The 136,232-nt window shown below is 46.1% G+C and overlaps 2 protein-coding genes across 10 annotated transcripts in view; both read left to right on the top strand.

Annotated features, from left to right (window-relative positions):
* The window catches only part of RASSF7 (Ras association domain family member 7), a 65,857-nt gene extending 55,268 nt beyond the window's left edge, over positions 1-10,589 (top strand). For 2 of the 3 annotated variants that reach the window (XM_073554414.1, XM_073554412.1), the window contains exons 4-6: positions 3,489-3,657; positions 3,791-3,886; positions 10,236-10,589. In XM_073554414.1, coding sequence (XP_073410515.1) covers positions 3,489-3,657; positions 3,791-3,886; positions 10,236-10,267 — 297 coding nt within the window. In that variant the 3' untranslated portion in view covers positions 10,268-10,589. Of the gene's footprint in view, positions 1-3,488; positions 3,658-3,790; positions 3,941-10,235 lie in introns of all 3 variants that reach the window. The other variant, XM_073554413.1, reaches the window with a different exon arrangement.
* A 30,287-nt stretch (positions 10,590-40,876) lies between these two features.
* PHRF1 (PHD and ring finger domains 1) lies at positions 40,877-115,990 on the top strand. Of its 7 annotated transcripts, none has more exons than XM_073554409.1 (20): positions 40,877-41,018; positions 50,792-50,909; positions 52,614-52,709; positions 52,918-53,135; positions 54,283-54,366; positions 60,378-60,496; positions 68,865-68,959; positions 69,627-69,793; positions 69,938-70,070; positions 70,234-70,331; positions 87,275-87,462; positions 94,258-94,377; positions 95,412-95,566; positions 100,160-102,867; positions 109,561-109,822; positions 110,284-110,627; positions 111,897-112,077; positions 113,190-113,239; positions 114,319-114,447; positions 115,318-115,990. In XM_073554409.1, exons 2-20 carry the CDS (start codon positions 50,816-50,818, stop codon positions 115,465-115,467), a joined length of 5,391 nt encoding a protein of 1,796 aa, XP_073410510.1. In that variant the 5' UTR covers positions 40,877-41,018; positions 50,792-50,815; the 3' UTR covers positions 115,468-115,990. The 7 variants fall into 7 exon arrangements, with proteins under 7 accessions (XP_073410510.1, XP_073410507.1, XP_073410509.1 ...); XM_073554406.1 differs by having other exon boundaries at positions 52,611-52,709; XM_073554408.1 differs by having other exon boundaries at positions 40,928-41,064.
* The last annotated feature ends 20,242 nt before the right edge of the window (positions 115,991-136,232 follow it).

Here is a 136,232-nt window from a genome sequence, read left to right as displayed (position 1 = left end):
CGGTGTATATCCAATTTCTATGGGTTAGTTCAGTATTCATTTCCAAAGCTATACGGCTATAACTGCTTGCACTTTTCTGAGGAGGCTTTCTGTGCCTTACCAAAAAGGAAAAAGGGCTCTGTTCAGACTGTTCCTATAAAGCTATAATGTCGAAACATTAAAACTCCTAGAGAATTAAGATTTCCCATCATTTGTTGCAAACCATGGAAACTACCCCAGCTCTTCATCCCCTTTTGCCAATACTATGTGATGTATCGGTATTTCCATGATCTGTGCTTCAAATCCAAATTTGTTGTCCGACTAACAATTGGTGACGTGATTGACCATGGCCAAGAAAAGCATTTTCAGTCCAATAAAACATGCTTTAGATGTATTTGCCAACTTTTCCAGTGCATTTGGTGGAGCGGACCCCAACAATCTTCCCCAAAACGAAACTAGCACTTCTAGAAGGTCCCTTTACTAGGGGAAGCAGGAAACAGAGCTTGGAGACATAGGGGGGAATGAGATGGGGTGAGTGGGAAGGAGTGGTTTCACCAAAGGGCATGGGTACAACCAAAAACTGTCTCTTCCTCAGGGATCCTTGCCTTGTAAGTTTGGCAAACATGGCACTTCATCACACACGCTTGCCGTTTGTGTACACATGGCATCTTTTTCCAGTATAAGTCTGTTTTTGGAAATTGCATATTCTGGTTTAAGGATCTAAAATTGCCAAATCCACCAATTAGTAGGGAGGTCATCATAGTTTTGCCTATTTAGTATAGGATAGACTGTATTTGCATGTGTTTATATGCATTTACATTTTGCATACACATTAATTTACTTTTTCAACTCAGACCCAGTTTCTCATTTATTTGCAGTGTATCTTTAATGACCGTATATGACTATTGTTTGCCTATGTGGCATAGTGAATGAGCTATCCCAACTAGAGAGCCATCGTTCTCCATAAGGATAACCTCTACCACTGGAGAGCCATCGTTCTCCATAAGGATAACCTCTACCACTGGAGAGCCATCATTATCCATAAGGATAACCTCTACCACTGGAGAGCCATCGTTCTCCACAAGGATAACCTCTACCACTGGAGAGCCATCATTATCCATAAGGATAACCTCTACCACTGGAGAGCCATCATTATCCATAAGGATAACCTCTACCACTGGAGAGCCATCATTATCCATAAGGATAACCTCTACCACTGGAGAGCCATCATTATCCATAAGGATAACCTCTACCACTGGAGAGCCATCGTTCTCCATAAGGATAACCTCTACCACTGGAGAGCCATCGTTCTCCACAAGGATAACCTCTACCACTGGAGAGCCATCGTTCTCCACAAGGATAACCTCTACCACTGGAGAGCCATCGTTCTCCACAAGGATAACCTCTACCACTGGAGAGCCATCGTTCTCCACAAGGATAACCTCTACCACTGGAGAGCCATCGTTCTCCACAAGGATAACTTTACCACTGGAGAGCCATCGTTCTCCACAAGGATAACTTTACCACTGGAGAGCCATCGTTCTCCACAAGGATAACTTTACCACTGGAGAGCCATCGTTCTCCACAAGGATAACTTTACCACTGGAGAGCCATCGTTCTCCACAAGGATAACTTTACCACTGGAGAGCCATCGTTCTCCACAAGGATAACTTTACCACTGGAGAGCCATCGTTCTCCACAAGGATAACTTTACCACTGGAGAGCCATCGTTCTCCACAAGGATAACCTCTACCACCCAACCCAAAATTGGCCATAAGGACACGGGTGCGATTGTATAGTTGCCAGATTTGATCATACTCTGGAATGGTGTGACTATAATTTTCTGGCAAGGCTACGTTCACGCGGCTTGACGTTTCATTTCTACGTTACGTTTTTGGAAACCACCAACCAACTGAAAGAAATGCCAAAAATGCATCCCTTACATAACTGATGTGAATGGAAGCAGTGGGACTCCATTGATTATTACGGGGTCTGTGTGGATTCTATTTTATGTCCATTTTTAGAATGGGGAGGGGAAACAAGTTCTGCATGATGGGCACATAACAGAACCCATAATTATGAATAGGACTTTTTCACTTCCATTTACATGTGTAAGGCAATGTATGCATTTTGGCCATTAAATTCCATTTGTCTGTTCCCCAAGAAGAAACCGAGGAATAGAAAGAAGTGACTGTAGCGGTATACAGACGCTTTTTAAAGGGTTTATCTTCGACTTTAAAGTTTGATGGCGAGCGGCTAAGGTTTGTGGGTAGAATTGAGCGAATTTGTTCAGATTTGGTCGCCGAATCTGATTTTGACATGTTTGCGCCATATTCAAACACTATTTGTGCCGAATGTATGTTTGATGATCAGTTCCGAACATATTCGGTAATTTCTACTCCCCTTGACTCTAATGACGTTCGAATATTGCAAAGACAATATTCGATGCCGATCGTATTCGGAACCGAATCCGACAAAATCGCTTAACTCTATTTATGGGGATCATACTCTTGTCCTCCCTCTTCCATTCAGCATTTTGAAGGGGCTTTGTCCCCTGTATTGTTTACATTTTCCTAAGGGGATGACAGCAATTTCAAAGTCTTGAATAACCCCTTTAAAATCAATACATGACCTTTTGCAATGACTGGTGGAAGACCAAACTAACAATATTCAACGCCTATACAATACACAACCAGAAAGTGGTACAAACCCCACCGTATTTATTATATTCTCATTGGGGCCAGTGGGCGTCATGAAGATGTAGGTCTGTGCTGTGGCAAAATTCTGAGCATTCCATAGAAGATATATGCCAGGGGATACTCTAAACTTTAATGTCAGATGGAAGCCTCCAACTTTGTGATTAATTTCAGTAACAGAGACTGCCTGCATAGATATGGTCTGTCATATTAAAGGGGTTGTACAATATTTATAAGGAATCGGTCTGCAGGTTTTTGTCTATAGAATCTGAGAGCAGCACGGTGTAGGCGCAGATTCCAGCGATGTGTCACTTTCTTGGCTGCTTGATGCAGTTTTCATAAAATCCTTGTTTTCTATGCTGTACGTGTAGCAGTGCTTTAAATGCTGAGCTGTGTATTACCCCGCCCCCACCTCTGATTGGCAGCCTGCTGACAAGTGTACATAGGAAGCTACCAATCAGTGGTGGAGGCGGGGTTATACAGATTAGCTTGACTGTCTGGCACGTGCGATGTAGTCCAGCAATGATTAATCTCCTGATTAAAATACGGATTGTATTCAAACTACAGCAAAGAGCCTAATAGTTGACACATCCCTGCTCTCTACATTATGCTGCTCTCTCACTAAATAGTAAAAACCTGCTGACATATTCCCTTTAAAGAAACTATTTCATTTTTGCGCAATTAGCGCCACTTGTCAATAGGTTATGTCTGGTATTACCACTCACTTGAAATTTTTAAAGTTGAGCACACACTTTATGGTTCCCAGTGATGCATACTAAAAAAATGGAATCTCATGTTTAATTCTCCCTCCAGACAAGAAATCAGGACCTGGAGGAGCTTAATAAGGACCTCAGACAGTGCAACCTCCAACAGTTCATCCTACAGACCGGTTCTCCAGTCACGAATGGCCAAGGACGACTAGACGAAGAGTCTTTCTCTGATCAAAGCGGCTCACAATGGGAAGAAGTGCACAGAAGCAGAGGTACAAATGTCCGAGTTCTGCAGCAGTAATAACGTATCTTCTCTGATAGAATTCATATATTCTATCGTATGTCTGGGCATACATCTTATCCGAGTGCATGATATTCAGTGACCACATATTATTTTCTTTGTAGGACGCACAGATTCCCTTCCGCGACCAACCCCCAACCATCTCACAGGTCACCCACGGAACTTGCTTGATCCACTCCTCTCCACCCGGAACCCTGAGGGTGTGTATGTGTGACGCCCTTGCTCTCTGCACGCTGCTTCTTCCTCGCTTGGTGGTGGGTGCTTTCTGCATGCCAATCATATTATTTTTATTTTTTTTTTTATTTTTATTTATTTTTTATTTTTTTTTTTCTTACACAGCCTCAAAGATTTGATAATTGGTGAAGTTCAATTAAGAAAAAAAAAAATGTATTTACAAAATTAAAAAATATTTTCAGAGTTTACTACCTTCGTAAGTCCCATGCGTGACAGATTCCCTTGCGGGAACTTTATCAATTCGCAGTCTGATTCTTGGGAACTGATGACCATCGTTGTCTCTGATCGCCAATGCCTGAAAATACTGGTGATGTATTTATTGATCCTAGCCATTAACTGTTAGGCTATGTTCACACGTTGCATTTTTGCTGCTTTTTTTGGTAAATAAAACTATTAAGCATGCACTGTAGACAAATGACACATATATTGTGCAGCAAGACCTTCTTTTTTTCAAGCAGTTTTTTTTTTTTTTTTTTTGGTGCCAAGAGAGCAAGTTTTGGCTGCAGGGAAAAAAAAAACTGCAACGTGTGAACATAACCTTAGGCAGGTTTTGCACATCTGTCATTCACCATCCAAGTTCGGACCACAGTGTCCAGACCGGCCGCAGACCTCGTGACCTAGGTAGGCTTATATGAGGCTGTTGATTTGGGGTCCAGAGACCCTCTGCTGACCTGGACATCGCGGTCAGTGAATGGACTGATGATCAGAACAGAGAATAGTTAATCAATGATCGGGTTGGATTTTCCCCTTTTTCTATTATTCGCAGCCTCCCTGTAGGTGTGGTACAGATAGGCAACGATCACCCCGGGGCTGTTTTTAGCGATAATTATTTACTTTTTATAATTACTTTTAATTTTTATAATCTCATCAAGACAATTATATTTTTGCCTTTTGAGGGGATTTTCCAGCTTTATGTAACTGCAGCTTATTGTATAAAGAAAAGTTGTGTAACTGGTGCATTAGTCCTTCATAGTCAAGATCTCTGCTTGCTGTAAGCGCTCATAAGACCCTATTACAGGGGCCGACGAGCGGGTGAACAATCTCTTGTGCCTGACTGTTGGCGTGCGTGCATGTCTGCTGATCGGAGGAAAATGGTATCTTTTATACAGACATTTAAATTGATGGCATCACATCCCCTCAATTCCTCCATAAAAGCACCGAGAGCCTTGCAGGTTCAATGATCGGTGCTCGCTTTGGGTGGAAAGACTCTGAAACAAATCAAGCCATGCACCTGTGTGAATGGGACCTTTTTTTTGTTTTGTTTTTTTTTTTTTGGACAGGTTTTCAGTCCTTTCAATGCAAATAAGAATGTTTGATGGAGAATTTGGGAAACTGACAAAATTAAGTTGCTTCAATTTTTATTCTAAAATAATGGAAGTTTATTTGTAAACGTTGATGGAAAATTCCCAGTATAAACCATTAAAGGGAATCTGTCAGCAGGTTTGTGCTATGTCATCTCAGGGCAGTATAAGGTAGGGGCTAAGACCCTGATTCCAGGGATGTATCCCTTATTAGTCTGTGTGCTGTAGTTTCAATACAATGAATGTTTTATCAGAAGGAGATTATCTGCCTAGCTAGGTGAATTATACCATTTGGGCCAGCTTCACCCCTTCCTCTGAATAGCAGCTTATTGTCCATATACAGATGTGGCCAAAAGTATTGACACCACTGCAATTCTGTCAGATAATACTCAGTTTCTTCCTGAAAATGATTGCAAACACAAATTCTTTGGTATTATCTTCATTTAATTTGTCTTAAATGAAAAAAACACAAAAGAGAATGAAGCAAAAAGCAAAACATTGATCATTTCACACAAAACTCCAAAAATGGCCCAGACAAAAGTATTGGCACCCTCAGCCTAATACTTGGTTGCACAACCTTTAGCCAAAATAACTGCGACCAACTGCTTCTGGTAACCATCAATGAGTTTCTTACAATGCTCTGCTGGAATTTTAGACCATTCTTCTTTGGCAAACTGCTCCAGGTCCCTGATATTTGAAGGGTGCCTTCTCCAAACTGCCATTTTTAGATCTCTCCACAGATGTTCTATGGGATCCAGGTCAGGACTCATTGCTGGCCACCTTAGAAGTCTACAGTGCTTTCTCTCAAACCATTTTCTAGTGCTTTTTGAAGTGTGTTTTGGGTCATTGTCCTGCTGGAAGACCCATGACCTCTGAGGGAGACCCAGCTTTCTCACACTGGGCGCTATATTATGCTGCAAAATTTGTTGGTAGTCTTCTGACTTCATAATGCCATGCACACGGTCAAGCAGTCCAGTGCCAGAGGCAGCAAGGCAACCCCAAAACGTCAGGGAACCTCCGCCATGTTTGACTGTAGGGACTGTGTTCTTTACTTTGAATGTCTTTTTTTTGTCCTGTAAACTCTGTTGATGCCTTTGCCGAAAAAGCTCTACTTTTCTCATCTGACCAGAGAACATTCTTCCAAAACGTTTTAGGCTTTTTCAGGTAAGTTTTGGCAAACTCCAGCCTGGCTTTTTTATGTCTCGGGGTAAGAAGTGGGGTCTTCCTGGGTCTCCTACCATACAGTCCCTTTTCATTCAGATGCCGACGGATAGTACGGGTTGACACTGTTGTACCCTCGGACTGCAGGGCAGCTTGAACTTGTTTGGATGTTAGTCGAGGTTCTTTATCCATCATCCGCACAATCTTGCGTTGAAATCTCTTGTCAATTTTTCTTTTCCGGCCACATCTAGGGAGGTTAGCCACAGTGCCATGGGCTTTAAACTTCTTGATGACACTGCGCACGGTAGACACAGGAACATTCTGGTCTTTGGAGATGGACTTGTAGCCTTGAGATTGCTCATGCTGCTTCACAATTTGGTTTCTCAAGTCCTCAGACAGTTCTTTGGTCTTCTTTCTTTTCTCCATGCTCAGTGTGGTACACACAAGGACACAGGTTGAGTCAACTTTAATCCAAACTGGCTGCAAGTGTGATTTAGTTATTGCCAACACCTGTTAAGTGCCACAGGTAAGTTACAGGTGCTGTTAATTACACAAATTAGAGAAGCATCACATGATTTTTCGAACAGTGCCAATACTTTTGTCTACCCTCTTTTTTTGTTTGGTGTGGAATTATATCCAATTTGGCTTTAGGACAATTCTTTTTGTGTTTTTTTTTTCATTTAAGACAAATTAAATGAAGATAATAATATCAAAGAATTTTGTGTTTGCAATCATTTTCAGGAAGAAACTGAGTATTATGTGACAAAATTGCAGGGGTGTCAATACTTTTGGCCACAACTGTACAATCTACACAGAGAGCCTGGTGTAGGTAGGATTAGCTTTCTGAGCTCTGCAATATCTAAAAACTCTGATAGTTTACTGGGTGCAGCAGTTGTGATACTAAGTGATACATCGCTGGAATTAGGGTCTCTGCCCCTACATTATGCTGCTCTTAGATGAGGTAGCAAAATGTCCCTTTAATGTCCCACACCCTGTGAATCAGCAGATTGGTCGGGGTCACGCAGGATGGAGGGGTCAGGTGCCCACGGAACCTGTCCATTGCAAATGGAAAACTATTTTCTCACGACAATGAGGCAACCTCATACATTGAGATGCTCTGAATATAAAATCTGCTGCGCCAGTCAATCCCTTGTGAACATACCTTGAGGCTTAAAAAAAAAAAAAAAAAAAAGTTATAATTTCATAATTTTGTTTACATATACAAAGAGATTTTTTTAAGCTTGTTGTCTTTTAATGGTGAACAAAGCATTTAAATAAGTCACGATTTAAAAAAAAAAAAAGAAAAAGAAATTGCTTGTGTGTATAGAAAACAACTTATCGACTAGAGAATACTTTAATATACCGTAAAATGTTCTGTGACTCATCTGCGCAAATCTGCATGTAAGGCCTCATTCAGACGTCTGCAAATCTCGGCGTATGTGTCCTATTAATCATTTTTATGGATAGAACACATTCATTATAATCTATGGAATTGTTCATATTATTTGTTTGGGTTTTTTTTGCTGATTGTCTGCAAAATCCAAAAATTGTGGGGATGTGTTCATGGTTCACTTTTATCAGTCACAGATCAAAATTGCCTATCCAATATGGGTCCAGGATAATCATGGACACCACATGGATGCCGACCGTGACGAACTGTTGGATGCCGCATTTAGGATTACAATGGATAGGGGGAAAATTTTCCATTTGTATTTTATTTATCAAACACTGATGGTAAATCAATGGACACGAGGATCGGTGGCTCAGGGTTCTTGTGGGTCACTTGGGGAATCGCAGATGAGGAAGTTCTGTTGACATTATAGGGTTACATGAATCTAAATGAAAAGTAATTATCCACCTCAGATTATATTTGTTAAATGTGGATATGTAGTAGGTGTAATAATCCTAATATTACCAATTACCTCCAATTAGAAATGTAGTATAGTTTTTCTGATTCTCTGTGTCTCTTTCCTCGTGTGCAGGCATTGCAGGACCTTAAGTATCCATGGTTACCACCAGAACAGCTAGCTAACTGCCACCATATCAGTGGTCATAACCATGGATACCTAAGGTCCTGCAATGTCTGCGCACGAGGAAAGAGACATAGCGACTCAGAAAAACTATACTACATTTCTTATTGGAGGTATTTGTTGGTGATAAGATTATTACCGTACATCTACTACATATTGGGATAGGATCTTGGAGATGGGCATACCCCTTTAGGGTACGTGCACACGCTGTGGATTGATCCGCGCGGATTTTGCAAAATCTGCAGGTAAATTCGCAGGTCAAAAGACCTGCGGTTTATCTGCGGATTGCTCTGTGGTTTTGCCCTGCGGTTTATCACCTCTACAAACCGCAGCGAAATCCGCAGAAAGAATTGACATGTCAATTCTTTCTGCGGTTTAGAAACCGCAGCAAATCCGCACGGAAAAATCCGCACCGTCTGCACAGCGGTTTCCATTTCCCATAGGATGATATGGTACTGTACACCGCAGCAGAAACTGCTGCGGATCCGCAGTGGCCAAATCCACTGCGGATCCGCAGCAGAATCCGCAGCGTGTGCACAGACCCTTAGGCTATGTGCACACGCTGCGGATCCGCTGCAGATTTGGCCTCTGCGGATCCGCAGCAGTTCCGCAGACTGTACAGTACAATGTAAGTCTATGGGACTTACAAACCGCTGTGCACACGGTGCGGTTTTTCCTCTGCGGAAAAGCTGCGGTTTTAAATCCGCCGAAAGAATTGACATTGTCATTCTGCGGATTCCGCTGCGGTTTGCCACCTATTCCATTGTCCAGGTGTCAATCCGCAGGGGAAAACCGTTGGCCAATCCGCAGGAAAAACCACAGGTCAATTTACCTGCAGTTTTACCTGCGGATCCGCAAGGGAAAATCCGCTGGTGAATCTGCAGCATGTGCACATAGCCTTAATCAGCTGTAATCTGTGGAGAACATAATCTTAATTACCTTACAGCCTCACCAAAGTAGGAACTAAACATTACAATATGCATTGCAATCAATGCAGAAATAAAGCTGCTCATAGCTCTGGCTCATAGGCAATGATTTAAAAAAAAAAAAAAATAAGAAAAAGAAATAAGAAAAAAATATGAAAAAGAATACAAAAGAAAATGGTGATATCTATAGGTAGTAATTGTTTCTGTGCTGCTTTTTGAAGTGACAAGGAACAGGAGATGCATCCCTATTGGTTATCAATTCTGTAATTTATATTGTATAAATCCATTGAACAAATCAAATGTACAAGATAGGTTTTTTTTGTTTTTTAAATTCCCGCTGCGTCTTTGAGATTTTTTTTTTTTTTAATCTGCCATATGGTTCCAGATATATGAATCTTAGTTTAGTGATTTTTATGGTCTTTACTAAGGGGGTGTGGTTCACAAGTAATTATGCAGAGCAGCCTAAAGACACACCCCAGAGGATCCTGTGAGCACAGCCCCTTTAGAAAAAACATAAAAAGTAGCACTAAGTAAAAAGCCCATATCTCTCAAACCGTATGACGGATTTAAAATAAGAAAAAAAAAATGAATTCTCGGCCTACATGGCCATGACCATTAACCAGAGAAAACAAAAAGCAAAAAACACAAATATCCTGAACTAAAAAGTGAAAAATATACTGCAAATAAAGCATAAAGGTAATAATAATAATGTACTGTACATGTGGCTCTGATCTCTTATGAAGCCATGCGACACTTCTTGAGCTTAGTGGATCTATTCCACATGTCTATGGGTTTTTATTAGAAGATTCCTGGAAGAACATTTGTCTTATTTGCTTGTTCTACAAGTCAGACACAATTTCTCCCCTATTAATTTTCTGTTTCCTCATCTCTTTACAGTTTTACCGTCCCGGGATACGTCTTGGACTTGAAGGATCTCATCGAAATGACGACCAGTATCTCCACTTTGTTTAAATCTATGTATGAAATGACATTGTCGAAAAAATATCTATATATTGTGTACATATCTAATTGTTTATATAATTTTGTATTATACATTTCTTTTGATACAGATGTGTATAAAGAAATATATCTAGAGGTTTAATATGAAATATGCTACATGTATTTGAGAGGGCAGGCAAAAGTTGGAATATTAAAAATGTGAAAAAAGCTAAAACTTTCCTACGTCCATTTAGTTACCTGTGTAACTTTTCACACCTGTGAATTTTTCAGTAATAAATATCTACAGTTGAATCCTGTTGTGTGCTTTAATGTCATAAAATGCAGCACTCAATATATATCTCCATTAAAGAGAACCTGTCACCAGGTCAAAAGTGCCGTTTTATGCGCTTATTTTTATTCCTGCTTCCCTGAGTATTCCACTTTTTTTCTTTTTGTCAGATAAGGGCCTATTTATTTAGTGCTAATTTTATTGGTCTTTACAAAGGGGGTGTGGCTCACAGGATCCTCTGGGGCATGTCTTTAGCTTGCATACTTATGCTGTGAGCTAAGCCCTCCTTGGTAAAGGCCATAAAAAAGCACCAAATAAAAAGGCCCATAGGGTTGATTAAAAAATCCCCCAAAAACCTGAAACTCATTGGAGGAGGGAGTATAAAATAGGCACGAAAACTGAGCTTTTCTTTTTTTGATCTGGTGACAGGTCCTCTTTATAGAGACAGTGGTCTGCTTTACTCCTTGTGGGCGGCAGTGCTTCACAGCAGCATAGCATCTCCTATAAATTGTAGTAAAGTATGACATAACTTCCGCAGCAGTAATCTTTCCATTTTTACCATAATCTTTGGGTATCTGCTATATCACCCCGGCTAAATTAACATCTTTTAACAAAAAATACTGTTGGTTATACACATTAGATTGCTGTCGGCCAAAAGGTCGTTCTGCTGACGACTGTCTTGGTCGTCTCTCCCATACACATGAGTGCACGTCCGGCTGAGCGCTCGTGTTCTGTATGAGAAAGCCACGGACTGATGAGTTGGCTGGCGGCTTATCTCGGGGAGGACAATGTGATTGGCTATCCGGAATCGGACATGCCTGATCGACATTTCTCCAGATGATCGATAGGTCATTGCCGTCATACACATTTGATCGTTGGCCGAGCCTGTTGATGTTGGTGAGTTTGGCCAACATCAGTCTGTGTATGGCCAGCTTTAGGACTATCTCTGATCCTATCCTTTTCTCAGAGAGAGAAAATCTTGACCACATTGTTAGCTTACTATAAAGGGTCTACTTAATTACTTAAAGGGGATACCCAATTGATTGCTGCTGACCAGTACGACAAGGGGACCAAGCAAGAAGAAAGAAACTAGAAGCAACAGGCAGAAGAGTGAATAGACAAGAGGTCTGCAGCTGGACAGAAAGGAAGAGCAATAAGTAGAAAGCGGAGACCTCAGGGGAGGAAGAAAGGAAAGCTGGGACCGGAAACTGCTTTGGATCAATTGGCCATTATCAGACATTTTTCCTTTTTTTTTTTTTTTTTTTCCAATGAAATAGGAAATTGATAAAAACAGTGAAAAACTGAATACATGGAATATTGTCAGGATGCACCATTTTGGATTATGGAACAAATGCTGGTCGTGAAAAAAAATTCCATTGCAGGACCAAAAAAAAAAAAAAATCATAACCTGTATGTCAGATGGAATTCGACTATACTAGTGTGCAAAATTAAATCCGTTCCCATATGGATCATCCATCATACAATCTTATTTTTTTTATGTATACAATTCTACATAAAAATAGAATGACATACAGATGAAAATTGAGATGAAAAATACATCTAATATATAAAGCTCAATGTGGGGGTGTGTGTGTATGTCCGGGATTGGGATCCACACCGTTGCAGCTACAGCCACAAAATTTGGCACAGTCACACGTCTGGACCCCGAGAGCGTCATAGGCTATGTTGTGAAGTGAAATTAACCCCGCGCGTTCTAATTCACCGAACAATTTTGCCCCTATATACATAATGGGGAAAAAGTGAAAGGAAGTGTTGGAGGCAAATTGACAGCTGCCAAATGTGAACAAGGGGGACTGAAAGAATGAGAGCGATGGCGCCAAAGAGTATATACCGTACAGTTGCTAAGGTGGGGCCCTGACATGGGATACTCACCACACACGGGGATAAGAACACACACACAAAATGCGCCACACACTACCACGTGCTTCACCGCATATACCACCCTCAGCACACATTTCACCACACATACACCAACCTCGCCACATAACAGACGAAACACAAAAGTCGCCACTCAGAACTCACCACGCTGTCCCAGAGCTGTTTAAAAGATGAAGAATGAGCTGTGATTGGTCGCTATCCGCAACAGTTTTCTTTGTAGACAGTTGTGGTAACTGAGGCCTATTATTCTTATCATTTCTATGGTGTTATCGTCCTTCTGTAAAGCTGGAAATAACACAATTTATTACCGTGCCAACACAGATCACCCTCTGACACAGACTGCAGGGGGAGCCCAGTATCACACAGGAGAGGATTAGATACACAGCTCAGCAGTCAGTATCACACAGGACAGGATTAGATACACAGCTCAGCAGTCAGTATCACACAGGATAGGAATAGATACACGGCTCAGCAGTCAGTATCACACAGGAGAGGAATAGATACACAGCTCAGCAGTCAGTATCACACAGGAGAGGATTAGATACACGGCTCAGCAGACAGTATCACACAGGATAGGATTAGATACACGGCTCAGCAGTCAGTATCACGCAGGATAGGATTAGATACACAGCTCAGCAGACAGTATCACGCAGGATAGGATTAGATACACAGCTCAGCAGACAGTAACACGCAGGATAGGATTAGATACACGGCTCAGCAGTCAGTATCACACAGGATAGGATTAGACACATGGCTCAGCAGTCAGTATCACACAGGATAGGATTTAACACAGTTCAGCAGTCAGTATCACGCAGGATAGGATTAGATACACAGCTCAGCAGTATCACACAGGATAGGGTTAGATAGACGGCTCAGCAGTCAGTATCACACAGGATAGGATTAGATACACAGCTCAGCAGACAGTATCACACAGGATAGGATTAGATACACAGCTCAGCAGTCAGTATCATACAAGAGAGGATTAGACGCATGGCTCAGCAGTCAGTATCACACAGGATAGGATTAGATACGCAGCTCAGCAGTCAGTATCACACAGGATAGGATTAGACACACAGCTCAGCAGTCAGTATCACACAGGATAGGATTAGATACGCAGCTCAGCAGTCAGTATCACACAGAATAGGATTAGATACACGGCTCAGCAGGCAGTATCACACAGAATAGGATTAGATACACGGCTCAGCAGGCAGTATCACACAGGAGAGGATTAGACACATGGCTCAGCAGGCAGTATCACACAGACTGCAGGGAGAGCCCAGTATCACACAGGATAGGATTAGATACACGGCTCAGCAGTCAGTATTACACAGGATAGGATTAGATACACGGCTCAGCAGACTGTATCACACAGGAGAGGATTAGATACACGGTTCAGCAGTCAGTATTACACAGGATAGGATTAGATACACGGCTCAGCAGACAGTATCACACAGGATAGGATTAGACACATGGCTCAGCAGTCAGTATCACACAGGATAGGATTAGATACGCAGCTCAGCAGTCAGTATCACACAGAATAGGATTAGATGCACGGCTCAGCAGCCAGTATCACACAGGATAGGATTAGACACATGGCTCAGCAGTCAGTATCACACAGGATAGGATTAGATACGCAGCTCAGCAGTCAGTATCACACAGGATAGGATTAGATACACGGCTCAGCAGTCAGTATCACACAGGATAGGATTAGACACATGGCTCAGCAGTCAGTATCACACAGGATAGGATTAGATACACAGCTCAGCAGTCAGTATCACACAGGATAGGATTAGATACACGGCTCAGCAGACAGTATCACACAGGATAGGATTAGATACACAGCTCAGCAGTCAGTATCACACAGGATAGGATTAGATACACGGCTCAGCAGGCAGCATCACACAGGAGAGGATTAGATACACGGCTCAGCAGACAGTATCACACAGGATAGGATTTGATACACAGCTCAGCAGTCAGTATCACACAGGATAGGATTAGATACACAACTCAGCAGACAGTATCACACAGGATAGGATTAGATACATGGCTCAGGAGACAATATCACAGGATAGGATTAGACACATGGCTCAGCAGTCAGTATCACACAGGATAGGATTAGATACGCAGCTCAGCAGTCAGTATCACACAGGATAGGATTAGATACACGGCTCAGCAGTCAGTATCACACAGGATAGGATTAGACACATGGCTCAGCAGTCAGTATCACACAGGATAGGATTAGATACACAGCTCAGCAGTCAGTATCACACAGGATAGGATTAGATACACGGCTCAGCAGACAGTATCACACAGGATAGGATTAGATACACAGCTCAGCAGTCAGTATCACACAGGATAGGATTAGATACACGGCTCAGCAGGCAGCATCACACAGGAGAGGATTAGATACACGGCTCAGCAGACAGTATCACACAGGATAGGATTTGATACACAGCTCAGCAGTCAGTATCACACAGGATAGGATTAGATACACAACTCAGCAGACAGTATCACACAGGATAGGATTAGATACATGGCTCAGGAGACAATATCACAGGATAGGATTAGACACATGGCTCAGCAGTCAGTATCACACAGGAGAGGATTAGATACACGGCTCAGCAGTCAGTATCACACAGGATAGGATTAGATACGCAGCTCAGCAGTCAGTATCAAACAGGATAGGATTAGATAGACAGCTCAGCAGTCAGTATCACACAGGATAGGATTAGATACGCAGCTCAGCAGTCTGTATCACACAGAATAGGATTAGATACACGGCTCAGCAGTCAGTATCACACAGGATAGGATTAGATGCACAGCTCAGCAGACAGTATCACACAGGATAGGATTAGATGCACGGTTTTTATGTGTAATATAATCATTATAATTTGTTATAACTAACCACAGTTGGTTACTATGCCCGGGCAACGCTGGGCTCTTCAGCTAGTATATACAGTCATATGTTAAAGTTTGGGCACCCCTATTAATGTTAACCTTTTTCTTTATAACAATTTTGGTTTTTGCAACAGCTATTTCAGTTTCATATATCTAATAACTGATGGACTCAGTTATATTTCTGGATTCAAATGAGGTTTATTGTACTAACAGAAAATGTGCAATCTGCATTTAAACAAAATTTGACCGGTGCAAAAATATGGGCACCTCAACATAAAAGTGACATTAATATTTCGTAGATCCTCCTTTTGCAAAAATAACAGCCTCTAGTCACTTCCTGTAGCTATTAATGAGTTCCTGGATCCTGGATGAAGGTATTTGTGACCATTCCTGTTTACAAAGCAATTGCAGTTCAGTTAAGTTTGATGGTCGCCGAGCATGGACAGCCCGCTTCAAATCATCCCACAGATGTTCAATGATATTCAGGTCAGGGGACTGGGATGGCCATTCCAGAACATTGTAATTGTTCCTCTGCATGAATGCCTGAGTAGATTTGGAACAGTGTTTTGGATCATTGTCTTGCTGAAATATCCATCCCCTGCGTAACTTCAACTTCGTCACTGATTCTTGCATATTATTGTCAAGAATCTGCTGATACTGAGTTAAATCCATGCGCCCCTCAACTTTAACAAGATTCCCGGTGCCGGCATTGGCCACACAGCCCCAAAGCATGATGGAACCTCCACCAAATTTTACTGTGGGTAGCAAGTGTTTTTCTTGGAATGCTGTGTTTTTTAGCCTCCATGCATAACGCCTTTTTGTATGACCAAACAACTCAATCTTTGTTTCATCTGTCCACAGGACCTTCTTCCAAAATGTAACTGGCTTGTCCAAATGTGCTTTTGCAGACCTCAGGCGACTCTGTTTGTGGCGTGCTTGCAGAAACGGCTTCTTTCGCATCACTCTCCCATACAGCTTCTCCTTGTGCAAAGTGCGCTGTATTGTTGACCGATGCACAGTGACACCATCTGCAGCAAGATGATGCTGCAGGTCTTTGGAGGTGGTCTGTGGATTGTCCTTGACTGTTCTCACCATTCTTCTTCTCTGCCTTTCTGATATTTTTCTTGGCCTGCCACTTCTGGGCTTAACAAGAACTGTACCTGTGTTCTTCCATTTCCTTACTATGTTCCTCACAGTGGAAACTGACAGGTTAAATCTCTGAGACAACTTTTTGTATCCTTCCCCTGAAAAGCTATGCTGAATAATCTTTGTTTTCAGATCATTTGAGAGTTGTTTTGAGGAGCCCATGATACCACTCTTCATAGGAGAATCAAATAGGAGAACTACTTGTAAGTGGCCACCTTAAATACCTTTTCTCATGATTTGATACACCTGGCTATGAAGTTCAAAGCTCAATGAGGTTACAAAACCAATTTAGTGCTTCAGGAAGTCAGTAAAAAGAAGTTAGGAGTGTTCAAATCAAGAAAATGATAAGGGTGCCCATACTTTTGCACTGGTCAAATTTTGTTTAAATGCAGATTGCACATTTTCTGTTAGTACAATAAACCTCATTTGAATCCAGAAATATAACTGAATCCATCAGTTATTAGATATAAGAAACTGAAATAGCTGTTGCAAAAAACAAAATTGTTATAAAGAAAAAAGGTTAACATTAATAGTGGTGCCCAAACTTTAACATATGACTGTATATTATATAAATACAGGGTGGGCCACTTATATGGATACACCTATGGTAAATAAAATGGGAATGGTTGGCGATATTAACTTCCTGTTTATGGCACATTAGTATATGGGAGGGGGGAAACATTTCAAGATGGGTGGTGACCATGGAGGCCATTTAAGTTGGCCATTTTGGGCCCAACTTTATTCTTTCCAATGGGAAGAGGGTCATGTGACACATCAAACTTCTTGAGAATTTCACAAGAAAAACAATGGTGTGCTTGGTTTTAATGTAACTTTATTCTTTCATGAGTTATTTACAAGTTTATGACCACTTTTAAAACGTGTTCAAAGTGCTGCCCATTGTGTTGGATTGTCAATGCGACCCTCTTCTCCCACTCTTGACACACTGATAGCAACACCGCAGAAGAAATGCTAGCACAGGCTTCCAGTATCCGTTGTTTCAGATGCTGCACATCTTGTATCTTCACTTCATAGACAATTGCCTTCAGATAACCTGGAGTCATAATGGCAGGTCAATTTTAGCATTTAGTGAATTTAGTAAAAAGGCCAAACAAAAAACAAGTGTGGGATTGCCCTTTTTTTTTGCAATTTCACCGCACTTGGAATTTTTTTTCACGTTTTCTAGTACATGACATGGTAAAACCAATGGTGTCGTTCAAAAGTACAACTCGTCCCGCAAAAAATAAGCCCTCACATGGCCATATTGACGGAAAAATAAAGTTATGGCTCTGAGAAGAGGGGGAGAAAAAAACGAAAACGGAGTAACTGGAATAGAGGCGCTATAGTGATAGTCGGGGAGTCTTACAATGAATACAACAGCCAAGAATTATTACGTGGGGTCAGATAGGCGGGACACACAATAAACGGAGTAAGTAAAAACCTAAATAAGCACTCAGCAATCCTTCGAGTCACAGGCTCATTCATAACTATCATACTTCCCGTCCTTCTGGAATGATGAGCTCACCATGGACAGATAAGGATGAGCTCGGGGTGACACGTGTCACATTCAGGAACAGGCCTTTTATTATATTTGGCTTTTGCTTAGTTGACGAGGTTTAGGCAGATACTTAAGCTTAACGTTCTGGGCATGTGAAGTCATGGGTCAGGCGTGGTATGAGTAATAGACAGTGTCAGGCAGGAGAACGTAAAGGATTATTACATAATATTTCCAAATAGTTTCTGCCTCTCTTCCAATGAATACAAATTAAACGGAGTACTCTGCCCCCACACATTATGGCTTCGTACTGCGGTCAGGGACAACGTTCCATTCTGATTTTCTAGATCCAATTTTTATTCTTGGGCCACATTCACACGATTAGTGTATTTGTAACCAGGAGTAATAAGGAAAAAAAAAAAAGTTTCTTTGCCCTCTTTCAGTGAAACATGGACCGCACTTGGACTGGATCTGAGTACTGTTTGATTTTTTTCACAGACTCGGATTTTCAAACTTGATCCAACCCTCAGATCAATATAGGACATCGCCTCAATTTAGCGTAGACAACTCAGTTTGCAAAACAAAAAAAAAAAATCAAACGTGAACAGCCCCATAGACTATCACAGGTACGAGCGCTGTCCGTAATAATCATGGATAAAACTCATTGACGTCTCAATGGACCTTTCAGTTGAGTTTGCAGAAATGTGAATTCTTGGGTCCTGGAGGTTTGCAAATTGCAAGAGTAATATGTGAATGGAGCCGTCAACCAACTGAGTTTTGGGGGAGATGTCAATCGCTCATGTCCAATTTTGGACTGTTCTTCCAGAGAAAAGCCACCGGCAGAGATGTCTGACGGAGGCTTTCTCATAGAAAAGGCACAGGCAGCAGCTTGTATAGATGTAATGCTCGCCCACAACGCATCACTGTCCCCACCTTCATACGGACTGAATATGTAGAGGAAGTCAGAAATCAGCTGCAGCCCGGACTTCCTCTTCACGTTCAATCTGTATGAAAGCGGAGACAGTGACGTCAGCTCTGATTGGGTGTTGGGTGTCACGTGTCACAACATGACGCAAAACCTCCGGGACTGGGAGTGCTGACACTGCTGGTATGGGAGGTGATTATAGACTTTTTTTTTTTTTTTTTTTTTTAAGTTTATCAGGGCCAACAATTTAGTTCAAGAAGGGGTTGTCCTAGTGGTGAGAAACCCCATTAAATTTCATCAAACAGATGTCAGTTTTATTTGCTATGCAATATATACTAGAAGAAACACAGCAACTTTGTTATTGTTGTCAATGTATGATGCTTAAAGGGATAGTCCCATCTTCATAGATTAATAGTGCTGATAAAGACAAGACCTTTTGCAATTTACTGCTCATTAAAAATTGCAGCTGCTATCTAGCTTGTAAACCCTACGCTAAAAGGAGCCGGTATTAGGAGATAACAGTGTACTCCAGCGATCCTGGGCAGCTGCAAAACAGTGCTTACAAGCACAATAGAAAAGAGCTTGTAAGCACGGCGCATATTCTGCGTAGCCATGGCGACTCGATGGCTGAACGCTCTGTAGGAAGATCAATCTTGTGCAAGGCTAGATAGGTCCACCAAGGTCTCCACCACCATTATCTTGATAGCATCAACCCATCGGTTTCTGATCTTCTTCACCTTGTTCCTTCCATTCTTCCAACCATGATGTCCTTCTAAATAATTACCACAGCGCCATATTTAAACCTACAACCATGGCTAACATTCACAGGTTACACACGGAATCCGTGGTTGGAGGGGAGTGGGAAGCAATCTTAAAGTTTTCAGGGAGAAAAAAAAAAAAAAAAAAGACAAACTTAGAGGGGGTTATCCACTACTGGTGGCCTGAAGCTGTTCACTGCTCATTAGGATGGCACTGTGAAGGCTGCAGCCGATCTGCGACCTCTGATGGGCTGCAGCGCTTACTTGATATTGTTTATGTTACTAGATTGGAAGGACAAAAAGAGAGGAGAAGCGCTGGTACGGGAAGTAAGCCAGCCTTTTATTTTATGCAGCACACTGGGGACTTTGAAAATGGTTGTCCACTAGTGACCCACCGCTTTAAGAATTATGGCCATAAGCCCCGACGGGGCCACCTAATGGGCTGGAGCGCAAAGAGAAGGCACCCGAACTAATATACCCTGGAGACAGATTACAAAATGAGATTTAAATAGAGAAAGAGAGAAAAAATATATATATATATATATATATATATATATATATATATATATATATATTTATTTTTCTATCTATCTATCTTAGAAAAAATTGCAGCCAAAGGGCATGTGTGACCCCACGCCAAAGATTCGGTGGCTGAAATTAAAAAAAAAAAAAAAAAATCAGTACCTTTCACCTGAGTGGTATTGTTTCAGATGAATAGGCGATTTTCAGAACTTTGTGCAACAAAATCCAGTGTGGGAACACACCATGAACTTAAGGCTGTGTGCACACGATGCAGATTTGCAGCGGATTTTACCGCGCAGAAACGTTGCATATCCGCATTGTGATGTACAGTAGCCTTAAAATCAATGAAGAAAAAAAAAAAACCACTGCAGACGCTGCGGATTTTTCCGCGCAGTTTTCCTGCGGTACAAAATCCGCAGCATGTTACTTCTTTTGAGCGGTTTTCCATCTCCCCTGTCACCAAATCCGCAGGGGGAAAACCGCACAAAAAATGGAAGAAATCCGCAGGAAAAATGCAGGTCATTTGACCTGCGGATTTCTTCCATTCTGCGCGGAAAAATCCGCAGGGCCAAAAAGTCCGTCTGCACTCAGCCTAAAGGGAACCTGTCACCACGCTGTATGGAAGACAGAGCGGCAGATTCATTTAATTTATTAAGACTGCCATATGAGATAACAGAGGAAATGTTTTGAAAAAGCACATAAAAATAGCAATCAAATCAACCAATTGTACCACCACTGTGTGCAAAGATATATTTAATTAAAAAAAAAAAGATTGTATATAATAAATGTAAGTGTACCACAGCAAAGGAATCCCATTTTATTAAAAGCAGCAAACAAATTGGGACTAAACCCACATGTAATTACATGCGTTTTATTTAATCACAGGTAATACAGGACCCTCATGATATCTGTTACCATAAAGAATCCAATATCTATTAGTACTGCGCCATCTGCTGGGAAAAGGATAGTTTTACAAGGTTTATTCTACACAAAAACCTACTGTCCTATTGGCCTAAAATACTAAATATATTCATTTTAGTAAAACATAACATTTAAAAAGGTTTAAAAAAACAAAACAAAAGTTAAGACAACAATTTCTACAAATAAGCTTTATTAAGTAGTAGAAATAATAGACCTATATCCATACAACACATCTATATGACACGTATGATGATCGGTACACGGAGTAAAAACAATGATGGCAGTTCTACTCTCCTCCCAAATATAAACACAATATATAGGAAACAGAATAGAATGCTAGAATAAAGTACAACTAGATAAGTGATGACTTTCCAGTATATAAATAGCCCAAACTAAGTGGTTTTGGGGTCATCGTGGTGTACATTATTATACTCAATCATTGAAGGGGATTGTCCAGGCTCGGGATAAAAGTCTGCAATCCCTTAAAGTACTGTGATGATACCTGTATGGTCAGAGCGAGTGAATGGCCGGATACAGAGGAATTGTAACGGCATGTCATACTGTATAGAGGGACTGCAGACTTTTGTCCCCTTTAAAAAGGTGTTATTTGCTGTAAACGAGGTATCACCTAACCATTGGTAAGTAATAACTTATAGATTGGTAGGTGTCTGACTGCTGAGACCAGCATTGATTGGCTGAACGGCGTACCGTTAGTCTATTCATTCTCTAAGGGACGGAGATCCATTCTAACAGTCAAGCATCCATTTTAATGGGGATAAAAGTGCCCCATTCTGCCGGTTGGTGAAGGTCCCAGTGATCAGACCCCCAGCGATCAATACGTTATAGTCTATCCTTTCTTTTTAAGGGAGAACCTCTTAAATTCCAAAGAAGTGTGCATAGGACATACAAAAGGGGCATAAGTGCATAATATGTGAGAAAGAGGAGAGGCAGACTGACCCCAAGAGGACCCTGCCCATGAGGGCCTACACTCCACAACACAGGGATGATGGGGACACTAGGTAAGGGCAGAAGCGTTACTAAAGGTTTGTGCCATTCTCGGTGCTTTGGAAGGTTGTGCCAGTGGGAGAGAATCTGATGCTTTTGGGGGTTTCCGAGTGTCAAGAGTTTAGGGGTTCCAAAAATGAGAGCAAAGAAGGTGTTGTGAGAACCAGAGATCACATGTGGGAAGGCAGCAGGAGATAAATGGAGGGGCAGAGGATCAACATCCTTGTATTTCATTTAATACTTTGACTAGAGTTTGCGGGATAAGAAGTAGCCAGTGAAGAGATTGTCGGAAAGGAGACAGTGCGGACGAATAATGGGAAAGGTATATAATAGGGCAGCAGAGTTGGGGGTGGATTGCATGGACACAAGAGTGTTTATATAGGAGGCCATGGAAGACGATGTTGCAGTAGTCTAGGCGGGAGATGATGAGGGCACACATTGGCATTTTTATTGGCTCAAGGTTAAGAAAAGAGCAGATTCAAGAAACGTTTGAGGTTGAAGTGGCCAGGGCTTAGACATGCAGACTGAAAACCAAGGTGGAATCAAAAGTTATCCTGGGGGCCGCGAGACACAGAAGGTAAGAAGAAGTCTTGATACGTCTGGTGGAGAGGGGTACAGAAGATGAATTCTGTTTTCTCCATGTTAACTTGTAGGTAGCGGCAAGAGAATAAACATGACGGACACTTTGGAATATGGATATTGAAGAAAGTGAATATCTAAATCAGGACCCTTGTGGGAGTTCAGGAGGGGGGTGGTAAAGTTAAAAAGTCCCCCCATCACTGCTCCTCATGACTAGAAGAATGTGGTCAAATTTTCAAGCTTCCATTAGATTACCTTGAACTTTCTTAACAATACAGGAAACAATCTGTTATCGGAGAGATCAAGGTGAAGAAATCCAAACATGTATTCTTTACGGGGGCACCAACAATGGGGGCTTCAATTTAATTATTACATATTTAAATCTGGTTAACCGCACAGTACATTGTATGTAACAAACCACAGAGAAGAAACTGTCTATATACAACCTGCAACCTGTAATGTGAGGGTCCCTGACCATTCAAGGAAATTATACAAGGTGTCTTACTTCATCAAACTGAATACGGAGAGAATAAGATTACAAATTATCCTATGGGATTGTAGAGCAAAAAGTGAGCTGCGCCCAGGAGTGGTGGGTACTTCCAAGAGGCTGGTTAGCCGCTGTCACACGCACAGTGGCATTGATATAGTAGCGCAATGTGCGTTAGTCAGTGGCTCACCTGCGTCTGGAGACTTATGGTTGGTTGCAGGTGTTGAATCCTCCGGATCGAGCAGCTCCATCACCGCGCCGAAATGTCTGCAATAACAAAAACATATTAAAATATCAGAAGTAAAAACCTTGGTCGTCAGATCAGGCGTGCACTCCTCATTTTCATTACATAAACGAATGTTATAACCTAAAACCTTCTGCAGTATTTTTGAGAAAGCTGGCTGAAAGTGTGACTCGGCATAAAGTGACTAGTCCTAGAGGCGGGTCTCCGATAACTTCTCCCCACCCAATCAGCTAGAGTGACAGGTCAAGAGATTGGCAAGTGGACCCTTGGAAGTTCATGTTTTGGTATCCGACCAAACTTTATGTTCAAAGTTTGATACAAGGAACCAGAACTTTACCTGAACATGAACCCGAACTCCACTGAAATGTATAGGGACCCAAACTTCTGAGCTGGAAGATCTTCTCTTTCACTTTGGCACTCCAAACATTATGACGGACTTCCGGAAGAAGTTCATGTTCGGAATTCAGCACCGGAGAATAAAACCCGAACTTTAAGTTTGGGTTCGCTCGTCTCTACTGGTCACTCTAGCTGAGCAGGTAGGGAGAAGGTGGCAAGGACCCATCTCTAGGACTAGTCCCTTCATCTCTGCTTCGTGCTGCCCAGGATTCTCTTTAGTTGTTAAACTCATATGTCACCAGGATCCCATGCAGCGATCAAGGGGCACCATATCAGCATCCAAGACTTACATTTTTTTTTCCCCAAAAAGGACAGAAAAACTGAGAAGAAAATTCAAGGGTTTAAAAAAGACCACTCCAGCATTCCTGACTATGTGGCGACTGCACGCGCGTCAACGCGACGTGATTATTGCAGCAAAGTAAATAGCGATAGGGAGACAATGGGTTAACAGGTAAGTCCTGCTTCTTTTATTACTCCCCAGTTCTGTTGATAACTAAGATTAGGTTCACACTTTGCGGCCACACTCTAGCCAAGGGACGTGCAGACTGGCATACGGTTCCAATTCGTTGCAGATCAAAGCAATTTTATTGGTTTTGCTGAGCAATAAACTGACGCCCGAGTCCCGACCATTAACAATTTAATGCTTTTGGCTACAATTAATTTGAAGAAACACTAATTTAAAAATAAATGTTTGCACTTTTTTTTTTGGTGACCATGCAACACAGCTGCAACATGTCAATCCAACCTTGGATTTCTACAGAAGGGTGTACTACAGTGATCCCAATATTCATCCGTTTCCGGGCGACTATTGGAAGCCGAGTCTTTGGTAACTTGAGGCCTTAATCCTACGGAATATTCAGAAAATCGTTCAAAATGTCAACCTAAAATATTAAGCATATAATTTAGAGTTACCGGATAATGTTTTATTCCACCATAGATAGACCTGTAAATGTCTAAATCAGCCTCTCCCTCTCTGCCGCTGCCCTGCTCTTTGTTTACAGACTGCAGCGGTAACCTCACAGCTATAGCGCTGCAGCCAATTACTTGGTTGAAAGGCTTGTGCCATCTACATCAGCAAGAGCCACGCCATGTGAAGTGTAGGTGTGACGTTAACACTGCAGCCTGTAAACAAGGAGAGGGCAGCGGCGGCGGGGCAGCACTGACTTATTTACAGGCTGCGGCAGTTACGTCACAACTGCAGAGCTTTTAACCGCTGTAGTCAATCACTTGGTTCAGAGGCATGTGCCATCTACATCAACAGAGCCACTGGGGGCCAGCTGTCATGTGCCATGCAGTTGTATCTGTAAAATAGAGTAGTGCAGCTGCAGAGGGGCGGCACTGGACCCAGGGAGGATGAGTAACAACTGTGTTCGGCGTTTTTAATACACCCTTTTAAAACAGATACATCTAACAACTTGCTGTATGGGAAAAAAAGTTCACAGGAGACAAATCAGAGGTAGTCATGAGCGAGAGTGCTCGGATAAGGAGTTATCCGAGCATGCCCGTGTGCTAACCGAGTGACCTCCGGGGACTCGAACATGGCGTGTGAGCACGCCGCGGGGACTCGAACATGGCGTGTGAGCACGCCGCGGGGACTCGAACATGGCGTGTGAGCACGCCGCGGGGACTCGAACATGGCGTGTGAGCACGCCGCGGGGACTCGAACATGGCGTGTGAGCACGCCGCGGGGACTCGAACATGGCGTGTGAGCACGCCGCGGGGACTCGAACATGGCGTGTGAGCACGCCGCGGGGACTCGAACATGGCGTGTGAGCACGCCGCGGGGACTCGAACATGGCGTGTGAGCACGCCGCGGGGACTCGAACATGGCGTGTGAGCACGCCGCGGGGACTCGAACATGGCGTGTGAGCACGCCGCGGGGACTCTTAGCACACGGGCATGCTCGCGCCTCACTAATTAGAGGCAAAATATGCACCAAACTATGAGGATTTTGCTATGGAAATGCAGCAATCGTGCAGCGGCGTTCACCCTTTGCTTTGCATAAAGTGACATAACACAGATTTCCAAAGTGGATGCAATTTCATAGAATCTCACGCACAATCTTATCTGCTCCGTGTGCACATACTCCAAAATACAGAAGTCGCTGCAGGAGCCTGCAAATCACATTCCATATAGAAGGTAACGACAACTTATATCAGGTCAGCTATCTGCATGCAGCTCATATATAGACATTTCCCAGATGTCGGCATCTCCGCGCTCTGACCCGGTGGTCTTTAGTGATATGAAGAGTGCTGCACTTTCAGGGTTACACCATGGTAGGAAATACTTCATTATATAGATGGGGGCCAGAACAATCTTCACGTGACTGCCGGTACACGCACAGGCTTGGATGGACCATGTATTGACTGCAATGCAGCACAGGAGTAATATAGAGCGCGACATACAGGAATCAGTTCCTGCCATGGCTTACTGCAGTACTGCCTCCTGGGATATCACATGTAATATATAAAGCTCAAGTGTGTGTGTATGTATGTCCGGGATTGGCATCCGCACGTCTGGACCCCAAGAGTGTCCTAAGCTATGTTGTGAGGCGAAATTTTAACCCTGCGCATTCCAATACAATTTTGCCCCTATCTACATAATGGGGAAACAGTGTGTGTGTTTATCAAGCCCCGCCCCTCATTATGATGTCATGATGGCTGCCATGGCGACGCTGATGTCATCATAGGTTGCAAGCCCCGCCGCTCATTATGATGTCATAATGGTTGACTATGGGATGGAGTATGTGTGATGGGTATATGGGCACGGGACTATGGGATGGAGGATGTGTGATGGGTATATGGGCACTGTACTATGGGATGGAGGATATGTATGATGGGTATATGGGCACTGTACTATGGGATGGAGGATATGTATGATGGGTGTATGGGCACTGGACTATGGGATGGAGGATGTGTGATGGGTATATGGGCACAGGACTATGGGATGGAGGATATGTATGATGGGTATATGGGCACAGGACTATGGGATGGAGGATGTGTATGATGGGTATATGGGCACAGGACTATGGGATGGAGGATGTGTATGATGGGTATATGGGCACGGGATGGAGGATGTGTATGATGGGTATATGGGCACGGGATGGAGGATGTGTGATGGGTATATGGGCATGGGACTATGGGATGGAGGATATGTATGATGGGTATATGGACATTGGACTATGGGATGGAGGATATGTATGATGGGTATATGGACATTGGACTATGGGATGGAGGATGTGTGATGGGTATATGGGCACGGGACTATGGGATAGAGGATGTGTGATGGGTATATGGGCACGGGATATGTATGATGGGTATATGGACACTGGACTATGGGATGGAGGATGTGTGATGGGTATATGGGCACTGGACTATGGGATGGTGGATATGTATGACGGGTATATGGGCACAGGACCATGGGATGGAGGATAATTATAATTTGCTATAACTAACCACAGTTAGTTACTATACCCGGGCAGCGCCGGGCTCTTCAGCTAGTTTTTAATAAATCGGGTTGGAGGAATGCTCTCTGATAAAGTTATAAAAGCGTGTAAAGGGGAGCTCGGTCAGATTTATAGAAAGTCATTGCTTTGTGGGTAGATGTACACTGCACAGTCCCCGGAGGCACCTTTTCATTTTATGACGGGTGGGTATTATGTCTCATGGATCACAAAGCGGTGGGTTTACACAGGAGAAAAACTGTGGCTGTAATCTAGGGATATGCGCAGGTAAAATACCCAGAGGACAGGAAGAGTTCACAAATCTCATTTGCATGATGTGGAATCTTTCTGCATGGAAACTGACGTGCATTGGCAAAAATTTGCAATTTTTGGACCCAACTGAGTCCCAATAGTGATAAAGTAAAAGAATTTCTATGGCCTGTATAGGCTTCAGAGCAGGCAGCACATAGGCTGGAGGAGGGCGGCACAGGATACTCCCATTGTCCATATGTCTCATTAACACGTTTCAGATTGATGGGGGTGGTTTGACCATTGGAAGCCCCCCACACCTCCAATAATAAGTATGTGGGCTTTCCATGCATGCACACCTCTGCTCTATTCATCATCTATGGGATTGCTACAAGTAGCCAAACAGGACTGTAGGGGGGGTCCCTGAAGTTATAGTTTTGGTACATCCCCTTTAAGAGGCAAGATGTGGCACTAATTTACAAGCTCAATTAACACTTTAAGGTGTTTTGCAATACCCAATAACCTTCTTAACACCCAATCCGATCTTCTGACTGTTGTAAAAAAAGAACAACCAAGGTTATAGGATGTGCCACTCCGACCCTCCAAACTTAAAATCCTGACATATGAATATTTGTATCAGGTGCTTAAAGGGGTTGTCCACTACTATAATACTGATGATGACCTATCAATAGGACAGGTCATCTGTATCAGACAGCGGGAGTCTGACACCCCCAAACCCCATCAATCAGCTCCAATAGCAGGTGGACGTAAAGAATTGTATGGAGCAGAACAGTGCAGCGCCACACACCGAATCATTGGAATAGAAGCCGATTTGTGCCGCAGCACAGAGAAAACGCAGCTGTGCAGCTCCACTCCGCACACTGCTCATAGCCAGCCGCTCCCAGCCATAAAGGTCTAAGATCCGGAACACCCCTTTAAGTGATTCATCCTACTGTAACTAAATAGGACATTTAAATAAACCTCAGGGAAGGCACGTTTTTCTCACACAATCCTACAATCTGAAGATTAGAAAGGTATCAAGAAACGTAATTTTTAAACAAACTTTTATTTCAGATGTATCAAGAGTACCAGTATTTTTCCAAGTCCTTTATAAAAAAAAAAGAAAAAAAAAAAAAAAAAAAAAAACCACACACACACACCAACTGAAATGCACTGCACCTGGGGTATTTTCTAGTGATCCAAAAACACAGTAAAAAAATTAAAAAAATGGCACAAGAAACAGGCAGATTTTCTGATAAAATGGTTTATGAAACCAAAGTGTTAAGACTGTGGGAGGAAGTACCAATATATTTATTTAGTCACCCCTATCCCACGCCCAAAAAGAGAAATATTGTGTTTTATTAGCTCTCGCAACTGCTGATTGTGTATTGCCTGTGGAAATGGGGACAGAAATGTGGCACATGCTGAAAACTTTGAAAGTTTTGAAAATTTTTCTACATCACATTACCATTTATTCTAGGAGAATGTGTGTGTGTGGTTGTAGCAACTCGGGCTCAGTGGGTCCAATCCATTGGTTTCCATAGATCTATTTCTCTTAGATTTTTGCTTCTATTTTACGTGATGTCGAGTGGTCAGTATGACAACATATGGCCCTATATGGTCTAATTATTCATGGAGACCTACAGCCATCTTATATATCAGGCTAATATAATGTATTATCCACACAGTCAGTGACATGGAGCAGAGCTGTACTGAGAAATTATATATATATATATATATATATATATATATATATATATATATATATATATATATATACACACACACACACACTGACCAAAAAGGGCCCCTGTGCATGAATATAAGGGCCCTTTGCAGTCCATAGCTCATCATACTGCACAATTCCACCTGGTTTGGGGGCAGCAGTGGCCCTCTAACCTCTTGGGCCCCTGTATGGGTGCACAGGTTGCACCAAAGATAGGTCCGCCGCTGATGTTATATATATATAGCCCTGCACTGACACTGTCTTGACGTCTGCAGATGCTTTCAGTCTACAGATTGGGAACCTCCTACATTCCGTCACAGGGGGCTTGACACATGCAGCCCAGGCAATCTATAGATTCACTAGAGACATGACAGGACCCTGCTTCATATATATATATATATATATATACACATACACATACACACACATACACATGGCAAAACTAGCAAATAACTCAATTCTATTTTTATTATTGTTCCTTTTTTTTTTTTAATTATTTCTTTACACGATTGCTAACATTTTTTTCAAAATTTCTCAAAACGATTCTTCTTGAGGATTTATCTTTACTAATCCTTTGATACATTAGAGAGAGAAAAAGGCTCCTGAGCTATTGGAAAGAACAGTGTGCTCTGTTTAACCCTTCAGGAGCCAGAAAATCCACAATAATGGATGCATTCCTAGAAAGCAAAAGGATAGTGAGCATCCAATGTGTATGTGTATATATATATATATATTTCCCAGTTATATATATATAATGAAGTTTTGTGGATTCTGTACAGTATATATACAGATTTGATCACTTCTGTGCAGCCATTATGACTCCACTGACACAATGGAATTCTATTCTTAGTTTTCTTTCCACATTTATATAATGTAAATATTTACCATAAATAATACACCCGGACTTGTAGTTCATGTCATCCCCCACAGCACAGAGGCGATGTCCAGGCCTCACTCACCTGTCTCCCGCCGCTCTCCCATCAGCTCCGCTGCTCGGTCACATCATTCCTATAGAATTAAAGGTGAAACTTTGCCATCCCGGCGGCATCACACACTGTGAGTTCCAGCTGGAGCAGCCCTGCCCACACCACCTGCCACCCGCAGCAGCTTCATCCGCCCTTCTCAGTCTACAGTTCAACGGCCAATCACACTTCAGTATCGGTCTGAATCTCCCCGCCTGCTTAGAAAGATCCACCAATGAGGCTAGAAATAGGCGTGTCCCACTCGCTCGGTCTCCTCCCAGCCGGCTGGTTGGGGTGCGGTGCGTTCGATTCTGCACGTCTTACATGAAGGAGTGTACCAACTGACACCCCACCCCGGGGTGGAACCTGTATGGTCTCTATAGATATAGAATAAAGAATCCTCCACGTAGGGCTCTTAGCAGCACGCTACGGTTTCGTTATACAAATTAGTACCTACAGCGCGTTTTTTGGTCCCACACCAGGCATTTGTTGCGTGTTATTTTAGAAACCGGAAAAAACAGATCCCTCCGTCAAGTAGGTGGCAGTTCCCATACCAGAGGTTAGGAATGTTTTGCCATGAGTACTGTGTCAGTGCGCACGTACCCCGGTAGCTGCCTGACGTGGGTGGGTGTGGCTTTGCGAAGGGGGTGTGTTTAAAAAGGGCGGGAAAGTAGAAACTAGTAAAGAAGGGAAATGTGACTGAAGCCACGTTCAGTAGTTCACCTCAATATTTCAAAGCCAAAACCATTTCTGTATTTATCACTCACTCCTGGTTTTGGCTTACAAATACTGAGCGTGTGAACGAGACCTGACTCCCTGAGGAGAACCGTCCCTCATGGTGGGGGCAGAGAGAGTTCTGGAAAAACCTTGTGATATGTATATATAGAATTAATATTTATTTTTTTTAACAAATATTACCATTTTTAGTCCCCCTAAGGAGATATTAACCTGTAGTCTCCGACTTTATACTACAAGTTTATGGGGTGTCAGAATGAGGCGCTATACAGGCGCACAATCACAGCGGCCCACTGTATACTCAGAGCAGTGACTGAAGCGGCGCTGCCACCGCCCCTGTAACTGACTACGGAATGATGGCGGGGAGAATAAAGACCGTTTCTCCCGTCTGCATAACCGCGTTATTCCTGGTGACAGGCTCCCTATAATAGGTGCCTTCAGTATAGAAATCCAGAGCCTGGTTGTAGTTTAGCCCTTTCCGACATCGTGTTAGGGTGTGTGCACACGCTGTGGATCCGCAGCAGTTTTTGCTGCGGTGTACAGTACCATTATTCCCTATGGTAATAAAAAAAACGCAGTGCAGACGGTGCGGATTTCTCCGCGGTTTTGAAACCGCAGAAAGACTTGACATGTCAATTCTTTCTGCGGATTCCCATCTCCTCCATTGAGATGCAAAACCGCAGAGCAATCCGCAGATCTTTTGACCTGCAGATTTACCTGCGGATTTTACAAAATCCGTGCGGCCAAATCCGCACCACAATCCGCAGCGTGTGCACGTACCCTAATAGTACGCCCATGTCTGACTCCCCCTGTTGGATGCAAGCTCCGGCGCTGAGCCTGCACCTTTCCGGGCACATTAGCTGATCTATACAGCTGACGGGTCCGCAACAGCCGCAGGTGGAATCGCGATCCACCTGCAGCTGTTAACCCGTTAAATGCCGCTGTCAATCTCTGACAGCGGCATTTAACTCGTGCTTCCGGTAAGAGTGCCAGAAATTTCGCCCATCAGTGACTCGGTCACGTGATCGCGGGTCACCAATGGGTTGGCATGACAACCAGAGGTCTCCAGCAAACCTCTATGGTTGTCATAGCCAGATTGCTATGAGCGCGGCCCGGTGGTTGGCGCTCACAGCAACTGAGCATTCCTGCTACACACAGGCTATCTGATCATCGCCTGTATGTAGCAGAGCCAATCAGGCTACTGCAACTTCTAGTCTCCCATGGAGACTATTGAAGCATTTAAAAAAAAAAAAAATGGTTTTAAAAATATTAAAAAAATATAAAAGTTCAAATCACCCTATTTTCACCCCATCAAAATGAAACAATTAAAAAAATACACATATTTGGTATCACCGCATTCAGAATCGCCAGATATATCAATAAAAAAAAAAAAAAAAGGATTAACCTGATCACTAAACAGCGTAAAGATAAAAAAAATTCAAAACACCAGAATTGCGTTTTTTTGGTCGTCGCAACATTGCATTAAAATGCAATAATGGTCAATCAAAAGATCTGCACCAAAATGGTACCATTAAAGAAATCAGCTCGGCGAGCAAAAACGGAGGCCTTACCCAACCCGAGATCACGAAAAATGGAGACGCTACGGGTATCGGAAAATGGCGCAATTTTTTTTTTTTTTTTTAACAAACTGGAATTTTTTTTCACCACTTAGATAAAAAAGAACCTAGACATGTTTGGTGTCTTTGAACTCGTAATGACGTGGAGAATCATAATGGCTGGTGAGTTTTAGCATTTAATGAACATGGTAAAAAAAAAAAACCACAACTGTGGAATTGCATTTTTTTGCAATTTCACCGCACTTGTAATTTTTTTTCTGTTCTCCAGTACACTATATGGTAAAACCAATGAGGTTGTTCAAAAGTACATCTTGTTCCGCAAAAAACAAGCCCTCAAACGGCCATACTGACAGAAAAATAATAAAAGTTATGGCTCTGGGAAGAAGGGGAGCAAAAAAGAAAATACCTCCAGAGGTTAGACATTTAGGTGCAATGAGCTCTTTGTGCACCGGAACAGGACTGTAGTTAGTGTCTTCAGCTCTGCCACTGGCACCGTCCTCACCACGGAAGGTGCTTGCACACACTGATCTCACGATGGGCTTCAGGAAAGTGGCACTGGTGTCGGCGCATGCGCACATTGACCTCCCAGTGGTCTTCAGTAAAATAGCAATTGTGGCGGTGCATGCGCAGATTGAAATCTCGGCTCATTATTGAGCCAAGATATAAAGCTGTGCATGTGCCGACACCAGCACCAATTGCCTGAAGACCACTGGGAAGTCAATGTGCGCAAGCACCGACAGTTGTCACAAAATCTAAAACAATAAAAAGATACGGACACCAGAGCCAGTGGAGAGGCCGTGGCAGAGCCCAGGTCCCTATCCACAGACCCACCCCGATGCACGAAGAGCCTATTGCACCCAAATATCCAATGATAATTAAACAACAATCGGGCTGTGGATTTCTACACTGAAGACATCCATAAAATCAGCCATGATGGCCATACCTTTAGGCTATGTGCACACGTTGCGGATTCTGCTGCGTTTCTGCAGCGTTTTTGGCCCTGCGGAAACGCAGCAGTTCCGCAGACATGGTACAATACCATGTTAGCCTATGGCATTTCAAATCCGCTGTGCTCACGCTGCGTTTTTTTCCGCGCGGTTTACAAACCGCAGCATGTCAATTGTTTGTGCGGAGTCCGTAGCGGTTTTACACCTTTAACATAGTAGAGGTGTGAAACCGCAGGTCACTTTACCTGCGGATCCGCGTGGAAAAACCTGCAGGTGAATCCGCAGCGTGTGCACATAGCCTTAGTATAACATGCATGATCCTGATGACAGGTTCTCTTTAAGGCTAAGTGCACACGTACCGGAACTCTCGCGGAAATTACCGCGAGAATTCCGGAATTCCAGTCCGCGGGAAAATCGCATTTTAAATTCCCGCGATTTTCCCGCGGAAAAACTAGCATTTTGCAAGCGTATTTAGCTTGCAAAATGCTAGCGTTCTCCAAGCGATCTGTAGCATCGCTTGGAGAACTGATTGACAGGTTGGTCACACTCGTCAAACATAGTGTTTGACAAGTGTGACCAACTTTTTACTACTGAGGCCGCCTATGCGGCATCAATAGTAAAAGCTAGAATGTAAAAAAAAAAAAAAAAATGGTGTTATTCTTACCCTCCGACGTCCCGCGCATCCGTTCCCAGTAATCCTTTGCGAAAATGCCCGCGATGACGTCAGTTCTCGCGGTCTCGCGGTAATTCGCGATGACGTCACGCAAATGACCGCGAGACTTCGCGATCCCGCGAGAACGGACGCCATCGCGGGCATTTTCGCAAAGGACTACTGGGAACGAGAGCGTGAAGAGAAGCAGGAAGACTGCGCGGGACGTCGGAGGGTGAGAATAACAATATTTTTTATTTTTAAATTCTATTTTTTACAGGGATATGGTACCCAAAGCCCGGAGGACAGTCTCCTCTCCTCCGGACCGTGGGTACCATCCACAAATGTTCTTACTTTCCGCATGGTGTGCACAGCCACATGCGGGAAGTAAGCGGAACAATGCATTCCTATGGGTGCGGGATCGCCGCGATTCCGCAAATTTATGAGCATGCTGCGGTTTTTACCGCGAAGCGATTCCGCCGCGGTAAAAGCCGCAGCATTAGTACAGTATTGCGGAATCCCATAGGAATGCATGGGATGCTTATTTTTCGCGGCAAAATCGCGCGGTTAAAACCGCCGCGGAAACGCGAAAAAAACGCCACGTGTGAACTCAGCCTGATAGCGGTATTGGACCTGACAGGTTCTCTTTAATACGCAAGGCCTAATTTTTATATAATTTTTGTTTGTTTGTTTTTAATGCTGATATCAAGGGAAACAAAAAGGAAAAAAAGGAAATAGGTCTACTTTTCACTTTTTTTTTTTAACATTATGACCACAAAGGCGTATGCACCCAACAATGGCCAAAAATGTAGTTGACTTTGTCATACCGGGTAAATTCAGCCTCCCTCTTCAACTGCAGAGAATATTTAAGTCTGCTAGTACCCAGCAGCTCCTGCTCCCTCTCGGTACACGGTGCTGTTTGTGCTTCGTATACAGAGTTTATGAATACGCCCATCAGCCATCACCTGCTCTCACTGTTATTAGCAGCAGCTGGTGTAGGCTGATGAGAGTAGTAGTCCCATCAGCTGCTGCCCGCTCTCGCTGTTATCTATGAAACTAAGGCCGGGGCCACATTTGTGAGTGCAATGCCAGTAACTTGCGCGAGTCTGCCGCCTCAATACCCGGCACTTGGGACCGGAGTGTGCGGCTGCATGTATTTCTATGCAGCTAAACGCTCCGGTCCCGAGTATTGAGGAGACAGACTCACGCGAGTTACTAGCATTGCACTCACAAGTGTGGCCCCGGCCTAACTCTTATCATTCTCCCCTGCTCATGCTGATCACCAGCAGAGAAGGGGAGAATGATGAGAGCAGTCTTCAGCGCCCGGCATCGGGGAACAGCGCTAACTGTACCGCTGCTTCCCAGGTGCCGGTATGTGTGATACTGATGTGACACATGGACACATATCTCTGGTACTGTTTTTTTCGGTACTGGAAATATCAGGACGTGTGAATCCGGCCTAAGACAGGGTTCTGGTTGGGTGGATAATTTGATTTTGGGAAAATCCCTTTAATCCTTGCATACAAACTATGATATGGACTAGTGTTCCCTGTAGTTCCCAATTGAGCACACAACCAGGTGACCACAGTCCAGACCACTAAACACCAGCAAAAGGCAGTGAAGTGTCAATCTCCGAGAGAAAAAGTGCACTTTCTAATCGAGACATACGGTAGCTATTTTTATAGCATCACAATTTCTGATTAATGATAGTCTCCCATCAATAATAAAACTATGTAAAGGGTGAAATTGTAGCTTTCTAGGTGCATAGGTGGAAGGTGTACGTCACTACAGTACATAGAGATAAATATTTCTTGTTAGGCAAAGTGAAATATCAAGTATTAGTGGAAACATCACAGTGCTTTCAGGAAATTGGTCCTCTTTGTGAAAGGGTGTGACAGCAGTGACTAAAAGCACGTACAAAGTTTGCATGATGATGTTTTCCACAGGCCAGATTTTTAGCATTCCTTAACATCTATAAACTACCAGAGCTAAACCAAGCACAGTTAATTAAGTCTAGTGAGAGATGCATGCTAAATGCACAGCACTAGTGACATGTAGTGTAAGGCCACGTTCACACCGTCAGTACAAGTCACCACTTCTGTATTTTTTACCCACTCCTGGTTTTGGCTTACAAGTACTGATGTAAAATACTGACCAAATACTGAACGTGTGAATGTGGCCTCAGGGTATGTCGCACAGCGTTCAAAACTGGCAGTGCAAGTCAAGGGGTCTGTGGAAAAAAAATCAGACTGCACTCGGATGACATCTAAGTGCAGCCCGATTTTCACAGACTGTCAGGGTGGAGAAACTTATTTTTATTTCTATGTCTCCACGTAGGAGAAAAATAGATGAAACTTGGACCGCACTCTGATCAAACACTGATCAGAACAATCGGTCGATTTTTCTCGTACTTGGAGAAATCGGACATGTTAATGAGCCCTATAAGTGGCACGAGCAATGCCAGTCTAATGACGGCTCCATTGGGTCTGTGTAGCTGTGGAAGGCTCTGTGGTTCTAATGTAGGATTGAAGATTGGAGCATGAGTTCCTTTTGTGTAATGGAGGTTTGTGGTGTAGCTTGATCTTGAGGTTGCTGCACAACATTTTTCTCATAAGGAAACACTCAGGTTGGGCACTGAGTAGAGCTGGTTTAACAGGGTCCAAAGGTCTGGTTTTGAAATTGGAAATCCCCACTGATCCGGACAATGAACGCAACAGCATTCGTGTAGGTGATTTTCCCCATAGAGTGGTTCCCTGGTCACGTGAATGGGTCCTACTGCAGTACCCTGCACAGGCAGCTTGGGGGGGGGGGGTCACCAGGCCCGGATTGGCCATATAACCAACCGGGCATTTTCCCGCTGGGCCGCTGTCACGTGGGCCGCGGGCGGCAGCGCCCGATCACCTGGCCGCTTGCCAGCTGCTGCGGCCACTGTTGCTCCTGCTTCCGGCCCTCTGCGGGCACGGCGGTGATAGTTTCAAGTTCCTCCCGCACTGCAGGGAGATAAGCCGCCACGCCCCCCCGCACCCCATCCTCGCCTCCCATCCTCGCCTTAGCATGAGACCCCCCTCCCCCCGGAGGGGGGATCAGGAGCCTTTGTCCAGACCCCCGATCATGTCACCCCTGACTCCGCCCCTCCTGTGACCTCATCACAGGTCCTGTGCGCTCAGCCTTGCCTCTACCGTCTGCAAGACTCTGCTTTGCTGTTGTCATGGTGCTGGTTGAGGTAAGTATGTGTGGGGTCAGGATTTACAGTGTGGATGTAGCAGAGCTGTGTGTGTATGAGGTCTACGGAGCGGAGCCGTGCGTGTACGAGGTGTACGGAGCGGAGCCGTGGGTGTACGAGGTGTACGGAGCGGAGCCGTGGGTGTACGAGGTGTACGGAGCGGAGCCGTGGGTGTACGAGGTGTACGGAGCGGAGCCGTGGGTGTACGAGGTGGACGGAGTGGAGCCGCGCGTGTACGAGGTGTACGGAGCGGAGCGGCGCGTGTACGAGGTGTACGGGGAGGAGCCGCGCGTGTACGAGGTGGACGGAGAGGAGCCGCGCGTGTACGAGGTGTACGGAGTGGAGCCGCGCGTGTACGAGGTGTACGGAGTGGAGCCGCGCGTGTACGAGGTGTACGGAGTGGAGCCGCGCGTGTACGAGGTGTACGGAGTGGAGCCGCGCGTGTACGAGGTGTACGGAGTGGAGCCGTGTGTGTACGAGGTGTACGGAGCGGAGCCGCGTGTGTATGGGGTATACGGAGTGGAGCCATATGTGTACGGGATGTACGGAGCGGAGCCAAGTGTGTACAAAGCATACAAAGCGGGCTTTTCCCACGGACACAGGAGTACACGGCGGAGCCCCGAGGAGCATTTTAAAACTCACACATGACGTTCCACCGGAAGTGATGTGCTGGAAGCTGACCGGAAATGAGATAATTTCTTGAGGAGATTGTGACGGAACCAGGAATGCTTTAGATCCATCACCATGTCCTCCTCCGACAGCGCAGACAGCAGGATCGCCTTGGAATCGGGGATGCCGGCCATGTGAGCGGATCATGATATGTCCTGCACTGGGAGGCTCAGGTGGGCACTACAATGGGAGCCGGGCTGCTATAGTATCTTTGTAGAATCTTTCTTTATTTCTTTCCCTCTTTTTCTTTCTTTCTCTGTTCTTTCATTCTCTGTTCTGTCTTTCCCTCATTTTCTTTCTCTCTCTGTTCTTTCTTTCTCTCTCTGTTCTTTCTTTCTCTCTCTAATCTTTCTTTTTTCTCTCTCTGTTCTTTCTTCCCCTCTTTCTTTTTCTTTCCTCTCTTTCTTTCTTTTCTTTACTTCTTTCTTTCTCTCTGTTCTTTCTCTGTCTCTCTCTGTTCTTTCTTTCCCCTCTTTCTTTCTTTCTCTCTCTGTTCTTTCTCTGTCTCTCTCTGTTCTTTCTCTGTCTCTCACTGTTCTTTCTTTGTCTCTCACTGTTCTTTCTTTCTTTCCCCTTTCTTTCTCGCTCTCTCTGTTTTCTTTCTTCTCTCTCTCTCTGTTTTCTCTCTTCCTTAGTTCCAGTCAGTGTGCCCATAATGCCAGCCACTGTGCCCTCAGTACCAGTCAGTGTGATCAGCAGTGCTAAATGGGTGCGATTAGGTGTGGACATGGGTGTGACTAGTTGTGAAATGGGTGTGGCTGGGCGTGGCCAAAATTTGCAGCCGCGCGCTGCGCGCGCCGCAGTCTTTCTCCATCTTTCCCTTCTTCAAAAGTTGGGAGGTATGATAGGGGTGGCTATGACCAGGGGGTCTGGTTGCCCAATAGAGAGCAGTTCTGCCAGGAATTCTGTAATCATGCATACAAAAGGGGACAGAGATTTGGGAGGAGTACTGTACCTAAAAGCAATAAATAGGACTGAGCTGAAATCCTGGGCACAGCTGTGACTACATGTTATATAATCGTGTTAATCTCCTCTCACTTCTTGTAAACTACAAGTGTACAAAGATATTATATAGTCACCATGTGACTAGTGGCCCTGTGTAACTTCAAATGCCAGGACTGAATTTTAGTCCCAGTCCGGCCCTGGGGGTCACGCTGTGCAGAAAACAGTGGGTGCAGCACTACATGTGACAGTGGTTGGTTGTGCCAAAGTTCCCACCAATCAAAGTATAATCATTTTTTAACCCCTTCACCAACCTTCGATTTTCCATTTTCTTTGTTCCTCCTCCTCCAAGAGCATCAACCTTTTTATTTTTCTGGCCATATAAGGGCTTGTTTTTTGCGTGATGAATTGTACTTTTGAACGACACCATTCATATAGTGTATGGGGAAAAGTGTGTTGGAAATGCAAAAAAAGTTTTTATTTTTGCTGCCATTTTCCAAGACCTGTAGAGTTTCCGTTTTTCCGGGATCTCTCACACACGTCTGATTAGCCCGAGCTCTCTCCACACACGTCTGATTAGCCCGAGCTCTCTCCACACACGTCTGATTAGCCCGAGCTCTCACCACACACGTCTGATTAGCCCGAGCTCTCACCACACACGTCTGATTAGCCCGAGCTCTCTCCACACACGTCTGATTAGCCCGAGCTCTCTCCACACACGTCTGATTAGCCCGAGCTCTCTCCACACACGTCTGATTAGCCCGAGCTCTCTCCACACACGTCTGATTAGCCCGAGCTCTCTCCACACACGTCTGATTAGCCCGAGCTCTCACCACACACGTCTGATTAGCCCGAGCTCTCTCCACACACGTCTGATTAGCCCGAGCTCTCTCCACACACGTCTGATTAGCCCGAGCTCTCTCCACACACGTCTGATTAGCCCGAGCTCTCACCACACACGTCTGATTAGCCAGAGCTCTCACCACACACGTCTGATTAGCCCGAGCTCTCACCACACACGTCTGATTAGCCCGAGCTCTCTCCACACACGTCTGATTAGCCCGAGCTCTCACCACACACGTCTGATTAGCCCGAGCTCTCTCCACACACGTCTGATTAGCCCGAGCTCTCTCCACACACGTCTGATTAGCCCGCGCTCTCTCCACACACGTCTGATTAGCCCGCGCTCTCTCCACACACGTCTGATTAGCCCGAGCTCTCTCCACACACGTCTGATTAGCTCGAGCTCTCTCCACACACGTCTGATTAGCCCGAGCTCTCTCCACACACGTCTGATTAGCTCGAGCTCTCTCCACACACGTCTGATTAGCCCGAGCTCTCTCCACACACGTCTGATTAGCCCGAGCTCTCACCATACACGTCTGATTAGCCCGAGCTCTCTCCACACACGTCTGATTAGTGTTCATGTCTAACAGCATAAATGAAATAAAAAATATATAAAAATTGAGATCACTCACACTTTTCCACTACATTTTCTTTTGCCCAGTCTGTCAGTGTAATGTATGAAGCTATAAGATGCACTCACAGGATCAGTGGCCACTGGCCATGACATAGGTCTACATGACAGAGGAGCAGCTTTTCATTTACCGCAAGTCCATAAAAAAGAAAAAAAATCCGTAAGTATCAATCACAATATTTTCTGTACCCCAATATTGTAGAGAGGAACAAATCAGCCGGGAAGGGGTTATTGAGGCCACATAAATATTTAACTGAATGGATAAAAATAAAATAAATACATTAATGAACAGTAAAATTAAAGTTTTTCCTGCTCTCCCATAGTCAGTGAGTGGCGGCCTGTCAGTGCGCGCCCCCGGCCCCGGCTCGCACCCCGCTACAGCGCAGGAGTGACAGCACCGCCTCTGTCCGCAGTCTCCATGGTAACCGGGGAACCTCACACGCGCCGTGACGTCACGCCGGGGCGGTCCCCACAGCTAACCTGACGTCACCACCCACCAGTGTGACCCGGAAGGAGATCTCCTTGTGTTGCTGGCTTCCGGACGCTGATTGCCACAGTAGGGCCGATCACACGAACTATGCGGTGAGCAGACCCCGGAGGGTGAGGGACGGACGCTGTGCTCGGCAACGTAAGACACGTCTACATTGTGCGTTATCTGCACGCTGTGTCGTCACTGCGTCTACCTGCTCCCCTGCTTCCTTATATAATCTAGTGGTGACGTCACAGGCACGCTGGTATTATGGCTGCCAGCCTGACATTGGCTGATCTAGTGTCACTCCTAGGTGAGGTGTTGTGGTACTACAAGTCCCAGCAGGTGTAGTGGGACTTGGTGCACACCAAGGCTTCCACATCAGGCATTTATGACCTTAGTGCCCCCTTATCAGGGCTCAGGTGTACACGTCTGCACCTACCAGCACCCACTAGCCACGGTCAGCGCTGCGGTCTGTGATTGGCTGCAGCTGTCACTTTGTTTTGAGCAGCGCATCATCAGATGTTTTATGATGATACACAGCTCAGAGTCACTTGGCTGCTGCAGCCAATCACAGACAGCAGCGGTCCGGCAGCTGGTGGACCAATGACATCACTGCTTCCTGACAATGCAGAGACCATGGGACGCCCCGTGCTGGATCCGGTTTTGCCCCCCCAGATAACACCGCCGTTTTAAATGAAAATTGGATCCAGCACAATATTGAACAATGGAGCGCACGTGAGCTGAAAAGACGCAACATGTGAATGAGGCCTTAACACCCATTTATAGGAGCCAAGAGTTGGTGACTGATGATTCTATTATGGACCCCGGTAATCAGTTCACCATCACACAGAAAAGTGTAATCAGCTGCACACTGTCATGTGTGATTAGGGGATGTGACTGTGGGGGGATAGAGCCATCTTATCCAGGATCTCTCCCCATCACTGTCCTGTGTGATTAGGGGATGTGACTGTGGGGGGATAGAGCCATCTTATCCAGGATCTCTCCCCATCACTGTCCTGTGTGATTAGGGGATGTGACTGTGGGGGGATAGAGCCATCTTATCCAGGATCTCTCCCCATCACTGTCCTGTGTGATTAGGGGATGTGACTGTGGGGGGATAGAGCCATCTTATCCAGGATCTCTCCCCATCACTGTCCTGTGTGATTAGGGGATGTGACTGTGGGGGGATAGAGCCATCTTATCCAGGATCTCTCCCCATCACTGTCCTGTGTGATTAGGGGATGTGACTGTGGGGGGATAGAGCCATCTTATCCAGGATCTCTCCCCATCACTGTCCTGTGTGATTAGGGGATGTGACTGGGGGGGGATAGAGCCATCTTATCCAGGATCTCTCCCCATCACTGTCATGTGTGATTAGGGGATGTGACTGTGGGGGGATAGAGCCATCTTATCCCAGATCTCTCCCCATCACTGTCCTGTGTGATTAGGGGATGTGACTGTGGGGGGATAGAGCCATCTTATCCCGGATCTCTCCCCATCACTGTCCTGTGTGATTAGGGGATGTGACTGTGGGGGGATAGAGCCATCTTATCCCGGATCTCTCCCCATCACTGTCCTGTGTGATTAGGGGATGTGACTGTGGGGGGATAGAGCCATCTTATCCCGGATCTCTCCCCATCACTGTCCTGTGTGATTAGGGGTTGTGACTGTGGGGGGGATAGAGCCATCTTATCCAGGATCTCTCCCCATCACTGTCCTGTGTGATTAGGGGTTGTGACTGTGGGGGGATAGAGCCATCTTATCCCAGATCTCTCCCCATCACTGTCCTGTGCCTACAGCCCAGTAATCCACCGTCGGATCCACTTGTGTATCGTACATCGGTGGTTGTTCAGTGACTTGGGTCGCCACATGTAAAGGGGGCAGTAGTCAGCTGGTGTCAGGACTGAGCAGCATTATACTTTCTGCCCTGTACCTGGGTTCTGTTCCTGTCAGCCAGCGAATGAGACTCTGTGTTCTGCTGATGGGATGACGATTTCTTATTATCCTTCTCTTTATGGTTCCTCTATTGTGTAATGTAGACACGCAGCAGCTGCTGGAGCGCTTACAAGAATTTGGTCACAGATTAAAGGTCAATTTACACTGTGCAGTGCTATTTTTTTTGTTATTTTTTACTGCAGGCCTATAATCTGACAGATAAAAAGAATTCAAAGATGGGTTGAAATAAAAATCACCAGGATGAAAAAGATGGTAAAAAATAATAATAATAATAAATAATACAATATGTTGAAAATAAAAATGCCTTTATTGAAATGTTGGCACAACAATTAAATGCATTAAAAATGTATATATATATATAAAATAAAATAAGATAATAGCATATACAACCACAAAAGCAATATATTTATGGACAATGGAAAAACCAGTCCATAGCAAAAGGCTTAATTAATGATCCAGGTACAAAAAAGTGCATGAATAAAGTGACATAAAATGTCTAATAAGTGTGCCCAGAGTGCAAAAAGTGCTGTTGTGCAAAGGAATTATACATACAAATCGCCGTGAGGCGTGTGCAATACACAAAATATAAAATACCTGTAAGCCAATTGGTGCTATATGGGTTGTATAAGATACAACCCATATAGCACCAATTGGCTTACAGGTATTTTATATTTTGTGTATTGCACACGCCTCACGGCGATTTGTATGTATAATTCCTTTGCACAACAGCACTTTTTGCACTCTGGGCACACTTATTAGACATTTTATGTCACTTTATTCATGCACTTTTTTGTACCTGGATCATTAATTAAGCCTTTTGCTATGGACTGGTTTTTCCATTGTCCATAAATATATTGCTTTTGTGGTTGTATATGCTATTATCTTATTTTATTTTATATATATATATATACATTTTTAATGCATTTAATTGTTGTGCCAACATTTCAATAAAGGCATTTTTATTTTCAACATATTGTATTATTTATTATTATTATTTTTTACCATCTTTTTCATCCTGGTGATTTTTATTTCAACCCATCTTTGAATTCTTTTTATCTATACCCGGATGGTCTGCCATCCCTTGTTTGGGGGATTGATTCTATCACACTTTTGATATTGATATTTTTATTATTATATACTCTTTTGAGATTATTGTATTATATATAGGCATTGTGTGATTGGTTCTTTTCCCTTGTTTATTCTATAATCTGACAGGTAGTTTCTAAAGGCCCCGTATCACTAAGCAATCTCGGTAGCGAGATCGCTGCTGAGTCACAACTTTTGTGATGTAACAGCGATCTCACCAGCGAGATCGCTGTGTGTGACAGCGATCAGCGAGCGGCCCCCCTGCCAGCATCGCTGATCGCTGGAAGAAACCTCTGGACATTTCTTTGGTCGCTGGTCTCCCGCTGGCCAGCACGCATCGCTGTGTGTGACAGCGGGAGACCAGCGATCAGGTGTAAAAAAAAAAATAATAAAAAAAAATAAAAAAATATAGTTATTCTCACCTTCCGATATCCCGTTCAGCCATCCCGCCTCTCTCCACGCTCCGGTCCCAGTGATCCTTTGCATGAATGACCGCGAGACTTTGTTATCCCGCGAGACCGTGACTTCTCGCGGTCATTCGTGCAAAGGATCACTGGGACCGGAGCGTGGAGAGAGGCGGGATGGCTAAACGGGACGTCAGAAGGTGAGAATAACTATATTTTTTATTTTGATACTATTTTCTACAGCGATAGCCAGCGATGCCGGGCGCTCGGCATCGCTGTGCTGATCGCTGGTGAAGCTGTCTGTGTGACGGCTCACCAGCGATCACATAGCGACTTACCAGCGATCCTGACACCTTCATATCGGTGTCGGGATCGCTGGTGAGTCGCTTAAGGCCCTTTTACATTTAGCGATGCACCAGCGATCCAACCAGCGATCCGACCCGGTCAGGATCGCTGGTGCATCGCTAAATGATCGCTAGTGAGCTTTCATACAGAAAGATCTCACAGCGATGCAGCAGCGACGCAGCGCACGATACTTACCATTCACACACAGCGATCCTGCGTCCTCCCGCCCGCGTCCAGCGTCGCTCGTCGTCACAGCAGGAAGTCTCAGCAGGAAGCGCCCGACGAGAAATGGAGCCGGACATTCTCGCGCGATCAGCGATGGACAGCGGGGGAGCCGGTCGTTGGTAAGTATCACACATAGCGATATCACTAGCAATATCGCTATAACGTCACAAAACCAGTGACGTTTTAGCGATATTGCTAGCGATATCGCTTAGTGTAAAACCCCCTTTAGTGTGACGGGGCCTTAACTATCTTCCTGTTGTGCCCAACCCTGATCTCTGCTATCACAGTGTGATCAGACCGCTCATGTCGGCCAACCAGCGGCTTCCGCCGACATCAATGTCAACAGATCATAAGCTTTTCTGCTGTGTTGACAGGGCATGACTGACCCGTGTCATGATGACTGACAGCCGGCTCCCTGCTGTCTAACTGCGGGGAGCCGGCTGACAATCAGCATGATGTTGGAGGTCGCACCCCATCAGCATAGCAACCCGGAGGAAGAAGAGCTGCACTGCTGACGGGTCGGGAAGTGCTCTGAGCCGGTGCCAGGTAGAACAGGCAGGTAATTGCTGCCGCCTGTCTCACCACTGCTGGAATGTGTGAGCCCAGTGTTACATTATACCAGGGAATTGCTAGTTTAGGAATTCTCCAATATATGTGTCAGGCAGAGCAATGGGAATCTCAGCAGTGACAGAGTAATTAACTCTCATACCTGTGGGGAGGGCAGCAGTGGGGTCTCTCTCTGCAGATCCTAAGTATTAAGAAGAAATTCTAACTATTAACTTTATACCGATAAACGCCTTTGTGACGTTCTAGGTAAGAGGGCTGATAACATGAGGAAAGGTCCCTGTCTTTCCCTTGGGGTAATCGGAGATTGCGATCATTGGCAACTTCCCCCTCCTACCATTAACATAGTAACACAGTTTTGAAGGCTGAAGGAAGACCTTATGTCCATCTAGTTCAGCCTATTTTTAGTGCAGCTGCTCTGCATTGTTGATCCTGGGGAAGGCAAAAAACCCACAGAGTAGAAGCCAATTTTCTCCATAGGGAAAAAAATTCCTTCCCCTAAGCTGAGTCAACCATCTACCTATAATATTCTGTTATTCGTAACCTTCTGTACTGTTACTCACAAGAAAAGCATCCATTCCTTTCTTACATTCATTCAGTGAGTAGGCCATCACCACTTCCTCAGGAAGAGAATTCCAGAGCCTCACTGCTCTTACCGTGAAGAACCCTCTTCTATGCTGGTGCAGAAATTGTCTTTCCTCCAAACGAAGAGAATGCCCCCTTGTTCTTGTCACAGTCCTTGGCACAAACAGTTCATTGGAGAGATCTCTGTATTGCCCTCTGAAATACTTGTGCATATATATTAAGTCTCCCCTAAGTCTTCTCTTTTCTAGAGTAAATAGACCTAATTTTGATAACCTTTCTGGGTATTGTAGTGAACCAACTCCATTTATCATTTTAGTAGCCCGCCTCTGAACCCTTTCAAGTTCAGTAATGTCTTTCTTGAGCACCGGCGTCCAAAATTGCACACAATACTCCAAGTGTGGTCTGATGAGTGATTTGTACAGAGGGAGAATTATCATAGAATCGCAGAGTTGGAAGGGACCTCCTGGGCCATCTGGTCCAACCCCCCCTGCTCAAAGCAGGATTTGCTAAATCATCCCAGTCAGATGTCTGTCCAACCTCTGTTTGAAGACTTCCATTGAAGGAGAACTCACCACTTCTCGTGGCAGCCTGTTCCACTCATTGATCACTCTAACTGTCAAAAAGTTTTTTCTAATATCTAATCTGTGTCTCCTCCCATTCAGTTTCATCCCATTGCTTCTAGTCTTTCCTTGTGCAAATGAGAATAAAGTTGATCCTTCTACAATGTGACAGCCCTTTAGATATTTGTAGACATGTTTTCATCTCGTGTCCCCAGACCTCTTCTAATGCATCCCATGACCCTATTTGCTTTGGTGGCAGCTCTAGCAATGGTTACAAGGTATTTCTTATGCTTAATCCTTGGCTGTAAAAGCATTAAAGGAGATTTCCGGGCAGTGCCAGACTGTGGATGAGCACGAGACTTGTATTTTTTGGCTTTAGTCTTGGCCACCATAAGGTCCGTTTGTTCCTCTCTTAAATGCTTATTCCCATCTCTGCCTTTCCTGGCCAAGATGTTAATAACTGTTTCCAGCCACCTGAGGGTGCGAAAACAGCCGAACGCAGCTGCTCTGTGCTGTTCCTGGAGCTCCCTTAGAAAGGAATGGGCGTTGCAGAAACCGCCCAGCATGGAAATAGAAGTGCTTTGCCTGTTAGTATACACTCACTGGAGGGCTGGGGAGAGGCAGGAGGTCAGCCAAAGGGTCCCTTTACATGGATCGACAGGCAGGCATGATAAGACCGCCGATCAATAAACCTTTCCTGATTGGCGGTTGTTTACACAGGCAATCTGTAGTTCATTGCACGTAGGCTGCCATACTTGTCACCAGCATGAGTCCTGTTTACACAGAACGATAGAACGCAAAAGGTCATTTCACCCTACCAACAAGCGTTTTTCGTTTTTCCCGATCATTGCAGGATCGGCATCCCGTTTATTCAGAAAGATTGCTGTGGAACGATTCTTTCAGTGTAAATGCAGCTTATGAAAGTAAAGCAAATATTTCATCATAAAACACCGGTCATGATAACATGATTTTGTAATGATCTGTCCATAAAAAAACATCAATGCTACCACCCAAATTTAGGGGACATGTTCTCTTTAAATAGCTGTCTTTTGTCACACATCTAGCTGTTTATGAACTCTGCTCTTTGTGATCTTTGTTCAGGTTTTTTTTTTTTTTTTTTTCTTTTAGTGTTTGATTTTAAGTCATGTCTTCAGTGGTTATAATTGGCACTCAGTTATGGGGTTCACAAGTAGACACTTGGGCAATGAGAAACAGCTGATCGGGGTGTAGCCGCTGTCCCACTTCTGCATTTCACAGTCTGTGAATAAAGTTAATTTTCTCCCCGCAGTGTTCGGCTGTCATCCTAATCTCTCGGATGAGCAGAAAATGGAAGGAAAATTCTCCATCTTCCCCAATCTGTCAGTCCATGGATATCGGACTGCACTCAGATGTCATCCTTGTGCAGCCTAATGGTTTCCACGGACTCATTGACTTGCGTGACCGAGGGCGATCCGAACATTGGGTCAAACTTGTGCATGCTGCTACTTTTTACTCTGTCCTAGGATAAAAATCGTACATGTGCACGGCCCCATAGAATAACATTGATCCGTGTCCGATTCGGTATTTTGTCAGATCGCACCCAGACCGAACATACAGTCATCTACACCTGCCCTAATAATAGGCCATCAATATCTTGTGATCAAACATCCCCTTTAACTGTTGCATGGTAACACTGAAAATTACCAACAATTTGAAAAATATATTTTCTAACTATCCTTACACCCTAATCACTTTTGTCACTTTTATTGCACAATACCCTACACTTCTTCCTATCTTACTAATCCCTGAAGCACTGCTATGTATAACACGGGTGATCACATCTTCCAGTCTCCTAAGGGGGACTACTGAAGTCAGTAAAAAGTGTGGGGAAAAAAGTTTTTAAAAATCTGACCCCCCCCCCCCCCCCCACACAACATCTTATCACACTTCCCTTGAAAAAGCGTAACAGCGAAACACGCGTCGGGGCACTGGTGGCTGTATCCCACACATCAATATGGGTAAGCTCTATACTACCCTTATATTAGATATGGGCTGACTTAGATTTTTTGTCTTCCAATATTATACTGCATAACATACATCTGGACGGACTGATTATTTTTGTCCCTATACTGTCTTAATAGTCTGTACTCTGATTTACAGTATCATGCTTTACATGCAGGTGCTTACATGCATCATGGAAGTTCATGATACAGACTACCTTTCTACCATTTACTTTTTGTGAAAACCCCCTACCACCTTTATCTACTTGATTTTATCCCCTTTTCAATTCTCTTACATGTCCCATTTACTTTCTGGTTCATGTCTTTTTTACATTTAATTCTTAATAAAAAAAATTGTTGTATTTTATACTCCTTTTGAGTGGTGTTTTTCTGGGTACTGTGTACCCTGACTTTGGTTGTATATGTTAGTAGAACCCACCGGTTATTGATCTTTATATGATGGAATAACCCCTATAACTATGTTTTATATGTCTTTCTGATATTTTTATGGTCCTTAGAAGAACTGAAATCAAAACTCCAAAATCACCTTTTTTTTGCCTGCCGCAACATTGCAATAAAATGTAATAAGAGGCAATCAAAACATCTTATCTGCCCCAAAATGGTATCAACCCCTTAACGTCTTGGTCATCTCCCCCGCTTTGATGTGGGCTCCGGAGGTGAGCCCGCATCAAAGCCGGGACATGTCAACTGTTTCGATCCACCTGCGCCCATTAACTAGTTAAATGCCCCTGTCAAACACTGACAGTGGCATTTAACTGGCGCTTACGGCCGCCTGGCCGTCACGTGATCGGGGGTCAGCGATGTGTTGGCATAACAACCAGAGGTCTCATAGAGACCTCTATGGTTGTTGCTACCTGATTGCTATGAGTGCCACCCGGTGGACGGCGCTCATAGCAAAGCAGTATTTCTGCTACATATAGGCGATCTGCTCATCGTCTATATGTAACAGAGCCGATCGAGTTGTGGATGCTTCTAGCCTCCCATGGAATCACCCCCCTTTCTCCCCATTCAAGATAAAACAATTAAAAAAAAAAAAAAACACACATATTAGGTATCACCGTGTTCCGAATCACCTGATCTATCAATAAAAAAATGGATTAACCTGATCGCTAAATGGCGTAGCGAGAAAAAAAATCTAAACGCCAGAATTACGTTTTTTTGGTTGCTGTGACATTACATTAAAATGCAGTAACAGGTGATCAAAAGATCGTATCTGCACAAAAGTGGTGTCATTAAAAACATCAGGTCGGCACGCAAAAAATAAGCCCTCACCCGACCCCAGATCACGAAAAGTGGAGATGCTACGGGTCTCGGAAGATGGCGCAATTTATTTATTTTTTTTAAAAGTTTGGAATTTTTTTTCACCACTTAGGTAAAAAAGAACCTAGACATGTTTGGTGTCTATGAACTCGTAATGACGTGGAGAACATAATGGCAGGTCAGTTTTAGCATTTAGTGAACCTAGCAAAAAAGCCAAGCAAGAAACAAGTGTGGGATTGCACTTCTTGTTTGCAATGTCACTGTACTTGGAATTTTTTTCCCGGTTTCTAGTACACGACATGGTAAAACCAATGGTGTCGTTCAAAAGTCCAACTCGTCCTGCAAAAAACAAGCCCTCACATGGCCATATTGACGGAAAAATAATAGTTATGGCTCTGGAAAGAAGAGGAGGGAAAAAAAAATTCACTACTTGATTTAAAAACAAAAAAAAAACAACCAATATACATATTGAGGAATTAATTTTTTTTTTTTTTTTTGCAATTTCACCACACTTGGAATTTTTCCCCCCATTTTTCAGTCTTCTACCGTATATGGTAAAATCAGTGGCGTCATTCAAGAGTATAACTCTTCTCACAAAAATTAAGTCCTCATAGAACCATATTGACGGAAAAATAAAGGAACTTAAGGCTCTGCGGAGAAGGGGAGGAAAAAACGAAAGTACGAAAACGGAAAATCGCAACGTGGTGAAGGGGTTAATTGATGGATTTATGAGGGAATAGCCCATGCAGCTCATTAAAGAGTTTGTGAGATAATTGTCCAATTACTTTTTGTCCTTTTAAAAAGAGGCAACTACAAATAATTCCAGTGTGTGCACGCGTGTGTGGTGATGTTGCCGTATTTACCAGCCTCTGACACTGACTGTTTCTGCTGATTACAGGGGATGTTTTTCTGATGCATAACCATGGATGATGAAGAGAATCAGGATCAGCTGATTAACAGGAACACCTCCCAGGGGAAAAGCCGACGACAGGGGCCATTTGTAGTCAGTGATGATGGTAATGTTTGGATTCCAAACCTACCTAGTTGTTAAAGAGATTCTCCAGGAATTGTGAAAAAATAAATTGAAAGTAAATGTCATCGATAAATTCATAAATAAGTTTAATTAGTAAGCCACATTAGTTTGGTCTCGTAAGGTAATACCTGTCGTACATTAAAATTGCTGCTGTCTTGTTACACTGACCTAAACCTGTGATGCGTCAGGTTCTTCTGAGCATCTGTGGTAGAAGCTCCGCTACTGTAACCTAAAGATTACCTATACCATACAGGGCTGTGGCATCGGTAAGCCAAACTTCCGACTCTTCAATTTCCATGACTCCAACTCCACCAAAATTGGCTCCGACTCCAATTCCACAGCCCTGATACTGCATACGGTCAAGCTATCGCAAAGTCACAGCATCTGTTCAACATTGGGAGCAGCCTCTTTTTACTTCAGTACCACTGTTACCCTGGTATCTCCAATATTATATCAAATGGACAGGATGGATAGCAGTGTCAGCAGCCTCTTCTTACCTCAGCATCCCCGGTATCTCCAGTATTAGATCAGATAGACGTGGTGGACTGCAGTGTGAGCAACCTCGTCTTATGTCAGCACCTCTGGTATCTTCGTTATTAGATCAAATAGACAGGGCGGGCAACCTCTTCTTACCTCAGCACCTCTGGTATCTGCAGTATTAGATCAGATAGACAGGGTAGACAGCAGTGTGAGCAGCCTCTTCTTACCTCAGCACCTCTGGTATCTCTATTATTAGATCAAGTACATAGGTTGGACAGCAGCGTAAGCAGCCTCTTCTTACCTCAGAACCAATGTGATCTTCATTAATAGATCAGATAGACATGGTGGATTGTAGTGGGAGCAGCCTCTTCTTACCTCAACACCCGTGGTATCTCCAGTATTAGATCAGATAGACAGGGAGGACAGCAGTGTGAAAAGCTTCTTCTTACTTCAGTACTCCTGGTATCTCTATTATTAGATCAAGTACATATGGTGGACAGCAGCGTAAGCAGCCTCTTCTTACCTCAGAGCCCCTGGGATCTTCATTAATAGATCAGATAGACATGGTGGATTGTAGTGGGAGCAGCCTCTTCTTACCACAACACCCGTGGTATCTCCAGTATTAGATCAGATAGACACGGAGGACAGCAGTGTGAACAGCTTCTTCTTACTTCAGTACTCCTGGTATTTCCAGTATTAGATCAGATAGACATGGTGGACAGCAGTGTGAGCGACCTTTTCAGTACTCCTGGTATCTGTAATGTAAAGTGCTGCGGAATATGTTGGCGCTGTAGAAATAAAATTATCATCTCCGGCATTAGATCAGATAGACATGGTGGACAGCAGTGTGAGCAGCCTCTTCTTCAGTACTCCTGGTTTCTCCAGTATTATATCAGATCGACATGGTGGACAGCTGTGTGAGCAGTCTCTTACCTCGGCTCCACTATCCTATTATATCAGGTTTATGTCATTGTTACAAGACAGCAACCATTTGAATGTTCTACAGTGATTGCCTCCTTAGACAAAGACAGTGATTTGCTATTTAAAGATATATAGGAATATATTTATAATGATATTCTCTCCTATTTTCTTTTTTTTTCTTCCCGAGAATCACTTTATCAGTTGGCAGTTTTTCCCCCAAAATGACTGTCATGTAAAATCTATTTTTTTTTTGCCTTTTAATACTGTTATTTTTCTTTTTAAGAAGATGTTGAGGAATCTGATGGATCAGGGAGCGAAGACGAGGATGATATGGATGAAGAAGATGGTGAGGAGGAAGATGGTGAGGAGGAAGATGGGTCTGGTGAGTATAAACAATATAATCAAGCAGCAATTTACAGACCTCATAATCACTGTCCCCATTGGGGCTCAAAATCTAAATTCCCTATCAGTATGTCTTTGGAGTGTGGAAAGAAACCAGAGAACCCGGAGGAAACCCACACAAACACAGAGAGAACATACATTCTGCTTCATTACATAAGGTGACCAGTCTGTCTGCATTGCTTTGTTAGGTTCAGTAGAGGAGGAGGAAGATGAGGATGAAGAAGACCTTCCGATTGGAAACTCGGATCCCACTGCTTCTACTACAGATTTAGCTGAAGCTATAAGTTCTGATGAGGAACGAGAGAACTGCCCCATCTGTCTGAATGGCTTCAGAGATCAGGTTGTGGGGACACCGGAAAACTGTAACCATTATTTCTGCCTGGACTGCATTCTTGAGTGGTCAAAGGTTAGTAAAATGATCTGAAGCGTTACAGCACATTCAGCCTATGTTCATTGTGTCATTTTGAATGGAAACAAACTGTTGTATATAAAATTGTCTGTAAATAAATATATAAATTGGTTATAAATGATGATGAGCGACCATGCTCAGATAAGGTGTCATCCGAGCACGCTCGCGTGTTAATAGTGTATCTTCAGGGTGCTGCATGTCTTGTGGCTGTTTGACAGCCGCAACACATGCAGGGGTTGTCTGTCTGTTAGGTAATCCCTGCATGCATTGAGGCTGTCAAACAGCCATGAGACATGCAGGCGCGGGGACTCGAACATATTATTCGGGCACGTCGAAGACGCTGGGTTAGCACTCGAGCATGCTTGCTCATCACTAGTTATAATGACATTGTTTTCAGAAAAATTTACACTATTACTTTCAGAAATCGGCAACATATTTTTCCATAAAACGTTGTAAGCTCTAAACCTGGGTAAATATACGTAGTATAATTGCGTTGATATGCTCACAGATCGCCGTCCTCTCCGGTTTCCAGCAAAGCTCTAGTCCTCGACCAATTCTGACTTGCCCAATCAGTCTGAGGTTTACGTGTGAGCTGGAAGTCGCGTTTATAAGCCTCTGGACGTTCTTACTCTCTATAGACGGACATTGTGAAAGCGACTCGCACACACAAACCTCAGTCTGATCTGACGAGTTGGAATTCCAGCCATGTGAGTGACAAGAGGACCAGAACAACACCAGAATATGGGGAAGCAGGCAATCTGTGAGAATATTCTTGCAACTACACACATTTACACAGATTTTGGACATAAAACGTTTCATGCGAGTGCTTCTTCAAACCATTGTTGAGATTGGATTTTTTTTAATTTTACTGCACATGGAATTATTCTCACATACGCTACATAGTAAAATGAATAAGGCCTTCGAAAAATGTAACTTGTCCCAAAAACCAAAAACTATGTTGTTGGAAAAATAAAAAAAGTTATGGCTCTTTGAAAATGGAGGGGAGGGGGAATTGAAGTGCAAAAATGGAAATTTCGTCCTTAAAGGGTTGATAAAAAATAATCGTGCAACTAAATGATTATCTTTTGCTGTCTCATGGCTACATTGAGTGTACACTGCTAACCCTGGTTTATGCTTCTTGCAGAATGCGAATTCATGCCCCGTGGACAGAATCACCTATTCATGCATTCATATCAGGGCTCACTATGGTGGAAAGATCCTGAAAAAGGTGAATATGCGGATATTGTTATTGGAAATAAAACTATTATTGTTGGCTTTTATGGATGTGATGCCTTTTTTTTCCATTCTACATGACGGCACCACGAGAGAGGGGATCCGCCCCACGAGGACAGGAAACCTTCAAGATAAAAGGGGCGGCTCCTCTCTCCGCATCAGTTGGTTTCCTGTCCTCGACGGGGAACCCTCAAGATGAAAGCCTCTTGAAGATTTTGAAGAAAGAAGAGGATGCCTGGACCCGGGTCGGGTGATTAATGGCAGGCATGGATTTGCTACACCCGACGCCGGGTACCGGTAGTCGCCTCGGGGGGCCATATATGCCTATGTCCCCCCTGAGCGAAGGCATGGCCACAGCCGGTAGGGCAGATGCCCAGGCGAAGCAGGGTACCTTGGCGGTGGACCCTCCAAGATGACAGCACACAAAGAAGGTCCAGGGAGGCCACTTGCAGTGTTCCCTCCCTGTCGACATACAGTGGCCATGCAGCCCAGGAGACACATCGGTGCCCGGGCAGAGAAAAATGCTCCTCGGAGGCCACAGACAGTGTACCCTCCCTGTTGAAGACCAGACACCGGACCCTGCAGCGAAAAGGATACCTGCAGTCAGTGGTGGCCAGGCCATCGGGCAGGTAAGGGGTGTCTGGGGTCCCCGAAGCAAGTAGGGCCCAGGCGCTCACCCGGCCCAGGTTCGTATGGCCGCACCGGGAGGCGCGCGCGTTGGGAGCGCGCATGACGGCCGATGAACCGGAAGTGGTTGCGTGCGACCCGGAAGTAGAGCGACGCGCCGCGGGGCCTGCGAGAGGCAGAAGGTGTGCACGGTCCCGGGGGGGCACGCAGAGGCATGGGGCACGCACGTGCGCGCGCGCGCGTCCACACAGACACTAGCGGGGCAGGTGCGGAACCAGGTGGTCCAAAAAAAAAAAAAAAGAGGTGCTATTTAAGATCGCCAGGAAAGGCGAGCAGGCGTCACAGCACCAATTTTGAGTTGGAGGTGACTACTCGCAGCCATAGGCAGCATAATGGAGAGCCCTTCGCCAGAGAATGTGCAACCGCGCCAGGAAGCAAAGGAGAGGCGGTCGTGCTCAGAGGAGAAAGCAAAGACACGCCGCAGCAGTAGTGTGAGCCACTCGGGCAGCGCACGGGCGGATCGTCACCGCAGGAAAGAGGGGTCCATAGTCTCGTTGGGAGACAGTGAAAGGACCAGTCAGCCTCCAGATCCGGTACCCGTTCTGTGAAGCGCCCGAGTGGTGAGTGAACTTCGAGAAAGTCCAGTAATCTAATGTCTGTTCTCTTTCTCTTTTCTCCTCTCTTCCCTCTCCTCCTCCTCTTACATACATTGGCGGGGTGGAGTATAGGAGGTCCCTAAGAAATGTAGAGGAAAGTCTAAAAATAAAGAATGTGCTTTATGTAAAAGTCCCGTAGAAGCAGCCTGGAACAAAAAGTTATGCCAGGAGTGCATTAACAAGACCATAGCGGAGGAGACACCCTCATTTTCGGATAGTCTGAGGTCCATAATTCAGACAGAAGTTTCCAAGTCAGTAAGAGCATTACAATCTGTAGATACAGAGAGGAAAACTAGGAGATCAAGCCCCTCAGGGGTCTCTCAACAAGACTCTACAGGGTCAGAAGACGACTCAAATAAGATGCAGTATTCAGGAAGTAGCTCGGACGGGGAAGATATGTTCTAAGTAGAAACTACAGATGAACTCATTAAAGCAATTAGATCTACCATGGGGCTAGTAGAAGAGCGAGCAAAAAAGACAGCCCAAGAACTCATGTTCAGTGGACTGCAAAAGAAAAAATGTAAGACCTTCCCTGTTAATGAGCAACTGAAAGCACTCATAAAACACGAATGGGAAAAACCAGAAAGGAAGTCCCAGATAACGAATTCCCTGAAGAGGAGATACCCCTTTGAGGAAGAGGCATCCTCATCCTGGGATAGGGCCCCCAAAATTGATGTAGCGATATCAAAGGTCGCCAGAAAATCTTCCCTACCCTTTGAGGACCTGGGGTTTCTAAAAGAACCGCTGGACCGGAAGGCGGACAATTGCCTTAAGACAGCATGGGAAACCTCGGCTGGGGCACTAAGACCTGCCATCGCAGCCACTTGTGTGGCTAGGTCCCTGAAGATATGGACAGACAACTTGGAGGATCAATTAGAACAAGGAGTTCCCAGAGAGACGATTCTGGAAGCATTACCGGCTATTAGAGCGGCGGCAGACTTTCTCGCAGAGGCGTCAGCAGATTCGGCCAGGCTAGCGTCAAAGTCAGCAGCCTTAACCAATGTAGGACGGCGTGCGGTATGGCTCAAATGCTGGCCGGGGGACACTCAGGCAAAAATGAAACTTTGCTCTCTACCATGTGAAGGAAATTTCTTATTCGGTCCGGCATTGGATGAAGTGTTGGAAAAAGCGAGTGATACAAAAAAGAATTTTCCGAAACAACCATTTCAAGCCTTTCGGCGCTCCTTTCAGAGGGGCCGAAAATTCAGAAGACAACAATTTAAAGATCGTGACAGAAACAATTCTGACAGACGATACAGAGGAGGGAGAGGCTTCTATTTCAGTAAGCCCCCAAGAGAAGCCAAAAAACCCGCCCAGTGACGGTCCTTCTCAGGTGGGGGGAAGGTTCTCTCACTTCCTCCCAGCCTGGGAAAGGATCTCATCCAGCACCTGGATCCGACAGATAGTAGGGTCAGGTCTGGAGTTAAAATTCCACCACTGGCCACCACAAAAATTCATTCAAACTCCGGTACAATCATCTCAAGAAAGACAAAAGAGCTTGGAAGAGGAGGTATTATCACTTATACAAAAACTCGTACTGGAAGAAGTTCCAGAAAAAGAAAAGGAAGGCTTTTACTCCCCCCTATTTCTGATAAAGAAACCAGACGATTCCTGGAGGACGATTATAAATCTGAAAGGCCTCAACAAGTATCTAGTAGTCCCATCATTCAAGATGGAGACGATAAGATCTACAGTGAAACTCCTCTTCCCTCGGTGTTACATGTCGGTCCTGGATCTCAAGGACGCTTACTATCATGTCCCGATCCGGCAGTAAGACCGCAAATATCTCAGGGTGGCAGTCCAGATAAAATCTCAGTGGCATCACTTTCAGTACAAGGCTCTGCCCTTTGGGGTAGCAACAGCCCCCCGGGTCTTCACGAAATTAATTGCGGAGGTCACGGCACATCTCAGAGAAAAAGATGCTCTAGTAATACCATATCTGGACGACTTCTTGATAGTGGGGAAAGATTTCTCTCACTGTCAGGAATGAGTCAAGATAGTGATAGAGACTCTTCAGACTCTGGGTTGGCAACTGAACCTCAAAAAATCCAGGTTGGAGCCAACAATGGTCCAGAATTTTTTGGGCCTAACAATAGACTCGGTAATACAGGAATGTCGCCTCCCAAAGGAGAAAGAAGAGAAAATCAAAAATCTAATCAGGACAACATTAGGAAAGCCAACAATAACTCTGAGGAAAGCCATGTCAGTGTTGGGGTCCCTAACCTCCTGCATACCAGCGGTAAAATGGGCTCAATTTCACACAAGGGAACTTCAGTGGTGTGTGTTACAAAGCGATCTGACGCTTCAAGGGCAGTTAGAACAGAAGCTCACCATCCCGGATCCTGTACTCCAGTCACTAAGATGGTGGTTACAGATAGAGTCCTCTCCGAGGGGAGTACCCTGGACATATACAGCCTCCAGAGTAGTCACGACAGATGCCAGTCCCTGGGGCTGGGGAGCCCATCTAGACACCCTATGGCTCCAAGATCCTTGGGCTCAGGAGGAAAAAGATCTATCCTCAAACGAGTGGGAGCTACTAGCCATCGAAAGAGCGCTGGAAGGATTACTGACACACCTGAGAGGACATCATGTGAAAGTCCTATCGGACAATCGTACAGCAGTTGCATACGTGAACCATCAGGGGGGCACCCGTTCTCGGGCATTAATGGAAATAGCAAGAAGAATCCTGACTCTGGCGGAACATCAGTTTCTCTCATTATCGGCCCTGCATATCCGAGGCGTGGACAACCTGAAGGCGGACTTTCTGAGCAGAAACCGCTTAAAGCAAGGCGAATGGTGCCTAAAAGAGTCCATTTTTCAACAAATTGTGCAGAGGTGGGGAAAACCCATAATAGATCTCTTCGCCTCAAAAACCAACAGAAAAGTTCAAAAATTCTGCTCCCTAAGGCCAGCAGACATGCCACTGGCGGTAGACGCCTTCAGGATAAAATGGACATCAGGTCTCCTGTACGTCTTCCCTCCGATATGCCTCATTCCATTAGTCCTGAAGAAGATCAGGGAGGACCAAGCCAGAGTAATTATGATAGCTCCCTTTTGGCCAAAAAGGCCGTGGTTCTATTGGCTAAGAGTGATGTCAGTGACAGACCCATGGGTGCTCCCAGAGGACCACGACCTCCTAACACAGGGTCCCTTCAATCACCCTCCGAATTCCAGGCTGCATTTGACAGCCTGGAATTTGAAAGGTCACTGTTAGAGAAGAAAGGTTTTTCAGCAAGGTTGATTTCCACCCTAATCAGTAGCAGAAAGCCAGTGACTACAAAAATATACGGGAGAATATGGAGAAAATTTTTGTCCACCTCAGGCCCAATACAGGAGGGGGAAGTACCTGTGAGGGCAGTGCTAGAGTTTCTACAAAGGGGTTTAGACTTGGGTTTAGCGGTCAGCACCCTGAAAGTACACGTCTCAGCCCTGGCAGCATTATTCAACTATGACCTGGCAAACGATAGATGGGTCGCCAGATTTATCTGGGCCTGTACTAGAGCTGACTCTGTCCCATCTCCTAAACCTCCTCCCTGGGATCTAAATTTAGTCCTATCATCTCTAACGGAAAGCCCATTTGAACCAATAGACGCAATATCAGACAAAGTGTTAACTTTAAAAACAGTCTTGTTAGTGGCACTCACATCGGAATGTAGGGTTGGGGACTTACACGCACTATCAGCAGACCCGCCATACACTCAGGTTATGGACGATAGAGTCGTGTTAAGATTAGATCCAGCATACCTCCCTAAGGTAGTGTCGAAATTCCACAGAGCTCAGGAAATAATCTTGCCATCCTTTTGTCCTAACCCCGGTAACAAAAAGGAAGAGAGATTACATTGCTTAGACGTTAGGAGATGTATCCTACAGTATTTAGAGGTGACAAAACCATGGAGGAAACAGAGGGCCTTATTTGTCTCATATCAGGGGGCAAGGAAAGGCCTTAAAGCCTCTAAGCAAACTATAGCTAGATGGGTGAGAGAGGCCATCATACTAGCATATAGTAGTGCAGGCAGGGCTGTTCCAGAGGGCCTAAAAGCCCACTCCACGAGGGCCATGGCAACGTCCTGGGCGGAGAGAGCGGACGCCTCCATCGACCAAATCTGTAAGGCGGCCACTTGGTCCTCTCCATCTACCTTTTTCAGACATTACAGATTAGACCTATCTGCTGCCTCTGATCTCACATTTGGGAGAAGAGTGTTACAGGCAGTGATCCCCCCCTAAAGAGAATACAAATCTCTGTAACTCTCTCGTGGTGCCGTCATGTAGAATGGAAAAACACGGGTATTACATACCTGGTAATGTTTTTTCATGACACATGACGGCACCCTTATATTCCCCCCCCTATTTGATCACGTCATTAGTTGGGTGTTTTGTTAGTATTATACACTCCCTTGGTGTTGGAAATTTAGCAGTATAAAATATGTATTATTTATGTGTCCACTAACCTGCGGAGTTCCTCTCGTGTTCTGTAAAACAACTGATGCGGAGAGAGGAGCCACCCCTTTTATCTTGAAGGTTTCCTGTCCTCGTGGGGCGGATCCCCTCTCTCGTGGTGCCGTCATGTGTCATGAAAAAACACATTACCAGGTATGTAATACCCGTGTTTTTTTGTTATCAGTGACAATCGCCAGCCGATTAAATAAATACTTATGAATGACTGCAGACAGAAGCTGGAGGTGTACAAACTGCAATAATTTCTCTCTTCTTATGCTTGATATAGGTCCCGATACAAAGCAAAGCAGATGAGAGTTTGATCGAAGAGGACCCTACAAATTGTGAAGTCTGCGGGCGTAGTGACCGAGAGGATCGGCTGCTGCTGTGTGATGGCTGTGATGCCGGGTACGAGCCCTTGTATATCCATTGCTAAAATGCGGGACTCACCCTCTGTTCTCCTCTTGTTCTCCCGTCCCTCCAAGACTTTGGCTATGAGCAGTTGAATTGAGTGTAGGTCTATGACACTGAAGCTCAACTTGGTTCGCAAGTGTCATAGACGTATTGTTGTGGGTAGGGAGAACCAAGGGTGAACAGGAGGCGCAGGTCCTCTTTCTTACAATCAGTGGGACCCACACTGATCTAACAGCACATATCTTGTGATTTGGCTGGAATACCCTTTTAATACTATTTCAGACTTGATGTAAATTGTTTCTTCTTGCAAACATTTATTGACTATTCCTACCTCCTTCCGTGAAGAATAGCAAAATAAGGGAATTGCAAATATCATCGATATTTGCAGATGATACAAAATTATGTAAAGCAGTCAATACAAGAGAAGATAGTATTCTGCTACAGATGGATCTGGATAAGTTGGAAACTTGGGCCGAAACGCAGCAGATGCGGTTTAACAATGATAAATGTAAGGTTATACACATGGGAAGAAGGAATCAATATCACCATTACACACTGAACGGGAAACCACTGGGTAAATCTGACATGGAGAAGGACTTGGGGATCCTAGTTAATCATAAACTTACCTGGAGCAACCAGTGCCAGGCAGCGGCTGCCAAGGCAAACAGGATCATGGGGTGCAATAAAACAGGTCTGGATACACATGATGAGAGCATTATACTGCCTCTGTACAAATCCCTGGTTAGACCGCACATGAATTATTGTGTACAGTTTTGGGCACCAGTGCTTAGGAAGAATATAATTGAACTAGAGCGAGTACAAAGGAGGGCAACAAAATTAATAAAGGGGATGGGGCAACTGCAATACCCAGAGAGATTAGCAAAATTAGGATTATTTAGTCTAGAAAAAAAGGCGACTGAGGGGCGATCTAATAAGCATGTATAAGTATATAAGGGGACAATACAAATATCTCTCCAAGGAAGGTGACGGTCACAAGGGGACATTCTCTGCGTCTGGAGGAGAGAATGTTTTTCCACCATTATTTACTGTTAGGGCAGTGAGAATCTGGAATTCCCTGCCTGAGGAGGAGGTGGTGGCGAACTCAGTCGAGGGGTTGAAGAGAGGCCTGGATGTCTTCCTGGAGCGTAACAGTATTGTATCTTACAGTGATTAGGTTCTTTAGAAGGATGTAGACCTGGGGATTTATTCTGACAGAATATAGGCTGAACTGGATGGACAAATGTCTATTTTGGGCCTTGCTAACTATGTTACAGGCTATTTAATATTATATAAAAGACTAATATTACAATACTAATAATTAAAATGCAAAGGCGTCCCAACAAGGTCTAAGCCTATCGTGATACAATGTGTATAATGTACAGTGGGTGCGGAAAGTATTCAGAACCCTTTAATTTTTTTCACTGTTTCATTGCAGCCATTTGGTAAATTCAAAAAAGTTCATTTTTTTTTCTCATTAATGTACACTCTGCACCCCATCGTGACTGAAAAAAAATGGAAATGTAGACATTTTTGCAAATTTGTACAGCCATGAGTCTTCTTGGGAATGATGCAACAAGTTTTTCACACCTGGATTTGGGGATCCTCTACTGTTCTTCCTTGCAGATCCTTTCCAGTTCCGTCAGGTTGGATGGTGAACGTTGGTGGACAGCCATTTTCAGGATTCTCCAGAGATGCTCAATTGTGTTTAGGTCAGGGCTCTGGCTGGGCCAGTAAAGAATGGTCACACAGTTGTTCTGAAGCCACGCCTTTGTTATTTTAGCTGTGTGCTTAGAGTCACTGTCTTGTTGAAAGGTGAACCTTTGGCCAAGTCTGACGTCCAGAGCACTCTGGAAGAGGTTTTCATCCAGTATATCTCTGTACTTGGCCGCATTCATGTTTCCTTCAATTGCAACCAGTCATCCTGTCCCTGTGGCTGAAAAACACCCCCATAGCAAGATGCTGCCACCACCATGTTTCACTATTGGGATTGTATTGGGAAGGTGATGAGCAGTGCCTGATTTTCTCCACACATACCGCTTAGAATTATCACCAGAAAGTTCTCTTTGTCTCATCAGACCAGAGAATCTTATTTCTCATAGTCTGGGAGTCCTTCATTTGTTTGTTAACAAACTCTCTGCAGGCTTTCATATGTCTTGCACTGAGGAGAGGCTTCCGTCGGGCCACTCTGCCGTAAAGAAAAAACACAAAAATTGAGCTTGGGAGTTGGTACACATGCAGAACATAAAGGTATGTTCACATTGGCTACAAAACATATAAAACCTACAAGAGAAAAAGTGAACAAAAACCCTGCTGTACCTAAGTAAATAAAAAGCGAAAAGTGCATTTAAATAAGTTTTTATGGCACTCTGCCATAAAGACTCCGACTGGTGGAGGGCTGCAGTGATAGTTGACTTTGTGGAATTTTCTTCCTTACTGCATCTGTGGAGCTCAGCCACTGTGATCTTGGGATTCTTCTTTACCTCTCTCACGAAGGCTCTTCTCCCACGATTGCTCAGTTTGGCTGGACAGCCAGGTCTAGGAAGACTTCTGGTGGTCCCAACGTCTTCCATTTAAGGATTATGGAGGCCACTGTGCTCTTAGGAACACTGAGTACTGCAGAAATTCTTTTGTAACCTTGGCCAGATCTGTGTCTTGCCACAATTCTGTCTCTGAGCTCCTTGGCCAGTTCCTTTGACCTAATCATTCTCATTTGGTCTGACATGCACTGTGTGCTGTGAGGTCTTATATAGACAGGTGTGTGCCTTTACAAATCAAGTCCTATCAGTTACACACAGCTGGACTCCAGTGAAGGAGCAGAACCATCTCAAGGAGGATCACAAGGAAATGGACAGCATGTGACCTAAATATGAGTGTATGAGCAAAGGGTCTGAATACTTATGACCATGTGATATTTCAGTTTTTGTTTCTTAATACATTTGCAAAAATTTCTACGTTTTTGTTTTTTTTCAGTCAATATGGAGTGTACATTTAATGAGAAAAAAATGAACTTTTTTGAATTTACCAAATGGCTGCAATGAACAAAGTGTGAAAAATTTAAATTTCCATACCCAGATTAGATGGACTGCCTGACATGATACACCTAGTCCTGTAGTGATCTCCTGCTGATAAAATACTGATTGTATTGAAACAACATCACACAACATTAAGGTTGAATGTGCAGGGAAATGAAGAACCTGTAAATGACAATATTTGTAATAAAAGCCCAACTGCTAAAATGACTTTTAGCACCAAATGTAATTAAGTATAAAAGCAAATTTATCTCCAGAAATGAATAACCTGTTTATTTTTTCTTTGTCGCTTCATTGGGGGACACAGGTAACCATGGGTGTATGCTGCTGACACTAGGCAAAAAAAGGAAAATGGCTCCTCCCCAGCAGTATACACCCACTGACAGGCACAAAGCACCTCAGTTTAAGCTTAGTTTCTGTAGGACGCTGACCTGGATCTGACCCCAGATCCGCACTTTTCCTTTGCAGGTTCCCTGTTTATGTTTGTTAATCTTTTTCCTTTTGTTTTTCTTGTTCATCTTTCTAGAGTAACAGGGTGTAATTTCTCACCCTGTTTTTCCGTATGTATGCGACCGAGAGGGTGGTGTCACCCACATAGCCCACTCTCTGACCTGCAGGCAGGACTTTATCCCCTGTCACCTTCAGGGTGATTCCTGGTGGCCAGTCCTTGCTTTTTCCCCTCTTCACCCCTCTTTTCGGAGAGGACTGAGAGGAAGACGGTGGTCACCGGCAGTGGCCTCCCCCCTTCTTGTAAGGGGTTGATGCCATCTTCTGCACCATCTGTAGTCGGTGCGTGTAGGAGGATCCCTGATGCCAGTGACCCTCTCCCACCCGAGGGCTCCTGGTGCTATCCTCATCTGTGAAGAGGAATCGTAGACCCACCTGCCAGGTAATGTATGTTTCTTCCCCGCAGCGACGCAGGCAGGACCAATCACATTCCTGTCCCTTAACAGGGACAGGGCGCCTTTTTCCACTCTCCTTTCTTCTCTGGTTGCGCCCCCTCTCTGCCATTCTCGGCTGAGCGCTTGAATTTCGCTCTCTTTCTGGCCATTGGAGGCCTCGCTGGGTCAGAGAGTCTCTGGTCTGACCATGCCATGCCCCCCGCTTGGTGCTCTTCTTTTCGGCACATCTCTCATCACAGCTCCTGCTCTGGCCGGGTCTCGCCCTCTGTCACATCACCCAATAGGAGGGGCACTTTAAGTTTCTGCCGGCTGGCCACTGCCTTTTCGTTCCTTTCGTCCTTTCTCTTCAGGGACTTCCTTCCGGCAGGACCGCTCTTCCGCTCCAGGGGAAAGAAGGAAAACAACCTTCTAACCTGCACCTCACTGGAGGCCAAAGGGCCACTCCTCCAAGCCCTCTGGGTCCCGCTCTCACAGGTTTTCTTCTAAGTGATGAGTCACCCCCACCTGGGAATCTTTCCGGCGTGGGAGGCCGGCTTCTCTTCAGGGACTCATGGTCATCGACGCCTGGGTCAGAGAGATGGTTACGTCCGATTACAAGATCGACCACCCCCCCCCCCCCCCGTAAAATATTTCTTTCCGTCTCGCCCGCCAAAACTCCCGTCTCAAGCCCCAGGGGTTCTTCAGGCCGTCTCCTCCCTTCTATGTACAGGAATAATCTAGTCGTACCCATTCCCTGGCACGAACGGTTTTCAGGGTTCTACTCCAATCTGTTTGTAGTCCTGAAGAAAGACTGATCACTCCACTGATTTTGGACCTCAAACAGTTGAACCACAACTTACGGATCCACCATTTCAGGATGAAGTCCCTACGTTCGGTGATAGCCTCCATGGAACCGGGAGAGTTTCTTTGTTCGGTAGACATTCAGGATGCTTATCTTCACATTCCTGTTTGTGTTCAATATCAGAGATTCCTTTGGTTTGCAGTCTGCGAGGATCATTATCAGTTTACTGCTCTTCCTTTCGGCCTGACCTCTGCCCCCAGAGTGTTTACGAAGGTCATGGCAGCGGTCATGGCCATTCTTCGCTCCAAAGGGATTCTCATAATCCCTTACCTGGACAATCTTCTGATCAAGGGGCTGTCCCGCCCAGACTGCAACTTGAGACTTAAAATCACTCTGGACACTCTGGTCTGTCTCAGCTGGATAGTCAACAGAGAGAAGTCCTCCCTGATACCAGCTCAATGCCTGGTGTTCCTGGGTATGAAGTTTGACACTGGCCAGGCCTGTGTCTTCCTTCCAAAGGAAAATTTGACATCTCTCTGCCAGGGAATCCACTCTCTAAAGTGACCAGCTCCTCTTCCTCTATGGTCCTGCGTGAGGGTTCTGGGGAAGATAATTGCCTCCATGGAAACCGTGCCTTTTGTCCAGTTCCACACCCGTCCTCTTCAGCTGGCCCTCTTTTCTGCTTGGGTCAAGAGAACTGTCTCCCTGGAACGACCAGTACTTCTGCCTCTCAAGATGAGGCAATCTGACTTGGTAGACGCTATACGCCTCAGTCCTCTGTGGGAGGTCCTTCCTCCCTATAAGGTGGCAGGTTGTCACCACCAACGCCAGTCTTTTCGGTTGCTGGAATGCTCAGGAAGCTCTTCTCCCCATCAATCTTCCAGAGATCAGGACAATCTTTCTTGCCCTTCTCCACTGGCAGTCTCTCCTCGCAGGCAAACTGTTCCGCATTCAATCGGACAATGCCACGGCTTACATAAACCACCAAGGCGGGACTTGCAGCAAGCATGTTATGACAGAGGTGACAAGGATTCTGTGATGGGCGGGACTGTCACGTTTCCTGCCATATCCGCCGTTCACATCCTGGGGGTGGAAAATTGGGCAGCCGATTTTCTGAGTTCTCAGGGTCTCGCATCAGTCAAGTGGTCTCTCAATCCTGCCATCTTCAACCAAATATGTCAGAGATGGGGCACTCCAGATGTTGACCTGATGGCATCTCTGATGAACCACAAGGTTCCTCTGTTTGTAGCCAGGTCCCGGGATCTGCTGGCCATCGGTTGCGATGCCCTAGTGATCCCTTGGTCCCAGTTTCAGCTGCCTTATCTTTTTCCGCCTCTCCCCTTGATTCCGAGAGTCGTAAAAAAGATGAAGGCAGAAGGGATTCCCGTAATCCTGATGGCTCCAGACTGGCCAAGGCGGGCCTGGTATGCGGAGCTGGTGAATATGCTTATGGACACCCCCTGGAAGCTTCCAGACCGTCCAGATATTCTCTCACAAGGCCCCCTCTTCCAGAGTTCTGAGTCTGAATTTAACGGCATGGCCATTGAGGCCACAGTCCTGAAGGAGGCTGGCTTTTCTCACCAGGTCATTCAGACCATGATTAGGGCGAGAAAACAAACATCCTTGCGCATCTACCTCAGATATTGAATGGCCTTCTTCCGCTGGTGTGAGACGAAAAATTTGTTTCCGATGTCCTTTTCCCTTCCTTCCATCCTTGGTTTTCTTCAAGCGGGCCTCGACTCAGGTCTATCACTCAGTACCCTTAAAGGTCAGGTTTCCGCTCTGTCAATTCTTTTCCAGAGAGATCTGGCTTCCCGTTCCCAGGTGAAAACTTTTCTTCAGGGTGTCGCCCATCTGGCACCACCTTACCGGCGCCCTTTGAGCCCATTCAAGATGTTTCATTTTCTCTCCTGATTTCAAAATACAAAAAGTTAAACTGCACCCTATGAATGTCCAAGTCTATTAAGACAGAAAAAAGGCGCATGTCAAAACCAGAGAGTTCATCCTAGAACAAGTTCCATAGCAATAGATCAAAAGACAGCGCCTCAGACAATGGTGAAAAACAACCCTTACATTTTATTCTACCTCCTGTAGCGACGTTTTGGTCCGAAGACCTTTTTCAAGCACTTTCAAGTGCTTGAAAAAGGTCTTTGGACCGAATCGTCGCCACAGGAGGCAGAATAAAATGTAAGGCTTGTTTTTCATCGTTTTCTCTTCTGTCATGCAAAGTGGCCTTCCTAATCGCCATTGCTTTTATCAGGATGGTTTCCGAGTTAGCAGCATTATCTTGTCGTTCTCCGTTCCTGATCCTGCATCAGGACAAGGTAGTTCTCAGACCCGTTCCTTCCTTTCTTCCCAAGGTGGTTTCTGCTTTTCACATCAATGAAGACATTGTCCTTCTCTGTCATTCTCCGGTTCATCCCCTGGAGAAGTCTCTCCACAAGCTGGATTTGGTCAGAGGTATTCGAGTCTACGTTTCTAGGACTGCTTTTTTTTCTGTCCGCTTCCTTATTTGTCATCTCTGAAGGTCGTCGAAAGGGGCTCCCAGCTTCTAAGTCCACTATTGCCCGTTGGTTTTGTTTGGCAATTTTGGAGGCATACCGCGTTCAGGACAAACAGCCTCCTCAGGGGGTGAGGGCGCACTCCACTCGGGCCGTGGGGGCTACCTGGGCTGTTCGTCACCAGGCTTTGGCCTTGCAGATTTGTAAGGCCGCAACTTGGTCGTCTTCACACCTTTGCAAGGTTTTACAGGGTTCATACCCACGCCTCGTCTGATGTAGACCTGGGTAGGAAGGTGCTGCAGTCAGCGGTTACGCACCGGCCGACCTAAGTCCATTTTCTTTATATATTTCTTTCTATTTCACACCCTTGGGACTGCTTTTGGATGTCCCATGGTTACCTGTGTCCCACAATGAAGCGATAAAGAAAGAGGAGGGATTTTTGGTACTCACCGTAAAATCTCTTTCTTGGAGCCTTCATTGGGAAACACCGCACCCTCCCTGATTGTTTGTACCGTTGTTGGGCCTACGTGCCTTTGTTGTTGGGTTGGTACATAAGTCGAGCTTTTGGTTGCTTCTCCTACTGCTTTAGCACTAACTGAGGTGCTTTGTGCCTGTCAGTGGGTGTATACTGCTGGGGAGGAGCTATTTTCCTTTTTTTTTTTTTTTTTTGACTAGTTTCAGCCTCCCAGCGACAGCAGCATACACACATGGTTACCTGTGTCCCCCAATTAAGACTCCAAGAAAGAGGTTTTACGGTGAGTACCAAAAATCCCTCTTTTTTTCATAAAAAGTCTCCATTAGAAAAGGTCTGAACTTCTGTTACACATTCAAGTAATTAAAATAGAGATAATGACGAGATCTTTAGCAACGTCTTTTACTTTTTATATGATTATTGCTGACATAGCATCACACTGTAGTTCTCACAATTTGGTCACAAATAATACATTCGGAATACTTATCTGTGATCGTCTTCTTTTGGATAACACATTGTAGAGAACCGTTTCAAAAGCCAAATTGTGAGTTGTACATTACAGAAATGTTTCCATTCATCCAATTATATATGTAATATATTGAGAATTTTCTAGTGTCGATGTAATTTGTTTAGTGCAGGCACTGGATGGATGACACTTTCTATAATACATGTGTTAGGTACCATATGGAATGTCTCACACCTCCCCTCAACGCTGTTCCTGTGGATGAATGGTTCTGCCCAGAGTGTGCCCCGACCAATCAGCCAGAGGACGGTAAGTCTCATGTGTGATATATAGCGGGCAGTAGCTTACATCCGTCCTTACTACTGATACATTTATCTTACCTTTTGTGTATATAAGTGTGCCTTGTATATGTGTTTGTGTATGTGTATGTGTGTGTATGTATATGTATGTGTGTATATATATATATCTATCTCTTTGGATGTCGGGCACTCAGACCATCCTCATGGAGTCCGTTTCTAACAGTTTGTGCAGACACATGAACATTTTTGGCCTGCTGGAGGTCATTTTGCAGGGCTCTGGCAGTGCTCCTCCTGTTCCTCCTTGCACAAAGGCTGAGGTAGCGGTCCTGCTGCTGGGTTGTTGCCCTCCTATGGCCCTCTCCACATCTCCCTTTGTACTGGCCTGTCTGCTGGTAGCGCCTGTGGACACTACGCTGACAGACACAGCAAATCTTCTTGCCACATCTCGCATTGATGTGCCATCCTGGATGAGCTGCACTAACTGAGCCACTTGTGTGGGTTGTTGAGTCCGTCTCATGCTACCACGAGTGTGAAAGCACAACCAACATTCAAAAGTGACCAAAACATAAGCCAGACAGCATTGGTACTGAGATGTGGTCTGTGGTCCCCTCCTGCAGAACCACTCCTTTATTAAGGTGTATATATAGAGATGCATGCACCATTTCATGCTTCCGCAGATGCAGTTAGTGAGGAAGAGATGGCCAACCTGCTAGCAGATGTAGTTCCCACCACAAGCCATCTGAGGACCAGCGTGATTAGAACCCGTGCAATCGCCCGCACCAGACAAAGTGAGAGGGTGAGAGCCAATGTTAACAGGATCCGCACCACGGCACGTCATAGCGAGGTATGACTGCAAAAAAAGTGTATTATTCTGTTTTTCATAGTTTCTCCCATATAGATGGGAGCGCCACTTTAATGACTGTCCTGATTAATTCCATACAATCGATACAATAATTCTGCATCATTCAATATTTTTTTTCCTTTGCAGAATGTTCCTCGGTATTTGTTGTCATCTCTTCTTGATGAAACCATTGAGGCGGTTGTAGCTGGACTCAGTACTGCGGTCTACCAACGAAACCTATCTCCTCGCACCACCACAACACGGAGGAAAAAAAGAGTTGGTGCGTATGCTACATAGGTGGACAGAAAGTTGACTTATTCAGGGAAATGTCTGTTTGTTTCTCGTGATACTGTTAATTTTCTAGACTTTATTCTAAACCTCTGTTTTGCACAGTGAATGCTCAGATGAGATCTAAATTCATTTTTATGCTCAAAATTTCAAAGGAAAAAAGCCTGGTCAGTCAAAGGCATCTAAAGGAAGCCACGGTGTACGTAGAAGGCGAAAACGACGGGTTAAAAGGCGAAAAGGACGAAGGCAAATAGTGAGTAATAGCGGGTAATTTTCGTACTTGGTATAGTTGGTCATGGCAGATCTTAGCTGCCGATTCCTTACTGAACCTATTCAAGGTGTAAGAATTTGCCGTAAACATATCTGAAAATTCAGGATGTGTCGCATACTTATGACGCTTTAACCCCTTCACCCCCAAGGGTGGTTTGCACGTTCATGACCGGGCCAATTTTTACAATTCTGACCACTGTACCTTTATGAGGTCATAACTCTGGAACGCTTCCATGGATCCCGGTGATTCTGACATTGTTTTCTCGTGACATATTGTACTTCATGTTAGTGGTAAAATTTCAATCAAATAACTTGCGTTTATTTGTGAGAAAAACGGAAATTTGGCGAAAATTTTGAACATTTCGCAATTTTCCAACTTTGAATTTTTATACCCTTAAATCACAGAGATACAGCACACAAAAAACTTGATAACTAACATTTCCCACATGTTTACTTTACATCAGCACAATTTTGGAACCAAAATTTTTTTTCCTTAGGAAGTTATAAGGGTTAAAAGTTGACCAGCGATTTCTCATTTTTACAACACCATTTTATTTACTCTGTCGCCTCATTGGGGGACACAGGACCTTGACCTTGGGTGTTATGCTTTCTGTCCACTAGGAGGCGACACTATGCTTAATCTGAAAAAGATTTGGCTCTGGCTCCTCCTCCACAGTATACACCCCTGGGCGGCATCCGCCTTACCTCAGTTTTTGCTTAGTGTCGCAAGGAGGCACACCTAAGAAGATTCTTCTTGACACAAATGAAGAAAAGAGGCTCCCTCCTCGGTCCTCTTTTTAGCGGTACCCGGTTGAGGTAGAGATGGCTCTTCCCCATGTCGCTCCCTCCCCAGCCCTTCGGGTGCATGGCTCGAGGTCGAGAACCCCCCTCCTTCCCCAGGCCCTGGGCCTTTTTGGGTTGAGGCTGAGGTGAGGAAGAATTCCTCCTGATGGCGGTGAAGCGCCCTCCCTAACCCCCTCTAGGGATGTTAGGTTGAGACGCCACAGGTAGGAGCTGCGTTCGCAGCGCTAACTTTATTGTAGCCCCAGCACTGCTGTGGTCTGCTATGGGGCCGGGGGCTGTCATATTTGGGCCACAGGATGCAGGGATTCTGGTCCCTGCGGTAGCGTCAGCCCTCTAAAGGGGTCAAAAAGACCCTTCACAGGGCTGCGCTGCGTATATAGGGGCGTCCGGGCGATATGGCACTCATCCGGGGGGGTTTTGGTTCGTTTTCCGCCCCCCTCCGGACTACCGCGCCGCTCTGGAGCCCTTCCCGGGCAGGATTTTGTACTTTAGACCGCGGCTTCGGCCGAAGCCGCCGCCCCTTGTTACCGCCCCCGGCCTGCCCCCCTGGATGTTAATGACGCTGCACAGCGTCATACAGGGGGCGGATCGAGCCAGGAAGGCGTGGTTTTGCCTGTCTGCGCGCCCTTTTTCTGCTCTCCGCCCCTCCTCCCTCCCACCTTTTTACCTCAGGGAAGAGAGCAGCGCTGCTATATTGCTCAAGAACGCTGCACAGTCTCCAGGGGGCGCAGAAACAAAGTTTTTCTGCTGGCGCCGGATCTAGGAGCACACCGGTGGGGTAAGGACGCAGACTCCCTATAGGTTCCCTATAGTTCTCCTCTGCATAGCCACCCCTGTAAGGTTTTTGGTCATAGAATAACCTGCCGGCACTCAGTGCACTATGTCGGACTCCAGGTCCGAAGAAAGGAAAAAAAAAAAAAAAAAAAAGTTTATCTGTTGAAACGCAGTCTGTTCAGCCTGCAAAGCCAATCTTCCCAGTGGCAACATGCACCGTACTGCTAGACTTGTTCCCAAAATGCTGGGTCAGTGCCCCAAGAGGCTCCTGTCACTGTTTCAACTCCACTGACATGCCGGTATGGGCCGCATCTATGTCACAGTCCATGGATACGCTGACTTCCACATTGCTTCAGGCTATGCAGGGTCATATCCCAGCTATAAGCGGACAGGCAATCCCTGGCAATGCTAGTAGTGAACGGTCCCATAGGTCACGTTCAGCTACGTCCTCCCATGGCTCACGGTCGTCCCGCTCTAGGCAGAGACACCGTAATTCTACGTCTCCTAGACCGTCTCGTTCCAGAGACGGGCGCAGCAGATCTCCACAGAGATCTTCGGGCATGGAAAAGTGGCGGTCCAAGATCTCCCTCCAGGCAACGCCTCAGCGATGCGCAGGATTCAGAGGGCATCTGTGACTCCAAATCAGAAAAGGAAACATAGGAGTCTCAGGCTCCTTGTCCTCCTAGCAATACAGCACTAGTTGAGGACATTATCACTTCTATTCATCGGGTGCTGGTTTTTATCCGATGCTCCCCAAGAACCCCCAAAACATAAGATCTGTTTTGAGGGGTCCCTGAAGTCCCTAAAGTTTTTTTCTGATCACCCAAGTTTTCAGGACATCCTTGATAAGCATTTTTCGCAGCCTGCCAAAAAATTCGCCAACCGTAAATAAAACTGTAAAAAAGGGCTAGATACCCTTTTTCTCAAAAAGACCAAGAAGTGGACAGATCCACCGGAAATCGATCCCCCTATCTCTAGGCTTGCAGCACAGTCTCTCCTCTCACTGCCAGATAGCTCAACCCTGAAGGATACAGCAGATCGGCAGGTTGAGCGCATGGCTCGTTCAATTTTTGAGGCTGCAGGAGCCTCCCTAGCTCCCGCGTTCACCTCAACGTGGGCAGCCACGGCCATTCTGGAATGGGCCAAAAGATTGCAGGAGAGCCTCCAAAAGTCTGCTCCTCAGATGTTCGATCAACTAGTTCAGATAGCGGTGGTGGCAGATTACATACGCCTTGCAACTTTTGATTCTGCAAGAGGCGTAGCAGGTATAGCAGCGAATGTAATTACAATCAGACGTATCCTCTGGCTGTGAGAATGGGAAGCGGACGCGTCTTCAAACAAGTCTCTTACGGATCTCCCGTACGTCAGTGGGAGATTTTTTTCGGGGAAAAATTAGACAAGATGATTTCCAATGCCACGGGGGGTAAGAGTACCTTTCTTCCCCAACCGCAACCTAAACGTACGTTTAAGTGACGTAACCAGGCTAGGTTCCGGTCTTTTCGGAACTCCTCAGGCTAGGCCGCTTCACGTCCTTCACAGAATTACAACCGTTCCCCCTCACAGGGACAACCAAAGGACAGCACAGAGGACGGACAAAAATTGGCGGTCAACATCAGGCCAGGCAAAGCCCAAAGGAGGGAAATTCCAGAATTTCTCCTCGTCATGACTCACGCAATATGGAAGACACCCCACCTGTAGGCGGTCGACTTTTAATCTTTCAGCAAGTCTGGCTGCCTATTACAGAGGACAGGTGGGTCATGGAAATAGTGTCTCTCTCTCTCCTTCAAGCAGGAGTCATAATACGGGTTCCCGAAAAAGAGAGATTCCGAGGACTCTACTACAACCTATTCGTGGTTCCCAAAAAGGGAGGCAGCGTTCGGCCAATTCCTGGACCTAAAGCAACTCAAGAAGTTTGTAAGAGTTCGGCAGTTTCGCATGGAGTCCCTTCGATCCATCATTGCGGCTATGGAACAGGGAGAATATCTCGCCTCCATAGACATACAAGAGGCATACCTGCACATCCCTATTGCGCCTGCTCATCAAAGATCTCTCAGGTTCACAATAGGGCAGAATCAGCACCAGTTCGTGGCTTTGCCTTTCGGATTAGCCACGGCTCCCAGAACATTCACCAAGGTTATGGCAGCCACCATGGATGTCCTACACTCCAGAGGCATAGTGGTCGTCCCATATCTGGATGATCTACTCATCAAGGCACCTACTGTCAAGGACTGCGAAGACAGCGTCTCGATCACGATCAACACACTAACTCGTCTAGGCTGGCTAGTCAACTTTAAGAAGTCGTCAACTACTCCCGAGTCAGTCACTGATCTTCCTAGGGATCCTATTCGATACCTCCAGGGGTCTGGTACACCTTCCCAAGGACAAGGTACAAGCTATCCGCTGTGCAGTTCGCATGTTAATCCACATACCTTGCCGATCTCTTTGGTTTGCCAGGAGACTCCTTAGCAGGATGGCAGCAGCAATGGAGGTGGTACCATTTGCCCAGTTCCACCTCAGACCTCTTCAACTAGCCATTCTCAGATCCTGGGACAGGAACCCTTTCTCCCTCGAAAGGGAGTTCCGACTGACGGAGTCAACCAGGAAATCACTGTACTGGTGGCTCAAACCACCCATACTGGCCAAAGGAGAATCCTATCTTCCCAGTTGATGGAAAGTCCTGACCACCGACGCGAGTCTAACAGGATGGGGTGCAGTGCACCTACATCACAGGGCACGTGGTCTCCAATAGAAGCGACCATTCCCATCAACATTCTGGAGATACGAGCTATCTTCCTGGCGCTAAAAGTTTTTTGCCATCTGCTGAAGGCCTCTCACATCAGAGTGCAGTCGGACAATGCCACGGCAGTGGCATATGTGAACCACCAAGGTGGGACTCGCAGTGCCCAGGCAATGAGAGAAGTGGAGCGTCTCCTTCGCTGGGCAGAAAACAAGAAATCAGTACTCTCAGTGGTCCACAGTCCGGGTGTGGACAACTGGGAAGCCGACTACCTCATCAGACAGGAAATGGACTCGGGGGAGTGGATCTTTCGTCGGATCTGTTATTGCTGGGGGACTCCGGACGTGGACCTAATCGCATCGCATCTCATCTCAATGCCAAGGTCTCCAATTTCATGGCAAGGACACGCGATCCGAGGTTGCTCGGGGCGGATGCCCTGGTTCAGGACTGGACTCAGTTCCAGCTTCTGTACATTTTCCCACCTCTTCCCCTGATGGCCAGAGTTATGAGGAAGATCAACCAGGAAGGAGTTCCGACCATCCTAATTGCGCCGGACTGGCCCAGACGTACATGGTACGCCGACATCCTTCAGCTTACAGCAGACACCCCTTGGCGTCTTCCAGGCCATCCCGATCCCCTGTCTCACGGCCCGTTCTACCACCAGAATTTAGGGACTCTCAATTTGACGGCGTGGACCTTGAAACCTGGGTTTTAACCCAGGCAGGTTTTGCTCCAGACGTCATTAGAACCATGATCAGGGCACGGAAACCAGCTTCCGCCAAAGTTTATTATCGTACCTGGAAAACGTATTTTACTTGGTGCGACTCTCGCGGGCGAATTCAGTTCCCTTACTCTCTTCTGAAAGTTCTTGGTTTCCTTCAATCAGGTCTGGACGCTGACCTATCCTTAGGATCGCTTAAGGGTCAGGTGTCAGCGCTTTCAGTGCTCTTTCAGAAGCGTATTGCTAACAAACCACAAGGCAGGACGTTTCTTCAGGGAGTCTCCAGATTGGTCCCTCCTTATAGACGTCCACTGGATACGTGGGACCTTAATTTGGTACTGCTCTACAGGCACCTCCTTTTCAACCTCTTAAGGAAGTTCCACTTCGAGTTTTATCACAAAAGGTGGTCTTCCTCGTGGCAATCACCTCGCTGCGCAGGGTGTCTGAGCTGTCAGCGCTCTCCTGCAAACAGCTTTTCCTATTCTTCCACCAGGACAAGGTGGTTCTCCGTACAGTTCCATCCTTCCTTCCAAAGGTTGTCTGATTTCCACCTCAATGAGGACATCTCATTACCGACCCTTTGCCCGGCTCCGGTTCATAGAGTGCAGAGGGCCCCGCATACGCTTGACCTTGCCAGGGCATTGCGTATGTGTGTGTCTAGGACTCCGCCTTTCCGGAAGTCTGATTCCTGTTTTTCCTTATTCCAGAAGGCTTTCGCAAGGGTTTACCGGCTTCAAAAGCTACCCTTGCCAGGTGGATTAGGTCCACCATCCATGACGCCTACCGCCTAAACAATTCTCCTATTCCGGCCGGTATCACGGCACATTCCACATGGGCGGTAGGAGCCTCCTGGGCCATTCGACGCCAGGCTTCAGCACAACACGTGTGTAAAGCGGCCACTTGGACTAGCTTACACACATTTACAAAACAATACAGTGTGCATACTCAGTCCTCAGTGGAAGCGAGTCTGGGTAGACGGGTACTGCAGGCGGCAGTGTCCCAAGTCTAGGGACCTGTCAGCACAATATTCGTCCATTGCTTCCCACCCAGGGACTGCATTGGGACGTCCCAAGGTCCTGTGTCCCCCAATGAGGCGACAGAGTAAAGGAGATTTTTGTGTACTCACCGTAAAATCTTTCTCTTAGCCTCTAATTGGGGGACACAGCTCCCACCCTGTTGCCCTTGCGGGCTGTTATTATGTTGGGTACTCATATTGTTCCTTGAGCTGTACATAGTAGCCTTTGTTTATAGGCTTGGTTATGTTGGATTTGTTATCTCCTCCTACTGCTTGGGTACAAAAACTGAGGTAAGGCGGATGCCGCCCAGGGGTGTATACTGTGGAGGAGGAGCCAGAGCCAAATCTTTTTCAGATTAAGCATAGTGTCGCCTCCTATTGGACAGAAAGCATAACACCCAAGGTCAAGGTCCTGTGTCCCCCAATTAGAGGCTAAGAGAAAGAGATTTTACGGTGAGTACACAAAAATCTCCTTTTTAGGACCACATCACATTTGAGGTCACTTTGAGGGGTCTATATGATAGAAAATACCCAAAAGTGACACCATTCTAAAAACTGCACCCCTTAAGGTGCTCAAAACCACATTCAAGAAGTTTATTAACCCTTTAGGTGCGTCACAGGAATTTTTTTGAATATTTAAAAAAAAAAAATGAACATCTAACTTTTTTTCACAAAAAAATAATTCAGGTTCAATTTTTTTTATTTTACCAAGGGTAACAGGAGAAATTGGACTGCAAAAGTTATTGTGCAATTTGTCCTGAGTACGCTGATACCTGATATGTGGGGGGGAACGACTGTTTCGGCGCATGGCAGAGCTCAGAATGACTTTTTCAATGCAAAATTGGCTGGAATTCAGATCGGACGCCATGTCATGTTTGGAGAGTCCCTGATGTGCCTAAACAGTGGAAATCCCCCACAAGTGACCCCATTTTGGAAACTAGACCCCCCAAGGAACTTATCTAGATATGTGGTGAGAACTTTGAACCCCCAAGGGCTTCACAGAAATTTATAACATAAAGCTGTACAATTAAAAAATCATATTTTTTCCACGAAAATGATCTTTTCACCCTCAATTCTTATTTTTCCAAGGGTAACAGGACCCTAAAAGTTATTGTGCAATTTGTTCTGAGTACGCTGATACCCCACATGTGGGGGTAAACCACTATTTGGGCGCATGGCAGAGCTCGGAAGGGAAGCAGCGCCATTTGACGTTTTTGGCTGGAATTGAGATCGGACACCATGTCGCGATTGGAAAACCCCTCATGTACCAAAACAGTGGAAACCCCCCACAAATGACACCATTTCTCGTTCGCCTTATTGGGGGACACAGAGACCATGGGTGTATGCTGTGCTGCCACTAGGAGGCTGACACTATGCACAAAAAAAGGTTAGCTCCTCCTCCGCAGTATACACCCCACCGACCGGCAGGGAATTCCTCAGTTTAGCTTAGTGTCAGTAGGAGGTGGACACGGGTCTTTCATTAGACCCATATCTACCTCGTTGTGCGTCGTTCCTTTTCAGGTTCCCGGAGGGATACAGTGTGAACAGTCACAACTGTACTCCCACAAAGAGACTATGAGTACGGCGTGTACTGCCACCCCGTATCCTCATAGGTCTCTACAGCAGGACCAGGAGACCGTACACGGATGTGTGTCAGGCGATCCAGATGGTCCTCGTCCCCCGCCTCCCACCCACTCGCCTACCAGAGCCTGTCGGTTGGATGAGGCGCGGATACTCTTCGTGACAACACACGCTGGATGAAGGTACCTTTATTATAGTGACGGAGGGTAAGTATGAGGCCCGGGTCCCATTGTCCTCGGCAGCCCCAGAGGTCACTGTGGCGGTACTGCGACGCCTCCGCGCCGCCCGCGCTTCCCGGCGGCCGCCGCATTTAATTCAGGCCCCGGCTTCTCGGCCTGTTCTGCCGCAACTTGCCCCCAGTGCATTTCTAGGGGGGGGGGTTTCTCCCTTCCGGCCCCAGCGAGCCTCAGGAGCGGTCACCGCGGCAGTGCTGCGGGGCCTCCGCGCCGCCCCGTGCTGACAGGCGGCCGCCTCATCTAATCCAGGCCCCGGCTTCATCTTGGGCCTTGTCCTGCGTCGCGGCCACGCCCCCCGCCTTCTTTCTCGGGCGGGCTTTCCTCCCGCCCGCTTTAAGCCTGCCCACCGCCTTCTCCCCTCACGCTAAGTCTCCCTGAGGCGGCGCTATCTCCACCCACCCCAGTCTGGATAGGACGGCGCCATTTTTTAACATCGGCGGTTAGCCCCGCCCATCTTCTTCCTCGGTCTCTGCAGGGAAGTGCGCGCTTCCTGCTCTGTTCTCAGGCTGCCGCCATTTTCACAGCCTGTCAGCCGGACGCTGTCTTATCTGCCGTGCCCCCTGCAAGCCCAGACAAGCCGTGCACTTCATTTGCTGGAAGCTGCGACAGGACACCGGACCGTGAGTAGCTCTGCGACTGCAGACTGACACCCTCCTCTGCCTCCTGTCCCCCAACCTTCCGGCACTGCCTCAGTGACTGTCCGTCAGTATGTCTAATTCTAAGTCTGACCGCTCTCGTCCTCCTACCTCCTCTTGCACCTTAGTTAAGTACTTTGCGTGCTCTTCTTGCAATCGCAAACTTCCCTCAGGTCAGTCCACTTCCCTCTGCCTGGATTGTAGCAACCCTATTCAACCTGACGCCGACCAGGAGCCATCTAGGGCCCCAGGCGAGAGTGAACCCCCCCATGCCTGGCTGGGCCTCGTCTATCACAGTCAGTGGCAGACCTCACCAGGGTGTCTCAGACCCTAGTAGCCGTCCTGGATAAGCTGCCCCTGGACACCTCTACAGGGTCCAGCAGGTCCCGAGAGATTCCATCTGAGTCGGCCAGCGATAGTCGCAAAAGACCCAGGCAGGATCCCCAGCCGGATTCCTCTCCTCGCCCCATGTCACCACATAGTCCTTCTCGGCAGCATCCCTCCCGGGCCTCCTCTCCCGAGTCAGGTGAAGCGCTCTCGGACGGATCATCTGAGGGGATCTTAGAGCTGGATTCGGATCAGGATGCGAACATGAGGGTTACTGTGCAGAACCTCATTGCAGCGATCCACCAGACCTTCGACATTGCTGACCCCCCTGCGAAATCCTCAAATCAGGAGGTTTCGTTCAGACGGGAGGAAACACCCTCCAGGGTATTCCCTTTACATTCCGAGTTTGGAAAGATTTTTACCAGAGAAAGAGGGGATCTGACCAGACGCTTTCAACGAGGGAAGCGTCTCGACGTTCTGTACCCGTTTGCTAAAGAGCTCACGGACAACTGGTCTGCTTCTCCCTCGGTCGATCCGGCCGTGTCCAGGCTTTCTAATAACACGGTTCTCCCGCTTTCAGGCGTGGCGTCTCTTAGGGATTCTAATGATGGGATCATAGAATCCCTAGCGAAGTCTGCCTTCGAAGCGGCTTCGACGGCGTTATGCCCAATTTTTGCTTCATTTTGGGCAGCAAAAGCCATAGCCACTTGGGCAGAGGATCTTCGTCAGGGCATCCTAGAGAAAGCACAACCAGATCGATTGGCTGATCTTGCCAATCAGATTTCCCATGCGGGGGATTATCTGCTTTCTGCTTCTTTGGATGCCGCATCCTGCGCAGTCCAGGCGTCAAGTAACGTTGTGGCAATCCGACGTACAATTTGGCTCAAGGCCTGGCAGGCGGACCTGTCTTCTAAAAAGTCTCTTACTAATCTGCCTATTCAGGGAGGGCGCCTCTTTGGATCCCAGTTGGACCAAATTATTAAGGACGCCACCGGAGGCACGAGTTCTCTCCTGCCTCAGGCCAAACCTCGCAGACCCCCACTGAGGCGTCAGTTTCGACCCTTTCGGGCTTACCGCCGTTTCAATACGGCGGAGACCTCCTCCAACCAGCAAAGACCGCAGGCACGCCAAGATAGGAAGAAAGTTTCCTTCAGACCCACTCCCTCCTGACGCTCCCACTATTCGCGGGGCAGACCATCCAGATCCGGATCGGGTCGGCCCACATCAACATGACTATCCTCGGACTCCCGAGGGTCCCTCCCAATTGGGAGGTCGACTCCTGTTCTTCAAGGACGTCTGGCTGGCCTCGGTAGAGGACGCTTGGGTCAGGGAGGTTGTATCGTCAGGATACAAGATAGAGTTCATCTCTCTTCCACGGGATCGTTTCTTCGAATCCCGTCCTCCAAAAGATCCAGCTTTGATCCCGGGGTTCTTTACGGCCATCGACTTTCTCCTCAGTCCCGGGGTGATTGTGCCCGTTCCCGAATCGGAGCGGTTTACAGGGTTTTATTCAAACCTGTTTGTCGTGCCGAAAAAAGACGGGGCGGTCCGATCCATCTTGGATCTCAAGCTGCTCAACAAGAGAGTTCGTCAGAAGTTCCTGCGTTTTGCGGTTCGCCAGGAACATTACCAGTTCGTCGCGCTGCCCTTCGGTCTCGCCACCGCTCCCAGAGTCTTCACGAAGATCGTGGCTGCGTTGATGGCCTTGTTGAGGATCAGAGGTCTCGTTCTTTTTCTGTACCTCGCCGATATTCTGATCAAAGCTCCCTCTTTCCAGCAGGCGCGCCTAAGTTTGACGATCGTCCTGGACACTCTTTCCGATTTCGGGTGGATCATCAACAGGAAAAGGTCCTGTCTGGTCCCTACTCAACGTGTTGTGTTTCTGGGCCTACTGTTCGACACTCGTCGGTCAAGGGTCTTTCTCCCACAAGAGAAGATTCTCTCCCTGCAGCAGGCTGTGCGATCGCTGCAGACCCCACGATTCCGTCCCTCCGAACAGCTATTAGGGTCCTGGGAAAAATGGTGGCGGCGATAGAGGCAGTTCCCTTTGCCCAATTTCACGCCAGACCTATCCAACATGCCATTCTGTCGAGGTGGAACAGGTCGGCTCTGTCCTTGGATCGCCCTGTTCGTCTTTCATGCCGGATCAAGCGGTCACTCAACTGGTGGTTGACGTCACCTCTCATCCTCTTGGGGCGGTCTTTTCTTCCTGTTCATTGGCAGATTGTAACAACGGATGCCAGCCTCCTCGGCTGGGGTGCAGTGTTCCGCAATCACACTGTTCAGGGTCGTTGGTCGACTCAAGAATCTGCTCTGCCGATCAACGTTCTAGAGATACGAGCGATCCATCTGGCTCTCGTCCACTGGGACAGACTCCTCGGGGGGCCTGCCTGTCCGGATTCAGACAGACAACGCCAAAGCGGTAGCATATGTCAACCGCCAAGGAGGGACATGGAGTGCCTCAGCCCTGGCAGAAGTGTCCAAGATCCTTCAGTGGGCAGAGATTTCGATTCCGACAATCTCCGCGGTACACATTCCCGGCGTAGACAACTGGGCCGCCGACTTTCTCAGCCGCGAGGGTCTCGCGGCAGGAGAGTGGTCCCTACACCCGGAGGTATTTCTTCAGGTCTGCAGTCGTTGGGGAACCCCGGACGTAGATCTGCTAGCTTCTCGCCTCAACAGGAAGGTCCCACAGTTTGTATCCAGAGCTCGAGATCCTCTCGCAGTGGGCGCCGACGCTCTGGCCATTCCTTGGTCACAGTTCGAGCTCCCCTACCTGTTTCCTCCCCTGCCTCTTCTTCCCATGCTGTTGAAGATCAAAGCAGAAGGAATTCCAGTCATTCTCATCGCCCCGAATTGGCCCAGAAGGTCTTGGTTCGCGGACATTGTCAACCTTCTCGCGGACGCCCCCTGGAAGCTTCCAGACAGGGCAGATCTGCTGTCTCAAGGTCCGATTTGCCACCCCAATTCTCGGCCGTTCAATTTAACGGCGTGGCTGTTGAGACCGAGGTTTTGAAAAGGGCAGGATTCTCCGGTCGAGTAATTCATTCCATGATCCGAGCCAGGAAGCCATCATCTTCCAAAATTTACTACCGTACTTGGAAGGCCTATTTCACTTGGTGTGAGGCCAATAACATCGCGCCTATGTGCTTTTCGCTCCCTTCCGTTCTGGCGTTTCTTCAGGCAGGGCTGGATGCGGGGCTTGCTCTCAGTTCCTTGAAGGGTCAAGTTTCGGCACTCTCCATTTTATTTCAGAAGACTTTGGCCTCCCGCCCTCAGGTCAAAACCTTTCTTCAGGGCGTGGCTCACACGGCCCCTCCGTATCGAGCGCCCGTAGATCCATGGGATCTTAATCTGGTTCTTGAGGTTCTGCAAGGTTCTCCCTTTGAACCTCTCAGAGAAGTCTCCCTTTCCCTTCTCTCCTGGAAGGTAGCCTTTCTGGTGGCCATCACCTCCATCCGGCGCGTGTCGGAATTGGCGGCTCTTTCTTGCCGCTCTCCTTTCCTGGTACTTCACCAGGACAAGGTAGTTCTGCGGCCTCCGCCCTCTTTTCTTCCGAAGGTGGTGTCCTCCTTTCACCTCAATGAGGATATTGTTCTGCCATCCTTCTGTCCGAGTCCAACTCACCCTCGGGAGCGGTCCCTGAACAAGCTGGATCTGGTCAGGGCAATGAGTCTATCTGTCTAGGACGTCTTCCTTGCGAAAAACAGACTCTCTTTTCGTCATTCCAGATGGGGCGCGGAAAGGTCACCCGGCTTCCAAAGCTACTATTGCTCGCTGGATCAGATCGGCAATTTTGGAGGCCTACCGGGTTAAGCATCGAGTGGCCCCTCCAGGGATCAGAGCGCACTCTACCCGGGCAGTGGGTGCTTCCTGGGCGGTACGCCACAGAGCCTCCGCGCTGCAGCTTTGCAAAGCTGCAACCTCGTCTTCGGTTCACACGTTTGTGAAATTCTACAGGGTCCACACCTACGCTTCGGCGGACGCCAGCCTAGGTAGAAGGATTCTGCAGGCAGCAGTGGTGAGTCCACTGGCCTGATGGAAGTTTGTTTCCCACCCCAGGGACTGCTTTGGGACGTCCCATGGTCTCTGTGTCCCCCAATAAGGCGAACGAGAAAACAGGATTTTTGGGTTGCTTACCGTAAAATCTGTTTCTCGGAGCCTTCATTGGGGGACACGGCACCCTCCCATGTTCTACAACTCCTGTTCTTACTTTGGTTGATTGGTTACAGTTGAGTTGTTTGTTCTGTTTTCAATCTATTCTGTTTCTTCTCCTACTGCTTTCTCACTAACTGAGGAATTCCCTGCCGGTCGGTGGGGTGTATACTGCGGAGGAGGAGCTAACCTTTTTTTGTGCATAGTGTCAGCCTCCTAGTGGCAGCACAGCATACACCCATGGTCTCTGTGTCCCCCAATGAAGGCTCCGAGAAACAGATTTTACGGTAAGCAACCCAAAAATCCTGTTTTTGTAAACTAGACCCCCCAAGGAACTTATCTAGATGTGAGGTGAGCACTTTGAACCCCCAAAGGCTTTACAGAAGTTTATAATGCCCGGGCATGAAAATAAAAAAATCGTTTTTTTCCACAAACATGATCAATTAGTCCCCAATTTTTTCATTTTCCCAAGGGTAACTGGAGAAATTGGACCCCAAAAGTTGTTGTCCAATTTGTCCTGAGTACGCTGACACCCCATATGTGGGAGAAAACTACTGTATGGACACACGTCAGGGCTCGGAAGGGAAGTAGTGACGTTTTGGAATGCAGACTTTGATGGAATGGTCTGCGGGTGTCATGTTGCCTTTGGAGAGCCCCTATTGTACCTAAACAGTGGAAACCCCCACAAATGACCCCATTTTGGAAACGAGACCCCCTAAGGAACTTATCTAGATGTGTGGTGAGCACTTTGCGTTTGGAGAGCCCCTGATGTACCTAAACTATTGAAACTCTCCACAAGTGACCCCGTTTTCGACACTAGGCCCCCCACGGAACTTATCTAGATGTGTGGTGAGCACTTTGAACCCCCAAGTGCTTCACAGAAGTTTATAACGCTCGGGCGTGAAAATAAAAAAAATCATTTTTTTCCACAAAAATGATATTTTTGCCCCCAATTTTTTATTTTTCTAAGGGTAACAGGAGAAATTGGACCCCAAAAATTGCTTTGCAATTTGACCTGAGTAGGCTGATACCCTACATGTGGGGGTAAAACACTGTTTGGGCGCATGGCAGAGCTTGGAAGGGAAGGAGCACCATTTGACTTTTTCAATTCAGAATTGGCTGGAATTGAGATCAGACGCCATGTTGCATTTGGAGAGCCCCTGATGTGCCCAAACAGTGGAAACCCCCAATTCTAACTCCAACCCGAACCCCAACACACCCCTAACCCTAATCTCAGCCCTAGCCCTAACTCTAGCCCTAACCCTAATGGAAAAATGGAAATAAATACATTTTTTTTTATTTTATTATTTTCCCTAACTAAGGGGGTGATAACGGGGGGTTTGATTTACTATTTATGGCGGTTTTTATGTTTGGCGGCTGTCACACGCTAAAAGACGCTTTTTATTGTAAAAATAGTTTTTGCATCACCACATATTGAGAGCTCTAATTTTTCTGTATTTTGACCTACCGAGTCATGTGAGGTCCTATTTTTTGTGGGACGAGTTGACGTTTTTATTGGTACCATTTTCGGGCACGTGACATTTTTTGATCGCTTTTTATTCCGATTTTTGGGACGCAGAATGAACAAAAACCAGCGTTTCATGAATTTCTTTTGGGGGGGTGCGTTTACACCGTTCCGCGGGCGATCAAATTGATAAAGCGGTTTTATTCTTCGGGTCAGTACGGTTACAGCGATACCTCATTTAGGTCGTTTTTTTATGTTTTGGCGCTTTTATGCAATGAAAACTATTTTATATAAAAAATAATTATTTTTGCATCGCTTTATTCTGCGAGCTATAACTTTTTTATTTTTTTGCGGATGATGCTGTGTGGCGGCTTGTTTTTTGCGGGACAAGATGACGTTTTCAGCGGTACCATGGATATTTATATGCGTCTTTTTGATCGCGCGTTATTACACTTTTTGTTTGGCGGTATGATAATAAATCATTATTTTTTGCTTCGTTTTTTATTTTTATTTTTTAAGGGGTTCGCTAAAGGGGTTAACTAATGGGACAGTTTTATAGGGCGGGTCGTTATGGACGCGGCGATACCTAATGTGTACTTTTATTGGTTTTTTTTTGTTTGTTTTTTTTATTTCTAAAAAATGGATTTATTTGGGGGAATATTTTTTTTTTTTTTTTCTAATTTATTTGGCGATTTTTTTTAATTTATTTTAACACTTTTTTTTTTTTTTTTTTTTTTTTTTTTACTTTATTAAATAGTCCCAGGTGGGACATCACTGTCCTGTGACAGATCGCTGATCTGTCACATCACAGATCACTGTGACAGATCAGCGATCTGTCACAGGCACTGCAGAAGGCTTCCTCATGCCTGCGCTTTGCAGGCACTGAGGAAGCCAGCTTCCTGCAGGCCCCCAAAGGCCCCCGTCGCCATCTTGGATTCAGGGGCCTGCAAGAAAGGAGCCCCTGCACATTGCGCTGCCGTGGGGGGCTCAGGGAAGCACGGAGGGAGCCCCCTCCCTGCCGATGCTTCCCTATAACCCCCGATACACCGCGATCATGTTTGATCGCGGTGTGCAAGGGGTTAACGTGTCGGGGGCGGTCCGTGACCGCCCCTGACACATTGTGCCGGGTGTCAGCTGTGATAATCAGCTGACACCCGGCCGCGATCAGCGGCGCTCACCACGTGGGCGCCGCCGCTGATCGCGGTAGACGTACTATCCCGTCCATGGGCATAGGGGCCCGGGTCCCATGGACGGGATAGTACGTCTCATGTCAGGAAGGGGTTAAAGGGAAAGAGTCATGTGCAAAAAGCGCTATTTACCTTTAGATACTGGGTTAATCTGCAGGTAAATAGCATTAAAATGCTAGTGCTACCTGGCTGCATTACTGATTACTTCGGATATAATGAACTTGAAGCAGTCCATTTTACGGCATCGGAGCATGCTCTGTGAGCGGCCGCTGTATTCACTGCCTGGGGCTTTGATTGACAGCGCTCACCGCAGAGTGTATGTACAGAGTGGACTATCAGTCAAAGTTCCAGAGAGTGACTACAGCTGCCAGTCAACAATATAGTGAGCAGTGATTGTAGCTACTTTGAGCATGTCTGACTGAAAGCAAGTGGCTGCAGGGAGGATATAAATTATTTCTTCCCAGTAGCTGCACTTTCTGTAACGTTGCCAGGCCGCATTTATAACACTATAAAGGTATGTTCACACTGGGCGTTTTTGCTGCTTTTTTTTCTGCAGCAAAACCTGATTTCTTGGCAGGAAAGAAGCTGCGGCAAAAACGCAGTTTTAGGTGCGTTTTTGTTGATATTTTTTTTCGTTGTGGTTTTGGTGTGTTTTTTGGGCTAACTTGTGTCTTTGTCCATGTTAATGTCCATGACTTTTCTGCAGGAAAAAAAGTTGCAAATAATGACACCTACGTTTTTGCAGCTTTTTTTCAACACCCATTCAAGCCAGTGGGTGAAAAACGCTGCAAAAGCGCTGAAAGAAGTGACATGCTCTATGTCCAAAAAAAGCAGAATAGCACAAAATCCTGATGACAAAAAAAAACCAATGTGTGTGCATTAGATTTCTGAAATCTCATAGGCTTTGCCGGTACTGTAAAAAGCTGCTGAAAATTAGCATAAAAATGCAGCAAAAAACGCCCAATGTGAACTTAGCCTAAACCTGCAGATCAACCCTTTATCTGCAAGCAAATGGCATTTTTGCACACGACTGTTTCTTTTTAATAAGCATCTTGCTGGTCTGTGACTGAATCTTTTCTGTTGGGGAAAGGATTTCACTGTTTTCCACTCATAATGTTTGTGAGATAACTGCTCCTGTAGATTATGTATAATATAATTTCTGTATTTTTTTTATACTTTCAGTAAGCTGATATTTTCTGTTACATATCATAAGGTAATAGAAAAGTTTGCAGTGTCATTATGTATTTCATATATGCGTTGCCTTCTGAATTTATGCCTTTTCTTTTCAGATTCGAAAAGTTCCCACTTCTCAGAGCCGCATTGCCAGATCGTTGGGTATATGCAGCCCACCACGGGGGTCTTCGATACCTCGCATACAGAGGGCACCAGAGCACACGCTAGGCTCTATGAGACAGGACATTGGTGCTGCCTCCCTCTCTGTGTTTGGTAACCCGAATGACTTTGATCCATTTGACAGGTAAATCCTTTACTCTCTGCTTGCTAGATTAAGGCTCAGTTAACGTCATAAAGCCAACTTCTGAGGTCTCTTTATCAGACATTACGTTCTCTGTGCAGAGCAACAAAATGATTTGTCTGAAATTAGAGAATATCATTATTTGCCCTCCCCCCCAAAAAAAACCCCTGAGGTCTTCCGTTTTTATTTTTATCTCACTTATCGACTGGTGACGCTGATCTGATGAAAAATGTTCTGAGTTATCAGCTCAGTTAGATGAATCTCTTCCAGGTATAATGTTAAAGCGGACCTGTGGGTTGAGTGAAAAAGGTGACATTAGATGAAATTATAAGAGCCTTCTCAAATACATGTCATCAGCAAATCATTTGGTTTCCCTCACTATTAAATCGGCACAGGTTTTTTTACCAGAATATGTGCGGAATCCAAGGAGATTCTGTTCTCTGGGAGATACAACCTGTTTTGTCCATTAAAATGCGAGAATCGATTTACCCATTTCAACAAAAATATATTGATTCACAAACTTGGTGACTTGTTTCACCAACGAGCTTTGAATCCGTCAAACACAAATCGGGCAGAAAGTTTCCTCCTTTTTATCCAGAAGCTTAAACTTTTCTACGTATTAAATATTATTAGTGATGAGCACAAGTGCTCATTACTCGAGTTTTCCTAGGGTGCTCAGGTATGCACGGAGTATCGCAGGTGGTCGAGTGACATGTTTGAGTCCCCGCTGCTGCCTGTTTCACGACTGTTAGACAGCCATAAAGCATGCGGGGATTGCGTGTGTATTTCCCCTTCGCCTCATTGGGGGGGACACATACTGTGGGTGTATGCTTCTGCCGCTAGGAGGCTGACACTAAGTGAAAAAAAGAGGTTAGCTCCTCCTCCGTCCTATACACCCTCGCCCCTATTGCGGGCGGAACTCTGTTTTTTGCTTAGTGTCCATGGAGGCACACACGTCTGGTATTGCTCCAGACTTTTTTTTTTTTTCTTCCCATGAAAATGAGACAGGGGCGATGGACCCTATTGAAAGTGTCCGATCTCCCCAAACCATCAACGGGCGAGCACTTGTTGAGTATCGTCTCCACGTATCCTCTCCCGCACCGTGGGATATATCTGGGCCGTTTTCCCCAGACCTTTTTTTATTTTATTTTTACCGTCTTTGAAGATGAGACAGGGGCAACAGATCCTATTGAAAGGGTCCGATTTCCCCAAAGCATCAACGGGCGAGCACGTGCGAGTGTCCCTCCACATATCCTCTCCCGCAACGTGGGACACAATGCCGGACTTAGCCCTGACCACCCCTAGGTATTGAAACCATGGGCTGTACAGAGGCACAAGACTAGTCCGTGCGGCCCCCACTGCTCCACCAATGCTTAGACTGCGGTTCTGCAAGGCGGTGGACGGTCCCTCTCCTCACCCCCTGTAGGGATTAGATGGAGCTAGGGTTCTTGCACCGTCCTATTTTGTCAAGGCCCCCTCACATACCTGAGCTGGGTAGCTGAAGAGGATCGTCAGTGAGGAAAGTGCCTGGGAGGGCTCCTGCGGCGAAGATCCTGGGCTTGAGCCCTTAGCTGTCAGATGCCACTGGCTGCAGAGCAGTGTGGAGAAGCCCGCGCCAGTAAGTAGCGACATTTTTTTGTGGCGCCATGGAGTTTGTGCTCCCCCCCCCCCCTCCCCCGTCGCGGGCAGGGGATAAATTGAGGCTGCGGCTTTAGCCGAAGCCAGGCCGCGACCGGAAGTTCCTCCTCCGCGCCGGTGCGGAGGCATCCAGGAACGGGGGGCACAGGACTGGGTTAAGTGCTGCCCGGGAGACCACAGGGAAAACGAGGTGCTACCTCCTTCCCCCTCCCCCCCCGTCCCCAGCAGCAGACAGATGCAGCATGTCCGAAGAAGCAGCATGCATCTCTTGTCGGGCTGCATCTCCGTGGGTCAGAGCAAGCGATTATGCAAAGCCGGCGACTCCAAACACGCCCAGGAGCCCTCCCCTGCGACCGAACCCACAATGCTGGTGTGGGAAGGCCGCAGAGGACAAGGCTCGGGATTCCCGCTGTGCAGCGCCCGGAACCCGACGCCTAACAGAACCTCAGTGTTCGTCCTCCCCTGCGACCGTGACCAATGTGCCAAGCCCCCCAGAGTGGGCCCTATCACTCTCACAGTTCATGCAGTTGAGTCCCTTCAGGCCCCAGATGGGGGCAGGGACAGTAGCTCACCGGCCTTAGAGGGGACCTCCACCTCACAAGAGCCTCTCGCCTGCAGGGGCCGCTCTCACTCCAGGCAGACCCGAGAGAAACGAATCCACACGGTGTCGCCCAGTCCATCCGGTACCTTGACATCCGTAAGTTCTGCTTCTCGCTCCCCATCACCAGTGGTTGATAGCGAGCAGACCTCAGAATTCGACTCAGATGAGCCCCTTGACCTGGATACTCCAGCATCACGTGAAACAGTGGACAGCCTCACAGAAGCCGTCAATCAGACCTTGGGGATTGAGGATGATCCCACAGCGGCTACGGAGCATAAGGTGGCGTTTAAGAGAGGAAGTGGCCGCACAGAATTTTTTCCTCTCACCCTGAGTTTGAGGGCTTAGTGCAGCGACACAGGGAACGACCAGACAGGCTTTTCTCGGGTCAAAAGGCGCTCGAAGCAAGGTATCCATTTTCCCCGGACCTCCGTAAAAAAGACGGAATCTCTGACGGTGGATCCACCGGTGTCGCGCCTAGCCACTATAACCCTGTTATCCGGGCCTAGAGTTTCCTCTATTAAGTATCCCACGGATCGCCTCATAGAGAGCTCAGTGTGCTCAGTATATGAGGCGTCAGGATCAGCGCTCTCGCCCTCGTTCGCAGCAACTTGGGTAGCCAAGGCCATGATCTCATGGTCAGAATCATTAAACAAGGTCGCGCAGGAGCAAGAGCTACCTGCAGAAAGATCGGAAATCGCGAGTCAGATCGCGATGGCCAGAGATTACGTAATCAATGCGTCTTTGGATGCGGCAATTGCGCAGCACTTGCGGCCGCTAACGCAATTTCTATCAGAAGCGCTCTATAGTTAAGGACATGGCATGGCCGTGGAATCTTGAAGTTGGATAAACTTATGTCCGACCCCACAGGAGGAAAGAGCGGTTTTCTCCCTCAACAAAAGGTCAAACCGCCTTTTCGCCACCCTTTTTTAGGCACGTTTTCGGCCTTTCGCAACCCTGGGTGGACCAGAGCGGCCAATTCCGCCGCTTCAGGCCGCCCCAACCAGGATAGGGGCGGCAGGTCTCAAAAGAACCAACCCATTTGGGAGATTGCGAACTCAACAGCCAGATCGAGGGGATCCAGATCCCAAAGATAGTCAGCCAAATGACTCGAGGCGCTTGCCAGACGACACCAGCAAGGTGGGCGGCTAGCTACTCTGGTTTTGCCGCGTCTGGTTCAGTGTCGCGCACGACGCATGGGTAAAGGAGTTGGTGGCCTCAGGTTGCAAAATAGAATTTGTCAGATACCCTCAAAGACGGTATTTTCTTGCTCGTCTTCCCAGGGTGGATACCCAGGCAAGAGCTCTGTTGGAGCCATTGAATCGCTCCAGCGCAATGGGATCATTGTTCCCGTGCCAGAGCACAAAAGGACTCCAGGCCTTCTATTCCAACCTGTTTGCGGTTTCCATAGAGGACGGGTATGTCAGATCGATTTTGGACCTCAAACATCTGAACAAATTCATCAGGATCAAACATTTCCAGGTGGAGTCTTTCCGTTCAGTCATATCGGCCATGGAGCAGGGAGAATACTTGGCCTCGAATGACATCCAGGACGCATTTCTGCATAGTCCCATTTTTCCTCCTCATCAAAGGTTACTGCATTTCGCCATCAACGGTCAACATTGTCAGTTCGTGGCGCTTCCTTTTGGGTTAGCCACGGCTCCCAGAGTGTTCACAAAGGTTATGGCAGTTGTCATGGCCATACTGCATTCTTGAGGCATAGTCGTCTTTCCTTACTTGGACGACCTATTGGTCATAGGCCCTTCAATACGGGCACGTGAGGAAAATGTCAGCATCACGCTAGATACTCTTGCACACTTAGGGTGGCTGGTCAATGCGAAGGAATGAGGATTCTAGGGAAAATGGTGGCAGCAATGGGAGCAGTACTGTTCGCCCAGTTCCATTTTCGCCCCCTGCAGTACGCCCTCTTGGCAGCCTGGGATAAAAATCCTTTCACGCTCGATTGGCGGTGCCGACTGTCCTCTCAAGTCAGGCAGTCGCTCAGATGGCGGATAACCAGTTCCTCTCTGACCCAGGGGAAATCCTTCCCCCCCAGACCATTGCTTGGTGGTAACAACCGTCGCCAGTCTCCTCTGCTGGGGAGCGGTGTTTCGCCACCATACAACCCAGCGACGGTGGTCGCCACAGGAGGCACGTCTCCCGATCAACTTATTGGAGATACGAGCGATTCGGCTGGCTCTGCAGCAGTTTCATCACTTCTTAGCAGGTCGCCCCGTCCGAATTCAATCGGACAACGCCACGGCGGTGGCTTACATATATCACTAAGGGTGCACCCGCAGCAGAGCAACTATGTGCGAGGATGGCACGTTCTTCAGTGGGCCGAAGCAAACCACTCGGTGATTTCGGCAGTCCACATCCCGGATGTGGAGAACTGGGCGTCAGACTTTCTTAGCCGGCGGGGTCTTTCGTCCGGAGAGTGGTCACTACGTTCTGAGGTCTTCCAGCATATTTGTCAACTGTGTGGAACTCCGGATGTGGATCTGATGGCTTCCAGGGTGAATGCCAAGGTACCCACATATGTCGCTCGGGCCAGGGACCCGCAAGCTATCGCTGTGGAGGTTTTGGTTCCGCCATGGAACCAGTTCCGCCTCCCATATCTATTTCCCCCGCTGCCACTACTTCCGAGAGTTATCAAAAAGATCAGGACGGAAAAGGTTCCGGCGATTCTGCTGGCCCCGGAAGGACCCGGCGAGCGTGGTACGCAGATCTAATGCAGCTGCTCGCCAACGTTCCTTGGCGACTGCCAGAGCGCCCAGATCTACTTTCTCAAGGGCCGATCTGCCACCTGAACTCAGGGGCCCTGTTTGACGGCATGGCCGTTGAATCTTGGATTTTAACCCAGGCAGGGTTCGGGAGCAAGGTGGTCGCTACAATGGTTAGTGCCCGGAAGCCGGCTTCAGTACGAATTTACCACCATCTTTGCTTGATGCCGAGGCCGCGGTGTTTCTCCGCTGAGATTCTCGATCCCCAACATCTTGGCTTTTCTCCAGTCGGGCCTAGACTCAGGCTTGGCCCCAAGTTCCCTCAGGAGACAAATATTGGCCTTATCTGTCCTGTTCCATCTCAGAATTGCTACCAATTTGCAGGTGAAGGGAGTCTCCCACTTGGTACCTCCCTATAAGGCGCCTATGGAAGCCTGAGACCTTAACCTGATCCTAAGTGTTCTGCAGGAAGCTCCATTTGAACCGCTTCAGGATATCGCCTTGAGGCACCTTTCCTGGAAAGTGGTGTTCCTAGTTGCCATCACTTCTATCAGGCGGGTTTCAGAGCTGGCGGCCCTATCCTGCCGAGCTCCGTTCCTCACTTTCCTTAAGGATCAGGTGGTGCTCAGACCATCCCCTCCTTTTCTGCCGAAAGTCGTGTCCTCATTTCACATTAATGAGGATTTTGTCTTGCTTTCATTTGGTCCAGCACTGGTGCACCGTATGGAAAAGGCTCTTCACACGTTAGACCTGGTAAGAGCCCTCCGGAGGTACGTGTCGCGGACAGCGCCCTTACGTCAGACGGACACGTTTTTCGTGCTCCCTGAAGGGCGCAGGAAGGAACTCGCTGCCTCAAAATCGACCATAGCCAGATGGATTCGTTTGACTATTCAGGAGTCCTACCGCATTAGAGGCACGCCGATCCCAGCAGGGATCAGAGCGCACTCTATCCGGGCAGTGGGCGCCTCTTGGGCGCTTCGGCATAAGGCTTCGGTGGAACAGGTTTGCAAAGCAGCAACCTGGTCCAGCCTGCACACATTTGCCAGACATTATAATAGTCATACTCAGGCCTCGGCGGATGCGAGCCTGGGTAGAAGGATTCTCCAAGCAGCGGTGGCGCACCTTTAATCAAGAGGTGCATGTAGCTTGGATCGGTGAGTCAATCTCCCACCCAGGGACTGCTTTAGGACGTCCCACAGTATCTGTGTCCCCCAATGAGGCGAAGGAGAAACATGGATTTTTGTGATAAACGCACCGTAAAATCCTTTTCTCCGAGACGCTCATTGGGGGACACAGCACCCACCCTATTAGCCAGTTGGCTCTGTTTTTGTTTAATACGCATTTATTTGTGATATAAGGGTGGTAATTTTCTGGACATGTTGTACCTGTATTAAGGCTGATTTTGTTGTCCTCCTACTGCTTTGGCACCAAACTGAGTTCCGCCAGCAATAGAAGCGAGGGTGTATACGACGGAGGAGGAGCTAACCTCTTTTTTTTCACTTAGTGTCAGCCTCCTAGCAGCAGAAGCATACACCCCCCCCCCCACACAGTATCTGTATCCCCCAATGAGCGTCTCGGAGAAAAGGATTTTACGGTGAGTTTATCACAAAAATCCATGTGTCAGGCACTCCCCGCATGTTTTATATCTATCAGCTGCGAAACATGCAACCGTGGGCACTTGAACGTGTCACTCAAGCACCCGTGATACTTGTTATTCACGAATTATTATTTGAGAACTTTGTGCCCCCCTACAACCAACCCTTACTTTATTTACATTATGACTATATTCTAACACCATCCGTATTTAAGAACGTGCAGCATTTCTCTGTTTTTCGACAGTAACGATGGCCCAGTCAGTAATCCCTCATCTCCGCTGACTGCTAAGCGAAGGATTCTTTCTCGTTCTGCATTGAGGTCGCATCAACCCGTTGCAAGGCCCATCTCCGTTGGATTGTCACGGTATGAGAAAATCCATTTTTTAGTGGAATTTTATACAGGCAATTCTATGTGGTGAACTAAACGCAATTTCACTTCTGTGCATCAAAGCAATGGAGCAAAGTCATCAAGATGTGAGCGAAGTGCAGGTTTTCAGCTCCTTAATAAGGCTTTACAAAAATACTGCATAACTGTTTAGGAATTACGGGCATTTTCTAAATTCCCACAAGTTAAAAAGTAATTGACTTGCCTTGTAGGAAGGAACAAATGGTGCTTCCCAAATACTAGGGCCCCGCCGATTCATCCTTGCCATTACGTCTGTTTTTTGTCTAGCTTCATTATTCTATATGCTCCTTTTTTAAGTCTATTTTATAACTGCCCCGTTTTTTTTTCCGCTTTGTGGGCAGAATTTAGCAATTGCAGATGTTTTTAGTTGATTCATTAGAATCTGAAAATTTGGCACAATTTTACTCCAGTTTCCCCCTGGTGTATTGCTTGAGTACGCCAAAATCTTGGGCAACTTTTGGCACTTAGTCACAAAAACAGTTCAATATAAGGGGGAAAAAAAATCAATTGTTGACTTTGCGCAAAATTCAGAACTCACAAGCCCCATTTTGACTAATTTGCCGCTAAAAGCAGCAACAAAAAAGGAAAGTGATGCAGTGCATTAGCGACCATTCGTTGGCTGCAGGGCTCACACGCCACCACCTCTGGAATGGTACCAGAGGTGAGTACAGGCTGTTTGTTTTTTTTAAATGGGGGAATATAGTATTTAAGAAGGGGTTGAGTAGTGGAGAACCCCCTTTTTAAGATGTTATTGTAAAAATTGAAGAATAAAAAAAATTGGCTTTAACTCCTGTACAGTTTAATATTTTGGTAACACACCTTGAATTAATGCTAATAGTCCACATATCTGTCACATCTAGATGGGTGTTTTTCAGGTCCAGTGAATGGTGTACGGAAGCTGATGAAAATTGTCACTTTTCACATATTTCCGCACACAAATTTATTCCGTGTCTTATGATGGGAAGCGTATATGACTTTGCATTTTTATTCAGGGGCAGAGTATCTCCTTTATCTGTTGGTTCGGCAGCAGTCGCAGATCCTGTGCCAGATCTCCTGGGAAGTATCCTGTCCGGGCAGAGCATGCTCATGATGAACAGCTCTGAAATTAGGATCAGCCGAGATGGATCTTTAACAGCAAAGAAACCTGGTGAGACATTTATTATTATTATTATTATTATTATTATTATTATTATTATTATTATACATTTGTATAGCGCCATTTATTCCATGGCGCTTTTCATGTGAAAAGGGGCAAATATAGACAAGTACCATAAACATGTGCAATACAAGATACACATAAGTACAGGAGGAGAGGTCCTTGCCCGCAAGGGCTCACAGTCTACAGGGGATGGGTGAGTACACACTAGGAGAGGGCAGAGCTGGTCATGCTGCGGTTCAGTAGACTGAGGGTCACAGCAGGTTATAGGCTTGTCTGAAGAGGTGGGTATTCAGGTTCTTTTTGAAGGTTTCCATGGTAGGCGAGAGTCTGATGTGTTGAGGTAGAGAATTCCAGAGTATGGGGGAAGCACGGGAGAAGTCTTGTATGCGGTTGTGGGAGGAAGAGATAAGAGGAGAGTTGAGAATGCTGATGCATATGCTGATATGTGGTTTGTTCTTGGTATAACCTTGGTGCACACATTTATATTGTAGGACTTAGTTTAACTCTTGAAGGGATTGGCCACTACTGAACAACCCCTTTATATCTGCTAACCAGTGGTCACGTGATATTATGTCACCTATTACGTTAAAGAGGTTCTCCTATCAAAACATTTCTCAGTAACCCACAGTATTATGCCCCCTTCGCACATTAGTGTGTCTGGTACAATTGGTGACAGTTTTCACATGTACTGGAGAGACAACCGCCAACCGCACACCCAATATCATCTGTGGGGCTACACACACGTTCCTGTATTCACACGGACCGTGTGACTCACACGTACACATGTCCATTTTCTTCTGGCAGCACGGATGTCAACATGTCCTGCACAAGGATGACTTAAAGTGCCTGTGCCGTCTCTGAATAGAATGCAGAATAGAAATGGCAGATGTTTAGGCGTTAAAGATGTGCAAAGATATTTGTGAGAGATACTGTATTTTTCAGACTGTAAGATGCATTGGGGACCATAGGACGCACCCCAAATTTTCAGAAGGAAAATAGTGAAAAAATTAATGTGTCAAATGGGTGTCCGTCTTGCAGTCCAAATACAGCTTACCCGGAAGGGGGGATCAGCAGTGCTGTTGGAGCAGGGTCACAAGAGATGTTCAGTGGTCTGGCGATATGACTCCCATCCCAGGCTCGTGCGTCAGATGCAGCAGGTTCGACGGTGGTGCTCTGTGGTTGCCGAGATCTCAATCTGAGCATGCGCCGCCCCCGGCGGCCATTTTCCCGGAGGCCACCGCATCACAGCAATGGATGTACAGGCTTTCACAAAATGCCAGCGGGAGCCCCTACCCCCCCCGCACCACCGCCGAACCTGCTGTACCATCCTGGGAAGGGAGTATGATCATAGCCCAGCAGCATCGGACCGGGACCATCGCAGAATCTCCCGACTCCTGCTGCCGCGACAGTATTTGTATGTGTATTCCGACTATAAAATGCACTCCCATTTTCCACAAAAATTTTTGTGAAAAAAAGTGCGTCTTATAGTCCGAAAAATACGGTAATTAGTGCTTTGCGGGTGTAGTAATAAATGGGAAAAATAAGATGTTGGGCCCCCCTTATTTTTGATAACCAGCAAAGGTAAAGCAAACAGCTATGAGCTGATGTTATCAGGCTGAAAAGGTTCATGGTCATTGGGCCCTTCCCAGCCTAAAAATACCACCCTGCAGCTGCCCCAGAGTTGGCGCATAGATTAGATGCACCAATTCTGGTGCTTTGCCTGGCTCTTCCCAATTGCACTGGTGTGGTGGCAGTCTAGATAATGGTACGTTGGTCTTTCGTAATCGGGGGAGCAGATGTAGTCCAGAAATGGATACCTGAAAAACATAAAGCGGTAGCAAATAAACAGAGGACAATGTCCCTTGTTCACCAATTTATTAGCAGAAATGTTCCTACGAAGCTCCGAATCTGGTTCTGATGACTGTGAATAGCAGTAAAGTTACCACTATTCACAGGCATCGGTTACTGACGACAACGCTCATCAGCATCACTGGCTGACGCTGCGCTCAGTAAGACCAGACAGCTCTGATGAGCGTTGTAGTCAGTAACCGTTGCATGTGAATATTGGTAACTTTACTGCTATCAGTTGCTGGAGCCAGAATTGGAGCATTGTGGGAACATTTCTGCTAATATATTGGTGAACGAGGGACAATCTCTTTTGTTTGCTTTCTTTCGTTTTATGTTTTTCAGGTATCCATTTCTGGGTTCCCAGGATTACAGTGGACCTGCGTGGGATTTATTTTTTTTTTCCAACAAATTTGTGAACGAGGGATAGTGTGGGGGAGTCTTTATTCAAATAAAGTATTTTTGTGTTTGTTTTTTTTTATTGGTTAGTAATGGGGGTGTCTGATGGACACCTCTCCATTACTAACCCCAGGACTTGATGGCTGCTGTGATTTTTGACAAATCATAGCTGTTGTCAACCCAAGCTACCATTACCCCGAATGCCATCGCACTAGGGCAGTTGGAAAGCGCCAGAATTGGCGTGTTTAATGGATGCATCAATTCTGGGGCAGCTGTTTTTAGGCTGAGAAGAGCCCAAATAGCCATGGACCTTCCAGCCTGATGTCAGACCGCAGATGTCTGCTTTATCTTAGCTGGTTATCAAAAATAGATGGAGACCCCACATCATTTTTTCCATTTGTTTTTATTAGCTAAACGCATGTACATTAAACTACACACGCACGGCACTAATTATATATCTCACTGCTATCTATCTGTCTTTTCACATCTTTAACACCTAAACATATGTAATTTCTAATCTACAGTCTATTTTAGTACGTGTCGCAAGGATGGTGCACACGAATGACACACAAGTACGTACGGATAGCACCGATACTGTTTTTTCCAGTGTCTGAAATATCAGGATGTGTGAAGGAGGTCTCAATATTAGAATGATGGACATCTTTAGATTGAACAATTAGTAGTGAGTGCTGTGACTGAGGACAGACCGTTTATAATCTCTGCAGTGGCTCCTTCTGAAATGCCCGAATCCACTAGTTCAGAATTGGAGAAAAGATGTGGTAACTCTTATGTGGAAGGACTATTCATGCAATTAAAGCTGTTGGCCAGGCATAAGATATTCATTACTCGTATTTAAAGCATACCACACTAAAACATTGACCATAAGTCCATATATAAAAATATATTTTTATTAAGTATAAAATAAAACAAAGTTTTCCACAATAGTAGCAACACATCAATGTACACATATATTTATATTTATATCCTCATTACATAAAATAGGAGGGTGTAACTATCCAGACGGATGGGGACATAGTAATAGACATCTTGCTAGAAAAATAAATATCGTGCAAAAAATAACAATGTGTATCACTGCAAAAAATGTGTTTTATAATTATTATGCAAAAAACATGTGAAAAAATTTCTATATTATAACCAAAAAAAATATTTTAAAACCGTTCACATATCTGTGCAAATATCCCAATATTATTCTAATAAAAAGTGAGAATTATAGTGCCAATATGTATATAAAATAAAGAGACCAGCAGGTGTCTCAGTACTGATTGTGTGATAAACAATCAGCACCTATAATACCCATCCCCATCCATATAAAAGATGTATAAATACGGCGTGTCCTAACACAGGACAATCATCAGAACCCGCAGCCTAAAATTGCAAATATCGTTTATATAACTGCTAACTTACAGGTATAACATTTCCTGATCGCCTAGGGATAGTCACCCTTCCCCAACGCGCATTTCGGCCTCTTGCCTTCACATGTTTTTTGCATAATAATTATAAAACACTTATATATTTTTTGCAGTGATACACATTATTATTTTTTGCACGATATTTATTTTTCTAGCAAGATGTCTATTACTATGTCCCATCCGTCTGGATAGTTACACCCTCCTATTTTATGTAATGAGGATATAAATATAAATATATGTGTACATTGATGTGTTGCTACTATTGTGGAAAACTTTGTTTTATTTTATACTTAATAAAAATATATTTTTATATATGGACTTATGGTCAATGTTTTAGTGTGGTATGCTTTGCTCAGTTTTCTTGACTGTCCTAAATAATATTATATAGTCTTTTGGGGATTGCGGATACACATATGCCATTTGGTTTTAGAGCTTTCTCTATTTGATTGCTGTGGTTCCCCCAATTGCTCCTTTTGTGTGTTTATTACTCGTATTTAGAATAGTTCTCTAGTATCAGGTCGGTGGTGGTCTGGCACCCCACCGATCAGCTGTTACATGGTCAAACAGTGATGACTGTTCAGTGTGCAGCGGTCCGTTGTGAGAACTGCCGATCAGCTCTTATTCTTTTGTATAAGAGCTGATCTTCAGTATCCAACAGCAGCCGCTACATGTAATGCAGAGCTAAGCTATTCAGTGTATACCTTCAGCTGCTGCCGGCGCTAATAACAGCTGGTGGGTAGGGGTGTCTGAGTCCACCAATGTGATATTGATGACCTACCCTAAGAATACTTTATGCCCCGACAACATCTTTAAGTCCACAATTTGTTACTATGTATATTGAGGCACAATATAGAGTTGTACTGATAAAATTTTGGTTGTATGCTAACTTTTCATTAATTATTTCTAGGTGAAACTCCTTCACAGAACTCAAAATCTAAGGAAGATGTAACGCCACCTGACTTCATGGAACCAAGTCCATCTCACTCAGGGTCCCCAACAATCTCCTCCTCAATAAATACATGGAAACCTGTTGTACAGCCACCACATCCCAGTTTTCCTTCATCTGATCTATATTCCCTGTCCCCTTCACCATCACCCCCTCCAACATCATCTTCTTCTAGAGACATGGATAGATTATCTATGCCCAACTCTTCAATGCCTGGGATTTCTCCTTTCAGGTTAAAAAATGCTTTTACTCCACGGGTGGTCCAAGTGCAGTCCTCTGCTGGACGTTTTGCCTCTAAAGGGGCCGAGCAACATCGTTTCAATGGAAGTCTTTACAAACCAGAGTTGCCCAGCCTAAATGATCCAATCCCTCCGAAGCCACCGGAGGTCAAGCATCCGATCAAGCCACTGGAAAAAAGACTCGACATTTCTGAATTTCCTCGGATACCAAAGATCAAAAAGGAGGCAGACACCAGTCCTAATGATGACAGTAGTAGACGTTTGGACTCTCCCAGCCAAGGGCCAAGTGTGAACCAACTGACTGGACGGGGCGAGAGTAAGCTGGTAGGAAGGTTTGCTACAACAGAAAATACAGAAAAAAACACTTGCCACGAATCTCAAGCACCTTCAAGACATTCTGGTGGGATATCATCTAGTCATACACCCTCAAACAGCAGCAAAGCGCCCCTTTGTTCTAACTCAAGGAACGTGGGTTCCTCAGATTCAGGAGGAGGGGGACTTAGAATAACCATCAGCGGGAGTTCTACCAATTCATGCAGGCAGTTCAGTCCAAGTGCAAAACATCCCTTCCGCTCATCAGAAGGAAAAACTCAACTAAAGTCTGCCCCTCAACATCCTTCAACTATCAAAAAAGAAAAAACTGTTAAAAACGAAATTTATGATCCTTTCGAGCCAACTGGTTCCGATTCGGGGTCTGAGAATAGCAGTCCAGAAAGGCCTGCTACTCCACCTTTACCGTCCACATCCACAGAAAACCCTAGCACAACTCAGTCTAGCGGAGTGAAAGTGGGAGCATTTAGGAGCTTTAAGTTCACCACCCACTCCAGTAGAGTGGGTGTCTCTAAACTTGGGCCTGACTTTTCTGGGCTATCGCCCAATAACAAAGAGTCGCCAGAATCGAAAAGTCCTGAAAATGTAAGCCCGGTATCGCCCCCTCCCCCTAATGTGGATAAGGAAATTGAAAAGGAAATTAAGGAGGAAAAGACTGAACATACTTCTTTTAGACTATCCTGCCCATTGTCTGGGCTAAAGATTACTTCTGATCTCAAGGCTGGTGGTACGCGCGGCTTCCACTTTGACGTAGAAGGTCAGCCTAAAATTTTTATTAAATCCGATCCAGGCATGCTTCCACACAGGACTTTTCATCAGAGTACTGCAAGTAATAGGGTAGTGTGGGAGGCAGAGAACCCCTCCGAGTCCTCCTCGTTATCTATTAGTCATAGTATAGACCCACAGAAAAAGAAAATCGTTGTTAAAGAGGAACCAAAGTCACATTCAAGATCAAGATCTAGAACAAGGTCCCGAGAACGAGAATCGAGATCCACTTCATTGACTACAGAAGATAGAGAAAGAAAATCCAAGTCACACAAAGTAAAGAGATCACGTAGTGACAGGTCGAGCTCTGGAAGTTGTGAACGTTCCAAGAAGAAGCGTCAAAAAGACAGGAAGAAAGAAAAGAAAAAGAAGAACTCTGAGTCCAGAGAAAGAAGGAGGTCCAGATCTAGCAGTCGAAGTAGCTCGTCCCACAGGGCATATAACAGTAAGAAGAAAAAGAAAAAAAAACGTGATTCAAGAAGTGGATCTGTGGGCCGACCCATTAGTCCCGAAAAAGAAAAAAGGCGGAAACATAAAAGTGACAAGAATTACTCAAACAAAGAAGGCAGTTCTAAAGTGAAAGAGAAAAAGAAGCCTAAGGAAGACCGAGGAAAGCAAAAATCAAGGTCTCAGCCCATGACCAAGGCGTTTAAATCTCACAAGTCAAAAGACAGATCTCCGGCGTTTAGAGACCAAGAAGTAACTAGACATATTGTCTTGTCCCCTAAGGACAACGAAACGACTATAACATGTACCGTTAGCTTCAAATCTGAGTCTCCTACAATTGTTCAAGAGACAAAAAAGTCCGTGCTTCTTATACCCAAAGAAGAAGTACAAGAAAGACAAACATTCCAGTACTTAGAAGGTAAGGTTTCCACTGAAAAGGAGATAGATGAGGAGCTATCTGACAGTGATGAAGAAGTTAAGAAGGAAACAGAAAGCCCACCCTGGTCTCCATCTCTTTTGGATTCTTTGGTTCCTGAACACAAGAATGAAGACATCCAAGAACCTCCGTCTCCGAAGGAATCTTCTCCTTTAATTGATTTGCTTGCTACATCTGTGGTTAGTCCTCAAGCTTCATGTTTGTCTACTGGCACAGAGCCTGATAGTCCAAAGCTTCCTAGCCCACAGCCACCTTCTCCTGGGGATCATACAAAGTCTACTGTTGTTCTTACCGTCAAGAAAGAAGAGGACGATCTTCAGTGGTCACCATCCCATTTAGATGATTTCCTGTTAAATGACCTCTCTGATGAAGTGTGCTCAGCGGGCGCTGACAGCCCAGATGACGTAGATCTTGAAGAAGCGATACTGATGAAGAGAGAAGGCGATGTTAAGGTAAATGGGGTTACTGGAGAAAATGATCTTGTGTGGTTTATACTCCTTTTGAACAATTTTACTTCCAATGGCTGATTTTTAATAACCAGTTGCAAACAGATGGGAGGGAAGCAACATTTTGTGTACGAGTTAAGCAATTACTAAGCATGTGTGACCACTGCTCGATTAACAGTCTAAGGCTCCTACAGAATAGAGCAGTAGTTGCACATGCTCAATAACTCTTCTTTCTCGTTCGCCTTATTGGGGGACACAGAGACCATGGGTGTATGCTGCTGCCACTAGGAGGCTGACACTATGCACAAAAAAAGTTAGCTCCTCCTCCGCAGTGTATACCCCACCGACCGGCAGGAAATTCCTCAGTTTAGCTTAGTGTCAGTAGGAGGTGGACACAGGTCTTTCATTAGACCCATATCTACCTCGATGTGCGTCGTTCCTTTTCAGGTTTCAGGAGGGATACAGTGTGAACAGTCACAACTGTACTCCCACAAAGAGGCTATGAGTACGGCGTGTACTGCCACCCTGTATCCTCTTAGGTCTCCGGGCGGACCACAAGCTCAGCACAGGTGACGTGCCAGCGGAGACGGATGGTCCTTGCCCCCCGCCTCCCACCCACTCGTCCACCAGAGCCTGTCGGTTGGACGAGGCGCGAATATGTAGAAGATGAGCAGACAGCGTGGGATACAGAAGGTACCTTTATTGGAGCACCGGAGCATGAAGCCACAAAATGACCTGGCAGCGGCGCCAAAGTAGCGCGGCAGATTCTCGCCTGCTCGCGCCTTCCGACGGTCGCCGCATCCCTTTTGGCCCCGGCTGCGGTGCGGGCCTTCTTCACCCCACCGCCGGTATTCTTGTGAGGGTTGCGTCTGGGAGCAGGGCTATGGCGGCGTCTCCTTTGGGGGCGGACGCGGCTGCGCCGCAGTTCTTCCGCGCCGCCCCGTGCTGACAGGCGGCCGCCGTTTCAAATTTAGTCCTCGGCTTCAGTTTGGGCCTTCGCGCCAGTCGCGGCCACGCCCCCCGTTCATTATTATCGGCCGGCTGCGCTCCCGCCCGCTCCTAAGCCCTCCCACCGCCTCTCTAGTCTTGTGGCTGGGAAGGGGGAGGAGGCGGTTCTTCCCTCTGGTGCAGGTGGCTAGCTCCGCCTTTCTTCTTACACAGAGACCGCGTTTTTTGATTCCTCACATCAGGCTGCCGCCATCTTTGCAGCCTGACAGCCGGAGACTAAAGCAGATGCCATCTTTCGGGGACACCGGACCGTGAGTAGTTCTGCAACTGCAGACTGACGCCCTACTCTGCCTTTCTGTCCCCCAACCTTCCAGCATTTCCGCAGGTTTTCTTCTTTTCTTCCTTCACCATGTCTAATTCTAAGTCTGAACGTGGCCGTCCGCCAGCCCCCACGGGAACCCTAGTCCGGTTTTTCGATGCTCCTCTTGCAATCGCAAATTCCCCTCTGCCTGGACTTCAGCAATCCCGTTCAGCATGATGCCGTCCAGGAGCCATCTACTGCGCCACGTGAAATCAAACCCCCCCCATTCCTGGCTGGGCCTCGTCTCTTTCACAATCTGTGGCAGACCTCACCAGGGTGTCTCAGTCCCTAGTGGCCGTTCTTGATAAGCTGCCCCTGGACACTTCTGCAGGGTTCAGCAGGTCGCAAGACGTTCCATCTGAGCCAGCTAGCAGAAGCCGCAAAAGGCCCAGGCAGGATCCCCGGCCGGAATCCTCTCCTGGCCTCTCATCTGCACCTAGTCCTTCCCAGCAGTCGCCCTCCCGTGCCTCCTCACCCCAGTCAGGTGAAGCGTTCTCGGATGTGTCCTCTGAAGGGATTTTAGAGCTGGATTCTGACCAGGACGCGGACATGAAGGTTACGGTACAAAACCTCATTGCTGCAATTAACCACACCTTCGAAATATCTGACTCCCCTGCGAAATCCTCAGATCAGGAGGTTTCGTTTAGACGGGCAGAAACACCACCCAGGGTATTCGCTTTCCACTCTGAGTTTGGCAAGATCCTTGCCAGGGAAAGAGGAAATCCGTCCAGGCGATTTCAAAGAGGGAAGCGCCTCGGCGTGCTGTATCCGTTTGCTAAAGAGCTCACTGACAACTGGTCTGCTTCCCCGTCGGTGGACGCACCCGTGTCCAGACTTTCTAATAACACGGTTCTCCCGCTTTCAGGTGTAGCGTCGCTAAAGGATTCTAATGATAGAATTATAGAATCCTTGGCAAAGTCAGCATTCGAAGTGGCTGCAGCGGCGCTATGTCCAGTCTTTGCCTCATCTTTGGTGGCAAAGGCCATAGCCACTTGGGCAGAGGATCTCCGTAAGGGCATCCTAGATAAGGCCCAACCAGAGCAATTGGCCGATCTGGCCAACCAGATTTCCCATGCAGGGGATTATCTGCTTTCTGCTCCCTTGGATGCCGCATCTTGCGCTGTTCAGGCGTCAAACAACGTTGTGGCAATCCGACGGACCCCCGCCAAGGATTACCGTCTCTTCAATACGGCAGAGAACTTCTCTAACCAACAAAGACCACAGGCACGCCAGGATAGAAAGACGGTGTCCTTCAGACCCACTCCCTCCTAGCGATCTCACTCCTCCCAGGGCAGACCCTCCAGGTCCAGATCTGGACGGTCCACGTCAGCATGACAGTCAACGAACTCCCGAGGGTCCCTCCCAATTGGGAGGTCGACTCCGTTTCTTCAGGGACATCTGGCTGGCCTCAGTAGAGAGGACGCTTGGGTCAGGGAGGTTGTATCTTCAGGGTACAAGATAGAGTTCATTTCTCGTCCACGGGATCGCTTCTTCGAGTCCCGTCCTCCAAAAGATCCAGCCTTAGTTCCGGGGTTCTTTGCATCCATCGCCTCTCTCCTCAGTTCCGGGGTGATTGTGCCCATTCCCGAATCAGAACGTTTCACAGGGTTTTATTCAAACCGGTTCGTGGTGCCGAAAAAAGGAGGGACAGTTCGCCCCATCTTGGACCTCAAGTTACTCAACAGGAGAGTCCTACTGCGTCATTTCCGAATGGAGTCTCTTCAGTTAATCGCTTCCATGGAGACGCAGGAGTTCATGTGTTCAATAGACATTCAAGATGCCTATCTACATGTTCCCATATTCTCCGGGCATCAGAAATTCCTGCATTTCGCGATTCGCCAGGAACATTACCAATGTGTTGCACTGCCGTTCGGTCTTGCCACCGCACCCAGAGTATTTACAGAGATCATGGCGGCGTTGATGGCCTTGTGGAGAATCAGAGGTCTCGTTCTTTTTCCGTACCTCGACGACATTCTGATCAAAGCTCCATCCTTTCATCAAGCTTGCCAAAGTCTTACCATTGTCCTAGACACCCTGCCCAATTTCGGGTGGCTCATCAACAAAAAGAAGTCCTGTCTTGTCCCGACACAACGTCTTGTGTTTCTGGGTCTATGGTTCGACACTCGTCGATCGAGGGTTTTTCTCCCTCAAGAGAAAATTGGCTCCCTGCAACGGGATGTACGATCGCGGCAGATCATGAGACTTCCATCTCTCTGGACGACCATGAAAGTCCTGGGAAAGATGGTGGCGGCAACAAAGGCGGTTCCCTTTGCCCAATTTCACTCCAGACCTCTCCAACTCGCCATCCTATCCCGGTGAAACAGGTCTGTCCTTTCCCTGGATCGCCCATTTCGTCTTGCAAACCGTGTCAAGCCAGTCCCTCAATTGGTGGCTGACATCTCCTCTCATCTCCCTAGGACGGTCATTCCTCCCCATTCGCTGGCAGATTGTGACAACGGAGGCCAGCCTCCTCGGCCGGGGGGGCAGTGTTCCGCAATCACACTGTTCAGGGTCGTTGGTCAACTCAGGAGTCAGCCCTGCCAATCAACGTCCTCGAGATACGACCGATTTATCTGTCTCTCGTTCACTGGGAGAGACTTCTCAGGGGACTGCCTACCTGGATTCAGACACACAGTGCCACGGCTGTGGCATATATGTCACACGCCAGGGAGGGATGCGGAGTGTCTCAGCCCTGGCAGTAGTGTCCAAGATTCTTCATTGGGCGGAGATTTCAATCCCGGCAATATCCGCGGTGCACATTCCCGGCGTGGACAATTGGGCCGCCGATTTTCTCAGCCGCGAGGGTCTCGCGGCGGGAGAGTGGTCCCAAATCCGGAAGTATTTCTTCAGCTTTGCCGTCGTTGGGGAACCCCAGATGTAGATCTGCTAGCTTCTCTCCTCAACAGGAAAGTCCCACAGTTTGTATCCAGGGCTCGAGATCCTCTCGCGGTGGGTGCCGACGCTCTGGCCATTCCTTGGTCGCAGTTCGAGCTCCCCTACCGGTTTCCTCCCCTGCCTCTTCTTCCCAGGCTGCTGAAGAAAATCAAGGCGGAAGGAATTCCAGTCATCCTCATCGCCCGAATTGGCTCAGAAGGGATTGGTTCGCAGACATCGTCAACCTTCTCGCGGACGCCCCCTGGAAGCTTCCAGACAGAGCAGATCTGCTGTCTCAAGGTCCGATTTGCCACCCCAATTCTCGGCCGCTCAATTTAACGGCGTGGCTGTTGAGACCGAGGTTTTGGAACGATCAGGATTTTCCGATTGAGTTATTCATACCATGATCCGAGACAGGAAGCCATCGTCTTCCAGAATTTATTGCTGTACTTGGAAGGCCTATTTCACTTGGTGCGAGACCAATGACATTCCGCCCATGTGTTTTTCGCTCCCTTCTGTCCTGGCGTTCCTTCAAGCAGGGCTGGATGCGGGTCTTGCCCTCAGCTCTTTAAAGGGTCAAGTGTCAGCGCTGTCCATTTTATTTCGGAAGACGGCATACCGTCCTCAGGTTAAAACCTTCCTTCAAGGTGTGGCTCACACGTCTCCTCCGTACCGAGCGCCCGTAGATCCATGGGATCTTAATCTGTTTCTCGAGGTTCTGCAAGGTCCTCCCTTTGAACCTCTCAGGGATGTTTCCCTTTCTCTCCTTTCGTGGAAAGTAGCCTTTCTGGTAGCCATCACCTCCATCCGGCGCGTGTCTGAATTGGCGGCCTTCTCTTGCCGCTCTCCTTTCTTGGTACTCCACCAGGACAAGGTAGTTCTGCGGCCTCCGCCCTCTTTCCTTCCTAAGGTGGTGTCCACTTTCCACCTGAATGAGGACATTGTTTTCCCGTCCTTTTGTCCGGGTCCAGCTCACCCTCAGGAGCGGTCCTTGAACAAGCTGGACTTGGTCAGGGTGATGAAGGTCTACCTAACTAAGACGACTTCTTTGCAGAAGACAGATTCTCTCTTCACCATTCCAGATGGAGCGCGGAAAGGTCACCCGGCCTCCAAAGCTACTATTGCTCGCTGGATCAGTTCGGCAGTTTTGGAGGCCTACCGGGTTAAACATCGAGTGGCCCCTCCGGGGTTTAGAGCGCACTCTACCCGGGCAGTGGGTGCCTCCTGGGCAGTACGTCACAGAGCTTTCGCGCTGCAGCTTTGCAAAGCTGCAACCTGGTCATCGGTTCACACGTTTGTGAAATTCTACAAGGTCCACACCTACGCTTCGGCGGATGCCAGCCTAGGTAGAAGGATCCTCAGGCTGCGGTAGTGAGTCCGCTGGCCTAATGGAAGTTTGTTTTTCCCACCCCAGGGACTGCTTTGGGACGTCCCATGGTCTGTGTGTCCCCCAATAAGGCGAACGAGAAAACAGGATTTTTTGGGTTGCTTACCGTAAAATCTGTTTCTCGGAGCCTTCATTGGGGGACACAGCACCCTCCCATGTTCTACAACTCCTGTTATTATATTGGTTGTTTACAGTTGAGTTGTCCTGTTTTCAACCTATTCCGTTACTTCTCCTACTGCTTTCTCACTAATTGAGGAATTTCCTGCCGGTCGGTGGGGTGTACACTGCTGAGGAGGAGCTAACCTTTTTTTGTGCATAGTGTCAGCCTCCTAGTGGCAGCAGCATACACCCATGGTTTCTGTGTCCCCCAATGAAGGCTCCGAGAAACAGATTTTACAGTAAGCAACCCAAAAAATCCTGTTTTCACATTGGATGGTTTAGAACCCCCCGATCAGTGGAGGTCTCAGCAATCACTCATTTGTCATCCATCCTGTGGATAAATAATGGATGTTCTTTATATGACGACCCCCTTTATGTAAATTTTTTTTTTTTTTTTTTAGGATTCTATATATACCTTTTTTGTCATACCGTGTTGTCAGTGCCTTACCGAGTTTAAATGGTGGCTCTCATCTTAGTTCTTCAGGAGCACACCGCTTCTCTGCTGCACAGCTTCCGGCTTGCGGGGATCGGTGCATTCCTGGTGAATGACAGTTCTGTATGGCGGCATGGTCGAGTTGAACTGTGCGCTTTCGGATACAAGAAGTAGAGGAATTCTATACCTCTGCAGCATCAGAGAAGACACTAAAACTGTCCAGATCCCAGACCGCATCAGAGCAGGGCATTGCATGCGCTACACTGTATCTTGCCTAAGAAACCGACCACCTCTGATAGACTTCAGCAGTGGCCGGTAAGCCAGGCAACGTGCAGTACACTAATAAATTAAAAATCCTGTCCATTTTTGAGAGAGAGGATTTTTAATAAGAGGGAAATTGCAAAGTTGCTTACTTTTTACAAGCATTTTCCAATAGTACCCATTCATCATGTTGAGGAAACCCCTATAAGTGTTTTGTTTGATGTTTTGTGGATTATTGGCCATCTCATCTGAATTTGTACTTTTTAAATATTCTAGGAGACCAATGTAATGAACTTCTCAATAAAGTCAGTCATACCTTTTCTACAAGATAATGAAAATTCGGGCAATAGGAGAGCAGGAAACCATATTGATGAAAAGACCACGAAAAATAAGTTCTCCAATCTTGAAGTTAGCAAGTCCGATGGCCTTAAGGAAGACTCGCCTTCTTCTATCCCAAAAGGCAAGCCCCAGATAAAGAGAGTGACTTGGAGCCTTCATAAAAATCCTCCTAAGAACACCGCTGCGGAGGAATCTGTGTGTAAGTACCCGAACCCCGGCTTGTCAGGTTTTATTTTGTTCATACCACTTTGCTTCACTTTGAAAAATTTGTACCCTTCTTACATATTGGACCCTTATGATGGATCAAGGTTCAATCAACCCCAAACTAGCACGGCCAAAGCCTAACCAGGTGCACTCGATCCCATGTATTATTTGATTGCAATGAGACAACAAGTATCCATTCTACTTGGGCAGGTTTTTATCCCAATCTTTACCTCTGAAAGTGATTTATTTTAGATATCTACTTTGCTATAGGGTGACTTTGGCTAGTTTTTACTTTTTCATACTAGAAGAGCCTGAGATCCGGTTGATCATTGTTGTTGTAAGAGGATGGAGTCACATCACCATTTCCTATATATTTTATTTTCCGTTGCTGTATATTTTTGTTACTTGTATATACATTCTGTTATTTCTAATATACTATGTTTGTTTCTATGAAAGCTTCCCCTTCCTGTGATGCACCATTGGAGGATTGTGCAGCCTCGCCCAAGTTTACAGCTAATCAAGTTACCGATCACAAAACAGATCCTTCAAGTGACACTTCCAGCCCTCTTGACTGGAGCACCCTGGATACATCCTTGCAGGGATCTGTGCTCCAATCAGTGAGTCAAGGGTTATGGAATATAGGGAATGGAGCACAAAATAGCGTCCTGGATAAACCTGCAGACAAACCCGTAGCTGTGGGCAGACACATCGCCCTGGAAAGACAAGTGAAGGACACAAGTTCGATCCCATGGCTTGCCACGGATACACCTGTTCAGGTGCAAAATGTCCTGGGTGTGAAGGTATTTGTCTGCTTGTTACAGTAGGTTTTAAGCTTGACTTTTTTCTTTAAAGGGGGCTTCCATGAATTCATATTTTAAACATTTGTCTTGCTTTAGGTAAAAATAATATTGGAAATGGCAATCCTAAAAGTCACCATCAACCCTTTAACGAGCCTTGCCGCATGACTTAGAAAAGAAGCCAAACCAAATACTCTATTTGCAGAAGTGTTTTGGAGGGTTCAACTCTCTTCAGAGCAAAGCAAGCATTCTGATTTAGCTGTATGAGAGGCCTCTGACTTGGGTCTAAGGGGTAACATCTCTCCTTGTGGAGAGAGACCTGCCTGACATGCCAGTGTAAGGAGACTTATAGGCCATGCAAATGCTAATTGCCTCTTTAGAGAGCAAGAGGACGTAAACTCTGGTGCCAACTTTTGGAAGTAACAGTCCTAAAAGTCAGTATCGACCCATTAACATGCTTTACACTGGCATGTCATTCTCTGCACGTTCTCGTCCTCTTCCACTCTAAAGAGGCAATTAGCATATTGAATTTCCCAAAGGAGCATTGTATGGCCTATAAGTTTCCTTACCCTGGCATGCCAGGCATGTCTCTCTCCACAAGGAAAGATGTTACACCTTAAGACCCCAGTCAGAAGCCACTTATACAGTCAAATCCGATTTCTTGCTTTGCACTGAGGAGGGTTAAAAACCCCAAAACACATGTCTGCAAATAGTGTCTGGTTTGGCTAAAGGGGGTTTTACACATAGCGATATCGCTATAACGTCACCAATTTTGTGACGTTATAACAATATCGCTATGTGTGATACTTGCCTCCAACCGGCTCCCCCGCTGGTTATCGCTGATCGCGCGAGAATGTCCGGCTCCATTTCTCGTCGTCAGCTTCCTGCTGGGCTTCCTGCTGTGACAACAAGCGACGCGTGGAGGCGGGCGGGAGGACGTCAGGATCGCTGTGCGTGAAAGGTGAGTATCGTGCGCTGCTTCGCTGCTGCATCGCTGTGAGATCTTTCTGTGTGAAAGCTCACTAGCGATCATTTAGCGATGCACCAGCGATCCTGACCGGGTCGGATCGCTGGTGCATCGCTAAATGTAAAAGGGCCTTAAGTCAAGTGACAAGGGTGGGTAAAGGGTGAATATTGACTTTTAGGATTGTTACCTCCAGTAGGTGGCACTAGAATTCTGGTCCTCTTCCTCTATGAAGAGGCAATTTGCATATTAGAGGATGAATATGGATGTATATTTTTTTTTTAACAAGATATCACAATTTTCTTCAGCAGGTGTTCCCACAGACCTTGCCTCCATTACCTCTTCCACCGGTCTTTCCCCCGTATGCCCCCACGAGTGAACCCACAGTTCCCTGTATAATTCTGAGCAGCCGAAACATGCCCAGCCAAACACCAAAACCTGGCAGTCTAGCGACAGCAAATGAACCCAAGATTCAGGCAGCAAGCACAGGTGAGAGCCCGTACAATTAAGTTATAGCCTTACTTTCATGACTTTAAGAGTTAAGCCCCCGTTTCACACTGCGATATCGCTAGCAATATCGCTGTAATGTCACCGATTTTGTGACGTTGCAGCGATATTGCTAGCGATATCGCTGCATGTGATACTTACCTCCGACCGGCTCCCCCGCTGGTAATCGCTGATCGCGCGAGAAGCTCCTGGACTATTCCTCGTCGTCCACTTCCTGCGGCGCTTCCTGCTGTGACGACGAGCGACGCGTGGAGCCGGGTGGGAGGACGCAGGATCGCCGCGTCTGACAGGTAAGTAGCGATCCCCGTCCCCTGCGATGTCGCTGCTGAGATCTGCCTGTGTGGCAGCTCACTAGCGACCACCCAGCAATTCACCAGCGATCCTGACCGCGTCATATCGCTGGTCGGGATCGCTGGTGAGTCGCTAGGTGTAACGGTACCCTAACCCTTCATAAATCAATAGTACATGAGGAAATAAGAAACTTTGTAATTTATCAGAGGAATTTGCTTTTTCCTCCTGGACTGGTCATTTGTTCTCAACATTCTTAATTCACTGGTAAAATTTGTCTTCATTGAATGCAAATTTCTCGTTAAGTAGATGGGAGAGGACAGTTGGTGCTCATGAAGTTCCATGGAGATCTGTAATGGTCGTATCAGAAGAACTTGCAGAAGAACCAACTGTCATTTCCTATCTCAGTAATTGGAAACTAAAAACAGATTTTACCCATGAATTGAGAGTGAATGATCAGTCCAGGAGGAGAAAGAAGCCGATTCCTCTGATAAGATCTGTCACATACGTGCTCAATTTCATGTGTACTACTGATTTATAAAATGAAATAACTCTTTAAAGGGAATATGTCACTAGATTTTTGCTACCCCATCAATGAGCAGCTTGATGTAGGGACAGTGACCTTGATTCTAGTGATGAGTCACTTATTGAGCTGCTTGATGTCGTTTTTATAAAACCGCTATTTTATCTTCTGCAGATCAACCAGTTTTCTGCATGTTGAGCTCTGTAAAACATTCAGAGAACTGGTAGATGTAGAGCATGTATATTTTCTGTGTCTTATATTTGTGGGTTTTTTTTACCCATAGGTAAAGGAAAATCAAAACCAAAAAAAGAAGAAAAAGGAAAGAACGAAGAGGTAATATGGAGATACATATAGGAAGTACATGTCCCAGTGTCCTTTTTAAAGTTTTATTCTCGACACACATTTTATTATTGATGTTTCCTTCTACAATATTGCCACATCTTCTGTATCACCTGTACATGCACCATATGGACAAAAGTATCCAGTGTAGGATGGACGAGTCTGGATTTGGTGGATGTTACCCGTCTGACTGCATTGTGTCAGCTGTAAAGTTTGGTGGGATTATGCTATGGGGGTGATTTTTGGAGTGGTTGGCTTAGGTCATTACATGGCTTACCATTTTTAGCAAACCACTGTCCACAAGCGCTGTTTGCTTGAAAAAGAGCAAAAAATTGCGCTGTACTTACCGTCCCCGGGTCCAGCACCGAGTCGCCGCCGTGGCGCTGTGCTGAAGTCATGCTGCAGCCTATCACTGAGTTCAGAGGCTCGGCCTGTGTGCATGGTACGAGTCTCTGAGCGCGCTGATTGGCTGCAGTGCTGTTGGCGTGATGTTAGCACTGCAGGCAATATCGGAAACTCAGAGCAGTTGTGGCGTTTTCATAAGGGACAGGAGTTTTTTTTCAATGTCCATACAGACATTATTGGGGGATTTTGGTCTGGATGTGCAGAGCCCTGACCTCAGCTTCAGCCAACACTCTTGGGATGGATGATCTAGAGCGCAGACACTGAACCCGGCCCTCTCCCCAACATCAGTACCTGACCTCACAAATGCTCTTCTGGATTAATGGTGTAAAATTCCCACAGACGCCTCCAACTCTTGTAGATCCTTCCTAGAAGAACGGGAGCGGCTTTATCTGCTAATGGAAGACCTACTCCATATTCTGGTCTATGGATGTAGCTCCTGTTGGTGTAATGTGTAATTCGCTTATCCATATACTGTATTATTTCATTATTTTTAGGACTCTCCAGTTTAGGAGATACCCTACAAAGGAATTACAAGGCATTTATTTCTAGCATTATAATTGATATTTTCATGCTGGTGTTATCTATTTATCCTTTATAGGGAATACCTATGCCGGTTGCTACTATTGCTGTTATTCTCCATCTTAACACATCTGCTTTGGTTTTCTCAGTACATGAAGAAGCTTTACGTGCAGGAAAGAGCAGTGGAGGAGGTCAAACTGGCCATAAAACCATTTTACCAGAAGAGAGAAATCACAAAGGATGAATATAAAGAGATCCTCCGCAAAGCTGTGCAGAAGGTGGGTTTGGAAACAAAGATGTCAGTATGCCTGGACAGGGTTGGTTGTGATTAGTCATCGCTTTAACAGCAGCTGAATGTTCGCAACTTCCAACATGCTGGGAGTTCTAGTTTCCCAACAACCAGAGAACTTCTTTCAGGAGAGCCAATATATATGTAAATGCTATTTTAAAATATTAATGGGAATCTTGTTGGCAGGTTTTTGCTATGTAAAATGAGGTGCATGATGTAGAGACCCTGATTCCAGCGATGTCTCACTTGGTAGGCTGTGTTTTGGTTTTTCAATAAACCGTAGCGTTTTATCAGCAGGCGATTATCACTACAGGACTATGTGTTTTGTGCCTCCTGGTCCAACCACGCCCCCAGCATTGATTGGTAGCTTTCTGTCAGTGTACACAGAGCTGCCAATCAGTGGTGCAGGCGGGGTTATACACAGCTCAACATTCTGAGCTCTGCTAGATCTGCAGCAGGGAAAACTGATTCTGTCACAACTGCTACACCCAGTAAACTAAGTGACACATTACTGGAGTCAATGTCTTCATCCCTATGTCATGCTGCTGTCTGATTACATAGCAACAACTTGCTTACAGTTTCCCTTTAAAGACAATCCCGTACACAAGATATCAATATAAAAGTATAAACCGCTAAGGATTTTTTTTTTTCTTAACCCCGTACACTGTGCTATAAATGTATGTACATGGATCAGTCCTTGGCGCACTATGCTGTACCTGTATGGTGCGGGGATAATATGGGTACAGGACGTCCATAGTGGGGGCAAATGGGTAAACATTACATAATTTAGCTGTGACCTGCACCCATGCAATGCATATGTCCTGTATATTTGATATTGCTCCCTTTTAATCTGTTTCAGATTTGTCACAGCAAGAGCGGGGAAATAAATCCAGTGAAAGTCGTGAACTTGGTGAAAGGCTACGTGGATAAGTACAAACACATCAGGAATAAGCAGAAGAAATCGGGAGTGTTCGAAGATCATGACTTAGGCCGCGAGTCGCCCATATAAATAGTCTTTCGCGAAATCGCAGCATAACGGACTTAAGTAAACATCGTAAATCGGAGGTCGTCTGGTCACACTCCTTCCCCCACTCAGTGGATAAAAAATGTATCATAGAGAGGAGATAATTTTCATTTTTCAAGATGGAAAATGCCTGATTTATTCTTCTAAACTTGGTCTTGGGTTTCTTTTTGTTTGTTTGCCAGTTTTGAACCATATTGCCATATACCGCAAACCAGTCTGCCAGCTTTCATTTCACAAGGGTCCTTGCTAGAAACATGGAGGACAATACAGTAACATCATCTCCGTAAGACTTTGGGATTATTGCTGACAGTTGTGGTTATATCCCTCTGTAGTTTTCGTTTCTAAAGTATACACAGAAAAATGACTAGATACATTTGTAAGAAACTTTTTTTTTTTTTCTGTGGGTATACTTTTTATTGGCACGGAACAGAGGTGAAGACCCAGCCTTTAATAATGAGAGCGATGAAAGGATATATTCTGGAATAAAGATTAGTCCTTTGACAATGAACTGTGTATAAGGCAAATTTATGATTTTTAATAAGATTTTTCTTTGTTTTAAGGTTATTTCCGAGTCTTGAGCTTCTTTTGAGAAACTGTGGAATACAACCCTGTGCTTAAAAAGATTGTCCAGTCATATTCCGCAGCACTTTACAGTTTAAGGCTGTGTGCCCACGTAGCGATTTTTAAGCCGCGATTTTCGGCGCAAAAACGTTTAAAAATCGTGTACAGAACGCCCCCATGCATTCCTATGTCATTCCGCACATGCTGTGCTAATGCTGCGCTTTTTTCCGCGGCGGAATCACTCAGTGGAAAAAATCGCAGCATGCTCATTCTTTTGTGCGGAATCGCAAAGAATTGCCGCGATTCCGCACCCATGGGAATGCATGAGAATCGCTTACTTCCTGCATGTGGCTATGCCCACCATGCGGGAAGTTAAGCGTCTCATGTGCGGTTGGTACCCACGGTGTGGAGGAGAGGAGACTGTCCTCCAGGCCCTGGGTACCATACCCCTGTAAAAAAAAAAAATAAAAAATAAAAAATCGGGGTATATTTACCTTCCGGCGTCCCGCGCTGCATTCCCGGCCTAAGCGTTCCCAGTAATGCCTTGCGGCACGGTCCAGTGATGACGTAGTCTCGCGTGACTCCAGCGGTCTCGCGAGATCGCTATAGCAACGCGAGACTACGTCATCACAGGTCTCGCAAGGCATTACTGGGAACGCTGTGTCCCGGGAATGCAGCGCGGGACGCCGGAAGGTAAATATACCCCGATTTTTTTTTTAGCATTTTAACATTCTGTCTTCTACTATTGATGCCGCATAGGCGGCCTCAATAGTAAAAAGCTGGTCACACTTGTCAAACACTATGTTTGACGAGTGTGACCAACCTGTCAGTCACTTTCCAAGCGATGCTTCAAATCGCTTGGAAAGTGCTTGAATATCGCACACGAAAATCGCGACAAAATCGCGATCATAATCGCGGTAAAATCGCAGTGAAAGCGCGCGGGAAAAAAACGCGCGATTTCTGGGAAGGAGTCCAGTTTTTGGTGTGCGTTTTAACACACACCGTGGGCACATAGCCTTACAGTTTCAAAACACAAGTCATAAGTAACAACGTTAACAATACAATAATTAAAGCAATATAAGATGCCCCTGCTCGTGAGAGCTTACAATCTACAATGAGGTGGGGGAGATACAAAGTACAGGTGTGTATTTACAATGGTGTATTTACAATGATGGTCCAGCCATCTTGAGGGAGTGAGGGATGGATGGAGCTAGTGAATGGGCTATACACACACACTTACACATAGAATGACTTTGATTAGTGAACGTGATAAGCCGCTCTGAACAAATGTGTTTTGAGGGAGCGCCTAAAACTATGCAAATTGTGGATAGTCCTAATTTCTTGGGGTAGAGCATTCCAGAGGATTGGCGCAGCGCCGGAGAAGTCTTTGGAGTCGGGAGTGGGAGGTACGGATTAGTGCAGAGGTTAGTGAAAGTTGTTTGCAGAGCACAGAGATCGGCTAGGCCGATAGACAGAAATGAGGGAGGAGATGTAGGGGAGTGCTGCACTGTGGAGAGCTTTGTGGGTGAGAACAAGAACTTTGAATTGGATCCTATAATGAATGGGCAGCCAGTGTAAGGACTGGTGAAGAGCGGACGTGTCCGAGTACCGATTAGCCAGATAGATGACCCTGGCTGCTGCATTAAGGATGGACTGGAGAGCGGATAGTCGAGTAACGGGGAGGCCAATTAATAGAGCTTTGCAGTAATCCAAGCGGGAGTGGATCAGTGCTACAGTGAGGGTTTTTGTTGTTTCCATGGTGAGAAAAGGGCGGATTCTAGAGATGTTCTTTAGGTGTAAGCGGCAAGAGCGGGCAAGAGATTGTATATGGGATGTGAAGGAGAGATTGGTGTCAAACATAACACCCAGACAGCGTGCCTGCTGCCGGGATGTTATTATAGTGCCACCCACGGAGAGAAAAATGTCAGATTTAGGGAGGTTAGTTGATGGCGGGAGCAGAAGTTCAGTTTTGGAGAGGTTGAGTTTCAGATAAAGAGCGGACATGATGATGGAGACTGCGGACAGACAGTAGTACCGCAGGGGTAAGGTCGGGGAATGACGTGTATAGTTGTGTGTCATCAGCATAAAGATGGTACTGAAAGCCAAATCTGCTGATGGTCTGTCCAACTGGGGCCATGTAGAGAGAGAAGAGAAGGGGGCCAAGGACTGAGCTCTGAGGTACCCCGACAGCGAGAGGAAGAGGAGATGACGTGGAGCCAGAGAACAAAACACTGAAGAAGTGGTCAGAGAGATAGGAAGAGAACCAGGAGAGAGCAGTGTCCTTAATGCCTAGTGATTGGAGCCTAGTGAGTAGGAGATGGTGGTCAACAGTGTCAAAAGCTGCAGAGAGTGGTCACCATTACATTTTGCTGTCAGAAGGTCATTGGTCACTTTGTTGAGTGCAGTTTCAGTCGAATGTAGGGGGCGGAAGCCGGACTGTGACGGGTCTAGAAGGGAGTGAGTGGAGGGGTAACGGGTAAGCCGGGAGTAAACTAGGTGCTCCAAAAGTTTAGAGATGAAGGGGAGATTGGAGACTGGTCTGTAGTTGTTTGTGCAGGATGGGTCGAGAGTGGGTTTCTTTAGTAATGGAGTAACAATGGCATGTTTGAAGGAGGATGGGAAAATGCCCGAGGAGAGGGAGAGATTAAAGATTGCAGTTAGGTGCGTTGTGACGACTGGAGATGTGAGGGAAAGGGGTCGGTAGTGCATGTGGTCGGACGAGAAGAAGAGAGGAGTCTGGAGACTTCTTCTGTGATGGGATCAAATGTGGAAAGTGAGCCAGGGGAGATGCAGTTAGGGATGGGAGTCACAGCACTTGGTGGTTGGGAGCAGATTTCCTGACGGATATTATCTATTTTTTCTGTGAAGGCCAGGTCATCAGCACAAATGTCTGTGATTGGGGCTTGTGCTTTTGGCCTGAGGAGGGAGTGAAAAGTGTTGAAAAGTTTCTTGGGGTTGTTGGCTGGTGGTGAAGTAGGTCTGTTTGGCGAGGTGAAGGGCAGCGTTAAAGGTTCTTTACATAAATTTGAAGTGGATGAAGCCTTCTGGTGTGCGGGTTTTTCTCCATATGCGTTCAGCACTCCTAGAGCATCGCTGGAGAAGTTGAGTTTGCGATGTGAGCCAGAGCTGTTTTACTCTGTGCTTGGAGGTTCTGAGGGTGAGGGGAGCTACTTGGTCAAGGATGCTTCTAAGAGTGTCGTCGTAGTGCTGAACAGCCAGATCAGGACAGGAAAAAGAGGAGATTGGGGACAGTGATGAGTGAAGGGAGTCTGAAAGTGTCTGAGGGTCAATGGCTTGTAGATTTCTGACTGTGTGGTAGGTAGGAGTGAGCTGGGGTGGGCGAGGATTTGTGAGCGTGAAGGAGAGAATGTTGTGGTCAGAGAGTGGAAGCGGTGAGTTATTTAGGTGGGAGATTGAACAGAGCCGGACAAAGACCAGATCAAGGGTGTTACCGTCCTTGTGTGTCTCAGAGGTTGAAAGCTGTGAGAGGCCTAGAGAGGTGGTTAGTGATAGAAGCTGGGATGCAGATGCGGAAGTAGGGCTGTTAATGGGGATGTTGAAGTCTCCCAGGATAAGAGTTGGTAGCTCTGAGGACATGAAGTGCGGCAGCCAGGCAGAAAAGTGGTCAAGGAAGTGGGTGGGTGAGCCTGGGGGCCGTTATATGACCGCTACTCTGAGGGAGAGGGGACGAAAGAGCCTGATGGTGTGGACCTCAAAAGTAGGGAATGAGAGTGATGGAACTGGTGGGATGACCTGGAAAGTGCATTGTGGGGACAGGAGTATGCCGACTCCACCACCAAGTCTTTGTGGGTCTCGGGGAGTGAGAGAATTGTAAGCAACTGTAGGAACTGGCAGCAGGGGAGTCAGTGTCAGAATCCTGAATCTAGGTTTCAGTGAGGGTCAACAGATTAAGAGATTTGTTCATAAAGTAGTTGTGCAGGAAAGGAAGCCTGTTACAAACATCAAGGCATTATTAGACTTATCAGAAAATCACATTTCTTTATCGCCTTATTGGGGGACACAGAATACCATGGGTGTATGCTGCTGCTGCTAGGAGGCTGACACTATGCAAAAACAAGAAAATTAGCTCCTCCCCGGCAGTATACACCCACCGACAGGCACCAAGCACCTCAGTTTGTGCTTATTGTCTGTAGGAGGCGGACCGGGATCTCCCCAGATCCGCAGTTATTAATCCAATTTTTCCTTTCAGGGTTTAGTTTGAACTTTTTAATCCTTTCTTCTTTTTTCTTTTAGGTTTTTTCCGTTGGGAAACAGGGTATACTTATCACCCTGATTTCCTATATCATGCGGCTGAGCGAGCAGTGTGGTGTCACCCACATCGCAACTCTCAGTACCGCAGGCAGGACTTTTCCATATCACCTTCCGGTGATAAGGGTTGTGGACAGGTGGCTGGTCCTTGCCGAATCCCCCTCCTCACCCCTCTCTCGGGACAGGGCTGAGAGGAAGACGGCGATCGCAGGTGGTTCAAGCCGTCTTCTGCAGGATGCGGGTACAGAGGACTCCCTTCCCCCCAGCGGCCTGCCGTTTCCCCGTGGGCCCCTGTGGTCATCCTCTTCAGGGACGTCAGGTAAGTGCCTGTACGTTCCCTCCGGCCCCGCATAGGCTTCAGTGCATGGGAGAAGTTGGACCTTGGGATTACATGTCCACAGTTTTTGAATCTCCCGCCCTTTCTGCCTGCCGCGCGCTCACACAGCTGTTTGCGTCCCTTCCCTCCCCCTTTTCTAGTCAGGGAGACTCTGGGGATCCCTTCACTCACCGCAGCAGCGTCGCAAGCAGGGGACCGCTGTCATATTGCTTCCTGAGCGCGGTATGTCGGGGTAGGCATGGGGCTGCGGCGCCGTCACTTTTACTTTCACTTTCCCCTCAGCGAGGGGAATTTCTCTGCTCCCTCCTCCCTTCCTGAGCGCGCTCTTTTCAGCGCGCCTTTTCTAGCCCATCACAGGGCTTCTTTCTCTTTGAGATGCCAGCCTCCCCTTTCTGCCATGCCCTCTCCGTCGCCGTTAGCCAATCACGGCGCAGCCGCTAAGCTCCGCCCCCATCTTCCAGCACAAGGTTTTCCTGGGTTTTCACTACCTTTCTGCGCTGCTTGGGGGACACTTCGGCGTTTCTTCTGCTGCTCGCACAGAATCTCGGTAGGCTCGGCTCTGGGACAGGGATTGGCTCTCCTCGGCAGTTATTCCCTAATTTCTGCGGCCATTCAGTGCAGTTGACTTATGCCCAACCCTTCAGGGGATCTCTGCTTCAGGCCCACCGCTACCTATTACGCCTGTGCGCGCTGTAATAAGAAGTGGGCATCGGGTCAGTCGTCCCCATTCTGCCCCCCCTGCAGTCCTTCCATTATGTCAGCATCTCAGGAACGCACAGAGTCCCGGGCGGAGGGCGCTCTTCCCTCCTCTCTCCCCCCGGAGTGGGCCGTTACAATGTCACAGTCTGTTTCTGACTTGACAAAAGTATCACAGTCGCTGGTCCAGGTCTTAGAACGATTACCTCAGCCACCTCTGCCCCGACCACCTCTCGGGGTGAGTCGTCCGCACCTGACCGCGGCCTTCAGAGAGACAGACAGGGAAGGACTTCTAGGAAGCGGGCTCTGTCTACTTCGTCTTCGAGCTCGCAGGGCCCTTCCGCTCCCAGGCCTCCTCCTTCCTCGGATGACAGCCTTCAGTCAGGCGATGATTCTCATTCGGAAGCTAGCTCAGAGGGGAACAGCGTTTCTAAAACGCGGGACATGGTCGATAGTCTTATTGCAGCTATCTTCCAAACACTAAAACTTAAACAGGATGAGGCTCCGGCTCAGGAAAGCTCGGTTCTCCTTAGACGAGCCAGACCTCCGTCCCGAACCTTTCCCAATCACAACGATTTCGATACTACCTTATCCAAACACTGGGAGCGCCCTGAGCAACGTTTCTCAGGCCGCAAGTATTTGGACGTTCTGTACCCCTTTGACGCAGAACTGCTCTCAAAGTGGTCCAAGGCTCCAGAGGTAGATCCTCCAGTATCCCGGATAGCCTCTAAAACGGTGCTCTCTCTGCCAGACGGGGCATCGCTCAAAGATCCTACTGACAGGCAGATTGAATCTCTGGCTAGGTCTATCTTTGAGGCATCTGGCGCCTCTCTCTGCCCTATTTTCGCATCCGCCTGGGTGGCGAAGGTCATTTCCGCTTGGGCAAAAATTCTTCGCAGAGGCATCTTAGCGTCAGCTCCTCGAGACGAATTGGCAGATCTTGCAGATCAGATTAACCAGGCGGGAAAATACCTTTTGGCCGCCTCCTTGGACGCGGCCCGCTGCGTAGCAAGGGCTAACAGCAACATAGTAGCTGTACGCCGAGTCCTTTGGCTAAAGTCATGGAATGCGGACACTACTTCGAAAAAGTCGCTTACTAATCTGCCATTCCATGGCTCTAGGCTCTTTGGAGCAAAGCTGGATCAGATAATTTCCGATGCCACTGGAGGTAAAAGTACTTCGCTTCCCCAGTCTCGACCAAAACGTCCCTTCAACAAAAGGGGGTTTCGACCATTCAGGCCCTTTCGTCCCTTCTCTGCCAAGGAGAGAGCCACTCAACAGGATCGGCCGCCTGCCACCAGGGAGCGGGATCAGAGGAAACTTTCCTACAAACCCGCTCCTCGCTGGAGATCTAGAGGACAATATTCCAGATCTGCAGGAGCCAATTCCGGCAGATTTTCGTCTAAGTGACGGGTCACCCCCACCTGGAATTTCTTCCAGGGTGGGCGGCAGACTTTCCTTTTTCGCGGATGCTTGGCTGTCCGTTGTAGACGACGCTTGGGTCAGAGAACTCGTCGCATCCGGTTACAAAATCGAATTTGCTTCACTCCCGAACAGACGGTTTTTCCGGTCTCGGCCTCCGCGACAGCGGGCCCAGGTTCCGGGTTTTCTGCAGGCCATTTCCTCCCTTCTTTCCGCCGGAGTCATTGTTCCCGTTCCCTCAGACGAACGGTTTTCCGGGTTCTACTCCAATCTCTTTGTAGTCCCGAAGAAAGACGGCTCTCTTCGTCCTATTCTGGACCTCAAATTGCTCAATCGCCACGTGAAGATTCTTCATTTCAGGATGGAGTCTCTTCGGTCGGTGATTGCTTCCATGGAGCCCGGGGAATTTCTCTGCTCGGTGGACATTCGGGATGCCTATCTGCACATTCCAATATGTGTGCAACATCAGAAGTATCTTCGATTTGCGTTTCAGGGAGACCACTTTCAGTTCACAGCTCTCCCTTTCGGCCTAGCTTCAGCGCCCCGGGTTTTCACGAAGGTGATGGCGACCGTCATGGCCATCCTTCGCTCCAGAGGGATCCTCATCATCCCTTATCTAGACGATCTTTTGATCAAGGGTTCGTCTCGCCAGGACTGTCTCCGGAGCCTTCAGATAACCCTGGACACTCTCAGCCGTCTAGGTTGGCTGGTCAACAAGGAGAAGTCCATTCTGATTCCCACCCAGCGTCTGACCTTTCTGGGTATGGAATTCGACACGGAGCTAGCCCGTGTTTTTCTTCCAAAGGAAAAATTTACTACTCTGTCCAAGGGCATCAGAACTCTCAAGAGGCCTGCTCCCATTCCCATTCGGTTCTGCATGAAGGTCCTGGGGAAGATGGTGGCCTCCATGGAAGCAGTGCCCTTTGTGCAGTTTCACCTTCGCCCCCTCCAGCTGTTTCTGCTTTCAGAGTCCAAAAAACGGTCGCTAAATTTCGCCCTTCTTAAATAACATAAATACCCAAAAAGAAAAGAAAAAGGCACATACCAAAGGAATAAATGCAATAAATTTTATTAAGCTAATATAGCATATACAAAGAGAAGAAACAAACAGGTGTGACCACCACCCTGTAGATATACACAAATATATATATGTATGGGCAGGAATGAAGAAAAACATGTTTACAATAGAGATGCTAAATGTAACCCATAATTAACAATAGGCAATATAAGCGCAAGTTCGCAAACAGCGGTTGTAGATCTCAAAGATTGAGAGAAAAGATTAGCCAAAAAAATATATATATAAAGCTACAAATAATATGTGCAATGTTGCAACTGTAACCTCTCTCAAATTGAGATAAAACAACCACCATATGGGTTACAAAAGGTATGAAATAAAGTGCCATGTGCAGACAAAATGCATGATACCTAATTATCTTCATTCAAAATAGCAGCAAAAATTGTAGCAGCAAGAGTTATAGTATGTTACATGATAGCCATCCAAAGCACATATACACTCACTGGCCACTTTATTAGGTACACCTGTCCAACTGTTTGTTAAGACTTAATTTCTAATCAGCCAATCACATGGCGGCAACTCAGTGCATTTAGGCATGTAGACATGGTCAAGACAATCTCCTGCAGTTCAAACCGAGCATCAGTATGGGGAAGAAAGGTGATTTGAGTGCCTTTGAACGTGGCATGATTGTTGGTGCCAGAAGGGCTGGTCTGAGAATTTCAGAAACTGCTGATCTACTGGGATTTTCACGCACAACCATCTCTAGGGTTTACAGAGAATGGTCCGAAAAAGAAAAAAAATCCAGTGAGCGGCAGTTCTGTGGCCGGAAATGCCATGTTGATGCCAGAGGTCAGAGGAGAATGGGCAGACTGGTTCGAGCTGATAGAAAGGCAACAGTGACTCAAATTGCCACCCGTTACAACCAAGGTAGGCAGAAGAGCATCTCTGAACGCACAGTGCGTCGAACTTTGAGGCAGATGGGCTACAGCAGCAGAAGACCACACTGGGTACCACTCCTCTCAGCTAAGAACAGGAAACTGAGGCTACAATTTGCACAAGCTCATCGAAATTGGACAGTAGAAGATTGGAAAAACGTTGCCTGGTCTGATGAGTCTCGATTTCCGCTGCGACATTCGGATGGTAGGGTCAGATTTTGGCGTAAACAACATGAAAGCATGGATCCATCCTGCCTTGTATCAACGGTTCAGGCTGGTGGTGGTGGTGTCATGGTGTGGGGAATTTTTTCTGGGCACTCTTTGGGCCCCTTGGTACCAATTGAGCATCGTTGCAACGCCACAGCCTACCTGAGTATTGTTGCTGACCATGTCCATCCCTTTATGACCACAATGTACCCAACATCTGATGGCTACTTTCAGCAGGATAATGCGCCATGTCATAAAGCTCGAATCATCTCAGATTGGTTTCTTGAACATGACAATGAGTTTACTGTACTCAAATGGCCTCCTCAGTCACCAGATCTCAATCCAATAGAGCATCTTTGGGATGTGGTGGAACGGGAGATTCGCATCAGGGATGTGCAGCCGACAAATCTGCGCCAACTGTGTGATGCCATCATGTCAATATGGTCCAAAATCTCTGAGGAATGCTTCCAGCACCTTGTTGAATCTCTGCCACGAAGAATTGAGGCAGTTCTGAAGGCAAAAGGGGGTCCAACCCCTTACTAGCATGGTGTACCTAATAAAGTGGCCAGTGAGTGTATGTACTCAAAGTAACTCTGGAGGAATAGGTGCACATATATATAAGGCAATCAATATCAAACAAAATTGCACCCATCCATATAATTGCACAAATGCCCATGTGTGAGATGAAATCCCCCATACCGCATGTTTAGCCGCTGATATAAAAACCCATGATCAAAATCTGTGAATGGCAAACTGCCCCCCGAGGAAGCTGACGCGAAACGCGCGTTGGAAAATTGGGCAGCCGACTTTCTGAGTCGCCAGGGCCTAGCGTCCGGCGAATGGTCCCTGCACCCCGCGGTTTTCTCTCAGATATGCGACCGTTGGGGCACCCCGGATGTCGATCTCATGGCATCTCGGATGAACCACAAGGTGCCGCAGTTCGTAGCCAGGTCCAGGGACCCTCTAGCCGTCGCATGCGACGCACTGGTGACTCCGTGGTCCCAGTTTCAACTTCCGTATCTGTTCCCGCCTCTGGCATTGATCCCTCGGGTGGTCAAAAAGATAATATCGGAAGGCGTACCAGTAATTCTAGTCGCTCCAGATTGGCCAAGACGGCCTTGGTACGCGGAACTGGTCAACATGCTCGCGGACGTTCCCTGGAGGCTTCCGGACCGTCCAGACCTTCTCTCGCAAGGCCTCCTTTACCACGAGAATTCTCAGTCTCTGAATTTGACGGCATGGCCGTTGAGACCGCAATTCTGAAGGAATCAGGTCTGTCCAGTCAGGTTATTCAAACTATGATCAGAGCCAGGAAACCAGCCTCTTCCCGCATTTACTATAGGTACTGGAAGGCTTTTTTCCGTTGGTGCGATGATAAAAGAGTCTTCCCAATGTCTTTCTGTCCCGTCTATCCTGGGGTTTCTTCAGGCTGGGTTAGACGCGGGTCTGTCCCTCAGTACGCTCAAGGGCCAGGTTTCCGCTCTCTCTATCCTCTTCCAAAGAGAGCTAGCTTCTCTATCACAGGTCAAGACCTTTCTACAAGGGGTTTCCCACGTGGCTCCTCCTCATCGTTCGCCAATAGACCCGTGGGATCTCAACCTCGTCCTTAGCGCGCTCCAGAAGGCGCCGTTCGAGCCTCTCCAGGACATTCCTTTGTCCCTTCTCTCTTGGAAGGTCACCTTTTTGATCGCCATTTCATCCATCAGAAGAGTTTCTGAATTGGCGGCCTTGTCATGTCGTTCCCCTTACCTCATTCTCCATCAGGACAAAGCCGTCCTCAGGCCCGTTCCTTCTTTTCTTCCAAAGGTGGTTTCCGCTTTCCATATCAATGAGGATATCCTCCTTCCTTCTTTTTGTCCTGCTCCATCTCATCCTCTTGAGAAGTCTCTCCACAAACTGGACGTAGTTAGAGCCCTGCGTGTCTATCTTGCCAGGACCTCTTCCCTTCGTCTGTCCGATTCCTTGCTGATCATTTCTGAAGGTCGCCAGAAGGGCCTTCCGGCTTCCAAATCCACGATCGCTCGCTGGATTCGTTCTACCATTCTGGAAGCGTATCGTCTTCAGGAAAAGCGGCCCCCTCCGGGAGTAAGAGCTCATTCCACCCGGGCTGTGGCGGCTTCGTGGGCTGCTCGTCACCAGGCCTCGGCCATGCAAATTTGCAAGGCTGCAACCTGGTCATCTTTGCACACCTTCACGAGGTTCTACAGGGTTCATACCCAGGCTTCGTCTGATGCTGTGGTTGGTAGGAAGGTTCTGCAGGCGGCGGTGGCTCACCGGCCGACCTGAGCCTTTCAGTTACTTTCGTTCCTTTTTGCTGTTCCCACCCTTGGGACTGCTTTGGGACGTCCCATGGTATTCTGTGTCCCCCAATAAGGCGATAAAGAAAGATGGATTTTTGGTTCTTACCGTAAAATCTCTTTCTTGGAGCCTTCATTGGGGGACACAGCACCCTCCCTGTTTCAGTTGTACCGTGTTGGGTCTTAGAGTCCCTTGTTGGGTTGGTACATATGGTTCGAGTTTTTCTCGTTGCTTCTCCTACTGCTTTTTCACCAACTGAGGTGCTTGGTGCCGGTCGGTGGGTGTATACTGCCGGGGAGGAGCTAATTTTCTTGTTTTTGCATAGTGCCAGCCTCCTAGCAGCAGCAGCATACACCCATGGTATTCTGTGTCCCCCAATGAAGGCTCCAAGAAAGAGATTTTACGGTAAGAACCAAAAATCCATCTTTTTTTGTGTTTAAATGTATTTTAAGGGAACCTATCATGTTGGATAATGCTATTAATCTGCAGATACAAGGTTAATCTGTTAATATTGGTATGGAGGTTCCCGACCACCGTACTGAACAAGATGACCAGTGCAGTACAGTGCGGCTCTACAAAGAAAGTGAGGGAATTGGAGCTTCGTTCTGTGCCTAAATTCATTACAAAGGAAGAAAAGAATGACTATAGTATCTATAAGGGGATGAGGCACCTTCCTACTACCCAGTAAAGTTTTGGGCCAAGCAGTTCAGATGGGACGAGGGTATCAATTGAATATGACCCATGTTCTTAGTGAGCTATCGAAGCAGCTTCAATGGAAATGTGCTGTAAAATGGAGACCATGATCATGGAAGATTGTCTGGTCAAAGTCAATGTTATAGCTCCTGAGCTAAGCATTTCAGTTTGCACGGTTTCCAGTACCATGTTTTGATGATGTCAAAGGTCATTTCCCAGGGGGTGCCACAAATGTCGACCATAGGCAATGTCACAGCTAGCCCCTCTACCTTCACACAATTACATTTGTACACACGCTCATTAGATGCTTTAATACAAAATACATTGTATTGTACATTTACCGAAAGATAAGGATACAATATATATATTTACAGATGGTGATGGAAACAAAAAGTTACCAAAAAATACCTTCACTATAAAAGCCTGATTTTTAACCAATGGATCATTTCCTAATTACACATTCCCTTTCAGTGGTGGATGACTACATATCGAAGAAACTGGAAGAAAATCCTCTGCACGTTGGGAAAGAATCAACTATATATGACGGCTGTTGAACAAGTTGTCTACATGTTCTCTCAGTGCTAGAGAGTTGAGCTTTTCTGCGCAACTTGAGACCCATCTGGACATGCAACAGACACTGTAGAAGTTGTCTAATAAAAGCACTGGAAGTGACAGGATGGCAAGTGCAGTACAGTGCGGCTCTACAACCTGAGGGATTTGAAATTTTGTTCCGTGATTAAATTCCTTACAAAGGAAGAAAACAAGTATGATTGCTGTATATGGTGATTATACATCTTCCTACTCCAAGTAAAGTTTTTGAACAAGCAGTTTAAATGGGATAGGGAATCAATTTAAGGTGACACCCGTTCAGGTTGACCTGTCACAGCATTTTCAAAGGAAATATGCCATAAAGTGGAGGTCATGATTTTTTAAGATAGTCTGGCCAGTGGTTTAGCTCATGAGTAAGGCATTTTGACTTGCATAGTTTCCTGTATTATTCATGATGTTTTGATGTTAAAGGTCAGTTCCCGGGTGGGTGCCACAAATGTTGACGCCTGATTAAAAAAAATGTGTCGCCAGCAATTTAGCCAAGAGAATTTAGACATGCTTAGAGAAAATACATGCTGTGAGGATCTGAGGCTGTGGGTTGTATTAATAACTTAGGCAGGACAACAATGCAACTATTTTTTTATTCTTTACTTCCACGGTCTCACAGCAATTCTGGGTAGATGGCCAAAATGCAATGCCCTCAGTCCAAGAGTTCCAACCCGGGAGCGGTAGCTCCACTGACCCAGTTCAGGTGATACGCACTTTCTCCCAACCTTTGATTGGCACACAGCTTTTGGTATCTCCTGCTGGTACTGTCTGCAGTCACATCCTATGTTCCTCCAAACAACAGATATCACTACCGTAGCACATGTATACCCCACTAGCCTGCAACCACCCCTCTATTTCCTCATCAGTGTCCTAAATACCCCAAGAAAATTGAGCCGGCCCTAGGGAAACACCCCCCCCCCCCCCCCGTTAATTGGTGTATGTATTTTCCTCAGGCTGAGTCCCATCATCTGAAACTAGTTGAGACCCCCTGTGGTGACTGCTCTACTTGGTGTACTATCCCCATCCACAAAATGGGAGTAGTGACTGGGAGAACAATGGCTTGAGGCCCCTGACACACTGTCGAGAGTTATGGAATGACTGCCTTACCTGATACCAATCTTAGGTCTGGCCTTATGTATGCATAAGATCTAGCCCGCACGTCTTCCTCTGCTTACCGTCATTGAATGGAAACATCGATTCCCAAGGTGGAACTGATCAGCAAGCAAATCTCTAATCAAACACAATAAGGTTGATGTAACCGGTGCTATGTCCTGGAAAAAGTCTGCATCCCTTAGAGCCGTGGACTCTGCTCTATTGTCCATTGGTCCAATAGTCTTAAGTAAGTGACCAGCTCCTCACACACGCAACTTCTATTCTCGAATGGGTGATGAAAGATAGGTCCATCACCGTGATCCTCAGACCAGTAGCAGTATTTTTTGGGGGGGGACTCAGAAGGAGTTTTATTACTTTAATTTATGCCATACAAGACAACAATTATTGGAGACACCTATGGTTCAGCAATGAAGGCATTACGTGAGAAGTTGTCGGTAGCCAGAAATCTTTCACATCACAATCTTATGTCGGGAAATGTGACTTCATGGAGCTTAACTGTCCACCCTATAGTCTAAACCTGGCTCCTAGTCAGGGGCTAGCAAAATTTTAGCCTGGTGGGCAAAAGCACAGCAGTGACCCATGAGTAGCGCAGCATCTTTACCATGTTTATTTCCAGCTGCTTCATAGGCTATATTAACACAACTGCTGCCCGTGAAAAACCCGACAACGCTTGCACCAGTTCAGACGAGGGTTTTTTTTAGTGGTCCGACATAGTACCTATTATGCTTATGTCCTACCATTTTTAAGGCGGATTTACATTTTTAGAAGTGTAGTAATGCAAGGTATTCTGTGCTTTTCTACACTCCTAAAATAACATAGTCAAGTAAAGGTGGTCACTCAGATACAGGTCTGCCAGATAGATACCTATGAGTTTTTATTTTGTGTTTTTTCATACATACTTGATCAAGCATTATAGTATATGATGTACCAGTCAGTAATTATCCTGTGTACCGTCTGATGTCTGTGCTCACAGTATACATAGAATATATGACTGCTATATAAAGACGAACAACTTAATTTGAAGAACCGCGGTCCACTGGTCAGATGAATATTTAGTGGCTTCTGGATACGACCCTTGTGACAGTCTCCTACATGACGGCATTCTTTCTCTACCTTTGATTTATAAAGACAGTCTTAAATAGCTTGTTTTTGAGGCAAGAATTTCCTGTAAATAACCATATAGTAACAACACAACCCTAAATAAAATAATTTAGGGAACGTAGGATCCGTTGCAAAAAAATTATTTTAAAACATTAAATTTTAATTCATACTTTTTAAAAAAAATATTAAAAATCCAAGCAGAAAGAATAGCAAAAGTGATATATTATTGTTGGCATACTAAATATATCCTATTTAAGATCAACGTCACAAGCAAACATTTTTTGAGGGTATATATAACAGAGTGACAAAAAAAAAAGCATTCATTCACTAGTTCTTAATTCTGTTTTTAATTGTTCACTTCTATAGTATCTTATTGGTTTGGCTTGGGTCCGGGGAGTTGGTCCGTGTGTTCCTTCAATGGTGGATCCTCCTATGATGAATGGCTTTCTTTGATTTAAGCGTGCCCTGAAAACTCATTTATTCAGACTGGCCTATCGCCTCAACACATTAACCTAATCTATCCTTATGTGGCACAGCCAAGTTTTACCATAACCAGTTCCCCGCATCATGTTCCCACATGCTTTATGCATCCATTAGCCCTCTGTGTCTGTACTGTTACACACTTAACATTATGGCTGGTCTACACAATCAGGGCAACTGTTACTGCCCCCCTTTCGTGTCTACCTCTTTCCTCATAGACTGTAAGCTTGCGAGCAGGGCCCTCATTCCTCTTGGTATCTGTTATAATCTATGTGATTATTGTTATGCTGTAATGTCTATTGTCTGTACAAGTCCCCTCTGAAATGTAAAGTGCTGCGGAATATGTCGGCGCTATAGAAATAAAATTTATTATTATTATTTCTTACCTGCCCTTGTGTGGATGGGGATGTTGTGTCCAATCGGCCGCTTTGGATCTCTGGTGCCTGCTTTAGTGATGGCTTATCATCAGAAGGTGGCTTTCATTTGGGTTGCATGCTGAACTCTGACAAAAACAATTACAACTGAATAAAGGGACAAATTTAAGAACAAATTCTTTTCTGGACAATAAGAAAGACAATATCTAAGAAGATATTGGTAAAAACTCCCTTTTTCGGGTCATTTGGACATCGTCATTCATATTTTGGAGATCCATATGAACTTAGATGATTCATTGACATATGCCAGAGATTTAATTCAAGCTATAGGTATTTTTGTTGTAATAAATATACGGTAATCATAGTCAAAAGCAATCCCCTTTCTTCATATAATAATAATTCCTGGCCTTATATATACAGCTCTGGCAAAAATTAAGAGACCACTGCAGTTTTCTAAAAATCACCATCTCTACATGTCTGACAGCCTTTCCATTCCAGTGTCAGTTGAATTCCAACCAGAGTACACCTCATTCTACTTAATGTGCTGATTAGGCGATCACCAGAAACAAATCTTATTTAACGAGGGAAAGTATAAAAAAGACTGCTGTGGTCTTCACAATCCTCTTGCAATAAGACAAGCTGGATGGCAAACCAAGTGCTAGTAATATCCCAAAAGTAATAGGAATGAAAAAATAACTTTTAACCATGTCAAAGGAGTTGAAAAGAAAAGTTGAGTGAGGAAAAGAATGACTCAATTCTGGCTTTACTAGCAGAGGGATACAGTGAGCGTCATGTTGCCTCCATCCTTAAAATTTCGAAGATGGCAGTCCATTACAACAAGGTCAAGCAGCAGACATTGGGGACAAGAAAGCTACAGACTGCCAGAGAGCAATAGCAACTCTCCACTGATGGTGCTGACCATCATCATTCGAATGTCACTCAGCAACCGCAGGATGACATCAAGTGACGTACAAAAGAAATGGCAACTGGGGTGAAGCGCATGGCAAGAACAGTTCGTAACAGGCTCCTAGAGGCAGGGCTCAAGTCATGTAAAGGTAGAAAAAAGCCTTTCATCAATGAGAAGCAAAGGAGAGCCAGGCTGAAGTTTGCCAAAGACCATAAGGATTGGACCATAGAGGACTGGAGTAAGGTAATCTTCTCTGATGAGTCTAGTTTTCATCTTGGCCCAACACCTGGTCATCTAATGGTTAGACAGAGACCTGGAGAGGCGTACAAGCCACAGTGTCTTGCACACACTGTGAAATTTGGTGGTGGATCGGTGATGATCTGGGGATGATTCAGCAAGGCTGGAATTGGGCAGGTTAATCTTTGCGAAGGACATATGAATCAAGCCACATACAAAATTATCCTGGAAAAACAGTTGATTCCTTCTGCTCAGGCAATGTTCCCCAACTCTGAGGACTGGTTTTTCCAGCATGACAATGCGCCATGCCACACAGCTTGGTCAATCAATGTGTGGATGAAGGTCCACCACATCAATCCCTGTCATGGGCAGCCCAATCTCCAGACCTGAACCCCATTGAAAACCTCTGGAATGTAATCAAGTGGAAGATGGACAGTAACAAGCCATCAAACAGAGAACTGCTTACATTTTTGTACCAGGAGTGGCATAAGGTCACCTAAAAGCAGTGTGAAAGACTGGTGGAAAGCGTGACAAGATGCATGAAAGCTGTGATTAAAGATCATGGTTATTCCACAAAATACTGATTTCTGAACTCTTCCCGAGTTAAAACATTAGTATTGTTGTTTCTACATGAGTAAGGACTTGTTTTCTTTGCATTATTTGAGGTCTGAAAGCACTATTTCTTTTTTAATATTGTCTATTTCTCATTTGCTGCAAATAAAAACAAAATTTTTAGCTTTACATTTCGGAGACCTGTCAGCAGTTTATAGCATAAAACAGCAATGTAAATTTTACTTAAAAAATATACCTATAAAATGAAAAATCAGAGAAACTGAAAATTTTGCAGTGGTTTCTTAATTTTTGACAGAGCTGTGTATCTTGCTGTCATTTATAGCAATCAACCCTTCGGCAGTCCCTTCCTTCTTCCCTTTTTCTGATAATAGGCATGTACACTTTTACAAACCTATCCATTGATTATTCCGATATCATTACATCATTTCATTAATATTTGTAGATATAGTTTTCTTCACTCACATTTTATATTTTGGTTTCTTCTCTTTTATATTCATATTTGTTATCTCCATATTAATTGATTCATCCATCTTTAGCCTTTTTTGGCAGTATGACATTGAGTGATATATGAGATTTACACATACACATTTACTTCTTTTCTTGGCTTCACTCTTTTACAACCCCTCCCCTTTTATTTATTCAAATTTGAGATATTTTTATTTTTCTGCATTTCATGTTTTATTTAGTCGTATGGCTCACACTCTATTGGTAGCATTTGCTTGGCTCCACAGACTTTAAATTGAATTTGCACAATAATATACTGGCCAGTATAATTATTCTGATGCTTTATTGAGTCATTCTATTGTTTACAATTTATTAGAATATATCTGCTTCAGACACACAAAATTTACATTGGCACAATTCCCAACATATGGCCAAAATAGATATCTGCCCATTATAGTTATTCTGATACCCTTTCCTCTCTCTCGTTTGTACTCAGTCACTACACCGCTATTGGCACAGCTTATATATACTTTTGGGTTTTAAGTTGTAACTCTGCCCCTTTTTACATTTGGGCTATAAAAAGGTAACAGCCCAGCCGGTAATTCAACGCCCCTGTTGAGAAAGCATTTGGCGAAATGGCGTCGTCCGGGGTGGTGACACATCATTATCCATCTCTCAAGCACGCTGGCACTTTGTAAGTATAGAGAGACCTCCTTTCTGCATTGCACCTTATAGATACCCCTTTGCTTCAGCAACATAATGACCATGTCTAAAGCTTTCTAAATAAGCACATGCACTTTATAAATAAGCACATGCACTTTATAAGGGAAAGCTGTTGACTTACTGGTATATAAATCCTGAAGTGGGAATTTTTTTTTGGGTCACTCTGTTATATACCCTCAAAAAATGTTTGCTTGTGATGTTGATCCTAAATAAGATATATTTAGTATGCCATCAACAACGTATCACTTTTGCGGTTTTTTCTGCTTGGATTTGTAATAATATTTTTAAAAAATATGAATCAAAATGTAATGTTTTAATAATTTTTTCTTCCAACGGATCCTCCTTTCCCTAAACTATTTTATTTAGGTTTGTGTTGTTATTATCTGTCTTTGATTTGTAGCCAGGCACAATGTCATGTATGCGTCATGCCGCAAAGATTACATCACGCAAGGACTATAAATCAATAGGAGTCATAGATGTTGGCAGGTAGGAGGAGGCTCGCAAGGCTTTGATCTGGTGGCCACGGACTACTAATGAGACTGTTTGACCAGTGTCCTGCAAATCTATTTGTTCGTCTGTACTGGAATATGATATATTATGATTATACACATCAGATTTTATATACAGGATAGCATGTGACCATTATATACGACACTAGGACACTATATACAGTGTGAACCCCCGCATAGTCTCTCTATATAAAAATATGAGCCCTCAAATAGTGTCCTATATACAGTGTGAGCCCCACATAGCCTATATACATTGTGAGGACTCACATAGCCTCCTATATACAGTGTGAGCCCCACATAGCCTCCTATATACAGTGTGAGGACTCACATAGCCTCCTATATACAGTATGAGCCCCACATAGCCTATATACAGTATGAGGACTCATTGCCTCCTATATACAGTGTGAACCCCACATAGCCTCCTATATACAGTGTGAGGACTCACATAGCCTCCTATATACAGTATGAGCCCCACATAGCCTATATACAGTATGAGGACTCACATAGCCTCCTATATACAGTGTGAACCCCACATAGCCTCCTATATACAGTGTGAGGACTCACATAGCCTATATACAGTATGAGCCCCACATAGCCTATATACAGTATGAGGACTCACATGGCCTCCTATATACAGTGTGAACCCCACATAACCTCCTATATACAGTGTGAGGACTCACATAGCCTCCTATATACAGTATGAGCCCCACATAGCCTATATACAGTATGAGGACTCACATAGCCTCCTATATACAGTGTGAACCCCACATAGCCTCCTATATACAGTGTGAGGACTCACATAGCCTCCTATATACAGTATGAGCCCCACATAGCCTCCTATATACAGTATGAGGACTCACATAGCCTCCTATATACAGTGTGAACCCCACATAGCCTCCTATATACAGTGTGAGGACTCACATAGCCTCCTATATACAGTATGAGCCCCACATAGCCTCCTATATACAGTATGAGGACTCACATAGCCTCCTATATACAGTGTGAACCCCACATAGCCTCCTATATACAGTGTGAGGACTCACATATCCTCCTATATACAGTACAGTATGAGCCCAGATAGTCTCCTATACACAGTATTAGGACTCACATAGCCTCCTATATAAGGTATGAGCCCCCCAAATAGCCTCCTATATACAATGTGGGGATCCACATAGTCTTCCTTATACAGTGTGAGCCCCCACATAGCCTCTCCATACATGGTATGTGACCCACATAGCCTTTCTATATACTATATGAGC

This window comes from Dendrobates tinctorius, unplaced genomic scaffold, assembly GCF_039654945.1.
Source record: "Dendrobates tinctorius isolate UK_male_01 unplaced genomic scaffold, ASM3965494v1 ptg000211l, whole genome shotgun sequence".
NCBI classification, from domain to species: domain Eukaryota; kingdom Metazoa; phylum Chordata; class Amphibia; order Anura; family Dendrobatidae; genus Dendrobates; species Dendrobates tinctorius.
Note: the sequence above shows the minus strand (reverse complement) of the source record. Positions and strands in the feature narration are given on the sequence as shown.

Bases quoted from the DNA above. Each gene is read 5' to 3' on its own strand.
- PHRF1 (XM_073554406.1), top strand. From the start codon at position 50,816: ATGGATGATGAAGAGAATCAGGATCAGCTGATTAACAGGAACACCTCC. The intron at 54,367-60,377 runs GTGAATATGCGG...TGCTTGATATAG, and splicing joins GTGGAAAGATCCTGAAAAAG to GTCCCGATACAAAGCAAAGC. The intron at 70,071-70,233 runs GTGCGTATGCTA...AAAATTTCAAAG, and splicing joins ACGGAGGAAAAAAAGAGTTG to GAAAAAAGCCTGGTCAGTCA.